Source organism: Lepisma saccharinum, chromosome 3, assembly GCF_977018435.1.
Source record: "Lepisma saccharinum chromosome 3, izLepSacc3.1, whole genome shotgun sequence".
Classification (NCBI taxonomy): Eukaryota; Metazoa; Arthropoda; class Insecta; order Zygentoma; family Lepismatidae; genus Lepisma; species Lepisma saccharinum.
In genome coordinates, this window is record NC_139231.1 from 136,477,931 (window position 1) to 136,605,252 (window position 127,322).

The window sequence follows — 127,322 nt, forward strand, 5'->3', positions numbered from 1 at the left end:
TCACGGTTACCAGTGCGTGCAGAAGATGGCGACGGGAAGTCACATGGAATTCGACGTGACGACGCAGTTCAACAACATACAGTTCGACATGCCAGATTTCGTCGTAGTGCTTTTTCAGACCGGGAGGGACAAGAATCAGGAAAAAGATTCCAGCAAATTCGACGACTGCAAGATCAAGAACGTTTATCTCAAAAATGGACGCAACGAAGTGTTCCCGCGCGAGAATTACAACCTCGACATAACCAAAAACGATTATCTCAAACTTTACGAAGCGTTTTCGGCTTACAAACGCGTGACCGAGGGAAGTGTGGACATGTACTACACGCCCAGCGAGTTCAAAACACGGAGACCCATGACCGTCATCAACACATCTAAGAGAAAGAAGGTTGTGGTCAACGATCGAACCAACATCAAGGTCGTCTGCGAGTTCCACGATGCCTTGCCCGAGGATACCCTATGCAGTGTCATCCTGATTGCAGAGAAGTCCTTCGCCTACGACGTGAAGAATGAGAGGGTCACAGAGCAGTTTTAACAAGTTTTTATCATCTATTTTCTTGCACAATAAGAAATTTTTAGTGCTAGCACAATCAGTTACAATGGCACAATACGAATTTCACTAGTTCAGATCAGTTACAAATGTCAATTTCATTAGTTATAAGTTACAATATCTTTTTTGCACTATAGCACGAGAGACAATCAGAAAAATTTGCACAAAAAAATTTGTTGTTGTTTTTACACGTGAAAATTAACAATAAAATTTCTTTTTTATCGTTTCAGATGCTGTCGAAACATCAAAAACACATACACACACACTAGAAAAAAAAAGCATGCAACTTTATTTGTAACACGCACATATTCTCCATCTTCATCAAGAAAATATTATAATAAACATAATTATTTTTATCTATATCTCACAATAAAACTCTATATCCAAAAATATCACAACGTTAAATAACACTAGAGTTGTTAGTACACGTTGCATGTATTACGGAGGTCCTCTGTAGGGTTTCATGGAAGTTTGGGGGGGAAAAAAAAACACGTGAAACCCTACAGAGGTGCGGTTATCTAGAGCCGTAGCCGTTAGAACCTTTTTTGGGTTGGGCACCACGCACCCTGGCGGGTTAGGGGCCAGGTATTCTAAAAAACAGCAATTATTATTTTGTTTGTTTGTTTGTTTGCGTCACAATACATACGCGCGCGCGCGCGTGTGTGTGTGTGTGTGTGTGTGTGTGTGTGTGTGTGTGTGTGTGTGTGTGTGTGTGTGTGTGTGTGGGTACATCGTTCCCTCCCCGAGAGAGAGGTTTACGAAGGTCACGATATATATAAACATTTGGGTCCCGGACTTGGAAAATTACGATAAGATGCACTCATCTTTCAAAAGATTAGAGAATGAGAGAATAAGAGGATGAGAAGATGGGAGGAGAGGTTTACGAAGATCACGATATATATAAACATTTGGCCCCGTTGATTCCAGCACTCCAACTTCATCTCTAATGTTGACGACAATATTCTAAAAATAGAGAGAATGAGAGAATGAGAGATTGAGAGATTGAGAGAATAAGAGGATAAGAGAAGAGGTTTACGTAGGTCACAATATATAAACATTTGGTCCCAAACTTGGAAAATTACGATAAAGTGCACTCATCTTTCAAAAAATAAGAGAATGAGAGAATGAGAGAATGAGAGGAGAGGTTTACGTAGGTCACGATATATAAACATTTGGTCCCAGACTTGGAAAATTACGATAAGGTGCACTCATCTTTCAAAAAATAAGAAAATAAGAGAATAAAAAAATAAGAGAATAAAAAAAGATGAGAGGATTAACAGGAGAATAAAAAGAGAATGAGAGAACAATAAGAAAGATGAGAAAGATGAGGAGGATGAGAGAATGAGAGCTCATCTTTCACTCATCACTGCCTTTTTGCCCCCGTGAAACATCGTCAGCGCACTAAATGAGGCGCGGAACAGGAAGAGAAAGTGAGTTTTTCAACTTTTTGTAGTCGTTTGGTCAAGAAATCAAAGTTGCGGTGGGAGTCACAATTTTTATCTACTAAGATATATTACAGGGTGGCTACTCTAGGACCATGATAAAATTCAAGTATATTTCGCGGTTTTCAAGGCGAACTTTCCAAAAATTCAAGCAGATGTTTTCTCTACTTCAACCTTACATATTGCCGCCTCTCAACATCCACACACAAATATCTTAATAATATTAAAGGTCTATGTGATTCCTACATCCAAAAATTATAATTAAATTAAACGGTATACGTAATATAATTAAAATATTTAATTTAAGGTGCTAAGTTTCTATTTACAATCAGAGGCGCAACCACAAATTTTTGTCTGGGCGGGCGGGGAGAAAGTGCCAGGATAAACGTACTACTACTAATAATAATATAGTGTTAATAATATTTTAATTATTATTATTTTGTTTTATTTTACTTCACTTCTTGTGCCAAGAAGCTAATTTGCGAAGATGGGGATGAGTGATATGTGAAATTGATGAATGTGCAATCACAAATAACCATGCTCAAGCCGGGATTCGAACCCGCCGGGACCAACATTGTTGTTGTTGTTGTTAGTGGTAGTAGTAGTAGTAGTATCAAAGACGTTATTATCCTTGTAAATTATGCAAAAAGGAGGTAGAAGTTGGTGCTAAAGCATTTGTATTCGAACAAACTATTTCAACTATTTTTTTAACACGTTCAATTTCATAATGGAAAACAAGCACACAAACTAATTTTGAAAGGCAGAAAATGCTCGATAGATGCATTACAAATATAATTCTTTTTTACATTAACATGTATAACTCTCATGCACGATATGTGTTTCACATATATGCAAGCTGGAGCGACGTGGACACTAAATTGTGTACGTATTCAAAGTTTCTTTAATACATATTATATACAACATATATTATTTAAATACATTACACAACCAATTCATCCATCTCACAATAAACCAACAGGAAAAATTACATAAATTGTCTCTCAAATGTGCACGCTCCCTTTCCTCAAAACAATTGTTCATGCATTAAAAACAAAATCAATTAAGACGAGTGTTATTTCTCTGTCTGATAATTTACAATACAATGAATGCATTGTGGAGAACAATGAAATAATGCGAGCGAAGCGAGGAAAAAAAATTGGATCTAATTTTTTGCAGGCTGAAATCAATGTTGATTTAATAGGGTGCAAATAATTTCACGGGACGCCAATGCATTCTATCTTTTACAACTTTTGTGCCTCCCGATGGTGTAGTGGTAACAGCGTCACCTTGTGATCAAGGGATCCTGGGTTCGCTACCCTGTGGAGGCACATGGCACAGTAGTTCGGATCCCACTTTAAACTGTGGATCCAGTCCTGATTAGCCTTTCTGTGCGTAAAGTGGCTTTAAAACCACAAATCAATAAATCAAATTTACAGCTTTCTTTCTCATTTAGATAGTTCGGCGCCCAGGGCCGACTCCCGGCGCCCCCTAGCTATGGTTAGAAACTTGATAAGACTAAGAAAAGCAGGGGCTGCGAGCGAAGCGAGCAAGAAAATTTTACGCAAATAATTTTTATTTGCATAAAATGTGAATAGGATTCGGATTAATACAAGTTGTAATTTTTCACGTCTACGGAGAAAAGTTCAAGTAGAATTCACGCATAATTCCCGGAGCCAATAATTCACGCGGTGGCCGCGGTGGCTCAGTCGGTAACGCGTCTGACTACCATGCTCAAGGTCCCGGGTTCGATCCCCGGCCGGTTCAAATCCGGGAACTTTTCTAACGGTGAAAGCGGCCCCGGCGCCCACCCAGCGTCGAATAACATGGGTACCTGGGGGAAACCCTGGGGGGTAAAGGCGGTCAGGGGCGTGATGCTGATCACATCACCCCCAGTCACGACCGGATCAAGAAAGTGTGGGGCGTTACCCCCACACCCCCTATACGCCTTCATGGCGTGGTGCTATGCACAGGGGAACACTTTACCTTTTTTTTAATAATTCACGCATAATTCCCGGAATTCAAGGAATTTCCAGTGAGTAGTTACCCTCTATTAGCTCTTGACGAGAAAAATACATTCAAGTTACCAGAAAATGTACACTCTTCATGAACTTTGTTAAAAGTATTTGACTTACCTATGAACGAAACGCAACTGCATAATTTTTACTCTTAAGTAGAAAATTTTTACTCTTCCTACATTCTCATAAGAACATTGTGGTCGTCATGAGATTGATATATTTGTGTTTTTTTCTTTTTGTTCCATTTCGCTTCAATTTTGTGTACTAAATTTTCCACCGTGATACAGTGCAACTTAATGTGACATTACGTAAACCTTACTATTCTGTGGTTACATCTGAATATGCGCCGACTTTCACTCATAGGCACAGTTTGCAGCGAGACGCAACATATACGAGGCGCATTCATTTATTGGTCGATAAGGTCATTTTACTACATATATTTAATTCTATATTTAAATCATAACCTCTTTTGTTAATAAAGAAATGGGCTTGTCCCCTGGTCAACCCCATTTATTTTCAGGGGAGGTGGCATGTCACGAGCCGGCATTAAATGCTATATCAGCAAACACCAGACAAGTCCCCGGTGACGAGAGGTCGCCGGGGGAGTCAGAAGTTAGTGGCCGAGAGAGTCGGATGCTAGTAGCCTAAGTGGTGCGACACGTGGAGTGTGTCCGCGCAAAGGTTGGGCAGTGCCCAAAGTACACACCGTCAATGGACCACACGGCGCCGCGACCAGGCCGACGTACCAGATCAGATACAGTGATGACACTAGTAATTTAAGTATCAGTGTTTAGTAGTTCAAACCCGGCTCAGGCGTGTTCACTTCCTTACCTGTTCGGCCTGTGCATTATAAATAGGTGAAGGACAAAGGAGCATTAATTATTCCCCCTTCTCACGTTTAAACCCCTCTCGGAGCCAAGGAGTTTAGGCCGGCGAACGACCTAACGTAACAGTATTGCCTTCATTAAAGTTCACAAAATATTTACCAGATAATTTTTAGATAAACTAATACTAATCTAATCGGGCAAATAAAAACATATAATATTCAAATTATGTTAACGTTTAATTGTAACAGTTTCAAGGCAGTAAATGTATCTTCATTTAAGACATTATGATTGTCTTACGTACTTTGTATACCATTAAGAACTTCCCTAATCCGCTGTAGACCTGAAAGCATTGAAAGAGCACAATTAGTATCCAAACGAAACTTTAAATTATTCCACAATAATTATTAAATAACACCTTAGGCAAAATACACGAAAACACCGATAAATTGAGACACACGCACAGTTACTGTGTGTATATATAGTTACCAGAAAGGGGTCGTTCGTTAGATCCCCGTTGGAGGCGCTTGCACAGTGTTTCGGATTCCACTTTAAACTGCAAGTCTAGTACTTACAACAAAACTATATGATTAGAATTGAACATTATTTTCCTTTCATACTGTAATGATTCTGGGAGATCATCCTTGAATGATATCATTTGGGAGACCGAGATATGATTGATAAGTCATGTACAAACTATTTTCTTAAAAAAATATGGTGAGGATTCAGCTAAATATCTAAATACATATGCAGTTCTAAATTACATAACCTTCTCCAAATAGGATTGTATTTTTAATTACTCTTATTGTGTTCCTCTTTTAATGTAAGGTACCAAGTTTTACAGTCATATATTATTGTTTTGCATAATTTAACTTTTAGTTTCTTAGATATTATACGAGAAGATAAAAGTTTATGAAGAGAAAAGTAACAATAAGTTGTTGTTTTTTATTTCCTCTATAACATCATTTTCATTTGTTAGTAGGGATCAGTGGAGAAGGTTACATAATTTAGAACTACATAATTTGTATTCATGTCCAGATATTATTACAATGCTTAAATCAAGAAGACTTAGATGGGCAGACCATGTGGCACGAATGGGAGAGGAAAGAGGAGTGTACAGGATTCTTGTTGGGAAACTTGATGGTAAGAGACCTGTAGAAAGGCCAAGACGAAGATGGAGGGACAACATTGAGGTGGAAAAAGAGTATATAGATCTTGCTCAAGATAGGGACAGATGGAAGGCCTGTGTTGCTGAAGCCATGAACCTTCGGGTTTAAGAAGGCTAGAGAGTTAGTTAGTTAGTGATGCATTTTGTTATCAAATAAGCGAGACATGAGAGTGTATTTTTATGTACCTGTTATGCAACTACAAACATTTTATGCCAAAACAAAAATTATGTATTCTCATTACCTTCTTCCAGAACATTGGGTTTCACTGTAAATATTATCCTGAAAAATCCTGGATCTTCTGACGCCAATTCAGTGCCTGGTGTGATGTACACTTTCTTCTCCATCAACCGTCGAAAAAGTTCTGGAACAAAGGCATTGATTCTTAACAAAATCATTTCATCAGAATTGAAGATGCATGTAACCATATGCGGTTTCACTTCAAGGGGTTTGGAAACTGCTAGTTAGAGACGAGATATTTCGTGAATGATAAATTCATGATTACTTTTATTTAAGGAAATTGATTGGAAACATGTTTCCAAAATTGTTTAATATTTCTTAGATTTTCCTTTCGTGAATAAGTCGTGAGGTTTAACAAGTCTGCGTTCTACTCTTTTTTAGCTTTTTGAAAAGAGCTGTTGTCTACCTGCGGTGGTCACCCTCCGGAGGAAAGACCTCATCCTCACCCTCTGAAAACTTGCGAGGGTGTGTGAGGTTGAGGGCGAGGCAGAGTCGTGAGGGCAAAGGCGATATGCGAGGGTAATGAAAAGACAACGCATGAGGGCAAAGGCGATCCGTGAGGGCAAAAGCGATCCGTGAGGGTGAGGAAAAGGCAATCCTCGAGGGTGAGGGAAAGGCAATTCATAAGGGCAAAAGCGATCCGTGAGGGCAAAAGCGATCCGTGAGGCAAAGACCCGTGAGGGTGAGGAAAAGGCATCCGTGAGGGCAAACGCGATCCGCGAGGGCGAGGAAAAGGCAATCCTCGAGGGTGAGGGAAAGGCAATTCATAAGGGCAAAAGCGATCCGTGAGGGCAAAAGCGATCCGTGAGGGCAAAGACTTGTGAGGGTGAAGAAAAGGCAATCCGTGAGGGCAAAGGCGATCCGTGAGGGCAAAGACAATTGAGGATGAGGAAAAGGCGATCCGTGAGGGCAAAGACCCTTGAGGATGAGGAAAAGGCGATCCGTGAGGGCAAAGACCCTTGAGGATGAGGAAAAGGCAATCCATGAGGGCAAAGGCGATCCGTGTGGGCAAAAGCGATCCGTGAGGGTGAGGAAAAGGCAATCCGTGAGGACAAAGGCGATCCGTGCGGGCAAAGACACGTGAGGATGAGGAAAAGGCAATCCATGAGGGCAAAGGCGATCCGTGTGGGCAAAAGCGATCCGTGAGGGTGTGGAAAAGGCAATCCGTGAGGGCGAGGAAAAGGCAATCCGTGAGGGCGAGGAAAAGGCAATCCGTGAGGGCGAGGAAAAGGCAATCCGTGAGGTTGAGGGCACTTGAGCTTGAAAAGCAAGTCGGAGGGTGAAGTCGAAGCCGCGTCGTGAAAGTAAAGGAGTGGGTAATGTTGAGGGTGAGCCATAAGAAAAGGACGTGTGAAAGTGAGGGTGAAAGGTGAGTCATGAGGATATGTGGGGTGTGGGTGAAGGCGATCCGTGAGAGTGAGGGCGAGCTATGAGGTTGAACGAAAATGACCACCTTTGGTCTCTAAAAACTGCCTCAGAGACAGTGGTAATGCATCCTTACCTTTTTAATATGTTGTGTATCTTCTGTGCAGGTTCCCTTACAACCTTGCACTAAAACCTTTCTCCAGGGACTATTTACACAGCTTTCTTAAACCTCAGGTAAGGGTTTTAGATAAGGGGATATTTCCCGAATACACTGATGGGTGCAAAATGGCCATATGGGCCAATGCACCCAAATTTTTAAATTAATTCATTCATTCCTTAATCCTTCCTTCTTAACACACAAAATTGCATTACTTTTTAGGATTAAAATGACATAAAACATCAAACTTTTTAATTTTAGAAACTCCTTCACCATTTACTAAATAAACTTAAGGGAAAATGGTTAAAATATAAACAACTCTAAAATACAATTAAATTTGTAATTAAACGTGTATAGTTAGCTACTTATATTTTTACACGGTTCATCATACGAGCAGAGAAAACTTACCATGCTCTTCGTCTTTCGTCGAGGACTGCATGAACCGTCTGAAATCTGCCCACAAGAAAAAGCCAGCCTTCGAAGGTCGAACTCTGACACCAAGGGATTCCAAAGACGTTCTAGCAGTAGACTCTGCTTTCCTCAATCGTTCTTTATTCGCCGGCAGGAAAACTCCATCTAACCACTCTGGAATTGAAACACGATATTTCAATCTTGAGCATTAAGATATTTGTTTTCAAATGTGCATGGTTTCTTCACGCAAAATAAGTCGATACTAAGGCAACTAGACTAAATGGATAAGTTATGTGAATAAGTCATGTCTAATTACACGAACAAAATTTTATTACCTTCCGATTCAGATTTGTAGACACATAGAAAGCATGGATCACAAATGTTTCTTTCCTTTATTTAGTGATACTGTGGCATTGAACTGTAGTTTTGAACAAGTATATATAGTGTATCCTTGATCAATCTAATACTGAAAGGTAAGCCGATTCTTTGAAGTTGTATGCCACCGCATTCAGGATCATTGTTCCCTACAGCGAGATCACTGGCGTACATAGGGGGGGCTCTGGTGGGACTGCAGCCCCTCCCGAAATTTTGGGGAAATCAGTATAGAACATAAAAAAAAGGTCTAAATGCAAACCCACCCTCAAAATCAGCCCCGGTTACCATTTTTGTCTTCGAGTACAATTTTAATACAGTGAAAAACTCCCAAGAATACAAAATATTTTAATGTGTACCCCCATTCCCCTGGAACGAAGCTATGCACTATCGACCAGTAGTGGCTGGCAGCTAGTATGATGGGTAGTGCCAACGTGATCAAGAAATCGAAAAATTTTCGCTAGCATACATCATAGAAATCTAATGAAAGAGAAAATTTTAATGCAACTTTGTTTACTAAAATTGCAGACAAAAATTCAGAGTTCCTAGAATTGGTTTATTTTACTTCGCATTTGTACTACTTTTGGCTAATCGCGAAGATAAGGAGGAGTGAACACTCACAAAGAACACCCATGCCCAGGATTCGAACTCGTGATCCCTGGCGTTGCAGCATGCTGTGCACGGAGGTCAGCCAAGTTTCTAGGAAATAAATGCGACTATTAAAATTTCGACGCCCGTCACTTTTTTTGTTAATAGAATTAATCTTTAAATCTGGTGTGGTACGGCCAAGTTGTTTAACTTTTGGTTTAGTACTATCGTATAGTAGCTTGGAAAACGGTGTATGTATTAATGCTCTAATCTGACTAATCTTCACTGACTACCCTTCCTTTCACACACCATCGGACACTTTCACCACTTCACTAAAAAGAAAACACTGAACAATTAGAGTCACCGAGTCGAACACGGTATTCTCGCCTTGCTTTGTTTATAATTTGCAACCCCAGCACGGCAGACGGTAAATCAACAATCGGTGTTACTAACAACTGAAATATGATTATCTGCTAAATGAACTGTGGATCTATAATTTTTAAAATTCAACACAAGAAATTAATTATATTTCCAAGTGAAATTCTTATACTGATAGTTTTTCCGTGTGATTTTTTACAAATATTAACGTAAAAAATCTCCTGGTGATGCAAATTCCCTTTGATATTTAGACAATTCTTTTTTACAGGAAATTTCTTCAATATTGTCAACGTCAGTTGCAACACGTGAGTGTCTGTGTGCGTGAGAGCAAGGGATGGATATGTCTTTCCTTAAGGAAGAAATCGATAACAAAAAAGTCTGGGTGGCTCTTGAGACGCATCTATCTAAATGGTTATATAAATTTTGGAAGATATTAACTTTGTTGTTCCCAAGTAGGTAGGAAAGTATCTTTCTCGCGAATTACTTCTCCAACGAGCATTAAAATCGGTCAGGATTAGTCACTTCTCTATGAAGTTTGCAATTATGTCAACACATTGCGAAAGCTCTCGCGTCGTGCCAGCCGAAAATGGGCACGATTAGTTGTCTTATGGCTACCATCTCCTTGCTCGTTCCCTGCAGAGACTTTTCATGCCTCCGCGCATGCCTCTGCGCACAGGCCAGACTATGCTGGCCCAGCAAGTGAGAGAACAGCTGGGGATGCGGCGCAGGAGTTGAGGCGGCCGTAAACTCGAACGCTTACGAGATTCGTATCTCCTTGTTCGTAAATGTATTAATTTATCTATATTTCGGCAAAGCAAGTGCTTTTTCCGAGGGTAGAGCCATGGCATGGCGACCGCCGCTGCTATCCACAATTACAATTCCAGCTCTTCCCCCCCAAAAATCCTACGTACGTCAGTGAGTGAGTACCTAGTGAACAAAGGGGCCTTATTCTTGTTTATCAAATTCTGTTTTTATATTAATATTATTATATATAATTTGTAACAGTGCAATGGCTTGGAGCCTTCACCTATATGTGTCCCCTTTCCCCTGTAATCCTATCTAACAAATGCATAGCGTTGATACTTATTAACGTATGCCCATACATTACCTCTATCTTCTAGTAGATTCGCTGCCATAGTGTGGACGGCTGCTGGCACTCCGAAGTACATGGGGGTCGACCTGCACACCTTGAGAAAACTCTCGTTCCACGTGACTAATGCTCCCACCCGCAAACCAGAGAGGCACATATCCTGTAAAGAAACAACAAAGGTTTATTAAACCTGACGTCTGGTCCCTAAACCATAGGGTCACAAAGCTAACGGGTTATGCCAAATTATTTCACAACAATTTTGCACAAATTCGTATGATTTGTGTGTGCAAAATTGACGACAGATAGAAGTAAACATCAAGTAAACATTGCACATCTCAATGTACATTCATCCGCAATAAAATGGGACAACTAGATCTTCATATTCTCGCTTCAAAACTTGCTATTGATGTTCGATCGTAGCCGTAGTTAGGCAACACACACAACACCTTGCAGCGCAGCAACTAGGAGACCATTTGTTATTGATGATGACTGTATATCACGTGAACGCCAGGAGCTATCCAGAAATTATTGACAGGGGAAGTCTGGCATCCAGCAGTGGTATGAATATCTTTCTCAGTTGCATTAATGCACCACCACACCAATTTTGTGGTAGTGTGGAAGGTAAACATCACGTTTCTGCTTAATTGTACATGATTCTAACATTGTCCTAAGTTCATCAATGCTACAAAATATATTTCTAGTAAATTATTTGAAATAAGTAAGATAGAAAACCATATTACACTTTCTCCAGTCCAGTCTCAATTAATAGAGATTTGTCCTGATTAAAGAAAAGATACGTATTTTACATAACTGACCTTCGATCTATGGAATTCAATAGCTGACACACCAAGATTAGAATGGGATTATTTTCATTACGCAACAATTTCCATGGTAATATAACAACAATTCTTTGTTATTAACTTCAGTATTGACTTCATTGTTTTATTTCTTCGTTAGATAAAAGTATTGAGTTTGCGTTTTAAGTCCACTTTATGCACATATAGGCAAATCGGGACTGGACCTACAGTTTAAAGTGGGATCCGAACCACTATGTGCGTCCACCGGGTATCGAACAAGAGAACCCTTGATTGTTACCACTATGCCATCGTGGAGGCCTAGATATACGTAAGTATAAAGTGTATGGTATCATGCACAGATAGAGCGCAAAATAATGCTGTACAAAGTGAGTACATGATAACTCTCACTTTATATAATATTAGTTATTTTTACGGCAGGTTATGTTAGCAGTTAGCAAACTTTCTGTGTTCACAATGGCCATTGTGTTATTAGGATTCTCTCTCTCTCTCTCCCTCTCTCTCTCTCTCTCTCTCTCTCTCTCTCTATTAAACTGTCTTTATCTCTCCTCTCTCATTATCTTTGTTTCTCCTTTATCTCTGTTTTCTATCTTTCTCTATCTTTTATCTTCCTTTCTTTCTCCCTGCCTTATTCTCTTCCCCTTTTCCCTGTACCCCCTCTTTCTCTGTAAATTCCTAAATTAGAAATATATATATATATATATATATATATATATAACATTTTCATTTATATAAGGTATGCCCAAATGAAAAGGAGACCTTTGCTGTAGTGGCGTTGTATCTAATAGAAGAAGGTAATGCCGATAGATGGGGCGGTGTTTGTCCCAGTTTGCAGGTGTAGCTAACGACTTCGCCTGCTGTTTCCTCAGTTGGCGAGAGTGGTTTTGCGCAGACGGGTGCATTGCGGATTCCTCCAGATCAGTGCAGTGAGCTGGAATCCAATTTCTTCGCACAGAATGCGAGCATGCTTCACAAATTTCTTGCAGGCTTTACTGCAACACGTTACTGAGGCTTAAACAGGCCATGAAAAACAAGCGCAGAGGTAAGCTCTCGAAGGGGATAGTGCTGTTCCAGGACAACGCTAGGCCACATGTGGCCAAAAATACCCTCGGCCTGCTGAGAACATTTCAATGGAAAGTCCTCACACATCCTCCATACAGCCCCGATATTTCCCCATGTGACTCCCATATCTTCGGCCCCTTAAAACAATCACTGAAAGGTCAACGGTTCACCTGTGACAAGGAAGGCAGAACACCGTGGAAAACTGGATCCGTAAGCAACCCAGGAGTTTCTACACTGAAGCCATCCACTCCCTTCCTACGTGCTGGGATCAGTACATCAATATCAATGGCAATTATGTGTAGGTATCATGTTACACATTAATTGTAATTCACTTCCTATGTAATGCAAATATTCTGTAATATAATAATCTTTAGATATAACCGTAGTCTCCTTTTCATTTGGGCATGCCTTATATTACTGTAATTCTGGGGTTGAGCTAGAGTGGGTCAGTGGGTACAGATGCTGTGTGACTTAGAAAGGTAAGCCACAAGATTCGTATTAAGTGGCCGTAATATCACTGCCACCTATAAAACTATTCGAACGTCATCACTCTGTATTCCAGGTAATAGCGTGGTATTTTCTTCTTGTCAGAGATATGATGCAAAGTGAATTGCAATTCTTGAATTTATTCCTCCACAAATTGCATGTAATGAATCTACTGATTATATTCCACTCACTTTACTGAAACTCCAAAGTAGGTGAGTTTTCTCAGGTGCTGGTAGATGTTCCAACCTCAGGATGCTGTGGAAATCACTTTTCTCATCGTACACTGACAGTGCATACAATTCATCCGATATGTAGTGTAGGTCATACCTGAAATAATGAAATATCTACATTAATGACTAGTAGCGTGCCTACGAATTCAGTAAGAGTGATGCAAGGGTATTATGGCTTTTAGTGTTGAAGCTTACAATTTTGATGAAACTTACTTTCTTTTGTTGTTAGTCAGGGTGGCCCAGTTGGTGGCAGGACGTCTGTTTGACATGTAGGAGAACCGGATTTGATTACCGGAGAGGGCGATTTCATGTGGGAAGACTGACTCACTCTCTCTCTCTCTCTCTCTCTCTCTCTCTCTCTCTATATATATATATATATATATATATATATATATATATATATATATATATATATATATATATATATGGGAATCTGATTCAGTAACGGTCCAGATGACAGAAGAACAAGGTCTTGAGATATCTTAAATTGTCTCACTTTAAAATTTTCTGGGACTAGTATGTAGGTTGCAACAATGCATTGAATTTAAATTTAAGTGTGTATTTAGTAGATAGTAGAGTATTTTTGTGACTCCCACCGCAACTTTGATTTCTTGACCAAACGACCACAAAAAGTTAAAAAACTCACTTTCTCTTCCTGTTCCGCGCCCCATTTATTGCGCCGACGACGTTTCGCGGGGGCAAAAAGGCAGTGATGAGTGAAAGATGAGCTCTCGTTCTCTCATCCTCCTCATCTTTCTCATCTTTCTCGTTGTTCTCTCATTCTCTTTTTATTCTCCTCTCATCCTCTTATATTTTTTTTTATTCTCTCATTTTTTTATTCTCTTATTTTCTTATTTTTTGAAAGATGAGTGCACCTTATCGTAATTTTCCAAGTCTGGGACCAAATGTTTATATATCGTGACCTACGTAAACCTCTCCTCTCATTCTCTCATTCTCTCATTCTCTTATTTTTTGAAAGATGAGTGCACTTTATCGTAATTTTCCAAGTTTGGGACCAAATGTTTATATATTGTGACCTACGTAAACCTCTTCTCTTATCCTCTTATTCTCTCAATCTCTCAATCTCTCAATCTCTCAATCTCTCAATCTCTCATTCTCTCATTCTCTCTACCTTTAGAATATTGTCGTCAACATTTTAGAGAGATGAAGTTGGAGTGCTGGAATCAACGGGGCCAAATGTTTATATATATCGTGATCTTCGTAAACCTCTTCTCTCATCCTCTTATTCTCTCAATCTCTCAATCTCTCATTCTCTCATTCTCTCTACCTTTAGAATATTGTCGTCAACATTTTAGAGAGATGAAGTTGGAGTGCTGGAATGAACGGGGCCAAATGTTTATATATATCGTGATCTTCGTAAACCTCTTCTCTCGGGGAGGGAACGATGTACCACACACACACACACACACACACACACACACACACACACACACACACATATACACATATACACATATGCGCGTATGCCTCTTATTATTTTCCGTATTGTAACGCAAACAAACAAACAAAATAATAATTGTTGTTTTTAGGATGCCTGGCCCCTAACCTCGCCAGGGATACATGGTAACGGCGAAATCATCACGAGTTTAGATTTGTACTGCGAATGTTGTCAAAAATTTAATCAATGTTGTTTATTCTTGATGCTAGAATCTTACATAGATTATTCTCTAAAAACGAAAATCGATAATCCTATGCCAAGCCCCCCCAAGGCATTCAGGCAATTTCTAATGTTTGCGTGGATAGCGACGCCCGGTAGAATTTTTCCTGTCCCTGTGGAGAAATTGTGTTTCGTCGCTCAATGTAACATTTTCATCACGAACCAAACTATCCACAGCAACCCCTCCCCGAACCCATTCATCTTGCATCCTTTTTCGCCCGAAGAGATTCTATTTTTTTCAGCTTTCCCACGGTTCTGAATGAAGAATCCATCACATCCCCGATAACAATAGAATCAGAGGGGGATGTGACGGAAGCAAACACAGCAGCATCTTCCGCTTTTTGAGTTTTATACTGGGAATCGTTTGTTTCACACACCACACCCTGACGGGGCGTGGAATAGAGGCCGAGGGGGAAATGATCGACAATACATACATGGGTAGAACTATCAACGTCCCGTTTATTGTTATTTGTCCCCCACAGGATATTGTGCATATCACAAAAGTTTTTGTTGAAAAAATATAGCATGAATAAATCAGTCAACAAGGGTTTTATTTGCTAGGATATTGACCATAGCCCTTATTGTGTTTTCACCAAAGAGAGTCGCGTGGAGTAGGGAGGAGAGAAGGAGAAAAAAAAGAGGAGTTCCTATATAACGTACAAGTTTCTTCTTTTGTACATCATTATCATAGTGAACGTCAATCGTGGCAGTTCAGTATTTTTTAATTTGTTTATCTGGCAGTATACATATATATCATCGTGGAAGTTTTAGTGAGCTACAAGTTTTATTTTGAAGTCTCTCTATCTCTCTTGAAAGGTGAACGTCAATCGTGGCAGTTCAGTATTCTTAATTGTTTGTCTGGCAGTATATATATATATATATCATCGTGGAAGTTTTAGTGAGCTACAAGTTTTTATTTTGAAGTTTCTCTCCATCTCTGTTGAAAGGTAAGTTTTTATTTTCATGATATATTAATATTTTTGTTTTGCGTCTGACATACACATATTCAGAGGAGCCATAAAAAATTGACACACACTTACATGTCCCATATTTTTAACCTCCTACAACAGTGCACACACACATACATACATACATACATACTGTTCGCGTCTAATATATATGTGGAAGGAAAAAATATCTAGCATTTTTCAACTTTTTTTTCCTTCTGTTTCAGTGCGCTTTCCACTACCATCACCACAACCCCCCCAAAAAAATTTCTCTGTATATATATATATAAATAACAGAGAGAAAAAATGGAACCGCAACCAGGTCCCTCCGGTCTTGTCGAGAAAGTGGCATGTTGCAACTGTGGAAAGTTGATTTCTAAACCTAATATTGCTAGGCATTTGAAAAAATGTCGTCTACCAGATCATGATGTCGTAGCCCCGCCGGCAAAGAAATCTCGCACTGATGGGCATGAGGAGGGTGCTTTGAATAAAAGTGCACGCATCATGACTTATAAATCTGGAAGCGATGAAAAGTGTGACTCGAGCATCTTCCTCAACAATGTGAAATCTCTGGTAGTCGATAAATTACGTGATTGCCTCGTCAATGTTGCAATTAAAATTCATCTCGTCTTGACTCTGCTGTATGAGAAAGTTGTCTCGTCCGAGTCAAGCACTTTCAGCTTTTACGTAGGGTGTGAGAGCTTACACGATGACAATAACGAGGATCTTGACGAGATAGTGACACGACTATTTGAGCACTTGACACAAAAACAAGAAGAGTTTGAAGGTAGAGGAAGTGGGTGGACTCTTTGCGGTCGCAGCCACATGTTAGAACTTCGAGTCTGCAATTTCAAACCATTACGCAGCGCTCAAAAAAAAAACAAAAAAACAAAAAAAGCAAAATGCAGTATTGAACATACAAAGTAATGATCAGAAGAGTTTCTTATGGTCTGTCATCGCTGCATTACACCCAGCAAATAATAATGACCCCCAACGTCTGTCCAATTACAGAGGATACGAGGGAAGATACGAGAATATGATGAGAGGAATTTCCTATCCTGTGCCCTTGAATAAGATCAATCAATTTGAAAAAAACTATAGAGAGGAAAAAGGAAAAGATATCAATATTTCTGTGTTTGGGGTTGACGATTGCGACAATATTCGTGTGTTAAGACCTGCGAGAAGCCAGAATAATGTAATTCGACTCTTGCTTGTAGATGGCCGTTACAGTTTGATACGGAATTTCTCAGGATTAGTAGGAAGACAGATCAGCAAGAATCGCGATAAGATTGAAATTTGCGATCGGTGTTTGAGAATTTTTCGCGGGGGTAAGAAGATGAGAGAACAGCACAAGTGTTTTGGCTCCGTGAATGCAGAACCCGAAGATGTCATGCCGGAACCCGGAACCAAGATGAAATTTCAGAAACACCAGGCTCTTCTCCACCATCCCGTCGTCCTTTATGCCGACTTTGAAAGCTTCCAAGTTCCCATGACGTCTTGCAACCCTGATCCCTCTACCTCAAGCACGACCCAAATTTTTCACCACGAGCCTTGCAGTTTCTCCATCTACGGAGAAAAATTGAATGATGTCATCTTGTATTGCGGACCTGATGCGGCAAAACATTTTGTTGAGAAGATAGCGGAATGCGCGAGAGAACTTGCACCCAGCCTGAAAGGCTCTTACGTTTCTCCACCTGCTCTCACAACAGAACAACAACAGAGACATGACGCGGCGACAAGATGCGAGGAGTGTAACCAGGCTTTCACCGCCGAAAATTACAAGGTCGTCCACCATAACCACCAGAATGGATTATTTCTAAGCACCATCTGTAATTCGTGCAATCTCAAAATTAAGGAGTCGCATTTTGTTGCCGTGTTTCTGCACTACACGGAGAAGTACGACACACATCTCTTCGTCAAAGAGCTCCACAACATAACTTCTCGAATCAGCATCATCCCGAGAACGAGCGAGAAATATATTGTGGTGAGAGTGTGGATCCCTCTCCAAGAAGGAGGAAGCGTGGAAGTGCGAATCCTGGACTCTTACAATTTCCTGTCCTCCAGCCTCGCAAGCCTTGCATCTCAACTTGGCGACGAAGATCTTGTGGCCACCAAGCAAAAATGTTTTTCGGGGAGAGATGAGAATTTGAATCTGTTGCGTCGCAAGGGTGTCTACCCCTACGAGTACGTCAACAATTTCGACAAATTTGACGAGACGGAACTTCCACCCCGGGAGGTATTTTATTCTTCTCTCACGGAGGACGTCTGTTCCGAAGAGGACTACGAACACGCTCGTAGTGTGTGGACGGCATTCAATTGCCAAACTTTTCGCGATTATCACGATCTTTATCTGAAATTGGATGTGACACTTCTGATGGATATTTTCGAATCGTTTCGTAAGAGATGCATCGCGATATACAAGTTGGATCCTGCGTATTTCTTCACCACGCCGGGATTGACTTGGGAATCGATGATGAAATACACCAACGTGGAACTGGGCCTCATCGCAGAGAAGGAACAGTATGCTTTCATGGAGAGTGCGATACGGGGTGGCATCGTCCAATGCCCCCGACGCCATGCTCAGGCAAACAATCCTCATACGCCTGGTTACGATGCATCGAAGCCCAACACCTATATTGTCTACTGGGATGTCAACAACCTGTACGGCCACTCCATGTCCCAGTGTCTTCCCATCAGCGACTACGGGTGGATGACCGAAGAGGAACTCTCCTGCGAAGATTTTCTCAACTGGAGCGAAGATAATGAATGGGGCTGTTTCTTGGAAGTGGATCTCGATTATCCCGAAACGCTTCACGAGAAACATCACGGATTGGCCCTGGCCCCCACCAAGGAGAAGCCACCTGGAGGATCGGAGCCAAAACTCATACTAAGCATGGAGAACAAGCGGAATTACGTTCTGCACTACCGACTCCTCCAATTTTACCTGAGTCACGGCTTGCAGTTGAAGAAAGTTCATAGAGGATTGAAGTTCCGACAGAGCAAGTGGCTCGAACCGTACATAGCCGAGAACACGCGCCGCAGAGCGCAATCGACATCGCCTGCAGACAAGGATCTGTACAAACTGTTCAATAACGCCATCTACGGCAAGACGATGGAGAACGTGCGTAATTACATCGACGCAACGTTGGTCACGGACGAAAAGAAATTTGAGAAGATCGTCGCGTCACCCTACTTCAAAAACTTCACTATTTTCGACGAGAATCTAGTATTTGTTGAGAGGAACAAGAAGCAAGTGATGCTCAACAAGCCGATTGCCATAGGTGCCACCGTCCTTGAACTATCAAAATTGCACATGTACCAATCGTACTACGGTCAGTTTCAACCTTTTTATGGAGATAACATCCAAATATGTTACATTGACACGGATAGCTTCATTTTTCTAATCCAAACACCAAGCCTCGAACATGATCTGACTAAGATGAAGCATCTGTTTGATTTTAGCAACTTACCATCAGGCCATCACTTACATTCGGCAGAAAACAAAATGACGATTGGAAAGTTCAAAGATGAAGCGGCTGGTAATTACAGCAGGGAATTTGCGGGGCTTCGTGCCAAAATGTACTGTGTAAAGATTACAGAAGAAAAAGAGATCAAGAAGGCGAAGGGGGTAGGAAAAATAAGTACCAGCAAATTTAGCATGCAAAACTACAAAGAATGCCTTTTTCATGGTAAAAGGCAACTTAGCACCGATCATCGCATTGCAAGTAAATTGCATGATTTGTACACGACGCGCGTAACCAAGGTCGCATTGGATGGCAGAGACAACAAGTTACGCGTTCTCGATTGTCAAATCCACACGCGAGAGTGGGGGCACTACAATAAAAGCGATAAATGTGACGTGTGTTAACCGTAACCCCATAGTCATGAAGTCCGCTGTGTTTTTGAAGAAGAATGGCAGACGGAGGAAGAGAATGAAAGAGGGAGCCCTCGGGCGATGAAAAATAAGAGTTGAATTTAATGAGCCTCGGTTTGAGCGGGCTTAACAACATAATAACAGGTTGCAACTTTTCATCGCCCGAGGGCTCCCTCTTTCATTCTCTTCCTGCGTATGTTTTGAAGAATAGCAAAAAAAGCACGATGTGTTAAATAACTAACAAGAACAATGAATCTCTTTGGTTTTCGCAAACAAAGCAACATGGACACTGCGGCGCCAAATTCCAATAACCTCTTACCTTCCGTGTTATCTAAACTCAGCGGTTTGTTAATCATTCACCTCAACAGCATTTGGACGGAAATAAATAACGATGTGGGCAAGATGTTTTATGTTTTTAATAACAATTTACATTTCTATGAAATTCCGATCGACGGGAAACTTCAAATCACCGTGAATCCGGAAAACGCAGGCGAAATCAAAATTTCTACCGGCAAGAACATTTTTCGAATGAAGCACGACAAGCTACTTTCTAACATGTCGTACGATGTGTCTGCAGGAGATTATCTTTACGTGGAACTCCTAGGAGATTACGACAAACTTATTCCTCTCTTCGTAGAATTACGAATCGTCTATCCTATTATAAATAACCGTTAACCAAAATGCCTAACGACATTTTCGGCAACACTAAGCGTGTAGACCATGCAGAAGAGATTCTCATGCTGGACGTTCGAGTTAAGAAGTTGAGGACCGATTTGATCGCTTTGCAGGAGACCTTAAACAAAAGTTTAGAGTCTGAGATCGCTACGCTCCAAACGCAATGTCTCGATCCCATTCTGAAAATCGATTCCGAACTGAAAACACTGATAAAAAATTATGTTGACGTACCTTCTTACGACAACATTCAAAATATACAGTTGAGCATGGATTCGCTTCAAAATGATTTGGCCAAATTACAGCAATTTCAATCGAAAAATGAAGATTTGGAAAAATTGAAACTCGAAATCGAAGAGCGAACTTCCGCAATAGAAAAAAATTTCTCTGAACTTCAAACCGTCGTGAACGATATTGATATAGAACGCTTGCAGGTCGTTGTTTCTAAATTACAAGAAGAATTCACTGGCACGTTGGAAGAAATCAAATCCAAGTTGCAGACTTTGGAAGATACAATGACGAACCTACCATCGTCGGACGAACTGCAGGTCATCGGTAAAAGCGTCGCGAACATAAAAATTCAACTGGAGGCTTATCAAGATTTCGAACACATTCAAACCACCATCGCTACGCTTCAGGCGTCCTTGGAATTGATCAACGAAGAAATTAAAAATATTCACGCTGAAGCAAGTGTGTTGACGAGCATTCAAGACACGTTGAGCACGGTTCAGCAGAAGATCGAATATTTAGAAAATTTGAACGTCGAAACGAATCTCGCTCATTTTCATCACGTACTGGACAACATACAGGGTGACTTGGAATCGTTACGAACGAGCGTGCCTTCAAGTGAAGATTTGGAAAAATTGAAAACGGCGGTGACGGCACTATCCGATTCGAGTGACATCAAAAATTCATTGAGCGATCTCGAGAGTAAAGTGGCCAATCTCCCCACCTCCAAAGAATTACACGCTTTGAAAAGGAACATATCACGTATGCTGAAACGACTGGAAACGGAAACAGCGAACGTGGAACAGATTCGAGACGAACTTGCTTCGCTGGTGTCGACGCTGCCCACTTCGCAGAGCGTCGCCGACCTTCACACGCAGTTTACAGAGATGCGAATCATCGTGAACGATCTTACCGAGAAGAGCTCGAAATTGAATCAAATCGAGAACCTTCAGAACATTGTCGTCAACATCAGAGATCAAGTTGGAGTGCTGGAATCAACGCAGGAATCAACGCTGGCCTCTTTCGGTGCCAAGTTGCAAGAACTCAACGAAAGCTACAAGCAGTTGAACGTGGAAGTGAAAATCAAACCGTCATTTTCTACCGTAACGGATACCATAGTCGAGCATTTGGTGCCCGTACAAAACACACTGGGTCAGCTTCACAGCAACCTCGTTAGCATCGATACTAAATTCGCTAAACTGCATTCTCTGCAAGCCATCGAAATCAACAGCGTTCCCAATCAACAGAGAATCTCCACCTTCGTCGAAGGTAACAAACTGTACATGCTACATCCTTATCATCCGTACTACAAGTTTCTCCTCGATGGCACGATTCAGATAAACGAATTTTCGTACTGGTCTCACGGCAGAAAAGCTAGCGTTCCCACCATGACTTTGATATCGAATCGTGGTGTCCAGAAAGCAGGAAACATTCCTCTGGCGCGTTGGAACGAAACGCGCAACATATATGAAATACACGAAGACGAAGATCTTACTGTTTTCGACGTGAGTGCCGGCGATAAGCTGATCATTCAAAACACGAGCGAAGTGCCACCCTCTTTGAATCCCATCACGCTTGTGCTTCTTTTGAAACGTAATCTCTAAAAATAATAAAAAATGTCTAGGCAAGCCATCGTCCAAGAATTGCATAAACCTGCACGCCGCAACTACGAACGTTTGGCTGTGGTAACCAAGGGAATCGATGACCTCTGGGAAAGCGACCTCGTCGAAATGAGTAGCGGCAAGTTAAAAAACGTGCATAAATTGAACAATGGCAACAAGTACCTCCTCACCGTCATAGACACATTTTCGAAATTCGCATGGGCTCTACCTTTGAAGGCGAAAACAGGAACGTGCGTCACGGAAGCATTCAAGACAATTTTTCGCGAAAGCGGCGGCAGACGACCTCGGTTTCTGCACACGGACAAAGGGAAGGAATTTTACAATGCCGTATTCCAAAAGTTTATTCGGAAACACAACGTTCATCATTACTCGACCTTCAGTGACGTCAAGGCCAGCATCGTGGAAAGATTCAATCGCACTCTGAAATCGCGCATGTGGTCACGTTTCACGCTTCAGGGAAGCTACAAGTGGGTCACTATTCTCCCGGAACTTGTTAACGACTATAATCACACACGGCACGCAACGATAGGCATGAAGCCAGCTGACGTTACCAGGTCTGACGAGCAACGTTTAATTTCTAGCGTTTACTGTCCAAAGTACATGCCCACGACAAAAAAAGCTAAATACAAAATTGGAGAACAGGTGAGGGTTAGTAAATTGAAGCGAACGTTTGACAGGGGTTTCACACGAAACTGGAGTACTGAACTTTTTACCGTGGTTCGAGTTCTACCCGGGAACCGTCACACGTATATAATAAAAGACAGTGGCGGTGAAATTTTATTGGGGCGCTTCTACGAGGAGGAACTCTCTAAAACTAAATACCCTGACACGTACCTTATCGAAAAAGTTTTGCGCAAGAGAGGCAACAAACTTTTGGTGAAATGGCTGGGACTTCCGGAAACAAGTTGGATCGATTCAAACGAAGTGATTCTATGAGTACGTGGAACGTGGTAAAGCGTCTACCTGATTCGGAAAGTGGAAGGAAGAAAAAAAACGGTGAATTGCTCCCCGACAGCATCCGCTGTCTGATCGTAGGACCTTCGGGGTGTGGAAAAACGACACTGCTCGTGGACAATTTTCTCCTCGCACCAAATTGGTTAGATTGGAAGAACAGGCACCTGTACGTGTTCTCGAAAAGTTTAGAGCAATCCAAATACCAGCAACTGATGAAACTGTACGATGGTCTGGACATTGCAACGTTTGCTTCGGAAATAAAACCACTCGACGATTGTCGTGAAAATTCAGTTGTTGTGTTCGACGATGCCATCCTGGAAAATCAAAATGAAATTCGCAACTTTTTCACGCAAGGTCGTCACAAAGGAATGGATTGCTTCTACCTAGCTCAAACGTTTTCCAAAATTCCAAAACAGTTAGTACGCGACAACGCTAATTTCATATGTTTGTTTCGTCAAGATCACACCAACCTCAAGCATGCGTACGATGACTACGTAGGCGGAGACATGAACTACAATCAATTTTCGGAAGGCTGCTGCTCTACTTGCTGGAACGGTGACGATTTCGGATTCGCTACGATCGACATGACGAGGAAACCCAACGACGGAAAATACAGAAACAAAATCAACGACTTTCTAAACGTTGCAACGTTGTGAGAAACGACATATATAAATAACGTCATGACGAAACGAAAAATCGAAGACGAAAATCTTAAGCTTCGCGATTACCTCGCAAAACGCTTCAAAGGTTGGAAATCCGAAAATCGCGGATTCTACGAAGAGAAGAAACGTCAGGATCAACCTGTGATCGATGCCATCAGTGGTCTAGGTAAAGAAATTAAAAGTGTCACGGAACAAAATAAAAATTTGATTAATGAACTCGTACCGCTCGCAGCTAAAAGTTACGCCGTACCCACGCCCATTTCGAGCATTCCTTCGACGCCGTTCGAACTGAAGGATGCACCGGCACGACGTCGAGCTATTGGTAGCACGTCCTCGTCTTCGGATAAAATTGAGTTGGGGCCTTTGGCACGAGACTACCTGAGTACGGGGAAATTCGACAAGGATGAAGTGTTCGGATTGTATCCCAGTATGGAAACCAGCGAAGGCGGCGGTGTGGTGTGGAAGATTGGGAAATCGAAGGTGACCTTCGAAGGCAACGACATTAAAGTCAATTTAGGCGACAAGGATAGTTGGAACAGGTATCCGGGTACGGTGGGACTGTGGGAACTCGTTGCCAAAAAGCAGCCGAAAGATTACACCGACGAAGATTACCAGAGTTACAAGGAAATTCTAATCATGACGGATGCCTTGTACCAAAACAACGACGCCTCGCAGAATAGGGTGAAATCGAGCAGCGGCGAGAAGTACAGGAATCTCATCAAACCGATTTGGAACCAGGTCAAAACAGGCAGCGGGGTCAAACGCTACAACACGTTACCCAAAGAATTCGTTTGGGTGGACGATGTGAGGAAACTCGTGGACCGATTGTTGGTGATAGCCGGCGAAGAGAATGCAGGCAACCGTAATTTCTACAACGAGAAGGTTGGCATCGTGGACATGATCAGCACGAAACTTTCCAACTTCATCGTGAACGACGACAAGGGCATAGGTTACCTCATCAAAATCATCAACACGCTGCCTCCGAAATTCTGGAACGTGGCCGAAGGAAAGGGACTCGTAAACGACATCATCAACAAGTTACCTTTCGAGATGCATCTACCTGGCTACCAGTACTGCGGACCGGGTACCAAACTCGAGAAAAGATTGGACAGAGGAGACAAGGGTGTGAATCTATTGGACGCCGCATGCAAAGATCACGACATCGCCTACAACACCACGCAGACGGATCTGGATGCACGTCACGAAGCAGACAGAAAGTTAGAGCACGCAGCTTTCGAAAGGTTTGTGAGCAGAGACGCATCGTTGGGTGAACGGGTCGCCGCACTAGGCACCACCATCGCCATGAACACGAAACAAAAATTGGGGTGGGGTATATAAATAACATACAGTAAAAAAACAACATGGATTGCATAACTAATTTGCCACCCGAGCTACTATCTAAAATATTCAAAAAGGTAGTTAACGGAGATGTTAATAAACTTGTAAACATAGCAAGAACAATGCCGGAATTTCGCATCCCTTGTGAAATGGTTCTCAAGGACCTTCTTCGGGAGATCAGCGGCCTGAGGTGCGGTGATCTCGACATTCTGCTTTTGGTTGCAGGGCAAAAATTGGACGATAGGTCGGACGAACTGTACGAGGCGATGCAGGGAAGAAGACAGTATACTGATGATTGGTACAAGTCTATGCAGGAGAGGAAAGATATCACTACGCACATCCTCGCGTTTTCCGAAGCACGAACTTTCTTCCTCTGTTAAAAAATAATAATATATACGTGTCAAAAAAAAAAACTTGATATATAAATAACACACATCGTGAAAAATATAATCTTCGGTATATATAAATAACACACATCGTGAAAAACAATTAAATTTCTCTCTAACACTTTGAAATTTTTCTTTGATATGACGACCGAAAAAATAAGTGAGCTCCAAGCATTAAAACAAATGCTAAATTTGTCATTTGAGTATGTAAAAATTCGGGAATTGGAAGTCGACAAATCTTACACGATAACTTCCGGTTCAATCGTTTCTACCCAGTATGGTCCCAAGGTACGCCTGTTGCTCAACGCACAATACAGTTTATTTTTACCAGATCGATACGCTAACATGTTATCGGACCAGAAGCTATCTATTTTAATCGAGAACAAAACAAAAATCGTGTACAAGGGGACAAAGGAACTTCTTGGCAAGAAAACAAAGCACGTAATAGAATTTGTGTAGCGACTGCGAGGCCTTGAAAATATATAAATAACATACCGTAAAAAACTACACAAGAAAAAATCTCAGAATATATATAAATAACATACTGCGAAAATAACGCATAGAGCATCAACATGAAGCCCAAGGGTGTCGTGTACCAGATACCATACTCCAATCTTAAAAATCTAGGTGCCCTCGATGGGTTACTCACCAAGAAACAACGCGAGAAGAAACGTTCTTGCTTGTCGAAAGGACATGGAATGAAATTGCTGCTCAGCACACCTCAATTGAAAAGATTGCAGCGTTCGCGGAAACAGCAAAAGATCGGAGGTTTCATATTCAGCATCCCGGCCATCCTAGCAGCATTGGGGGCCGTTGGAAGTTTGGCTGGCGGAAGTGCCGCCATCGCGAAAACCGTCATCGACTCGAAGAAGAACAAAGCGGAATTGGAAGAACAGAAACGTCACAACCTGGCCATGGAGAAGAAGGGGAAGGGCGTGATGAGAAAGTTTAAAAAAAAGAAACAGAAGCACTCACCAACCGAGACATTGAATCTCTGATCGAACCGCTACGAATCAAATACTTCAGAGGAGTTTTCATGTCCGACTCGTTACCTTCAAGCGTTAAAAGAAGAGAATGCGGAGTAGTCAACTTGGACGGTCAAGAAAATCCAGGCACGCATTGGATATGTTACCACAAAAACGACAATGATAAAGCATTCGTTTTCGATTCTTTCGGAGGTGTTCCACCTACAAATTTAGTTCATTATCTGAAAACAAACAAAACCTCTATATACTACAACGACGAACGCATTCAAGATTTCGGAGACGTGAACTGCGGTCATCTCTGCCTCTCCGTGCTCGCGTTTCTCTCTAAAATAAATAACCCTACGATCGAGGATTTCCAGAAAGCATTGTGGAACCTCAAACAGCATCACTAGGATGGGCGTGTTCCATCTCACGAGTGAATCTTCAATCTTGAAACTCACACTGCACGACGACATTGTCTATCCTAAATCCGTGGCTCTGCGTGCATTCTACAGCATGTACCTCATACCTAATGTTACGCAGCACAACAACAAAATTAGCGTCGGAAGCGAACACATCGTCGTCACACCAGGCCAATACAATCTTTCCACTTTGCAAGCTCAATTACCCAAAGGCACGTACCTTTCTCAAAATTCGGTCACGCACAGAGTGGAAATCCTATCCGCGACGGAGACTGTGGACCTGGGCACCATAGGAGAACTTTTAGGTTTCGAGAACAACACAAAACTCGAAGCTGGCATCAAGCACGTGGCAACAAACATTCCTAAATTCTTGGCCATAGAGACTCTGAACGTACACTGTAACGTGGCGGAAGGTATGATCACGAAATCTTCGGACGGATTGTTAGGAAGTCACAAGCAGACAGGAATCATAGCCACTTTCAAACCAAGTTCCGAGTTCATGGAACCGATCATCTACACGCCCTCTTCGCCGATCTATTTTCCAGTATGTCGCAACCGCATAGACGACATAGAGTTGGTGGTGACGAACGAGAAAGGAGACGTGGTGGATTTCGCAGGTGCCACTACGACGGCCATCGTGGAGATCAACGTATAATAAATAACACACATAGTGAAATGGAGCAAATCGAAAGTTACGAATTGCAATCTTTCCCTCCCAACCGTCGCACGTTCGCCAATCTGAACGAAGCGAACAGGGAGATCGAATACGACGTTGACGTAGGCGATGGGTTTATTCATCCTCACAGAGCAGACCTCTACCTTCAATTCGACGTGGTGAAGAAAGAAAGCGAAGACGCGTTTCCCGCAGCAGCAAACTTGATACTCGTGGACAACTTCGTGCCTCACCTGTTCTCGCAGGTGGAGGTGAGGAAACATAACACCGTCATCGACAGAATAGATTATCCAGGCATCACGTCGACGGCAGTGGGAACGTTAAAATTATCCAAAACGGACGCAGCGTACTACCAGGCGGGAGGATTCGAAGCAGGGACCAAAATATCGACGAAAAGTCACACGGTGCTCTTTCCCATGCGTCTGCTGCCTGGTTTCTTCTCGGACTACAAGGAGATCATGTGGAAGGGAGGACTGAGAGTCACGTTTCGAAGAGCAGCCAACGACAACGATGCACTGATGCGATACGCTACTTTGGGTCCGGACGGCACCACGCCGATAGCCAACACTCTACCCGAAGCAGCCAAGTGCATCATTCGGAGCATGGAATTGAGAATGCCGGTGGTGGAATACGAAACAAACTACGCCCTCAAGTACAAAGCGGAGATCTTGAAAAGTCCGCAGGTGCCGATTCACTTTCACGGTTACCAGTGCGTGCAGAAGGTAGCATCGGGAAGTCACATGGAATTCGACGTGACGACGCAGTTCAACAACATACAGTTCGACATGCCAGATTTCGTCGTAGTGCTCTTTCAGACCGGGAGGGACAAAAATCAGGAGAAAGATTCCAGCAAATTCGACGACTGCAAGATCAAGAATGTTTATCTCAAAAATGGACGCAACGAAGTGTTCCCGCGCGAGAATTACAACCTCGACGTGACCAAAAACGATTACCTCAAACTTTACGAAGCGTTTTCGGCTTACAAGCGCGTGACCGAGGGAAGTGTGGACATGTACTACACGCCCAGCGAGTTCAAAGCCCGGAGACCCATGACCGTCATCAACACATCTAAGAGAAAGCAGGTTGTGGTCAACGATCGAACCAACATCAAGATCGTCTGCGAGTTCCACGATGCCTTGCCCGAGGATACCCTATGCAGTGTCATCCTGATTGCAGAGAAGTCCTTCGCCTACGACGTGAAGAATGAGAGGGTCACAGAGCAGTTTTAACAAGTTTTTATCATCTATTTTCTTGCACAATAAGAAATTTTTAGTGCTAGCACAATCAGTTACAATGGCACAATACGAATTTCACTAGTTCAGATCAGTTACAAATGTCAATTTCATTAGTTATAAGTTACAATATCTTTTTTGCACTATAGCACGAGAGACAATCAGAAAATTTGCACAAAAAAAATTTGTTGTTGTTTTTACACGTGAAAATTAACAATAAAATTTCTTTTTTTTTTTATCGTTTCAGATGCTGTCGAAACATCAAAAACACATACACACACACTAGAAAAAAAAGCATGCAACTTTATTTGTAACACGCACATATTCTCCATCTTCATCAAGAAAATATTATAATAAACATAATTATTTTTATCTATATCTCACAATAAAACTCTATATCCAAAAATATCACAACATCAAATAACACTAGAGTCGTTAGTACACGTTGCATGCATTACGGAGGTCCTCTGTAGGGTTTCATGGAAGTTTGGGGGGGAAAAAAAAAAACACGTGAAACCCTACAGAGGTGCGGTTATCTAGAGCCGTAGCCGTTAGAACCTTTTTGGGTTGGGCACCACGCACCCTGGCGAGGTTAGGGGCCAGGCATCCTAAAAACAACAATTATTATTTTGTTTGTTTGTTTGCGTTACAATACGGAAAATAATAAGAGGCATACGCGCATATGTGTATATGTGTATATGTGTGTGTGTGTGTGTGTGTGTGTGTGTGTGTGTGTGTGTGTGGTACATCGTTCCCTCCCCGAGAGAAGAGGTTTACGAAGATCACGATATATATAAACATTTGGCCCCGTTCATTCCAGCACTCCAACTTCATCTCTCTAAAATGTTGACGACAATATTCTAAAGGTAGAGAGAATGAGAGAATGAGAGATTGAGAGATTGAGAGAATAAGAGGATGAGAGAAGAGGTTTACGAAGATCACGATATATATAAACATTTGGCCCCGTTGATTCCAGCACTCCAACTTCATCTCTCTAAAATGTTGACGACAATATTCTAAAGGTAGAGAGAATGAGAGAATGAGAGAATGAGAGATTGAGAGATTGAGAGATTGAGAGAATAAGAGGATAAGAGAAGAGGTTTACGTAGGTCACAATATATAAACATTTGGTCCCAAACTTGGAAAATTACGATAAAGTGCACTCATCTTTCAAAAAATAAGAGAATGAGAGAATGAGAGAATGAGAGGAGAGGTTTACGTAGGTCACGATATATAAACATTTGGTCCCAGACTTGGAAAATTACGATAAGGTGCACTCATCTTTCAAAAAATAAGAAAATAAGAGAATAAAAAAATGAGAGAATAAAAAAAAATATAAGAGGATGAGAGGAGAATAAAAAGAGAATGAGAGAACAACGAGAAAGATGAGAAAGATGAGGAGGATGAGAGAACGAGAGCTCATCTTTCACTCATCACTGCCTTTTTGCCCCCGCGAAACGTCGTCGGCGCAATAAATGGGGCGCGGAACAGGAAGAGAAAGTGAGTTTTTTAACTTTTTGTGGTCGTTTGGTCAAGAAATCAAAGTTGCGGTGGGAGTCACAAAAATACTCTACTGTAGATCTAGTCGATGGCGAAACAGCGCTTTGAAGATGAAACAGCTTTTCATTGTAGGGAAAATATGCATTCAAATTTGCATTATGACAAATTTGATGAAGAAATCATTGGAAAACAAATTACTGTATATAAATAAGCATATTTTTGTTCTTATCCTCACACTATTCGGAAATATATTTTAAAAAATCATTACAACTTACTTGGCACACAGCAGCAGCAGGTCTCCCAGGAGCTTCGGAGAGTAGACATCACCCAGAGGATTGTTGGGGTTAACAATCGCCAAACCTTTCACAGTCTTGCCTTTCGACTGCTCTCGAAGAATTGTTGCTTCCACAATTTCGGGAGTTAATTGAAATGTGCTGCCATCTACAATAGGCTTCAAGAAACAACAGTTTTAATTAGTAACATATTTTCAAGGAAGTAGACTACAGTCAATTTTTTACACATCTATTTACATTAACTGGAAACCACATATAATAATGAATTTCTGGCATAATGTGTGCAACAGAAAATAATTATAACAATTGGTGTATTTTCCAATTGGATAGTGACGTTGTTACTTTGTAATCAAAGGGTCTGGATTTGATACCGGTACAGGCACATTGCACAGTGGTTCGGATACAGCTTTAAACTACAGATTCAATTCCGATTAGCCTGTCTGTAGCATAAAGTGGACTTAAAACAAGAATTAGAACAAACTATTGAAGATACCGTAATTGTAGAATCAGAGCCCCTGAGCGCATTTTATGAATCCATCACACATACATACACAGAGAGACCCTAAAAATGTACACACACTTTAACAATAAAAATATTACTCTGAAATCGTAACTACTGTATTTATGCGAGAATTTAATTTACTTTTGTGCCATATATAGAGACAACATTGAACTACACTCTCGCCCTTAATGAAATTTTCATTTAAATTTATTTCAAAGATTTTGCGTAATTTAGGAAGAGCGTGGAGAAAACTTAAAATATGAAAACGGTAACTGTTTATCAGTGGCATAAATATCATGCATAAAGATAGGTAATGATTATAAATTACAGTGTAGTGCACTATAAATATAATTTTAAAAACTGAATATTAACATTGACACGTTCTTTTAGTCAAAAGAACATGATTTAACTAAAAGAGCAAATAATAAGTTCACATGAGAGACTCGAAAGCATTCACGTGATGCCTCTCAGGGTATGGGGTAATATCTCTCTGTTAGTTCGTCAAATAAAAATCAAAGTTAAGTTTTCACTATGAAAAGAAAGTCTATTTCACTTCTTTGCAAACTAAATACTTATATGCCTAACATATAATCCATTTCACTCAAAGAAATTAAACTTCTTATAATTCAACTTGATCACTCTATTCAAAAAACGAGCCCGAACTTTAAAGTCCAGACAAAACACACTCGTAATTGCCATGGCAACAGCTCTTAACAAGATAAGTATATACAGGTTAGTCATTATCCTGTCATTATCAGCGATAGGTAAATTACAGAAATTAAGATTAAAGAACAATAAACATTTGTAAAAGAGAAAAGATAATTAATATTAGTGCAATGGGAAAGGACGTGTCAACATTACATTAATTAGATTAACTATGTAATGGCCGTTATTACTTTAAAAACTGTCACAGTGATTCTTGTGGTAGTTGGATGGCAACGGAAATTGCCGCTCTGAACTGTTTACAGTTTAGTATAGGAGCGACCACAAGGAAAAGAACCTTCAGCGGAAAGTCTCCGCGCACCTCCATCTTCTTCCGTTCAACTCGGGCCAACTTGCTTCTGGTTCCACTATAGAAGCACTAGGCACGGGATAATGTCCAAGTAGCATTTGTATGTCAATCAAGAACCCTTATCATTAGCATTTGGGGATTTTTACATCAAAAACCGCATAATAAAAAATATAATAAAATTACCTGCTCAGTCATTGGAATGGCTACAACGTCGATTTCAAATCTGTCGTTGAAATTCGCAAACACTCTCTTGTAGGCTGGGGAGGGAGTCAGCAACACGTCCCCTGGGTCGAAGAGACCGTATCCCAGGACTTCCATTCCTGCAGCCCCTCCGTTCACTAGTATCACCTGCGAGACCAATAGAAAGTTCACATTTACACAACAATAAAACAAAGGCACGAATAGGGATGCACGAAAACGGAACCGGGGCTCTGGCATACGATGCGATTGCTCCTCCACTGACTGACAATTCCCACAGGAAGCAAAATATCAGACGAATCCAGGGCTGATTCGATGGCTCAGTTGGAGAAATGGCACGGTGTGCAGAGAGACCCATCCTTTGCTTAAAAATTTACATAATCATAATCATTATATCTAATTTAAATTTAAGCCCCAACCAAGACTAAAATAGGTAACAGAAGGACCCACAATTTTAATTAAAGAGCGCTATTTTCGTATCATGTAACTGATACGAACTAGTGGGTACAGGGCCGAATTAAGACGAAATTGGGCCTGATGCTGTCACGTCAAAACCTAACAATGAAATACCGTCGATTTTTTCAGTACAACTAACTTTCAAGGTGAAAAATTTACTACGTCGCACTTATCGAACAATAATAAAGTGGCAACAATCGCCAAGATATTGCAAAAAACTTGGCTAGATTACTAAGTAAACTGTTTAACGTAAAATTGATAGCATTAACTTGAAATCTTCCGTGAACAATAAACACGACGTTATAGTTACGTCACAGCGCAAAGAATAATAGTAACTGTATAATAAGTAACGCTGTGTCTAGGCGTCCGAAATTGGGGCTCCAAATTTCATCCTAAGATTCATTTTCAGGTTAATATAGCAAAAGAAAACTGTTCAGCTTTCGGAAAATTCTCGTCTGTTTTCATCTGAGCCTATTTCAGGAATGGACCTAATGCTGCAGCATCAATAGCACCCACCTTAATCCGTCACCGAGTGGGTAGGGTTCTAATCTGATTTAGAAATGCCAATGTTATTTCGTTTTAACTTTTCAGTGGGAAATATTTTATTATGTAAATTTTACATTATAATTTCTGTGTTAATGGTATTCATGCCTTTCTCTTTTTCAGCCACAATCATTGTACAGTGCGTTCGTTTTGATTCTGTGTCTTCTTCTTCTCTCTCTGTCTGTCTGTCTGTCTGTCTCTCTCTCTCTCTCTCTCTGTCTGTCTCTCTCTCTAGCTGACAGCGCGTGAACATCTTTGAACTCTTATGACACAGGTTAGTACTTGTAATGCAATATAAATATAATTGTCTATATGCTAAAGATATGTGCGTAAATAAGCGAGACGTTACGGGACGGAAATGCCGGCATCTGCGTCATGTCACGCGCTATCTCGGCCCAGAGCCAAAACAAACGCACTGTAGTAGATTACTTGCAATGCTATTCGAGTAGCTTCTTAAGTTGATATTAGGAAATATATTTATCATGTCATTTTTTTCTGGCTTAAACAAATTTGTTGGTTTTGCAGTAAATTTTCTGTTTATTGTAATTTAAACCATTTAAAAAATATCTAGAGTTTATTGTAACTAAGAATATCAGTTAAGCCAGCCCCCATGGTAGAGTGGTTAGCGCATCGCGCTACGATGCCAGGGGCTTCGGGTTCGAATCCTGGCCAGGACATGGATATTTGTGAGTGTCCATTCATCAATTTCATCATAGCTATCATTACTCATCCCCATCTTCACAAATTAGCCAAAAATAGCACAAAAAAGCGAAGTAAAATAAAGCAAATCAATTTAGAAATCAATCAATATCAGTTAAATTTCGTTTGATCTGAAGCAATGTAGGTAGCTATGCCCTACTCTAACCAGTCATTATATAAGCTAGACAATATTTTCTGATAATGCGGGGAACTGCAAAGAGTTGCCCTTGCTCTATTTTATCAGTGTTTCGGATGGGGATGGAAGAAAAAAAACTTTTCAAAGAATAGAGGAAGAACAATATATTGTTAATGAGTTTCAAAAATAAAGAGCTGATGTTTCTTTCTTCTGCTGTTTCCCCCCGGTTTTGGAACCCAGTTGCCGCCACTGCTAGAACTTGTTTTATTACTGCATCCTTTAGGTATCATATAGGCCTACATTTTTTTAAGGTTATAGTTAGTTTAAGTTGCAATACGAAAAATATTAGAATTTTGGGTTACTTAAAGATGAAACCCTTGGCAATCATTTTCTATATATGCGGCATGAAAGAAGTCAGCTTTGTGGAAATGCAGCAATTAGAATTATGACTTTATTATTAAACGCACTAAACTTACGTTATCAGGGTCTACTTTCCTCGCAGCTTTGAAGTAGTGGGAAAAGAAATTTGCAAACTTGCTCCGAACTTCAAGGAAACCCCACATTGGAAAGTAATGGATGTCTCTCTCCGAAGCTTTGAACACATCTTGCCTGTTGAGGCGATCTTTTATCAAGTCGTCGCAAAGGAAGGACTCTGCAGTACCCAGGTTCGCGTAGCCCTGTGAAAGAAGGGAAACTATGAAAATACCTTCGTTTGATCAGGATGTGATACAAATTAAGTAAACTATACGGAAGAAGAAATACAATTTAGAGTATTCAGCAGTCTAATTTTCGACGTTGACGAAACAATATCGATACCTGGAATAAATTACAAACACCAACTTAAAGTAGATATATTCAGAAAAAATTCAAATGACGATTGGATTTCAAGAATATCAAAAAATGATAATTGAGGAATTTTTAAAGCAAAGACTGGAAAGTCGGAACAATAATGAATGTTTCCTGCTGGTCGATCGCGCTGAGTGTTTGATCACGAATTGTGATAACGACATACAATAGTCCTGGAACCATATTTTTGCCAAATTATATTCTAAACTCTAGAACATGCAAATGAGCTTGGTTCCCGTTTACAGTATTATAATTGTTTACATCAAACCAGTGGCGTATGCTGGGTTTAAAACATGGGCTCACTTTTTATCATAACGTTCAAATGGGAGGTTCTTTTTCGTTCTATTTCTTGGATTTTAAGATGATGTGACATTGCGATTAAAATACATACATTACAATTTACTAATAATTATAAAAATATCACTGTTTCATTAATATAAAAACAATAAGGAAAACATTTCAAATATTTCATGTAAAATATAGAGGCCCATATTGTGATATATTTATGTAGGCCTACGTGCGAGAATAAAATATACGCGTATAATAAACTTCTTACCTTGAATATTTAATTTGGACAGGAACTCCATTCTTCTCTTGGCAACCTCTGTGGTAAAATGGTTATTAGCACAGCGCAATATGACGCCAGGGGTCCCGGGCTCAAATCCAGGCATGGACATGGGTATTCTTTGTGAATGACCCTTCATGAATTTCATCGTATCGTCACCCATTCTCATCATCGCGATTAGCTAAAGTGGCAGTAAAGCAACGCAAAATAACAAATCAAATCCATTCTTCTCTTCTTTGCGATGCCAGAGGCCTGCATATCTTAACGATTTGAAGTTTATCCTCATGCAAAAGCAGAGTAAATTGTTTCGGCAATAGTTCGTTAATTATGTCATTCATTTTCGTTCACTACACGACGCAGCACAGATCATTCAAAACATATATACGTAATTCACTCACTCAATACAGTAAGAAACCTAATTTTCTTAAACGCGATTTCCACTCGCAAAATGCCCTTTGTCATCTCCGGCCAGTCAGTCTACCCCAGCCAGTCATAAACAAAGCAGCAGAGGGGTTGAAAACATCGTAAAGCGTTGTTGGTTGAAGGTCAGCAACCTGTGAGTTCTGCATGTGTTCGATGGGACAGTGTTGTTTTGGCCTAGAGGACAAATTTGCTATCACATGCCAGCCACTCTTTTCCCGTTCCTGTAATAGTAGTTTAGTTTCAAAATTTCCCTTACCTGGGAAAATCCCATGCTGGTTAGTGAATTGGCATCACTGTAAGGTTTTACCGCCGTTGTATAACGAAGAGTTCTCTGTCTAAGAAACCATTACAAATACGTCACCGACCGCCTCCAGGCACTGGTGGGGGAAGAATTTAATCGCTGAAGTCTGGTGGTAGTTTTAAAGGAAAGGAGTCCATCTCCATGTATAGAGCGAGCACAAGGAAAACAAACCTTGGATGAAAAATCCCCGCGCAGCCTTTTCTTCCGTTCAGCTCGGGCCATAAGGAAGCATGGTCCACTCTCCCCCTCCTCTCGTCGCTGGAGTACGATGCACAGGAGTCGCGGGTTTTATACTATCATTTTTTCCCCCCGCGGTCGTTGTTTGAGAGTGAAGCATCAGTCACATTTGATAGTCGATTATTTTCTGTATTTAATCTGGGCTTCGGCGATAGCCTAGGTAGCCTAGAATATACGCGCCTGCATCAAACAGTGCAAATGTTGGTTCAATTGGTTCAGTGAGGTGAGGTGTCCAACCGAATGAAACTTCTGGATCCGCCACTGAATACTATGCCACAATATGCACCTTGCAAAAGCTTCAAAACCACAAGAAACTGTGCATCGTGAAATGACACGCTATCAGCGGCCAATGAGTGCACTACCTTTTGTTTGCGAGAATACGCAGGGAGCAGCGGAAATGGCTGTTCCTGCGATTGGTGTGACGTGTGAGAAATACAATCCCAAAAGGACCAATAATGTCGCCTTCTACCTTCATCCTGCTATGACAGCCTATAGCAGGGTGCGGACAAAGCTGGGAAGTATAGTGTCGCTGGTGTAGCAATATTCGAAAAAAAAAACAAAAAAAAACGCCGGCGCCACGATTAATCATCAAGGGGTGCTGAGAGGGTGCGGGAAGAAATGTATGGGGTGCGATGCTGAAAATAAGGAAAACCATGAAACACGCATGCAACCTTTCAATACTGGGGAGTAAGGTGCCAAAACTGGGGGGAGGGGCAAGGACGGTTTAGCATAGTGCGAGGGCAAAAATAGCAAAAAGCGGGGGCAACTGCACCCCTAATCGCCGCCACTGATTAACAAATTACTGACTGAAATGAAATTGTATGTGTGAAATATAACTTTAGATTGACATTCATTTTCCAGGCAGGCTGTGTCCCCTTGCCTTCCCCCTGGACTTACATGATGATACTCCAAGAAAGTAGTCGTACAGTGTAAACATTCAGATACACGTTGGAGTCTTATTGAACAATGTAGTGAAATAAAAAATGAAATTATCCTTGTCTTTATTGGATTGTGCTTTACTGGATATTAGACTCCCCTGATTTTTATCTCCTCGGTTGGGGGAGCTAGCTGTCTTTCAAAAGACCGTTACAGTGAAATTTTTCCAACGCTACGGGGTCCACGTCCACGGACGTTTACCCAGACTATAAAAAAGGCCAGTGGGCTTTAGCAAAAAAACAGTGTTTCCCCATTGATCGACGAAAGAGGAACGTCTCCTCCAGTTTAGTCTCCTTTTCGTGGCTAGACTTAATATAATAATGTAGCATTTGGTGTAAGCCAACCCCTGTTGCTGTCCCAAGTCCCATTTTTTAGAAAAAGCTGAATATGTGGATATTTTCGTATTGAATAATTGATGCCTGAAAGAAAGAGTGAAGGCGTAAGGAAACGCATTTGTTATGAACGGAATATCATTTAAGCTGAGGGTAGGCCCGCAGAGATAGTTATGCTAGCTCTGCGGTAAAGGAAGTGCCGATGGTGTAAGCCATAGGTGCCCAATTATGATGAATTAAGGAAATTGGTTGATTATGTAAATGCACACATGGAAGCAGTATGTAAATATATATATATATATATATATATATATATATATATATATATATATATATATATATATATATAACAACGTATAATAGGGCCTCCCCGATGGCGCAGTGGTAGCGTCGTCGCCTTGTAATCAAGGGGTCCCGGGTTCGATACCCGGAGGAAGCACATAGTGGTTCGGATCCCACTTTAACATGTAGGTCCAGTCCCGATTAGCCTTACTGTGCATAAAGTGGACTTAAAAACACCAAATCAATCAATCAATCAAACAACGTATAATAAACCACTATATCCTACTAGAAATGTTATGATTCCAAGAATTACGGTACTGTCCATTTTAAACCAGTTGTTTATTCACTTGCTGTATATGTGTAAACGAACCAGGGACTAAAAAATATAAATTGTTATGTGAAACCCCCCTTTTGTAATTCCGGTGCAAATATAATCTGCTCGCTTGGCACCCAGGGTGAGGTGATATGAGGGATTAAAGTAGGAAGCAATCAAGAGGGTCGGATTAAAACAAGGGACGGGGGGCAAACTTTCGCACAGGTTACAACTCGCGTTAAATGAAGGCCTCTTGGTGTAAAACATGGGAAGTGATATTTTGTTGATTTCTGAGTTCATTAATAAAAAAGGTTATTAGAAACTATACTGTAGATGAATTGTTTTCATGATGTGTTTACCGATTTCAGAAGGCTTCACCGAGTCCAATCCAAATTGCAAGACATGGCAATTTCACTCTAAAATTGAAGGATTGCACATTTTACTTTGTAACTCCAAAATAACCAAAATGTCACTTACCATGTTTTAAACCAGAGTCCTTCAAATAATTTTCCGAGCACGACTTGGTCAGTGATTTGGTGATACCTTGAAAGCAGCTTAAATTTTTGCTCCAGTGTGAGGAAGATCAAATAGACGGAAAATAAACAGTGTATCAACAATGCAAATGAACAATAAAGAAAAAAAACATAAGTCATATTAATCTGTAGGCAATTATCGAAAACCACAAACAGACCACTTGAAGAATCAGAGGAAGATAAAATTCATAACAACATTGCTGAAGAAAGAAAAAACACGGCCGTTGATCTTTATAGAGGCTGCCGCCAATACAGGAAAGTATGTATATCGGCATCTCTGTCAGTGCTTGCCTGATGCATACAATAAAAACGGTCTTACTTCAGTACCTAACATTCGACGCTCGATATGACGACATGACATAATATGACACTTCAAAACGATTAACCACCAACTTGCCATCGATTGAATGAAATGCACCAGTTAGGTAAGTGCCATCATTTTAGTGTTTCAGTTGAGCGTGGGGGTGCTGAAGGGGGTGCGGAAGAAAATTAAGGGCTGTCAAGCACCCCCTCGCGCCCCCCTGGCGCCGCCTCTGACTCTTACCTGAGGATTTGTCTCCTGGTCATAGAGATCTCGGACACAACGCTGGAAATAGCTATCAAGGAATTCCTCACGCTCCAAAATCTTCTTTGATCGGCGAGAGGTTGACATTGCTGTAAAACAAAGTCAAGAAAACTATTAGAATATAAGAAAACAAGAAAATAATTTAGAGTGAAAATAAGGGTAAATATTAACCGAAGTTAATCAAAACTATTTTAGTCTTCACATTAAATGAAAGTTTGCCAGTTTCCTGCACAACTTTTACTTTGAATTTCAGTGTTATATTCTATATTTAACTTGCTTAATTGTAAAAGTGAATATAATATGACCTTGGCACACTGTCAGTAATAATACGCTATAGTTACTGCCAGAGTTTAGTCGTAGTCATTAATTTGTAAGGGGGGGGTCAACTTTTTGGTATGATTAGGATTGCTATTTCATAAGTAAAAATCCGGGACACTGCTGACTTGAAGCTTATTGGGGAGCGAGGGGGGGACACTTCCTAAAAAGAAACACAAATCTACTTCGAAGTATATCATTGACATAGGCGTGCGCAGACCCTCTGATTTGACGGAGAAGGGGGGGGGGCAAAAGCCTTCATGAAAGTTCAGTCTGTAAAGAAAAAAAAATCATTTAATCTCACTCTTTTAGTTTTATTGCACTGAGGGTGTGTGCGAATATAATATTATATATTATATCCATAATCAATTCATCCTCCCCATAACAAATCAACAGCAAAAATGATATAAATTCCCTCTGGGATGTGCGCGCACCATTTCTTCCCCCATTTCTTCCCTTACCCCTCTGTGCCCCATTGCAGGTGCTCTTGGCTGTCTGGAAGAAATAATGCAAGAAATACGTAAAAACTAATACCATCTTGAGTGTTCTCTTGTCCTGCTACTCTTAGATTCTGCTAGTCTTTCTTTCTTTTACTTAAATGTCCCCCCCCGAATTGATTTCCGTCCACTGTACCCCCTTACCCTGTAGTTGCTTTGAACTTTCATCAGCTTGAAACTACCTCATTTTCTTTGCGAAGTATAATATCGTTTAATAACGGCGATAAGATTCCTCTACTCTAAATTTTTAGGTGAAAGTATAATATAGGGGAATGGACATCTGAAAAGGGGACAAGGATGGCCACACTTCCCCTTAGAAAACGAATGTCAATCTAAAAGTATATATTTCACACGTATAATTTAATTTCGGGAATGCGATAATTTCAAATTCAAGTGGCGTTTTTAGAAGGAGCAACACTATTATCGGGGTAATATGCCCCAAGGAAAAATACCTTTCTTGTCCCTCCGTGCAAAAAATATACGGATGTCCAGGAAACTGGAGAGCTTGCTGATATATTTCTCTTCTACTAGCAAATTGTAAAGTCAGTAAAGTTTCTACAATTAGTGAATACAATTCCACAAGTCAAGCTACTTAGTATTGATACTTTTCTGTTCATCTTGTGTCAAACAACTTGAGAATGTTACGGTGTTTCCCTGGTTTTCATGCACTGCATTCTTAACCAAATTCCTTTAAGAGGACTCGAAGAAAGAAAATGATAACTGATTCGACAGTCCCAATGCAGTTTCTTATCGCAGAAATTCCAAAACTATCACGAAATTGTAGACATTTGGTCTGCAATCCCATCCTGTGTGTGGAATTACTTAATTTCCTTCCCATCCGTATCCCGTCCTATACGTCTCAAATTTAGGAGAATAAGATAATTGCGAAGACATTTCTTTATGAACAAGTTGATAGAACAGGTAATCTGGTAATTTTACTGAACCTAATGGGGGATTTGGACCCGTTGAACCCCCCTTAAACACGCCCATGCCCACACCTCATCCCCAATGGCGTAGTGGTAACGTCGTCGCCTTGTAATCAAGAGGTCCCGGGTTCAATACCGATTAGCCTATTTGTGCATAAAGTGGACTCAAACTTATTAATTCGTTTTAGTGAAATATATATTGATAGAATCTGAATATTAATTTCTGGTTTAACAGTATCTACCTATCACACAACTGAATATTTCGTAATTTCATAAGCTTTATCGACATAATTAAGTATCTTATTGAAAAATGACATCAGTTTATTGATTGATTTCTTGCATTTTAATTCGCATTCCTGAACTTTTAGTTAATCGCGAAGATGAGGATGAGTGGTCGTATGATGAAATTGAAGAAGGGACACTCACAAAGAATGTCTGGGCCATGATTCGTACCTGGGACCCTTGCGGTCGTAGAGCGCTGTGTAAACCAGTCCGCTATGGAGGTCGGCGTCAGTTTGTGTCTATAGTACGTTCTGTTCTTACCTTGTAAGTCCAAAGTAGATAAAATACATCAGAACCGGTCTTTAACGTGTTGAAGGCCACATGTACTTAAATTCCTTTTTCCGTTAACTTTTCTCATTATGTTGACATGGGCATAGTACATAGTGGAAGAAGGCTTCTCACACGCTTTCCTTAAAACGCGCGAATCATTTTGCCCAATTTATCCCCAGAGTACACAGAAATGCACAGAAACAGTGCTTTTATCAGGTACTGTTCCATTGAAAATGTAACTTTTGGAATTTAAATATAAAAGCCTCAACTGAAATTAAAATTAAATTTAAAAAGAATATTGTTATGAATGAATTAATAAAAAAAATTGGGTGCGTCGGCACTTCAGGCCATTCTGCACCCTTCAAAATATTCAGGGAAATATCCCCTTACCTAAAATTCTTACTTAAGAGATTAAAACAAGGGATGTGAAAAGCCCCTTGAGAAAAATTAAAAGTGCAAGGTTTTAAAAAGACCTGCACAAGACAAAAGCAACACATTAAAAGGTCAGAAAAAATAAAAGCTTATTCGTAAATATATGATCATTAGTAGTAGGCCTAAGGTGCAGTTTCGAAGTGTTTAGCAAGATTTGTTGCTTAACTTTTAGCAGTTTAGAAATAGTAAAAATAATAAGTCAAATAAGCGTCCAACGTATTGAGTGCATACGTTGCTCTCCCTTGTTCTCATCTTCAGAGACGCCTCCCCGATAGCGCTGTGGTAGCGTCGTCGTCTTGTAATCAAAGGGTCCCGGGTTCTGATCACATTGTGGTTCTGATCCCACTTTCAACTATAGGCCCAGTCCCGATTAGCCTTACTGTGCATAAAGTGGACTTAGAACATTAAATCAATCAATGAATCATTTTCGGGGAAACGTTAATCTGGCTGGTAACCCGAGAATATTTGTTCGAATCTCGTCGCCAGGAAAGCTAGAATCCCTACTTAATAGTAATAACTAGAAAAATGTAGTATATCTGGAACCCTTTTTAACTATACTCGATTGAAGCAATACATTTTTTTTAAACATAATAATCCGGGTCATCAGAAGATACATTTTCAGTAATTAGAATTATCTGTGTTCCTTTCTCTTACACCAAACAAGTAATATAAATATAAGGGAAATCACAGATAGTTCAATCACGAACAATGGGCGAAAAAAAATTACGTCAAATTGAGTACGTGAGTTTATAGTCATGGTTCAATTTTGATGAAATTCAGAACATAGGATAGCAGTGCGAAACGTGCGAAGCTGTCCACAATCAAGAGTAGCAAGATATGACATCAGATCAATCAGCAAATATCATTATCATTATCATTTCCAGAAGAAAATAAAACGTACCCATCTTTTGGAAGTTACAGTAAAATGTATAATATTCTGCCGTTAAAAATTAACAGTCTGCCTTTTAATTTACGAAGGTATATTGAACTTTGAACATTGAGAGTAAAGTGAACATAACATCGGTAACAGCTTCGAATATTAAAGTAAAGTGAATATAGCATCGGCAACAGTTTCGAATATTAACGTTGTAGATATTGTCTATGGATTGCATTTTGCGTTACTTCAAATTTTAAAAATCAGACAAAAACTGAATAAAGTAAATTTGTAACAGAATTTTAAAAAAATCCTATAACCGTGCGATATAGAGAGGGAAATTTGTCACTCTGCCCTATTCCTAAACACAGACTAGGAGAGAAAATTAAACAGAAACCGCAGCAAAAGAGCACTTCCTGCCATCTAGTGGTCAGTCGAAAAGACAACTAATATATTTCAACATACTAAAGCAACGCGAAGCCAATAACAAGTAATTCTATATCTACATATCAAAGGTATGCCCTTCACTTTGCATTTCAGAATGGTTAGCGTCACCTGAAACGAAGCCAGAGATCTTATGTCCAAATTCTGAATTGGATATTGTGTTTGTTCATTCATGTCAATAATTTATCACTCATTATGATCGTCCCTGATATTTGTATTTTTTCCTCACCTTCTATTGTTTTTCTTCTACTTTTGACTAATCGCGACAGTGAAGATTAATGATGATTAGATGAAATTGATGAAAGGAAATTTACAAATAAAGGAATACCACCGTCACCTAAACCCACATCGGCATTCGAACCCGGAACCTTCGGTAGTGATAATGTCAGTTGACCATACAAAGAAGTCGATGGCTAGGGAGATCATTATTGGAATTCACCTAGAAAGGTGAAAATTAACTATATATATATATATATATATATATATATATATATATATATATATATATATATATAAGCAAGAATACTGGTGTAAATTAACAGTGGCGTGTCTTTTTGGCCCCTTTTTTGTCTAAGGAAAACAGTAATGATAAAAACTGGCTACTAAACATATCAGAACTCCCTATTCAGTTAACCACCCAGAAAATTTCTTCGTCATATCATCTTCAAAATGGATTGCCGTTTCAAATCAGTACCAAAAATTTACAACAGCGAAGAATGCCGGAAGATTTAGTAAGAGTTAGATATTAGCGCAAAAGCTGCTGGTTATGAGTATGACTTCTTTACACCTTGTATTTTACCATCTTTTCATGAATGAGATTGGTAAATTTTTACTCGTGCCAAGCATAAACCAATAAGTGTATATGTACAATGGCTCATTAATGACGTCCAGTTGCTGGATCATGTTGAACTGAATCTGTGTCGTGGCGTTACCTAGCACGATGCACGATAGTCATAATCGACGAACAAATTAAATCTTATTGTGCACATATTTTGACTTGATAAACGAGTTTAAAGTTGCAGAAGTAATGCAGTTTAGGTTTTCAATTGTGGATGAGAGTCCTCAAGATAGAAATTTGGTTTACGTACCTGAAAACTTCAACAACTTTTTCCTCTCAAAGCAGAACGTTTTGCAAGTTTCCCCTTATACGAAACGAAACGCCTCACTAAACCTGTTGCAGTGTTGCCAAGTAGTATAACAAATGTTATTTTCTCACCTTAGAAGCATATTTAAACAGATTATTTCTACTGTAAATAACTCAAGCCAGGTATCTGCTTCAGTTTGAAATTACAGAATTCCTAAAAGGATCTGTACCAGTTTTACATGTAACCATCAGACCTTTATAATAATTAACGCAGAAATTCCATTAATACTCTTCATATTATTTCTTTAGTATAAAATTACATTACCGTGACTGAAGTAGTGAAATTATATGCGTGAAATATTATGTAATTTAAGGTTGGCATTGGTTTTCCAGGGGGCAACGCTCCCCATGTCACTTTCTCCGTACGCCCACATTGTGGACCCTCATGCTTGCAATGGAATATTCAATCCGAGACTCGAACCCTGCACCTTGAGTGGCGTGATCTTTAGTCGATCGGCCACCAAGATGGCTGTCAGTTTGATAAATATGAACCCGGAATTGAACGATGGAATAAAGACTAACTATGAAAACCAGAACGCCGATTACCGTGGTGAAATGGTTTCCACAACGCGCTACGACGCCAGGGGTCCCGGGTTCGAATCTTGGCCTTGGCATGTGTGTTCTTTATGAGTGTATCATCATTTTCATATCGCCATTCATCCTCATCGTCGCGATTAGCCAAAAGTGGCAGAAAAGCTATGCAAATTATTAACATTCAAATCAAATCCAAAACAGAACTTTTTTCGTTAGACAATAACTAAACATCCTCAGTTTTATGCTGTCAAACGGTCAGATCAGTACGGTATGAAGAGATAGAGAGAGATATATTGGATCAGGAGTTCGTTCATAACCAGTAGCAGTTTACTTATCCTTAGTAGACAAGACTTAGCATTAAGAGTCTATATCGCGAGGGCAAAATGTGGATGAAAACTGCCCCCTACCCCCCCCCCCCCCAATCGCCGCCATTATCCATAACATTACATTCCGGAAGCTTAAGGACGATTTTAGAGGGTTGATATGGTAAATTTTACTTTAAAATTACCATAAATCAAACCTTTGCGAAAACTTTCAGGAGATATTTGGAAAATTTGGGTAGCGGTGTTGGGGTTGTGTGGATCTCGTATTATTGCGTTGGATTGAAACCAAGGGCAGTGCGGTAGCATTCAACTTAGTGGCTTAAATTGACATGAATAAGTGATCAATATATCGTCATATGAGAACCGGGGGGGGGGGGAGGGACCTAACTCCAATTTTACAAATTTACAGGAGAGGAAATTATTTTTCGAAATATGTCTGACTCTTAAAAAGAGTTAGTAAATTAGAGGCATGTGCTAAGGATTAGAAGTGGAGATACGTCGATCTGACTTGCAATTAGAGCTCTTCAGAGGAGTTTCTTTAAACAAAACTGAAAACAGCATTTTGGGAGTCCACTGGTTCCATACGACGAAATATAAATATGTGAATTATATATATAAATGATTCAATTTTAAGTGCTTCGCCGCAAGCATGTAAGTGTGTGACATAACTTTTCAAAATCGATACATTTAAAAGTCTCACAAGTAAGTTTACACGGAACAACAACTTCGCACTTAGACAAAGGTTAACGCCCATTCCTGAGAAAGAGTGAGCTTCCAGGAGAGAAAATATCAATCGCTCACTCGCAAACGTACTGCCACGCTACCATTATCAAACAGTTTTGCCAACCCCGAGTTGCTAAACCTCACCTAAAATAAAACAAACTTCTATATTAAAAAAAAAATCAGTTTCATGCAAAGATGGCAAAATATAGCAATTATAACTAAATGGATCCATCTTTAGTCAAAACGTCACTATATGCAGTGGCGAAGATAGCCTTCAAAAGAGGAGCAGCGGAAGGAGAAGGTGCAAGAGACCCAACCAGTGGCGTGCCCAAAGAGTGGTTGGGGGAGGGGGGTCATACGTACCGTGGTCCAGTATTCCTAAGAAAAAGACCGTCAAAGGCAGGAAAAGATGGAAAAATGAGGACTGACTACTAAGAAAAGTACAAGTAACCGCCCCCTTAGAAAAATCTGAGCAGCCGGCCCGTGTGGCGAGTGGATAGCACATCGCGCTACGACGCCAGGGGTTCCGGGTTCGAATCCCGGCCTGGCCATGGATGTTTGTGAATATCAATCAATTTTATCATATCATAACTCATACCGATCTCCGAAAATTAGCCAAATGTGGCACAAAAGCGAAGTAAAATAAAGCAAAGCAAAAACCTGGGCACGCCGCTGCATCCAACCACCCCCTCATTGTTCAAGTGTGTGTTTGTGACAACTATAAGTTGATGGGAGAGTGTGAGGATTTTCCAAATATTAATACGAAAATTGAACCTGCCTAAAATATTAACCTAAGGCCTCTATATACTATTTTGTAACGCATGGTGTATACAGTAGTAGTATTGTTAATAAATATGACGTGGAAGCTAATCTGGGAACTCTTGATTCTTAAACATGACACCAGATGAAGCTAAAAATAATAGGGTTAATTTATAAATTTAATATGCGTGATATCACAAAAGTTTGAGGTATCTATTTTTTATGCTAACTTTCGTCATTCACTCTTTCTTATTGGTCAACAAACGCCAACTGCTCCAATCTACGAGGGGAGAGTGAAAAGATTTGAGCCTCACAGGGAAGGGCTGTTTGAGCTACAGTTTCTCATTAAGATTTCTCTACATAATCACACAATCTCAATAATCACCCGCCCCCCAGATCAATGCACTTATGCATTCTGTGCTGCAATTTGTTTACAGTCATCTGGTTGAATGAAATATCCTGAGTCTCACACCAGTGAATGACCGCCTTCGTCCGTGTGGAAGTGACGTCCTCGAAGTAGATTCTTCATAGCAGGGAAAAGATGAAAATGTGAGGGGGTAGATCGGGGGAATAAGGAGGATGGGGAAGTGCGGTGAAGCCACACTCGACCAAAGCAGCCTGTGCAGTGAGGCCTTTCCGTCAGAGGTACAGAATCACGGCCCTGTCGGCCACTCTCGTCTTTGGCACTTCATTCATTTTCAACCTGACAAAAAATAGAAGAAAACATGTGAATTTCATAAAAGTTCGCACAGAGTGTCCTAAAACTCAAACCTTACATCCTCCAAAATTTTTACTACCTAGCATCACTCCTTCCATGTGAGGCTCAAAACTTTTCACTCTCCCCTCGTATATGGGATCCATGGAAAATTTACATAAATTTTGTCTTCTGCGTGCATTTGTCTACAAAAAAACTATTTTTACTCTTAAGTGTACCACACTTCTGTGATACAAAATTGTCCTGCGACCCAACTTCGAAATGAGTATTTGGTATTCATTATAATTCTATACTTGCGAATTTACAATATATATACTGAGTGCAAATATTACAACATATCTATGTCAACCGCAGTGAACCTACCACGAGGCATATATATATATATATATATATATATATATATATATATATATATAAAGGAATTCGCCCCCTCCCCACTAGAATAAACACCCTCCTCTCCGAAACTCACAGCAAGTGTGAGATGAAGGTACAATAATAAAGTAATGCAGCTAACTTAAATAATTATGTAGGTCAAATGTTTCTACAATAGCTTTTGCAGATCCTCTTTTGTCTTAGATTTCGGTTTTCTCTCCACACTAAATGTTTCTTGAGAAGGAATATATTCCTCAGAGATGATGCCGCAAAACCTAAGCATCAATCTACATAGGCATTAGCATACGTCAAAACTGCCACAGTTGTAAGTAATTCACCACTATTATTCTGTAGGAAAATAAAATTTCAAATATTGATATTGGTATAAAAGCACGCAAGTAAGGAACAATCAAAAGTTGTAACATATACTCACTTTTCTCTTCCCATGATTGTCGTGGATTCTTTTCAATTAGCCTACTAGTTATCAATTTCACTTCTTCTGTTCTCTCGGAAGCGCAATGAAAGCCATTTACTGGTAAGCTGGAATAATGCCGAGATCTGTACGTATATGAAAATATCGCAAAGACAAACCCGATACACGTTATTCGTACTTTTACGCGAACTCGAATAACGAGGCAAAGAAGGCAAAACAATAAATGCACACAGAAAGAAAGAAAGCATCAGGGTACTCACCGTATCCGGTCCACGTCCATCCAGGAATGTCCCTGTGGTGCAATGTTCAGTGGTTCGGTTTTCGGCGGCGTAATTTTACTCGTGGGTTCGTGCCCACCAACTCCCTCGCTGCCGGCCCGCCTGGTCGCTAGGCGAAGCGAACGCAGAGCACCGAAGCCAGCCACTCCCGGCGAATAGCACTTATCGCGCACTAAATAAATCTCTCCCGCTGCTGAAAGGCAAAATGCGCGCACAGATTTTGAGACACTGTACCTGCCTTTTGTACTTACCTTACAATTACGATATTCCGAGATTTCCGTCAAAAGGTCCGTTTGCCAGGAGTAGACTTCACAGTTGCTACGATGATTTCATCTTAGATCTTGAATTATCAAATTGTCATCTTCCGGAACGTTTCTTGCTGGCATTCTGAACAGTTTCATGTGATGGTAAGTCGCGTAGGTGTATCTACTTCAAATTCACTCCTGTCTTTGCACTTCAACTGCGTTTTCAAACTTCCAGTATCACTTTAGGCTAAATTTCCTTTGTTCAAAGCTTAGTCTGGCTTCGTTCGGTATTCAAATTGATTAAACCTGCAAAAAAAGGTCAGGAAATTATGTAAGTTATCAGGTGTTATACATGCATATACATATTTTGGGTCACACTGAAAATAAGGACCGAAGATTGTTAGGAAATGTGCATAGGATGGAGGAGGGCTGAGTGGTGAAGAAAATCTTTAAAGGGCAATTAGAAGTAGTAAGGACACTTGGATGCCCAAGACAGACATGGTATGACAATGTACTTGAAGATATAAAACAAGTTGGAATATGGAACTAGAGAGAGCAACCTTGGGATAGGGAAGCTTAGGGGAAATCTGGCAAAGTCTGTATACTGTCATAAAGAAGTATTTGTACAGTCACGGACACTTCTGGGTTGTAATGATCCCACTGAAAGTCAATACAGCTATCCCAACCCAGAACTGTCCGTGACTGTACCATAAGGAAAACCGTGAAGGCGTGGTAAGTGGATGATTGAAGAAAAAGAAAGTGAGAGTAATCGATCGGGATCTTCTTAAAACATACCATCTCAGCATTCTCCTCCAGTAAAGACCAACGAAAGGCCTCAACCAGGATGACAAACCATTTGATTTGAAAGTCTGACTTCCCGTATCCGAGTCCATTTCTTTAATCACTCTCTCAACGTGATCGTGTTTGCCTTTAGTAACGAGATAAGGACCGGCTTGTTTAATAGAGTTCTTTTCTTTGGAACATTACAGCATAGAGGCTAGAACAGGTTCCAAAAGAACTGAGTTGGCAACAGTGTCATCAAGCAACCACGCTTCCCAGCTTAACAGTTGGACAAAGAAAAGTACATGAAGAGAATTATACGCCATCAGCAACCATGGCAGCAAAATTAGGTTTACACTCATTTCGCTTCTTCAAAGAAAACTCCAACACCTTCTCTCCCGAAGCGTGTTATTTGTGTGTAGTCATTAACGGAAAATTATTACTTGCAAGAGCCAAGGACATAGAATTGTATAAATGGCTTTCTCGATATTTGACCCCCTCTATGATTTGTTGGGAGGTCGATACTGTTCAAAGCGATGCAGAGTGGTGCGTTGACTAACACTGTGACAGTGCTTAAGACCCAAGTGGGAGGAATGTCCATCAAGAAGCACCTCAAGAGGGTGTTCTGTTGCAATGGAAAGCTCTCTAACTGTTGTGCGAACAACCACGTTGAAGGTAAGACAATAACATCACGATCTTAGTATAAACAAATACCAGGCGCCGCAAGCAGTGGAAGGGTACTTGTTTGGTATGAACACCAGGGCTCGAGATGGACCGGAGAAACGTTCCGCTTCGTGATTATCTGGAACTTTCCCGTTCCATCTAGTCAGAAATGGCAAATGACCGTTTCGGTTCGTTTATTATCATTATTATTAGATATGTCACTACCAGGGACGGCATCAGCCTGATATAAGTAAGAGGGCTATAAATTTAGTTTCAAATTATCAGGGGCTAACTAACATGGGCGTAATTTGGGGCCTGGCTTTTGGTAGGGGGCAGAATCAGAAAGTTTTCCACCCCCCCCCCCCACAAAAAGTGTTCATGTGATTTATGTATGAATGTGACGTCGTGAAATCGAGAAAGAATTATACTTCCAAATTCTCCTCACCCTAACCAATGCTGTTGATTGATTGATTGATTGATTTAGTTTATTTTACTTCGCGTTTTGTGCCTCTTGGCTAATTTGCGAAGATGGGGATGAGTGATGAAATTGATGAATGGACATTCACAAACAACCAAGCGCAAGCGGGATTCGAACCCGGGACTCCTGGCATCGTAGCGCGATGTGCTAACCACTCCGCTACAGGGGTCTACTCCACTCGGCCACAGATGAATGGGCGGTGGCATCGGTACGTATCGATCTATACAGTGGTGTTACGTAGACAAGTTCATAAATGCACGCATTTTGAATGTACATTATGGTCAAATTAGAATGCAATTGTATTGATTAAGATCCATTTTTCGAATGTGACCATAGTGAACATTCTTTCGCTAGATCTACGATTGCATCTGTTCGACATCAAGGATGAACAGCCTTTGATGAGGATTAGGCTGCACATCCTGTAGTTTATTGCAACAGTTGTTTTCCTGTTTTGATTCATTCCCAACATGCATTACTATTTGATCGCACATTGTACATTCTTGTATTTAAACTTTAAATAATATACTTCATTGTTTAAAAGGGCAACGCCTTACTTTCAAAGTAAAGAAACTCGTTAATTTTTGCTTTGAGAAGGAAAGAAAACTAACTTGAACGTTACTTTTATAAAAAATGAATTTCCCAATTTTACTATTAAATATGTTGCGATGGAAAAGAAAGGGTTGTGGGAACGGCGGTTTCCAACATATTGGAACACTTTTGTCGTTAATTCCTTTTCTTGTCTGTTTTGGTGACCATATCATTTCAAAATGACACGAATTTTGTTCAGGAAGGTATTCGACTTATCTAATATGTAATTGCAAAGCAAGCTAAAATGTAGTCTTCGGAAACTTAACTCCTTACGGGGGCCGCCCCTCTACGAAAACATTACTTCCTAAGCCTAATGTGCAAATGTATATTTTAGTGAACCAATGTAAGAGCCTTGTCTGTTTTGTCTATTGCTTGATAAAATGGCTGCAACTTTCAAGGGTCAGATAATGGTCATCTCGAAATGTCACAATTTGCGACACGAAGAAAAATTAGAGAGGGGACAACTCAACAGCCTCCTCGATTTCCAATTTATTCTTATCTAATTTCTGGCTGGCAGGAGTCCAATCTGGCATTTATTCAAGCCAGATCATGTTATTACTAATATATCCTATAACCATGGTTGGAAAAATTTGTGTTTTCTAGAAGAAACAAAACAGTTTTTTTTGTTTTAAACATGTTTTAATCAAAAACACAAAACATGTTTTAAACAAAAAAAAGCGTTTAAAACATAATACCAAGATGATTTATTTTGTAAGAATAATGGTTGATAAGGAATCTGTTAATCATCCAAGGAAGGACTGTGTTTCTAGTTATAAAGTAAACACTTCTTAACTTCTTAAAATACGTATTTACGTTACTCTTAAATCTCGCATGTAGGCTGAGAAGGTTCAACTAATTCACGGTTGCCAGGCCCTACTCCATCCCCGTGGTTGCTACTCTGTTTTCCGAAATAACAAAACACATTGGCATTAACAATGTGCTTAAGTGTGGAATAAAACTGTTTCATCCACAAAGTATTTACAACATTTGAAAAGAAAAACAAAAGGTGTGTGTTTTCAACGTGGCCCACAGGCACTCATAACGATATGTTTCTTTGTTAACTGAATATATGTTTTCAGGCACTGAACAGGTTTCTGTGCACAGTAAGGTACGTAAATGACACAGAGATATTAAAAGACATAGTTACCAAGCACACAAGGCACACAGACTATCAAGTATCAAAATATACTTTAAAAATGTTTAAAACACTATGTTTGAAATGTATAAAACATTTGTAAAAAACAAAGTCATATGTTTTAAACGTTTAAAAGAAGTTGTTTCAAACATGCCGACCCGCCTATAACTATGCTAGCTGACATACCAAGTTGCATGCATACGACGATCATGTAAGTTTCTCATCATTTATCTCATCTTAATCCTCGCACTTCCATACAAAGTAGTTTCCTAGAATGGGGAGGGGGCTCCATGGATGCACTTCCCTTAGCGGCTTTGATTTCACACCAGACTGGCGAGAAAGAATTTCCTCCAGACCCCGAACGAAAGGCCATATTTCCAGAGTGTTGTCAGCTCGGGCTGCAAACCACAAACTTCAAGAGAACCTCTCGCGGGCCGGTATAATTTGTGCCAGGACCCGGTACCGGACCGCGGCCCGGCGGTTGAGAAACACTGTACTAGAACCTTTTGTAGGAAAGTGATATCTCCTAATGCATTGACATTGACACGTCCTTTCCCAGAAACTAATATTTATTGTTATTAATTATCTTTTCTCTTGTACAAATTTTTGTTGTTCTTTAATCTTAATTTCTGTAATTTACCTATCACTGATAATGTCAGGATAGTGACTAGCCTGTATATACTTATCTTGTTAAGAGCTGTTGCCATGGCAATTACGAGTGTGTTTTGTCTGGACTTTAAAGCTCGGGCTCGGTTTTTGAATAGAGTGATCAAGTTGAATTATAAGAAGTTTAATCTGTGGTTTAATTTCTTTAAGTGAAATGGATTATATGTTAGGCATATAAGTATTTAGTTTACAAAGAAGTAAAATCGTCTTCCTTTTTCTTAGTGGAAACTTAACTTTGATTTTTATTTGACGAACTAACAGAGATATTACTCCATACCCTGAGAGGCATCACGCGAATGCTTTCGAGTCTTTCATGTGAACTTATTATTTGCTCTTTTAGTTAAATAATGTTCCTTTGACTAAAGAACGTGTCAACATGGGCAGGTATTTTACAAGGGGGATATGATCGTATGAGAGGGCCATTTCTTTAGTAGTAACTGCTCTTTTTGTATATGGGTCAATCCATATGAAGTCATACAACATGGTTACTGGAGCATTTTTAAAAAAGTTTATTTTTTGTGTGGTGTGAGCCTCATATGTTGACAGTTAAGAACCACTGTTATTTTATTTTTACTATCACCGATTTGAAGATGGCGCGCGTCATTTTCTCCATTCGTAAGCATCAGCGGCAACATTTTAATCTCAGCTCTGTTAAGTCCAACGACAATGAGACAAAATCTGTGATGTTAAGCACATTATAGGCTACAATTATATTTCTGTGTAATTTTCTAAATATTATTCCTTCATAATAAATTTTAAGGTCAAAATTGTGTATTTTAATCGCTCAAAATGACATTTTTGGACTTTTTTTTTTTTAGGGGGAAGGCAGTTTGTTTGAGACTTGAATTTTTTTGTGCAAGTACCTGTGTACCAATAGTGTGTGCCAAAATTATTTGAAGCCTGAGACTTTTATCCTTTTGTTTCTACAGAGTCATAAACATGTACTTTTTGTTTAAAAAAATCCAAGTTCAGGGTTAAATATCTCTGGTGGGCAGTTGTTTAAAAATCTGAAATTTGTACACAATACAGTACTCCATGATAAGTAACTTCAGTAAAAATTTTGAGTTTGAGATTCAATTGGTTTAAGAGATACAAAACTCGTGAAAAACTCATTATTTTGCATTAAATATGGTATGCCTAATTTCATTTCTTTTTGATCTTCAGCCGAGAGATCGGGAGAAGCGTGGCGGGCGGCGCTGACGGAGATGCCGACATTTGCGTCCTGTAATGACCGCTTATTTTTATGGACATATGCATACATTCATATAAATATTGCAAAGCGAGCGCTAACCTGTGTTATAATTCATCACATCTGTAATTCATCCAAGTTCTGCCCTTATATACACAAAAAATACGCTTTAGAAACGATGTTAAGAACCACAGATAATCAAACATTTTAATCATAGTTTTGACCAGTAACATCCTGCTTAAGTTTATATCCTTGAAAGAGTTTTGTGTCGATCGTTTGGAGGTTTCGAATGTGCAACACTGTATCAAGATTACGCTGCAGACGAAACCGTTAAAAGTCAATGGTTTTCGTGAGCTTCCTTGCAATCCGAAATCTCCGAGCTCGAGTTTTTTGTTCCATCGTGACTAGATGAAGACAGAGCTGTGAATATAGTGGCGAGCAGATGTAAACCAAGAGCGTGTTAATTTCGTACTGTGCGCAAGAGTGATATTCTTGGTTACTTGCCGTTACTTGTTTGTGTTATTGCAGTGTGCATGTGTGTTGTGTCAGTGAGACGATTGGAATGCCAGCCGCAAGGTTCACGTTAGAACAAAGAATTCTTATGTATGACACTTACGTGAAAACAGACTCGTGTCGAGACGTGTGTAGGCAATATGTACAGAAATTCCTAGGCGTTTCACCTCCACATAGAGATACCGTTAGACATCTTGTCCTTAAATTACAAGAAACTGGATCGTTAAATTTTAAAACACCTAAGCAAAAAAGACTGATTCTAACCGAAGCAAAACTCAATGAAATTGGTGCAGCGTTAGAACGTTCTCCAAACAAACCTCTACGCCGTGAGATGGACGTGTCAAAATCATCAGCACATACAGCTACTAAGCTCCTAAAATTAAAACCGTACCCGTATAACACAGGTTAGTGCTCGTTTTGCAATATTTATATGAATGTATGCATATGTCCATAAAAATAAGCGGGCATTACAGTACGCAAATGTCGGCATCTCCGTCAGCGCCGCCCGCCACGCTTCTCCCGATCTCTCGGCTGAAGATCGAAATGAACGCACGGTATATCTTTATTTGAGCGGACGAGGTTCAGCGTACGCTGTTCTCTCAAAATCGAATGCATTTCGTAAGGCATTAAAGTCCCGTAGAAGAAGGTTCCATGCTTTCTCCTTCTCCTTTTGTGTTGTGCCGTCAGTTCTTTTTTAATATTATTATTTTTTTACACTCCACTACATCCTTGTACATATTGACAAGGTTGATTAGTACATCTCTCAAATTCAGAGAAGTTTGTAGCCCGAATTATTTTCTTTCCTACATGTTGATACTTTAACACATCACATTACATCACATTACTCTATATCAGGTATAGCCTTACAAATTAATCTCGGATCAGTTGAACGGAATCTCCTGAACGTCGTTTTTCGTTGGTGCAATGTATATCTTTAAACCAAGTTCATTTAGAGTGGATTAAAATTGATCTCGTTCATCTGAACTTCGAAATAATCGGCGTTGGTGTACGCGGCCATAAGAAATTCACACGACTTCATCAAAAGGCCACCGTCAGCTGTTCTCGTGCTGAAATTTTTGTGGAAAAATTGCTTAAAAGAGCGGGAAGAACATCCTGGAGCAGAGACGATAGTGTGGAGAGAGAAACGTCACAGAAAACTTATAAAAAAATTTGCATCTCTTGACCCTTACTGCGATAAACCTTATCAAGAGACACTGGAATACAACGACATTATATACGCATTTGAAAATGTAGAGCATCCGGGAACATTTTTTATTAATTTTTTTACTACTTTGCCACTCGAAGTGTGATGTATGCGGAGAGTTCAAGGGCGTAAAGTTACATCCCGGATGCGACCTTTTCAGGGCTGAAACAGATTTCGTGTTATCGGAAGGACATTATATGTTTTTTTCGTAATCTTTCACAAACAGAAGAAGCTGTCTATATAGCAATTCCGTGCTGTACGGTTGTATTTCTCGTGCGTCTTAGTTGCTCGGAAGTTGCGTTGTAGAAATGATGGAATCAACTGAAGCAGTAGTAGCAATGGATGTGCGGAAGAAAGGTGAGGCTTAGCATAATGCATTTTTCGCTTGGTTTGCCAATTTTCAATTACAAGGGAGAATCAATTTCTCCCTGGTTTTCAATAAAATATCGTTTTCCTATTGGCTGTTTATGTTAGGAGTGGGGGAACCACGCCACGTGTTTTTGGCGATGTAAAAACTTCCACGTTGGCATTTTTAATTGTTGGCAACCTGAACTTTAGCTTACTATCGCTAATTAACATTGATCTGTTATATAAATTATCAGTTTTTTTGTGTTATTTGTTATGTTATGAGTTTGTATTATTGTAAGATAGAAAAATCTGTTATGTGTTTCTATGTAGCAGAAGGGTTGCACAAGTTTGCTGAATTTTAGCACAGACCTATTGCTGATCTCCATATATTTTCAACTTTGAGTTAGTGCCTCTATACGTTAAGAAGAATAAATCTTTGGGGTCTACGTGCAGTCGCTTATGAGCCATTGCGGAGGCCTTTCCACCCATCTGCCTGCGAACTGAGGCCATTGTCGAACTTTCTCCTCCATTAGTAAACTTGCTGGTGTGGTAAGCATGCACACAGATATTGAATTTTTATTTGCCGAGAAATTTCTGTAAGTTTTAGGCTGACAGAGGCAAGAAATCACTCCTCTTCGTTGGTGCAAGTGTGTGTAGGAGGCGCCATCTTTAAAACAACAAAAATGGCGTTTTGAAGCTCACTTGATTAGTGTTGCAGCCTTGAGGTCGTTTTGTAAACAACAGTTGATACCTCATGTAAATTTGAGATGTATACAGTCTATCCTACAATTTTCATTGGACTTTTAAGGTTTTTTTTTTTACTCTTGTAATACTTTTATCTGGTAGGAGCAAGGTCGGTCGGATTCATGGTCTTGCCCCGCCAGTGTAAATGCCGCCCATTCCACACTATTTTCAGTGAATTTTTTGTGGATTGTACTTATCTTCCATTACATGTAAAACTACTGTAGATCCAGTAATAGGTTCAAATGCACTTATTTGGGCCTTTGAGGTTCGAGGCCACCTAATAATTTGCCTCGTATGGTTATTATTAGACACCGGATTTTAAAGGGAACTGGTTTTCTTATTTTTCAACAAGTAAATAACAACAATGTTGATAATTATCTTTCACCAACAAGATTATATGCTTTTCCCTTGTTTTTCCTTAGTTATTATATTTTAGAAATGAAGTACCCGCGTTTAACAAAACAGATGGTTTCACAATTATACACTTAAAGAATTCTCACGACTTGATAATCGCTTATTAGATCTACAATTTGATACTTGCAGTGTTCAATATTATTTACACTGTCGTTAAAGTAAGAGAGGACAAGGGTTTATGACATGTGTTGTATACATTTATACAGGTGAACTTTTCAGAACACGCCACTGTCTGTGAGTAAGAATGGTGAAAATTCAACGATTGCATTGAAGTAATGTATTGTAAACGTTCTTTCATGCGTATAATTCAATGATTCCAAAATGGCATTGGGAACATAGAATCACTATTCGTTAATTGGAGACTTCGAGTTGATGACATCGTTCGCCTCAGTACCTATATATAATATATTAATAAATTATATTAATATAATTATATATTAAAATAATATTAATTAAAATATCCAAATTAATTAATATTGTAAAAAGACAGTATGCGAATAGAGAAATAACAGCACGTATTCATTATCTATCTTACGTGTAGTTAAGATCGCCAAAATTTGTATGAAAAAAGTTCCCTTGGAAGGAAATTAATGTAAAATAGATAAAGAATTGTAAGTAAGTGTGTAAAGTGCTCCTCTGTGCTTTGCACCACGTCATGAAGGCATATAGAGGGTGTGGAGTTAGGGCCCCACACTTTCTTGATCACAGCCGAAGGTGGGGGTGATATGATGAGCACCACGCCCCTGGCCGACTTTACCCCCCAGAGTTTCCTCCAGGTATCCACTTTATACAACGCTTGGTGGGCGCCGGAGTTGGAAAAAATCCCGGTTCTGCTCCCTGGGGATCGAACCCGGGTCTCTCGCATGGTAGTCAGACGACCTAACGACTGAGCTACCGCGGCATAGATAAAGAATTGAATAACAAAAAATGGATGTTAGATTGACTAAAAGTAAAGTTCCTGATCAATATTTTATGCATATTGTCATAGGTAGTAGCGTGAATAAACCTTTTTAGGTACTGTCAATTAAAAGCAGACTGATCCCAATATAATCCTTGCCTTCGAAGAAGTTCAGAAGAAATTTAAAAAAACATAGATTACACAATAAATGCTAAACAAGTATATTTTCATTATTTAATTTTAGAACTTGGTTAGTCTTTTAGAACCCCGTCCTAAATACGTCCTTGTTCCCAGTGGGTGCCCAGGCTTATCACACGATTTTCTTTTAGGTTCAGCAAATAGGGAAGGTGGGCTTATTTCAGTCACCTATTGACGTCATCACTTGGTATGATGAAGGGAAGTTAATAAATAGCGAAAAGAAGATTGCCGGCCGGTTCAAATCCGGGAACTTTTCTAACGATGGAAGCGGCCCCGGCACCAACCCAGCGTCGAATGACATGGGTACCTGGGGGAAACCCTGGGGGGTAAAGGCGGTCAGGGGCGTGATGCTGATCACATCACCCCCACTCATGACCGGATCAAGAAAGTGTGGGGCGTTACCCCCACACCCCCTATACGCCTTCATGGCGTCGTGCTAAGCACAGGGGAGCACTTTACTTTTTTACTTTTACTTTTCGATATTTCCTTAATTTAGACATTTCCTTAGAATAATAAAATAATAAATAACAATAGTAACAACAGGAAGCAATTACGCAACGACAAGTAAGGGCGAGGTTTCCGGACCTGAAATTACAAGCATTGAGGATGCTGCTCCATTGAAAATTATAAGTTATATACTTTACTGTGTATTATTATTGAATTCACAGCATCCTCTTGTTTGTAGAGTTCTTGTGTAAAACGTACATATAGCATGATGATGTTCTTTGTAGGAGAAGGTAAAAGAAATGTATACTTTACTATAACTTTTTTTCTGAGTAATTTTCATTGACATTGCCGTGGGAAATATTCGTGACATTTTTTTATTTCAATTTGAAACTTTGTAAAAAAAAATATGAATTTGGTACGGATTTGCTTGCAGAAACTACAATGCACACTATAGATGAAGCTAGTTCATATAGGACGATTTGAAACATGCATTTTTTTTATTATTATTTTGGAAAGCTATAACTCAGGAACAAAAGTAGTTGGACACTTGTAATAAAAGTCCACGCTAAAGTTTATTATCTTCAAAGCATGGTCGCGGGTTTGAATTCCGGTCTGGTTGGACATGGATGTTCTTTGTGAGTGTCCCTTGCTCAATTTCATCACATCATCACTCATCCTCATTTTCGCGATTAGCCAAAAGTGGCAGAAAAGCGAAGTAAAATAAAACAATCAATCTTCAAAGCATGATTATTGCCCCCTAGGATATGTAGTCTAAAAAGTCATTAGGATTAATAATTTAATACAGATTAAATTCCAATAATTCTCATGGCGTCTTCTGCTTCGCTCCAATCCTTTTAGTGTGACTAATTGACCATTTACACGAGGCCAATTGTGAAGACATTCCACTAAGCCAATCCAATGACTACTGGCGCCGAAAACTTTGAAACCATTCTAATTTAGTGGAGTGGCTTGAGACAATGGCTGGTTGCCTCTATTCACACGATGCCAATGTTGAATTAGCTTAGTGGAATGTCTTCACAATTGGCCTCGTGTAAATGGTCCATGAAGGAAGAGACTATTTAAACGTAGAGCTAATCCTACGGGAGACACACGTTTTCTGTTGCACGTGCTTCTCCTTATCAAGTGTGATTCATGCTTTTCTTCTGTCATGTGAGTAACAAAAAAATTGATGTTCGCTGTCAAGAATCCGACAGAGGGTAACCATAAGAGATAACTTTTAGCCCAGAATATTCATGAAGGCGTAGTGGAGGATGGTAAGAATAAATATGTATGTATGTTTGAATTGGGTGGAGTTAATGTTCCAATTAATTAATTAATGTATATAGAGGGGAATCAGCAGTGACGGCGCCAGGAAAAAGTGACGGGGTGGGCGGAAGGGGAGCGAGAAAATATTGTAGGGGGGCAGTTACACTAAACGCCTGAAAACACTACATATATATATAATATACATATATATATATAATACTTATTATTATTATCATTATATTCATGTATGGTATTTTGTGTTTGTCCTTTATTCAGAGTGGACGTTTACTGCCTAAATTTAGTTCTTGATTAAGAGTTTATCTCCCTATGATTCCCATGCACAATTAGTAACAGAACTTACCTTACGTATGTTCCGGTCCACCTCTGTTTATCACTGCAGAAAAATGTCAACTATCGGAAATATAAATCACTTCCAAGTTTCTCAAGCTGCACGTACTCAACTAACAAACAGCACAGTTTAACGAAAACGTTACACTTAATTTGCACTACGTAATTGCATAAATCAAGTTATAAAGTGTAAATGTTAAGAACGTCGAGGCACAATCGGACGATGACTTCCCACTGACTTCAATTTCCAAGCACATGCTCAACAACGCCACCTGTTAATAGCGAAAGGTATTCAAGTAGTCGATTGCTGTAAGGGCGGAAATAAAACAACGAAACTTGTCAAAAGATTCATCTATATCTTGACAAGTGCTGCAGATACACAGATGAAAATTTGTAGATGACAGACCGGCAAAATATTAGTCAAATCACCACGATCTGTTTATTCGTGGAAGACAATGATAAAAATCACGTGACCTATCAAATATCTTAGAAATGATCAGAACTGATACATGCAATAATATCATCATGCACATGCTACAACAATTTCCTACGTTAGCCCGTCCATCTGTCTGTGAATTACAGGCCATAAAATCAGGGCATAATTATTTACGTGTTATGCGACACACGCCAGAACTTATTTAATAAAAACTATGCAATTAATTATAAAAGTCAACATTGCCTGCGATTGATACGTTCTCTTTCCTTGAAGCATTGTGTACTGCATCTTTGTAGATGCGAAAATCTTTAGCTATTGATGCCGAACTTGTTTTGATCTACTTTAAAGTTCATCTTTTCACATAAACGAAGGATTGGCATTTGGCATGTCACGATACATCACACGCTGAAGGTCCGTGGGGAGTAGTTAGCACATATTACAATGTCAGGGGTCCCGGGTTCGAGCCCGGCCTGGACATGGGTGTTCTTCATGAGTATCCCTTCATCAATTTCATCATATCATCAGTAATCCTCACCGTCGCGCTCGCGATTAACCAAAAGTGGCAGAAAACAAAGTTAACGAGAGTCACACACACATAAATGTAATACAACAAAATTAATTTTTGAGCCAAGTTGTTTTTTAAGCAGGAAAAGTGATAACATGTAGAATATTTATCCCTTTTAGAAAAGATTTAAATAACCATACTCTTTAAAGTTAAAACCCTTAGTATTAATTTTTCATTAACGTTGTTGGGTTGGGGGGGATCAGTGCATAGGCCGAACTGGTACGTTTTTAACGGAAGTTAGGGTGCTGAAAAAGCATTTTGAATGCCAAAATTGCAGGAAAATGTGGCAAAATACTCGTAAATATGACTTTTTTAAAAGGAAAAAGTCCAAAGAGGGGTTATGACCATCCCCTAACACCTCTTTCCAGTTTGTATTTGTTTTAGTTAGCATCTCAGTTCCATCTATTTAATTGCTACAGTGAGAACTGATCCACTATAATGCGAATCGTGTTTAATTTTTTACGTGAACTTCCATAGGAATGAGGCATTTCCATACGCGGATACAGCAGTGGCTGCTGCTCCTTAGCAAAGTTGCACAACCACAACCGCCACAACATATTTCTGGACTTACTTTGATAATTACTGAACTTATTTTCTAGAGAATATTAGTTCCATAATGTAATCATAAGGGCAATTTCTGTTGTTGTGTGTACTCTGCTTCTGCCACAAGAGAGCATTGGAGGCCTCCCTATCCTTTTACGCGCGTATCGGACGCTATATCTGCTTTCATGGGCCTGGTGATTGCACGCCGGTTACAGCCTCGTCCAGATGGTACAGAGTTGCCAACCTCAGAACTACAGCGCCCATTCAGAACGTTGAAATACGTATGTCAAAGGGGCCATATTCTTGTCTTGTGGACAGTACATTTGCATTTAACGTTTTACACAACATGAGAGCGCTAAGTACTAACAGCCCGCTCCGTGGAGGGGTGGGCAGCGTCAAACACTGCAATGCCAAAGCTCCAAACTTCGAACCTTGATCAAGACATGGATGTATGTTTTTCCACTGCAACCACCAACGTTCCGAACAAATAACCGCCAATGGGATACATATAAATAAAATTTGGGTTTCGGTCTAAGTTACAACTTCCATTCAAATAGCCAAATTATTTCGTCTCTATTGAAACAACACAGTAATATCAGTGGCGAAACAACAGGGGGGAGGGGCATTGCCCCCAACGGAAGTCAGTTCTGGGGGGGCAAACATTGACGGCCAAGTGTACCTGCAGGGGGCAATTACCGCCCACAACTTCGAATTTTATGCAAATAAAAACACCAAATGTAAAATTTTCTTGCTTGCTTCGCTCGCAATGCCTTCTTTTCCTGGTCTTATCAAGTTCAGGACCGTAGTTAGGGGGCGGCGGGAGTCGGCCCATGGACGCCGATCGATCTAAATTAAAATAAGTTGTAAAATTGATTGATTGATTTGTGGTTTGAAGTCCACTTTACCCAAAGAAAGGCTAATCGGGACTGGACCTACAGTTTAAAGTGGTATCCGAAACACTGTGCCATGTGCCTCCACCGGGTATCGAACCGGTGACCCCTTCATCACAACGCGACAATGTTACCACTACACTATTGTCTTTTGTATTTCTAGTTACACTTATTTTTGGATCCAACTAATTCCTATGTATTTTTTTCTTTTTTCATTTTTTTCATCTGTGTATTATTTTACATTTAGCTTACTGCTCCATAGGCAGTTTATCTCATCTTATATGTATTATCATATTGACAAGGGTTAGGTGGCAGAGCAGCAGTGACGTGCGGTGACGTCGACACTTGGGGTAGCAATCAGTGGCGTGCTCAAGGGGGGGGCTTGGTGTGGCTCATACCCTTTCCCCCCTTTAGGGCCCAGTATTCCTAAAAATAGAACGTCAATAACAGGAAAAGATTGCAAAATGATGAATGAATACTAAAAAAAGTACACACAACCCCCACCCCCATTTGAAAATAAAAATTATTTGATTTGACTACTAAGCGATAGATCCTGGGTTCGAATCTCGGCTTGGCCATGGGTATTCTTTGAGTGTGTCCCTTCATCAATTATATTGTATTATCTTTGCGATTAGCCAAAAGTGGCGGAAAAGCGAATTAAAATAAATAAAATCAAAGCAGTCAATCAATGATTTGACTTGATTTTTGTTACTTAGCGTCGCATTTTCCTCACATTTGGTTAATTGCGAAGGTGATACGATAAATTAATGAAGGGACAAACACATAGAACACCCATGCCCAGGTCGGGCTTCGAACACGGAACTTCTGGTGTCGTAGCGCGCTGTGATAACCACTCCCCCACTGTTGGTTGATTTGGTGTTTTAAGTCCACTTTATGCACAGAAACAAAACAGGTAGCAAAACACACTTTTTTGTAGTTTCTTCAATAATATTCATTTGGCTTCTTGAGTTCTGAGATACATTTTTCATTTCAAATTATTTCATTATTCACTGTAGAGTACAACACAGGAACAAGAATGCACGCTCATCACGGGTTCGAATCCCGGACTGGATTGTTCAAGGTCCCTTCATTAATTTCATCACATCATCCTCATTTTTGCGATAACCAAATGTGGCAGAAAAGCGAAGTAAAATAAACCAAACCAACAACAATATGAATGTGCGTTCTCTTGCCCTAATAAATACATCCGTTGGAGGCCAAGAGATTAGTATATTTGAAAAAAACACTACTAAAACGAGAGCGAGAGAGAGACTGAGCCAATATTTGTAATTTAATCAAAATACAATATATTCCATATTTGAAAAAATAAAATAAAGAAAGAAAGAAAGAAAGCAAAACATTATTGTCTGCACATAACACGTTCCCATTTCATAAATAATAAAACTACATCCCATATTATACATACATATTGTACAACGTGTAAAAAGTTGTGTAAATACAGAGAACATAAGTACTGCAGAAAATTTTACCCTGAGTTCTTTAGAGGATTTACAAAGGAATCGAAGGGAATCCAATCCCCTATCTGTCCTATAGGTGATAGACTGAGGGACCTAAAAGCACGGGCTTTCAACCATTAAGCGGGGGGCAAGGGGACAAGGGAGGTAGAGGCAGAAATCTTCCCTTTTCCTTAGGAAACCCGTTTCTACCTGGAACTGCTAAGGCGGAAGAAGAGCGAGCTAGGCCAGTGTTGTCCGCAGATCACACCGAGGGACAAGAAGCGCGTGAAAAAGAAAGTGTTGCATATGAACTGTGGCTTTAACAAGACAATAAATATTGTGATTTGAAAGTAATTAGAGATGTGAGATTGATTAATCTATCTCTGCTAGACTAGCTACTCCTCAGTGCACGTCACTGCAGAGCAGCCTTTGGCTGAACCTTCCAGCGTAATAAAGAAAATTTATTTTTATTAACTTTAAACTCACTCCCACTGGTACAACTTCTTTACCATTAATTATACAACAATTTCTAAAATTCTTTGAGAAATTCTCTTAAGGTATCAATTCCAATATGAAAGCAAAACCTTATGAACAGTAATAAGATATTCCTATGTGGCATAGACCTCTTTTTTACTTTGATTATTAATAAGAAGCAACAACTCATTTATTCTGATTTATTTTTCCATTCCAGAAGACAATCCTGTGTACAGCAAGTTGTATCTTATCCCTCTCGGAGCATCAGTCACATTCCTTGTCGGTTTTATAACTACGTAAGTAAATATCAATGTGTTGGCACATGCGTGTGTGGTTGTGTATAATTATTCAATTTTATCATCTTGGTATGTTTATTTCTTATGAATTGTTCATTAATAAAGCTGTCTTTTCAATTTCTTCAGATTTCTAATGTAGGTTAGAGACTCCGACATTCAAATACTTAGGAAACGATTTATAGTCTAAATAATACCCATAATAATTAATTTTTTGAAGAGCTGATATTGTTCTAATAACCTCTCAAATGCAACATGGGCATCATTGGTAATTTTGTGCTTATTATATTACCTGAAGATCAGTAAAGATCTGAATTCTGAATCATTTATAGAGTATACTCTGTCTTGAGTATCTCTGGAGCAAGAAAATTAAAATAAGTCTCTATGCAAGTAGTGATGCAAGATGGTTCCACCAATGATCTTGTGAGAGGGAATGGGATTGCGTGAAGGAGGGAAAGTGACTACAGTTACCAGTCTTCACAGCAGCGTTTACTGCTTCGCTCTACCCACTTAATTTCCACCCTTCTCTGCCACTATGCACGGCTTTGCTCCAGAAATAAGCAAGACAGAGTATAAGTTATTTGAGCACTCTTAAAAGAAAAATATTTAACATTATCTACCATCTCATGTTCTCAATTTGTTTTAGGTACCTCATCTCAACATATCTCGGACATGTTCCATATTTCTTTCCATATATTAGTGACACAGGAACTACTCCACCAGAGAGTTCCATATTTACAATATGCACAACTATCGGCAGCTTATTACGTGAGTACTTTTATGTAGTTTATAAGATACAGTGATAATTTTATAACTAGATAAAATAGTTAAGCCCTGCAACAGGTTTTAAGTTTGCAGCAACTTTTTGCCTCTGTAGACCCATACGTACACGCAGAATATATTTCCGCTGCAATACTGCAGATTTTCTCACCGTCTGTGATATCAACAGCTTGGCGGTTGAGGCAAGACTGGCATGGGAGATTCTGAGCACCTTTCTCGCGCGGATTAATACATAAAACCTGCTGCAAACTTAACCTGTCACAGGGCTTAGTTACCCATTCTTAGGACATAAACCATAAGTGGCGATTTCTCAAGGCAGAAAAAAGTAAATATTATCCAACTATTTTTCTCAATGGGTGTCATATATACAGTATATAGCATATTTCTGTGCTTGAGAACAATTCAAAATTTTGTTTCTTGGGAGCCCATCTGAGCAGTTAGAACTTACTTGACTTTTGGCCACATCTGAAGGGATGATATTTTTCTCACTCTCCAATCATCATCATCGACAGTGTTGAAATTGCAGAAAATCTCAGAGCATCCTATTGTTAAACTTGAGATCTCTATCTCTTTCAAAAGCAAGGATATTGACAGAAATTCTTCTATGGAGAGGATGCCAAGAATCCCTTATCTTAAAAATACACACTGATTCATTTGTATTTCTTTTGACTCAAGGTACACAAAAAAGGAAGTTTTTCGATTACGAGGTTTCTTTCATTATTTTCTTGTAGTTTACAGTTATTACAAGCATAAGAAAACAGTTTTTCTTTGTGTGTTCTCCTGAAACGTCACAAAGAAAAACTGTTTTCTTATGCTTGTAATAACCGTAAACTACAAGAAAATAATTCTATAATGCAAGCAATGCGTACATACAAGAAAAACTATTATTCATCTATTATGAGGTTTCTTTCATTGGACCATATTAATACACATGCAGCACCATTTATAGAAATGCCCATGTCTGGGGGAGAGTAGAATTCAGTGCCTCCCCCCCCCCCACCTTCACAATGCTCCCTTCTCAGCAACAGTATTAATTTAATAGGACACCAATACTTTCAAGTGTAAATTTTTTACCTCCCCAATGGTATAGTGGTAACATCACCAACTTATAATCCAGTCTCGATTAGCCTCTCTGTGCACAAATTGAACTTCAATGTTTGCTTTGCAAGGGGAGCAAGCAAGAAAATTGCATTAAATTTCTTTGTGAGCCATTCATTTTATGTGCAATTTAGTACAAAAACAATTGCCAATTTAGAAATATGTCTGGGAAAAAAAAGGGTATCCCTAGTATTGCCAAATGCCAACCCTCTCTACAAAGGAAAATAGACCATTGCCATCTTTTCAACAAATACAGCAGCTATATTGTATCAGATGTATTACAAAGATTGACTGTAAAATGTGAATACATATTGTAGCAAATCTCAAAACAAATTGTTGTTAGCAGAATGATAATAGCAATAGCGAAAATTCTGCTTCTGGGTCATTCCACGTCAAATCATCCAGGCCATGTCACCCACCATCCCCGATTTTGATGAAATTCGGTATACTTATACAACTTTTGATGCTGATTACAAAAATGACAACTTTTTTGAGTTTGGTCAAGGGGTTCAGAAATTACGAGTTTTTAAAAATCTCCGTGTACGCCACATGCGGCTCCACTTTGAATGACACACATTAGGTTATAAATTATAGTGTCTTCTCTCAGGTTTGCCGTAGAAACTTCAAGTTTCTTTTCTTTTGCTCAGGATAGAGTAAGCTTTCATTTAAATAAGGTTTCAGATCAGTGTATCAATAATCATGTATTTTATGTATAGTTTCATGTATTATTTTAGTAAAATAAATGACTAACTTCAAGAGCGAATTTCGTGCAATGCCCCCCCTTCAATTTCCCCCAAATTTTATATACAGGTAGCTCAGAGTGGGTACTAATGTTTGATGGAAAAATTGGGATGGGCGGTTCAGAGACAGGGTGATAAAAAAATAATTTGCATTAAAAGTTAATCTTATTAAAAATGCTTATGTATTTAGCACAAAGTCTGAAGTATAATATGTTTTGAGGTGTAATATTCAAAATTTCTGTTCACTATGTGTGAAGGTAAGCATAGGCGTAACCTGGCGGGGGCAAAGGGAATCATTTCCCCCTCCAAAATTTATAGATTAATTAAAATAATAATTGCAGTGGAACCCAGATTTCAAGTTCCTCAATTTTATATTTTTCTGTATTTTACATTCAATCTTAGTGGTCCCAACATAGCAAATTGCTAAGAAATTTTCCTAGGTTTTACATTTTTTCGCATTCAAGATTTTTTCAGCTTGGTCCCCTGAACAACGTAAAATCGAGGTTCCACTGTATCTAAGTTAGTTTCAACTGTCTTCAATTTTTTGAAAAATTATAATCCTCATCATTAGCATTCTCAAGTTTAGCAAATTTTCTTCGAGAACATTCTTCGTTTTGTGCATTTTATCTCAATATGGAATTATTTTTTTACTACTCTTCACGGAGATACGTAATATGAAGTAAGAAATAATAATACACATTTGTGCTGATTGAAGTTTTTCCAAATGGACCTTTTCTTGCCACATACCACAGAAAATCTCCTTGTGATGGGGTGGTTGGAACACTTAGAAGACTTGTATAGACATGAACAGTATCAAGTAACAAGTGCAGCAATGAAGTACCAATTCCATAGAAATAGTATTAGAGGCATAAATTTCTTATTAATCACGTAAGGTGAAATGACAACAACCCGCAGTACAATGTGTCAGCGATTGCATAGTACTATACAACAGCACCAGGAAGATTAAGAATGCACTGTTTTGAACTTAGTCTACAGGCTATTTGCAGTGTTCGGTAAGTTACTTTTTACAAGTAACCGAGTTTCAGTTACTCATTTAAAAAGTAACTCAGTTACAGTTACTGGTACTTTGAAAGTAACTGTGAGTTACTTTACAGTTACTGTGAAAGAAACTTACAGTTAATGATCATTGATTTGTGTAAAAATTACAAATTGCGTTTCTAGTACATACTATGTCTTCATATACTTACATTACTACTGCAAATAAATGATGAAACACAGTTAACTTTGCTTGAACGATTTTAATTAAGAAATCATTTGAATACTGACCACGGTATTTTGAATATGGTGTCATTGATTCCACTTCCACCTATTTCTTTCTCCTACATTCCAAGTTCAACAAGTTCCAAAGATCCACTACTTCGATGATGACTTTTTTCTAGCTCGACAGTCCACCTAAAACACCGAAGTTTTCACATACAAGTAGATATGAATTGAAGTAAAGCGTGGATGAAGTTAGCATGCAACAAAGCATAGCTTCCTTGACAGGCCAGCAATTCCAAGAAAATCCTTTTACGTAGCTTCCAGAGAAGGTACAGATATATTTTTTTTACAGTTGGGAACAGAAAATGTGAACGGCACAATTTATAGTGCATGAAATTTTTGCAATGCATATAATACAATCGAGTAAGTATTTTCGGTACTATCTTCATGGGCATAACTTGGGAACTATCTTTGGGTTGACAGAATCATAAAGTTTTCCGTCCCATTAAAATAGTGTCAAAGATTATTTGCTAAATACATTTGAAAAATCACAATAATTACTCTTTTTTTGTTTGTTCCTCAAGTGCCAGGAGGTTCACAAAATATATTTAACTTGTAGGTTTTAATTAATCTATAAATTTTGGATAGGGCAAATGATTCCCTTTGCCCCCGCCAGGTTACGCCTATTCTTACCTTCACACATAGTGAACAGAAATTGTGAATATTATACCTCAAAACATATTATACTTCAGACTTTGTGCTAAATACATAAGCATTTATAATAAGATTAACTTTTAATGCAAATTATTTTTTTATCACCCTGTCTCTGAACCGCCCATCCCAATTTTTCCATCAAACATTAGTACCCACTCTGAGCTACCTGTATATAAAATTTGGGGGAAATTGAAGGGGGGGCATTGCACGAAATTCGCTCTTGAAGTTAGTCATTTATTTGACTAAAAAAATACATGAAACTATACATAAAATACATGATTATTGATACACTGATCTGAAACCTTATTTAAATGAAAGCTTACTCTATCCTGAGCAAAAGAAAAGAAACTTGAAGTTTCTACGGCAAACCTGAGAGAAGATACAATAATTTATAACCTAATGTGTGTCATTCAAAGTGGAGCCGCATGTGGCGTACACGGAGATTTTTAAAAACTCGTAATTTCTGAACCCCTTGACCAATCTCAAAAAAGTTGTCATTTTTGTAATCAGCATGAAAAGTTGTATAAGTATACCGAATTTCATCAAAATCGGAGATGGTGGGTGACATTTTCACAAAATTCTGGATGATTTGACATGGAATGACCCTTCTGCCTAATTTCATGTTGCCAACTGTCAGTACAAGTTTACACATGTAAACTAATGTCAAAACCTTGTTTTAAACCTTATTTAGAAACATTTTTTATACATAGCGAATAGTTTAACAGTGAAGAGGTTTTCTGGGATATCAACCAGGTGATTTCCAGATAGGTTTCCGAGCTTTCGTCACTCTCATCTTCAGGAATTGAAGTAATGAAGATGAGAGTGACGTTAGCTCTCGAAAGCTTGGAATCCTATCCGGAAATAACCTGGTTGATATCCCGGAAAACCTCTTCATCATTCGCCACCAGGAAAGTTTCAAGAATTATTGTCTAATAGCTTTTGTCAGAACTTGTAGTTATCACATTGTTAACTTGTGTGATGGTAGCTAATATAATTTGGAAATACAAAATATATTTTTCTTTCCAGTTGCAATATTTGGTTACATAAGGTATTATCAAATTAAAGAATATTGTAAAAACCAACCAGCAGACACAAACAAGCTTCTGAGGCTAAACAAGATAGGAGCAGTATGTGCTATCTTATCGTGTTCTGGAATATTCATCGCAGGCAGTGTTCAGGTCACAACAGACTTTGCAGTACATTCAATTGGAGCTCTTTTCGCTTTTGGAGTTGGTGCGGTTTATCACTGGACTCAAGTAAGTAGACAATTGGTATAATATTAGTGGTGTAAGTGCATGCATGTGTGTATGTCCAAAAGAAAAACTTCTGCTTGTGCATATTTGACTTCTATTTAAAATCCATTCACTACATGTTTCTTTAATAATAATAATAATAATAATAATAATAATATAATTTTTATTAGAGTGGGCATGTTTCAGTCTCGGGGGCTGCCCTTACAACAGACCCTTGTCTGGGTGATTATAACAATGCAAAAATAATATAATATATTGATTACGTGTAAAAATAATGGATATGGATTGAACATTAAAATATAAATTTAATAAAATAAAGGAAAATGTATTATATGTATAAATAATGGACATAGATAACCAGCAGCGCCGACTTGTCAAAATTATTGGGGGGGCTCTGATCACTGAAATAAATGAATGAATGACTCACTCCCTCCCTTTTTTAAAAATAAAAATTACGTCTTCGTATAGCAATTTTTAAGCAGCTATCATATTCCTCATGCAAAAGAAATGTAACATGAAAAAAGTTTAGAAATTGTTTCAAAGTCTTTTTATGTCTTTTGTGCCTGGTCATTTGTTTTTTAGATAACAATTAATATTTTTATTGAAAAGTATGTATTTACATTAAGAGGTCAACTTAACAGTTTTATGCCAGCCTCGGTAGACGAGCATGTTGGGTGGTTGTCTCAACTCGCATTGATTCGGAGGTCTCGGGTATCGTACATACGCGTATCAATATTGCCAGAAAGTCGTGTTTACGACCTCAAATTGTTCAGAATTCACTAAACAAACAACATACTGGTATAATTGTCATATCAACTCGTTATTTTGAAACTCTTTTTAGTAAAAATGTTACCAATACTAATAATTATATACTTTTTGCTGTTTCCGGTCATAGCCCCTCCAAAGTTGATGGTTTAGAGGTCTCAGCCCCCCAAAAGTTGATGGTATAGAAATTTTCAAATGTGTATTTAAAGTTACGTTCATGTGGCACAATTCAGAGTAAACTTTACAAGAGAAGCAAAATAATACATTAGATCTTCTTAAGCAAAATTATTTGGGGACTCTGCCATCACATCGTTAACATTGGGGGGGCTCGAGCCCCCCTCCAAGCCCCATGGAGTCGGCACCTATGTAGATAACTAATGTTAGTCACTTTCATTTTTAGTATACGTATGACACGAGCAACAATGAAACAATAATAGCAATAATAATAATAAAGTGTAAAAGGAATAAAATAATGAAGTTTAGAATGTTAATAGCTATAAGAGGTTATATGCACGCAGTTGTTAATTGTTAATTGTAACACGTCTGACTACCATGCTCAAGGTCCCGGGTTTGATCCCCGGCCGGTTCAAATCCGGGAACTTTCCTAACGTTGGAAGCGGCCCCGGCACGCACCCAGCATCGAATGACATGGGTACCTGGGGGAAACCCTGGGGGGTAAAGGTGGTCAGGGGCATAATGCTGATCACATCACCCCCACTCATGACCGGATCAAGAAAGTGTGGGGCCTTACCCCCACACCCCCTATACGCTTTCATGGCATGGTGCTAAGCACAGGGGAGCACTTTTTCTTTTTACTTTTGGATATATTTATAACTGAAAAGTTGCTTGGGATTAAGTGCTTAACTGCCTTGCTAGTAGATGATTTTTAAGCCTCTTTTCAAATAGCTTATGGCATTGAACGGATGTTGGAGAGGTTGGAAGGGAATTCCATTCTTTGGTGGCACTTACGGTATAGTACGAATATTCATTGTAGCTAAAACATTCATCTGTGGGACTAAGTACAAATATAACTTTAAAATTTATGGTAAATGATTTTTTTAATCTTACAATTTCTAAATAAACTACAGTTATATTGTTTTATAATATGCATTCAATGTCTCGAAAGGTGTCTGAACATTGAACATTCATAGCATGTATTTAAACAATGGCCTCCATATATGGAACATTTCTACTGGGTCGTTCTTCATGGAAAATATAGAAAATGCACAAATCTGTTGTTAAGTTGTGTAGGCTGCACAAAGAAATGTCCAAAATGCAAGCCAAGATACATTCAGTGGCGAAGCGTCCTATGAGGCCGGGCCTACCCACGCCATTACTCTTTTAAATGTGTATTTACTTATTTCGTCAAAACATATGTAATGCAATGGAAAAGTTTGGAATTTTCATTTATGATAATTACAAAAAGATTCTAACCCTGTCCAGTCAGTATACGAACTTTCCACGGAGTGAGGCACATTTGCTGGGGCCTCTTCTCTTCACATTCCGTCCTACGGTCGTATATGCGGGAAGCCTAATCTTACGAGTACTGTACGTATGCTTATAACGTGCTCCTGAGGCCGGCCTCGCGGTGTTACCCACTAGGACGAACAGCATATCAGCAACACTGCATTTCCGCCAGGGTTGGAAATTTGTGGTGTACCGGCATTTTTTATAAACATTAGCCTGTGTTCGTGCAGAGATATTTCTATTTCATTGTACATTCTCCATATTTTGTACGAAACTTAGGTTTTCCTTCCTTTCATCGACAAGTGTAAGTGAAATTGAAAATTACGGAGTACTGTAGTTCTGACTTCGTTTTCTGGTCAGAGTGCTGATGGTCTTGTCGATTCACCCAACACCGTAGCGTAAACAGAAAGTCCAAAGAACTTATATTTGTAAAGTAAGTCTTCATACCAAATTACGTAAATTAAAATGATAGTTACGCCTTATATTTACAAAGTAGTTTTACTTTCACTGGGAATAGAATAATTTATTTTTATCGTGAACGGGGATTCCCCTCTCGTTCACCCTCTGGGAAAACTTGCCTCCTGCTCACGACGCTAGAAGGGAGCTTGGCGCTTGGCTCGGAGCGCGAGGTTCGTGGCGGTAGAGCTTTCTTTGTGATTGGTGTCGTGTGCAGCGATCAGATTTATGCAAGAAGTGCTGGACTGAAATGCAAGAACAATCGAGTTCTTAATTGAGTGAAGAAGTAATCATCGGTAAGGTAGGACCCACTTTTGGTCTGTCATGTTTCCTTCTTATAACAATCATTTCTAAAATGTTTTCAAGTATATTTTCCTTTGCAAGTAGCAGTGGCAAGTGACAGCAAAATATTTTAAAAATTTCAAAGTTGTTGAAACGTTATTTAATGCGTTAACACTGTCGTTGAATAAATATTACAAGCAGATATTTTTTTATGCAGCCGACACAAGCGAAGAGGTAGGCAGTTTCGTTTACCCTGAAGGGATAACAAGAGCAGAGGGCGGCCAAATAAAGTACAATACAAGGGAAGACTTTTTTTGGGTTTAGGACAAAGAGGGTTATGGGGTTATTGCGCGGGCCATGTCTGTTTCAGGTCTGGCGGAACATGCCAGTGTTGTCACATTGGATTGGCAGAAAAGAGCTAAATTGCGCCTAAAATTGGGATTCTATTCTCTCAAGCAACTACAATTATTATAACCTGTTTATATGTTACATAGTAACCTGTCGTGTTGCCGGGTCCCAAACAAGGATCCTATGTTCTGTTATCACGTAAGGGTGTCTACTAACACAAGGGGTAGAACAAACTAGGATGCGAAGTATACACACTGAATGAGAGAGGTCACCTTTACTTATGTTTTTTTCTTCAAAGCCCCGTAGTCGTCATCCTAACACGTTACGAAGCCAGGTGACCTAATTGTGGTCATGTCAATGTTTCCTGGTCATCTTTAATTCATTCTCCATACATTCTCATCGTCACGATTAGCATAGATCTGAACAAATGAGACGAAAATATTCAAAATTTAAATTATGTTTACTTGCACATACAGGTGTCAGAAATTCATTTATCTAGAAAGCCAAGACTGGAATTAACTACAACCATTCCTTTAGTTAGACAACAGATAACAATGGTGTTTTCCTCGGTGCGAGGAAGTCTTGCTACAAAAACTAAGTTGGCAGCAATAGAACATACCAAACTGACAGTCGCTGAAAGTGCGGAATTCTGTCGTCTGCTCACGGCACAAACGTCAGACTGACCCGAAAATTATGGGGTTCTTCTAGCCCTTTTCACCTCAATTGCAAAATAAATAAATAAATTTAGAAAAAAGTGATGAAGAATTGACAACAGGGCTCGAGCACTATTCGTTGGATTTTCGCGATGTCTCATGATTGGTAGTTCTTTCTGGAGTTGCGTGCATAAATCAGGGGTTCAAAAAATACAAACAAATAAAAAAAACAGAAGTGAACAAAAATCTAGATCGATGACATCTGGTGGGTGGGGGAGAACGTCTAAGACATAATTATCGTGCTGATGGCCGGTAACAACACTTTTGAAAACGTCACGCCACTGGCAAGTAAAGAAGCGGTCTGGAGAGACATTGAACCACTCTCGATGACATAGCCCCCCCCCCTCCCTTTCTTTTTACAGATTTAAGCAACTAATGGAAATTATCGCACTTCTGTGCCTACCCTGCTAGGAACTCTACGCTTCGCCACTGGATACATTAAACTAAAATATTAGGACCAGGGTCTGAAGTGGAAAATATTAGCTGGAGGGATGTTTGGTCAAGCCTTCGGGTTAGCTTCTGAGGGAATTTTGCCATGGTTTAACATAGTGATAATGAGACTATTGGGGGGATGTTTTGCAAAAATTTTGTTATCTAGGGGAGAATACCCCCTCAGTTCAGGCACTGACTAGGACCCTTGTTTAGCAACAGAAACTTGAAATAAGTTCTGTGGATTAATCTGTAAAAAGATGCCAAAAATAGAGTGAGGATCAGCTAAGGGACTTTCTCAATGAGCAATTGTACAATATGTCTGGGAACTCCTTGTACCCCTACATTATTTCTATACAGGGTGTTTCCGAGACCTTGAATCAAACTGACAGGGTGGATGGAGACTGACCGAAGTATCAATATGAGATAAGAAACATCAGATCGCAAATGCATCATTAAAAAATTATTAGCCTGTAACAGTGGAATGAGACAACTGAAAGATGCAGCTTGTAGATTTAATATGGACATTACTAAAGTGTATCGTAGCACCTCTACAATGAAAACAAAACAAACAGTTGTTCAAAATGGCGGACCCCAACAGGTATGACAGCTTCGCAAGCAGCTCTGTCGCATCCGCTCTAACAGTCATTCTGACGATATAACAGGCAGCAAAGATTCTTGCTAGGAGGAAATTCAAGGGGTGTCCCTCGCAGCTTGCCTCCCAATCATCAGCCATTACTGCCAGGCAGTGCATCATCCACCCTGTCAGTTTGATTCAAGATCACGGGAACATCCTTTAGTTGATATTTTAAAGGGATGAAATTAAATTGCTTCATGTGGCTACACAGTATGCAACATAATTGCCCAGGAACAATTTCCTAAGTAATGTTTCGAGGTAGCACATATGCATGAGTGACCTTAATCACTAGTGATGATTTCATGAAGGCAATGTTGTCAGTTGCTAATAAAATCCTTGATAATCTAGTATGTCACTTAATGTTGGTTTGGTATACAACTACATGTTAGAAACAGTTAAAATCTCTCTTGTATGGCATCCAGTGCGTATATTGAATTGGCTGAAATGGGATATTTTTCAGTTGAGATCATTTTCGTCAGTGAAGCTATAAAGGTATATTTCACTTGCCCAATTATCTATCCAGAGTATGTAATTTTTTGAGCCCATAAACTTGCCATCAACCTCTCAACAGAAACACAAAGCGTCACCCATTTTAATGCACACACTAACACTGTATGCCAAATAAGAACTGTTTTTTAATACAGGGCATTTCAAAATGATCTGAACAATAAAAAAACATGTTCCATGAACAATACCACATAATCACCGATCGAAAATCCAGTGAAATATATTCAAATACATCAAGTTTTTTTTGGAATGGTCCCAGTAGTTCTAAACTCTGCCACCAGGTGGCAGGCTGAATTGTAAAATGGCTGCCAGTGGTGGGGAGAAAGTATTTTGCAAGAGTAGGTAGGTAGTGTGTGACGTCAGTTTCGTACACGATTTCGCAAAGATCCACCACCAAAGAACTCCATTAGATCCCTCGCATTAGCGCAGCGGTACAAATTATTGATGAGAACATTCTGAAACATGTCTGGATGGAGTTTGATTACCATATTGACATGTGTAGAGTGCAGAGTAATGAAGGGTGCTCACATTGAGCATTTGTGAGTTAACTTCGCGATAACCATTGGCACTTATAATTGGACAGTTATATTACATATGAATGAAGTTGTATCTTATTTTGACCATGTATGAATAAAATATAACAAGTTGAAATCGTTCACATAATTTTGAAACATGGTGAATGTAGGTGTATACCAAACAAACATTAATAAGTATTTTTATTAGCAATTGATAACATTGTTTTCATGAAGCTATCACTAGTGGATGAATCAGGTCTTCAATATTTGGTTTGATTTGATTTAGTTTATTACACTTAACTTTTCTGGCATTTTTGGCTTATCACTAAGATAATTGATTGATTGACTTGCTTTATTTTTACTTTTGGCTAATTTGCAAAGATGGGAATGAGTGATGATATGATGAAATTGATGAATGGACACACACACACACATCCATGCCCAGGCCAGGATTCGCACCCAGGAACCCTGGCATCGGAGCACAATGTGCTAACCACTCTGCCACGGGGGCCGGCAGATAAGATGAGAATGAGTGCTAATATGATGAAAATGATGAAGGGCCACTCGATTGCAAAGATAAATAAATAGCTTCAGTTCCATGATAAGAGGGCTGGCAGAGTTTGTCAAGGAATTTTTGCATTTCTATGCTACTTGGATGCTGTTAAAGTAGGATTACTTTGATAAATATTCCCTACTTCCAGGTTTGGTTATGGGTAGTTGCACAGCCCAGGATTCGAACCTGCTATCGGGTCTTCAATAATGTTTTCTTTTTTTATGTAACTCACTAGGCATTTAAAATATTCAAATTCTATGGGAAAATGTAACAGTATTATACAAAACCATTCTTCTAACACCTTGTCTTAAGATTTATGTTCAATCTAAGTTTAAGGTGCAAGACTTCTTGTATACTCTGAGATTCGTGTCTGAGTATTATTAACTTTTAACATCACTCCTGACTTCTCCAAATATTTTACGTTTCATGAGTTATCATTTGCTCTTCTAGCATTGACACCTCTCACTGAAATCACTCACTCTTTCAGCACTTATCTAATTATGTGACTAATTTCATACACCATCCAAGTCTTCAATAAAATAGTGCAATGTAACAGTGAGCTTTCTGTATTCCATTGTTGATCCTGCATGTAGCTATAGCTAAGTTTGTCTGCTGAATCAACACTATTATGCATTCTCTTTTCTCCAGACAGCCGCTTCCTGGTATATGAGAGGACCAATTGTGAGCCTAACAACAGTCAAGGTCCGATTTGTCACATGTGTTCTCAACACAATAGTTTTCTTCATAGCCCTATTTGCTCTAGCAAAAGCTGAAATGGAGTTTAAAGGTTAGTACAGCAAGAAAAAAGTATAGAGTTTGAGTTTTTTCTTTAAGTCCACATATAGGATAATTGGGACTGGACCTATAGTTTAAAGTGGGATCTCCACTGGGACCAACTAAACGAACTTAAGATTGTGCATAAATAAACTTGTTTAATCTAGTGAAGAACTTTTGAAGCATTTTCCTATTTTTATTACAAGGAATGTTCAATACGTTAAAACATTTTAAAGAATCCTGCAAACTAAAAAATATTTTGTTTTAAATCTTGCAGACATCAAGAGCCACAGGACCTGAAAGTGGCTAACTTAATAAAGAATGTCTCCTTCTTAAAGCTGCACCACATATTAATCCCTGTAAATAAAATTAATGAAAGTAATTATGCCCAAGATATTCTAAAAATACTTGCCTGCATCTTGATGTTGAAACTAGGGATGGCCAAATCTGGATAAAATTTTATCCGGACATTGGATAATTTACTAGATATTTAAAAATCTGGATACACAGATTATCTGAATTATCCACATATCCAAATTATCTTAATATTCAGATATCCAGATTATACATTGCATCCGAAATAGATATTGGATAATTTGAAATCCAGATATCCCGGATATTATTGATTGATTGAGTTGGTGTTTTAAAAAGTACACTTTATGCACAGTAAGGCTAATCGGGACTGGACCTACAGTTTAAAGTGGGATCCGAACAACTATATGCCTCCACTGGGTATTGAACTCTGGACTTCTTGATTACTAGGTTAAGACTGCACCCTCGGGGAGGCCCTCGAAACTATGGTATTAGGCAGAAGGAAAATTTACTCGGAAGAATGCTGATTTTGTTTCTATGAGATAACAAACCTCTATTCTGCACACTTTGCTCTCAATTTGTAAAACTGACCTGGTAAACAGTGCTTTGAATAAAAAAATTGTTGTCTAAATGCTGTTTTGTTGTAGCTCCACTTTCCGTTGGAGATGAGTTGATGAAAACATGTTTTTTACATGCTAATACATCACATTCCAAAGCGACGTATCTGGCTGTCGTGTGAATTATCAAAATTAATAAAATGTTTGTGCAAATCTTGTTCCGTATTCTAAATTCACATGCATCAAACTTCAATGAACTCCCCTGAAAAGTTAGTCCATATGGCCACACGACAGCACAGTATTAAGCTGTCAATACAAAATTTTTATGCCACTAAAATAATATAATTTTTACAGGAACCTCAAGACCCAAATGGGGCCCTGAAGATGGAGGCTGGGAATTCCATGTTACAAGTACAATCACGGAATGGATCATAGCAGTGCTAATCACTTTCTTCATGCTGACCTTCGTTCCAGAATTTAGGAAATTAAGGATGACAAAACCACAGGTACATCATTATTGTTTATTTAGATATTTAGTGATTATAGAAATGACATTCCTTTTAAGAAAAGGCAGCTGGAGCATGGTGCTGACATCACCACCTCCAAAATGACCAAGCACAAATATGTGTCTCGGAGGGGGGGCTACCCCCATGTCCCCTAAATGTGCCTTCATGGCATGGTGTTATTTGCATGGGGAATTTTACTTTCTTACTATAAAGTCATGATGTGGTACTGAAGTTGCCAAGTGTCTTGGGAGGGGCATTTAAGTGGTTAGTTTGCTTGCCCCCCCAAAAAAAAAATTGTAAGAAAACATAAGTTCCAAAAACAAGACACCTTAAACCATGGCGTCACCAGTACCCAAAGTGAGGAGGGATGCACGGGGTGGTATGTATGGTATTACATAACAAAAACCACCACTATTAAGGAACACAAACAGGCATATCAATGCCCTGACTGGGAGTCAAACATGGGACCTTCAGTGTCATTAACCTTCATGATTTGACTACATGGCCACCATGATGGCTTTTTCTTCTATCACTGCTGTATACAAGAAGTTAACCCTTTATGGACGATGTATGGGCATAGCTCATCGTACAACTACTGTCCAATAAGATGGGCAATGAGCACAGCCTGCTGCTCACTATAAAATTTTATTGTGAATGAACGATAGGCTATAATCCTACTATCTCTCTTCTGCACGTGTTGTAACCACCCCTTTCAAATTTCAACTGTTAGATGTCACATTCTCTTCGTTGCTGTATTTTAATTTGTACTCGAACTGAATAATGTTGCACTGTGTTTATACTCTTGACACTGAATAATTTATGTGCACATTGTGGAAATTTTTACGAGAATTCTGCTTCGCATTTCACATTTAGTGAAAATTTCAATGTCAAGAAGTTTTTTGGTTATTTGTAATTAATAATTTCTATATTTTGTATTGAAATATGTTTTTCATAACTTTTATTACAATGTTTAATTTCTTTACTTTCAAAAAATTGTAACAGAAAAAATAATGTGAGAAAATGTATATACCAATGTAACATTATATCTGTGGTTGGTTGATTGATTGATATGCTTTATTTTACTTCACTTTTTGTGCTACTTTTGGCTAATTTGCGAAGATTGGGATGAGTGATGATATGATGAAATTGATGAATAGACATTCACAAACATCCATGCCTATGCCAGGATTTGAACCTGGGACCCCTGTGCTAACCACTCTGCCACGGGGGCTGGCTATATATCTGTAGAAATAATGTGTTATAGATTTCAGAAAATTTTGTTAACACTTAGCAGCATATTTTCTATGATTTTCTGATAAACAGCAAAACACCGGTCTCCTTGGAAAAACTATTTTTAGGTTCATCCAAGAAGGGTTTAAGCAGCGCAGCACATAAATGACAATTACATATTCGTAATGTGACTAGGACATTGTAACATTCCTAAAATATCACCAAGATGTGTGTTGTATAGAAACTGTACACTGTACTATCATACAATTAGACATAATTAAAGGTTGGCTGATTTCTCTTGTTCTTCCAGGTCATCACAGTTTGAATGCTTTGGGACAAATAGTGAATCTCAATTCAATCAAGTGGCTACACATAACTGTGCAAGAGAGTCTGGCTTCTTGATTACAATCCCTGTTGTACAAAGGCATGCAAAGGGAACTAGCTTACTTGCATTTAATCAAGAGTATGTGTGCATGCAGCCAATTTGTTACAAGTAATTCCAATTGGCATGTAAAGGAGTAGAAGAGAAATACGGAAAATTACTCAGAAACAGGTTACCTGAAACATGTTTAGCAAAAAATATGCTTGTATATATTGATACATGGTACAATTATCAAATTCAACACACACAAATTTGTACTTTGAAAAGCTTTACCTTTCACTTTACATACTGATGGATAAATGAGTGTAACAGCTATTCATCTCAATAGTTGCTCTGATATATGCTACATACCTCGTTTCCTGTAACATTATATGCATGATATTTCAAGAATGATAGCCTTGATCTAAATGTAATTAGTTTTGTTGTTACTGTATTTATTTTCAATGTTTCAGGTATTGAGAGTATATTTACTTACTTGATAATATTTTGTTTGACAACTGTGTATGTATGTATGTATGTGAGAATGAACTTCAGACATTTTATTAATATACAACTCAAGATATTTATATGTAAAATTGATTATAATGCAAATTGAAGTTTCCATGTGTGTTGTGGATTTATTTGCATGTTGTAAATAAAATGTAGAATTCTGCACAGAACTGTAAAACAATTATTACCTTAATTTATGTATTGTTTTCTTAGTTTGTAATTTTATCATTGTAATATGTAGCACCATTCTGGTAAAAATATGAAACTGGTTGAATGTATGGTGCATAGACATGGTTGCATATGACTTTTCTACAAATGTTTGCCAACTAAAAACATTGGTTAGGCAGCAGTGGAACATAACCTTTTGTAGCAGTGTAAACATACTGATGTCAAGTTAAGAAAATAAGAAAAAAATATCTTGTGATTTATCATATTGGATTTCACTAGCTTCTATCCAAAATTCAGTTTTTGTATATACATTTACAGAAAGATTTATATGTATAGTTCCGACAACCTATACAATGTCATAAATATGCCACTATATTTGTATGTACAACCACCAAATATTCTTTCACAATGCATGGATGAACTGCACTCTGACACAGGTTAATATTTTCTCCTTGGTGGCAGGATCATGAAGTGCATCTTTAATGTAAATATACTTATTGTAGAAAAGTACAATGTAAAAAATACCCTTCAAAAATCAAATAAATTACCAAAACAAACTTTATCTGTTTTACGAGCAAAGCTAATAGGAGAAAAGTGTGTTTTCTTGTAATTTTATGGTAAAAAAACAAAAAAAAGGTAAAACAACTTATTTTTACTGAGACAAGTGAAGGGTATGTTTGTACAGACTTACTTTCATTTTACACTTTACACAATCATATGACGACAAATAGCAATAAAAAATTCTGTAGAAACCCACTGTATCTCAAGTTACACAATCTTAAATAATAACTGTAAATTTCCCACAGAGAAAGTAATAGGAATTGTCAAAAAGAATGTTCAATAATAAATCCTGTTTGCTAGTTTGAAATCAGGATAGGATAATGTTTTCAATACTCTTCAAATGAAGCTATGTAGATATTCCTTTCAAAATTTTCACATTTATATATCGGAATTGGGGATAACTGCATTATCTGAATAAAAAAAAGGTACTACCTGAATGATCAATATGCAAATGGTAGATGGCAAAGTGATATTTTAATTTAACAATAATTAAAAGTGATTATCAAATAATCTAATATGGGGATTTGTTGGGTGTCTAATTTCAAAAGTCTTTCATTTCAATTTCATCGAATGGTATATTGTCTAAAAATAAAGATTATTATAAAAATCATTTAAATGCAGATGCACTTAAAATAAATGTTTAAAAGTTAACAACTATTGTTTAGTTTGCGGTCATGTTCTTAATATTATTTCTTTCCTTATTTTGTTATTTTATGTCTGTTTTGTGTAGGGTTACCAGACGTCCGGTTTTTCCCGGACATGTCCTGCATTTTAGCCTTATGTCCGGCATCTGGGAGGAATTTGAAAAATATCATAAATGTCCTACATTTTGAGTGTTGCATAATATTAATTAGGAAAATACCTAACAGAAAAATATCATACAGTTACAAGTCTATGGACTGCGCTTCCAAACTCAATAGTGAAATTTATTTTGATTCAGTCATTGCACAAAAAAAAGAAAAGAAAAGAGTTTGTCCTGCTATTAAACAAATGGCAAAACCGAAGCAATTAATGAACAAAGTTTTGGGACCACTTTCTGATAATGTCACCGTTCAATGCCTGAGCAGAATTTCTTGCATTAGGGTTTATACTGATGGAACAAGGTTTTGCCATTCTTATTCAATATAATTTGATTGTAAAGCAGGGGTATTCAGGGTGTCTAGCAGTCAAGAAAGTCATGGAAGTCAAGACATCAGCAAGTAGGTCAAGAAAGTCACTAAAAAACTCAACAAATTATTCTTGTTGTCAAGAATTCTTGCTATCATAATGACTGATTGGTTGATTTAGTTTATTTTACTTCACTTTTTCTGTCTCTCTGGCTAATCGCAAAGATGAGGATGAATGGTTTTACGATAAGATGGATAAACATGTAGGGACAACCGATACAAGCCCCACATAAGATTATACTGGCTGCGAGTCCAGATGGCAAAGCCTCGCTTGCTACCAAACACAGTTCAGGATACATTAATACGAGAAAGCAGATCTAATCCTCTTCTTAAATTCAGCTTCAGGTTTTATCTTAACTGGCTCTTTGGTAGGGATTTTCATTAAATAAATATTTAATTTCTTAATTCCTAATTTCCAACTTTACCTAAGTAGGGGTCGAATAAATAAAAGTTAAGAAAAACGGAAAAAAGTTCTAGAAAAGTCAAGAATTCTGGATGTGTTATTTTGGTAGACACCCTGTTATTGATCTAAAAACTACACAAGATGAAACATCTGGAACCATTTTAAATTACAGTAATTGCTGAATATTTGTTTGCCATTACAGGTCATAATTCAAATGTTGAGAGAGAGAGTTCTTCCATTACAATCAACACAACAGACTCACGAGAGAAATTATTTTTTTCATAAAGTCTGTAAAATGTTTGGTACTGGTCCCTACAATTTCAAAGAGCTCGACTGTCCACTCTAATATAAATATAGTTTGACTAAACATGAAATTTTGATACTTCTCTGAGAAGTATCACTTAAATCATGTATTGATTAGTATGATTGCAAGTTTTGAAATTTTGCATTTAAAAATTCATTAAGCATTCATTTTTTCAAAACTAAAAAGTGTCATTTTACAACTACTTTCTAACGTGTTCTATAGAAATACGTATTATTTATTGAGAATCTTGTGTGTCCTACATTTCCCTTACAGCGATCTGGTAACCCTAGTTTTGTGCCACTTTTGGCTAATCGTGATGATCAGTATGAGTGATGACTAGATGAAATTGATGAAGGTGCACTCACAAACAACTTCCATGCTCAGGCTGGGTCTTTGGCGTTGAGTTTGAAAATGAACCACTTAACGAATTTTGCTAACAAGCTGGTGATTCCTTTAATATTCTAATCTACCGACTCAAGTTTGACAACGATTTGACTATGGAAAGTCAATATGCTGCACTAGATTTGCATTATACAGGGTGTTACTAAAGTTAGGTTCCAACGCTTAGGAGGTGATTCTACAAGTGAAAATAAACACAAACATTCATGTGACGAAATGCCGAAAATTGCACCCTTTCGGAGTTATTGAAGTGGGAAAAAGTGGGAAAATTATGTTTACAAGGAAATAATGGCACAACGGCCAACCATATGACCACGGCGAAGGGCGTTCCACAAAGAAATGCGGCATGCTCTATTAAAAAAAGCACATGGCAGATGTGTGAAGTTGATGCACAAGGGATTTCCCAAAGGAAGCGAATGGGTCTGTTGAAGTCATGGGGGTAGGGAAGGGTTTCGCGAGATGTGTTATCCACGGAAAGTGATATGTGGAGACTGACAACTACGAAGAAAGCGAATATCTGTTGTGGACATCACCATTACGTAGAAAAACAAAGATGGTTGCATGTGTGTCGACATGTTCACTGTGTGCAGAGTGGAGGTGCTGAGGGAACCACATCACAGACGATGTTCAAACTGTCTGCCATTAACTTCCACACAGAGATGACAACGACGAATCAACAATTGTCTAGTGCGAGCAAACAACCCCACAGTGTCTGCTATCGTCGCTGCGGCGACATTAATGCGTGCAACGAGATCCTCAGCCGACACGACAGGTGTTTCATGTACAAGGCGTTTCATCTCTCCCCATTGAAAGAAGTCCAGGGGAGTGATGTCCGGCGATCTTGCTGGCCACAGCACAGGCCAACCCTTAAAAATACACCGATTGTGGAACAAGCCATTGAAGAAGTGACGCACATTTTGGTCGTCGAAATGTGGTGGTGCACCATCGTTTGGAACCATAGTCCTTGCCTTAGTGCCAAGCGCACGTCCTCCGACAGTTCAGGCAAAACATCACGAAGAAATGCATGAAATGTACCACCACACAGGAGAACAGGGAAAATGTACGACCCAATCAAATGGCCATGCGTAGGGAGACAAATTTATGGTAAATAAAAACTGAGGAGAGCGGTAAATAAAATGTTAGATCAGCGGTATATACCAGCAGTGAAAAAAAAAAAATTGGCACACACTTTTTCATCATGAGAGGGAACAACATACAAAAGAGCTATAAATTGATAAACTACTTCATTTTTATATACTGTACACATACACAAATACTTCGAGATTTCAACTGTAATTGCCAGTAGCAGCGATTGGGTGGGGCAAGGATAGTTTACTTTTCTTGCTAGACAAGGCTTAGTATTTAGAGGCCATAGTGCTGGGGCAAAGAAAGTGGGACCCCCCCCCCCCCCAAATCACTGCCACTGGTAATTGCACTGAAAAAAAAGAAGAATTTCACTTAACCACAGTTCTAAGTATCGCTGTGCATATATGTATATATATTTTTGCTCACTCTTCCACATTCACCTGTGAGTGGATGAAATATTTGCGATTCATAAGAAAGTTGTTTGCATAGACTTCGAATACAAAAGGTAAAACCCTACTTCATTTTCAGGGGGAATGTGAACCACCCCAGCAACGCCAGTTTGCAGGTGATGTCTGCTCAGCTGTTGACGGCGTGAGATGGGTCTCCCTTTTCGCACAACGTGTGGACAACCTTGTGTTCTGACGTCTGACGAGAAATGCCTACGTTGTTAGGATTGCTTCTTTCTTTTCGCATAAATATACTGTAAATGAATTATTTATGCTATTATGATAAGAGAACTAAACCTAACAACTTAGGCATCTAGCCTAACAGTAAAAGTATTCTCCGGTGACGTCAGAACGCAACGTTGTCCTTGCATTGTGCGATAAGGGAGACCTGCGTTGAACTGGAAGTTCCAAGGTTTGTTTACGTTTTGGACTATGGAAGTTGAGTAGACATTCTGGGGGAAGAAAGGAATGCAGCTTGACAGGGAGCGAAGTTTTCGAACTGAGATTATGTGCATGGGAAATCCCAATTTGCAGTGTCTTCCTGATGTGATCGAAGATAACACGTTCTTCAGCTGCAAGTGGTAGGAAACTTTAGGCAATCGTTTCATTACAAATCGACAGTTTGCACGCACAACCTCGATTGCCAGTTTTTGCGTGTTTTCTAATTAATTTGATGATATTTCACGGTTATTTCGCGAAAAAGCATTCATTTCGTGCAAAAGCACACATTTCGCATTACTTCGCGAATAAAACTCGTGCATATTTCATCATTGGGGATGTAGTTACGTGCAGAATGTTCAAAATTGCATCTTTTTTTCACATTTCGCGATTTCGCCCATCGCAAAAATTCAATGTCCCTCGTCATGCGCTATCCCACACCACACACACCGCAAACCTGTGCTGATGGTGTGAGACGAAAATTGCAGGGGGATTTGCAAAATCCCAAACGTAACTATTTTAACTATTGAGCACGCCCGCTTTGGTGAACATTGCTTCTTCTGTCCACAACAACCTGTTCACAAAATTCGGGATAGTTTCCATGTGATGCAAAAAACATTGACAAAACACCATACGTGGGTCAAAGTCCTGAGGTAAGATGTCTCGTACCTTTTGGAGTTTGAAAGGGTCCATCCCCTCTTCGGATAGGATGCATCTCGCTAAACCCTTCCCTACCCCCATGACTTCAACAGACCCATTTGCTTCCTTTGCGCATCAACTTCACACATCTGCCATGTGCTTTTTTTAATAGAGCATGCCGCATTTCTTTGTGGAACGCCCTTCGCCGTGGTCATATGGTTGGCCGTTGTGCCACTATTTCCTTGTAAACATAATTTTCACACTTTTTCCCACTTCAATAACTCCGAAAGGGTGCCATTTTCGGCATTTCGTCACATGAATGTTTGTGTTTATTTTCACTTGTAGAATCACCTCCTAAGCGTTGGAAACTAACTTTAGTAACACCCTGTATATTTACACTATTGCACAGCAAGACACTACTGACTCAAAACCAGATGAAAAATCAGACATTGTGAAAGGTTGCAGAAAAGGAAATGAAATGTGCTAAAACAGTTTACTGTAACATAAAATATTATTTTTATCCATGACACACACTGGGCAATGAAGAAAGCTGCTTGGCAGACCTTGACCCTTAGAGGGCTGTTACACCATAGAGTTTAGTTTTAGTTCTAAATATGAATTATTATTGTTGTTTTAAGTCCACTTTATGCACAGAAAAACTAATCTGGATTGGACCTACAGTTTAAAGTGAGATCTGAACCACTGTGCCATGTGCCTCCACCAGGTATTGAACCCAGGACTCCTTGATTACAAGATGACAATGTTACTACTACGCCATTGGGGAGACCACTTCTACATATATATCTAAGATCGTAACATGAATCAGAATAACAAATTACAAATGCAACTTTAACTTAAATTTAAATCCAGAACATCAAACAATATACCACACAGGTTGGTTTCATTCAATTTTGCCAAATAAAATCTCTTCTATTTCCTTTATCCAAGAATTTTGAAATATGAGTATTAAAAAATAGCATTATATTTCTGTAGCTGCAAGTTTGCACTTGCTGTCAGAGTTAGAAATGTCAACAATTATGAATTTCAGAACCCGAGAGGTTCAGTTTAATTAAAAACAGAGGGGGAAATGAGTTGAACAATTAACTCACTACATTATTTTAAAAAATGCACTTTCAATTTCAATATGAAGAACAAATTTATTAACAGCTTGCTACAAATATCACAGTTGTGCTAAATATATATTCATAAAATACTAACAATGTACACATACAGATATATACATATTTAATAACAAGTGGCCTTAGCTAATCAACTTTAATTTAAATTTCATTATTTTCCCACTCAATAGAAAATTCAGGTATAATGTATAAAGATAGCATTCAGCTTGAACCTTGTCTGTTTGCTGACAGCAATATCTTCCTTTGGCTGAAGCTGCTAAAAGGGGCCACTTTATTTGATCACGTATAGTTCACACACATATCTCAACCTTGAAATATAAGAAAATAATCAGACCTTTGACTTTTAAGTCCATTAGAAATTGCATCACAAATTACTTCAAAAGTTCTGCAGTCTTAGCTTACGTAAATCAGGAGTTGGCTACTTCGCTCGGTTGGTCTTGTTCCTCCTGCGCAGTTTTAAGATCTAGCACCACCTTTACACAAGCTCCTGACATTTTGCTTCCGAAATGGCCTGCCCAGAACTGGGTATCCATGCCTCCATGATAGAACTGCACATACCTCACACCAGGACCATAATCGTGGAATACATGACTAATCTACATAGAAGAAAAATACAACTGATCATCAAATCTATAAAAAACAGTGGAGTATCCAGAAAATTTGACCTGGTTCACCACAATAATATTTAATGAATACCTCCTCCATCTATACAAGTTAGACATAATAGAAATAAAATACCAATGCAGGCATGCAAGTTAAATAAAAACCGGAGTCCAACAACTTTAATTACTTGACAATTTTGATATTTTTCATAAAATTTTCCCTTTCAATGAACATTGGACCTGGATTCCCTTCACCAAGAGAAAATTCCCTTCATATAGCTACACCGTCTCTGCCTGGCACAGCACGAAAAGAAGACAGGAACAACCAGTTTCCTCCTGCAAATGCAGTTTCCAGCAGTGAAACTGAGCACATAGGGCAAGCAGGCACATAGCCAGGAGAAGGGCTAAGGGAGCTGAAGCCCCCTTCCCCGAAATCCCACAAATATCTATTTTAAATAGTGTATAGTGGTAATTAATTTTACTTCCTTTTCAGGATTAAACATCTTACATGATAATTTGTAATATAGTTAGAAACTCATCTTCAAGGCTTCTAGCCCTCCCTGATATCCAGACATTAAAGGAAAAAGTATGTGATAAAAGTTGCTTTCAATACATCTACATTATATTTTCCGACATGAGAATTGCATCACGATCATTGATAACTAACAGATGAAAGAGCAACCAGTGGAGCTAACTTTTATGAAACTCCCTCCACATACTCTTTGACTCTTGGCCCATGATTTACATCAATTAACTCTAGTAGTCTATGGACACCGTCGTCAGCATCATTATCATGTTTAGAGTGGATGGATGAAGGCTGTAACACCAAGGGGACTTTGAGCATTACTTGGGAGTAATAACTCAGCAATTCGTAGACAACTCACTTATATTTCTTCTATAGTTTATTTCTCTAAGTTCACAAATAAGCCACATGTGTGTCTTTTATATTTATGTGAAGTTCTGCTTTGGTAAAGACTGCATAATGGATTCTTCAATGTTGTGAAGTTCACGCCATGGTGGATGTATTTCCAAGTATGAGAAATTTGTATACAAGTCTCACGAGTTATCTAGATTTCTGGGTTAGCAAATATGACTGACTTTGTCTAATAAAGGTGAGTCATGTGATAGTAATGCAACTGACATTTAATTGTGAAAATAAATTGTCAAGTAAGTCCAGACAAGACCTTAGGTGTTTCATAAAATGAATGTTGGGTTGTTCTATTTTTTTCCAATTATAAATTTTGCATTAAATGTCATTCAATTTTAGTTATTTTGTAATTTGGGATAATAAACTACTATCATTTAGATAATCTAACTATTAATATTGACTTTTCCACTGCACAAATTCTATTATCATTAAGAATGACTGAGTTTTACATACATCAATTAAAAAATATAATATTGAAAAGAAAAACACTTTATACATATGTTCATGTATGGTTCGATCCATATGAAGTGGTACAAAATGGTTGCTTGACCATTTTTAAAAAGGTTTACTTTTTGTGTGGTGTGAGCCTCACATGTTCACAGTTCAGAACCACTGTTATTTTATTTTTACTATCACCGATTTGAAGATAACGGGCATTTTTTTTATCATGGCGTGCATAATTTTCTTCCATCCGTAAGCATCAGCGGCAACATTTTTATCTCAGCTCAGGGATGTCTTACAACAATGAGACAAAATCTGTGATGTTAAGCACATTATAAGCTACAATTATATTTGTGTGTAATTTCTAAATACTATTCCTTCATAAGAAATTTTAAGGTCAAAATTGTGTATTTTAATCGTGCAAAATGACATTTTTGGACATTTTTTTAGCGGGAAGGCAGTTCGTTTGACACTTGAATTTTTTGTGCAAGTACCTACGTACCAATAGAGTATGTCAAAATTATTTGAAGCTTGAGACTAATATTTTTTTTTCTACAGGGTCATAAACATGTACTTTTTGTTAAAAAAATTAAAAGTTCAGGGTTAAATATCTCTGGTGGGCAGTTGTTTAAAAATCTGAAAATTGTACACAATACAGTATTCCATGATAAGTAACTTCAGTAAAAATTTTGAGTTTGATATTCAATTGGTTAGAGATACAAATCTCGTGAAAAATTCAATGATTTGCATTAAATATGGTATGCCTAATTTAATTTCTTATTAACATTTTGTGTTAAAATTCTGCAAACTGTAATTTGGAATGTCAATCAACAACATTACAATCCTGAAATGGCTCTGCAATAAAGTATATATACTAGGGCATGCTGAAAAGTAAAGCTTCCTACGTTTTTATTTTTTTGGTTACCTTGTAAATGCATTTTGGATTTTGAGTAACCATACATTCCACTAAAAAGACTTTCTCGTTTCTCCATTGAAGGTTTCAAACTTCTATTGCCAGGGCGTGCTGAACTATAGCAAGGAAAATGGCAGCATGTAACCAAGAAATGTCGGTTGAGCACCGGAAGTTCCGTGCCGTGATCGAGTATCTAACCACAGAAAATGTGCTACAAATTGATATTCATCTGAGACTCAAGGCATTTTATAGGGATGAATGCGTAGACATGAGTACTGTGCGATCTTGGGCTTTTCATGCTCATAAAAAAACAAAAACAAACAAAAAAAAAAAAAAAACAGCTGAAGAACTCTCAGTCCTCCTCCGTAGCCGAGCGGGTTAAGGCGTTCACTCATCTTTAGATCGTTCGCTGCGGGATGGCGTAGGTTCGAATCCGGCTCTGGTCGGAATTTATTCGGCCTACGTATAGGGCCGGTGGCAACCCACCATTTATTTATTTTTGAAGAACTCTCAGCGTATGTGAGAGAATGCGTACTACAACTGATGGAGGTCATCGGAATCGTGTTCAAAGCTTCAAATAATTTTGACACACACTATTACACACTATTGGTACACAGGTACACCACACAAAAATATTCAAGTGTCAAACGAACTGTCTTCCCCCTTTAAAAAAAAGTCTAAAAGTGTCCAAAAATGTCATTTTGCACGATTAAAATACACAATTTTGACCTTAAAATTTATTATAAAGGAATCATATTTAGAAAATTTCACACAAATATAATTGTAGCCTATAATGTGCTTAACATCACAGATTTTGTCTCATTGTCGTAGGACTTACCAGAGCCGAGATAAAAAAGTTGCCACTGATGCTTACGAATGGAGAATATGACGCGTGCCATGATAAAAAAATGCCTGCCATCTTCAAATCGGTGATAGTAAAAATAAAATAACAGCGGTTTTGAACTGTCAACATATGAGGCTCACACCATACAAAAAATAAATGTTTTTAAAAATGGTCAAGCAAGCATGTTGTACCACTTCATATGGATTGACCCGTATGTGAATCTACCCATGGGTAAAAAAACAACCATTTGCTTCAAGAAGCCACTTAAAGGCACATAAAAATGTTAATAGTATTATTGCTTTCGAATTCACTTGCTTTTCTCCTTCTTTAGGTTAATCATAACGATGAAGGTGAATGAAGAAAGATCAAAAAGCACGAACATGGCAATGAAATCCTGAGATGTACAATTAATGTGTTACTGAGGTGTCAGTGTTGGATTTCAAGTTCATTTCATTGAGCATGGGAATTTTGGAAATATTATTATTCATGGCAAGAAATGATTGATTCATTGAATTGAAAATTCTTGGTGTGTCAACACTTAGGCTATACTGCACCCATCACATTAAACAGAGCCCAGCCCCTTATCATTAACTAAAATACATGTGTCTCAGGATTAAAGTATTCTTACTTGGGTCAAAACCCGAGGCCATAAGGGGCACTCAGCACATATATGGACAAAACACAGCCCAACAGAGAATTATACTGGCCATAGATCCAGACACCAGAGCCTCGTTAGTCTGCAAAATGCAGGCCAGGGTGTACTATGTGGAAGTGAGGCCGACATTTGGGTGTACTATGTGGAAGGGTCACCCCCTTAGACCCCTCATGCTAATAAATGGCCAAGTGTGTATCTCTCTTGAAAATTCAAAGGGCCAAAAAGAACAATTACAACTTTTCTCTTTTTTTATGTTCAGCACACATTTTATGAAAATAGCCTACCTTATGCCAGTCCTTCCCTTCCCACTGCTTAATAGAAGCTCGATGATCATAATCAACGATGGGCTCTTTTGTAGCACTTAATAAAGTGACTTTAAAATCGTATACACATCCACAGTCAAAGCGACCAGCATACCTACAACAAGAACATACAAAAGTATTTCAGTTCCAGAAACTGTAACAAAAATTCGAACAAGTTTTCTCGGGTTACCAGTCAGGTTAAATCAGCATTAGCGTCCAACGTTTTGAGGGCATACATTGCTCTCATCTTTAGGTAATGTTGAATATGGACAAGGGTGAGCTTAAATATGTGTGTGTTAAGAGGCGGAGCTTAGAGCTTGTTTTGTGACAGGTTCACTCTGAATCGCTCTTGCACCAGGATACAGAATGAACCAATGACAAGACAGGGCCTATTAACACACACACACATTTAATCTCACCCTTGTCTTCAATCAATATTCTGTGTATGCACTCGAAATGTTGGACGCTAATGCCAATTTAACCTGGCTGGTAACCAGAGAGCACTTGAAGTAAGTCTTGGAGCTTTCCTGGCAACGAATGATGAAAATATTCTCTCGGGCTATCGGCCATGCGAGGTCTGGAAACCTTGGAATCTTCTCCACAACTCACCAGGTCGATAGCCCAAGAGAATCTTTTCAACTCGGAGCACTTGTTTGAATCACATCTCCAGAGAAGCTACAATTCCTACTTTATAACAAAAATGTTACATGCAAAGTTTAGTTTAATTAATAATTACATGCTGTTGTACCCATGCAACGGAATCATGCTTGGCACAGAAAAAAAATTGTATTTCTTTGTATTTTAGCCACTTTACTACCACTTTTAGCTAATGATGATAAGGTTAAATTGTGATTTGACATTCACAAATGAATGACAATACCCTGACCAGGCCTCTAAAATGGTATTCTCAGTAGCAATATCATGAGTCGACTGCTCTATGGACTTGGCCACCAATGTGGATACACTTGGCACAGTGGAAAAATGAAGATGATATAGTCATGTGTCCAGGTTCTTGATTAAAGTGATCAGGAAATGACAGAATATATGGATGTAGTATGATCTAGTTGACGATTCAATAATGGTACTACAATAATTATATTTGTGTTTGTTTGTGTATGTATCTTTACAAAGCTTTGTAATGAGTTTGTCACCAGGATATGTTCATATTTTCATTTCAAGTACATCCACAATAACATACCTACCAATCTCTGTTTCATAAGCATCAGAAGCAGCAGTAGCAGTGGTGTATTCTGAAAATTTGACCTGGTTTACTTAAACAGTTCTTATTTATGGTATATATTTATTATATACTAATTAGATATAATAGAAATAAAACACCCATACGAGCATGCAAGTAAAATAAAAACAGAAGTCCCATAACTTCAAACTTTCTGGCAATTTCTATGTGTGAAAAAAGTTAGTTTACCAGCAGTAAACCAGGTAAGATGGGAGAATACGCCACTGGAAATAATGTTAAAAGAAGCTGAAGAAACTGACTTGCTTACAAGAAGGAGCCAAAGCAGGAATGAACATCAATTGCAAGACGACGAAATGAATGCGAATCAACATTTACACAGATCCACATTGGAAATTCCAAATTAACAGAGAACATATTGAACCTGTATCAGTTTCAGTATATTGGCAGTGTCATATCGATTTGATTGATTTGGTGTTTTTTTAAGTCCACTTTATGCACGGTAAGGCTAATCGGGACTGGACCTACAGTTTAAAGTGGGATCCGAACCACTATGTGCCTCCACCAGGTATTGAACCCAGAACCCCTTGATTACAAGGAGACGACGCTACCACTGCACCATCGGGGAGGCCCTATGCAGTACGGTGTCAAGAACTGCATCAAGAAACAAATGCTACCTTCGTACAGTTGTATGGAAGGCTTGTGAAATCTCACTTAGAAACAAACTCAGATCTTCCTCTGTGGCTGCAAAACCTGGAAAGTGACTACCGAGATCTCCATAAGCCTCAAGTCTTTCTTAATTGCTGCCTCAGAAGAATTCTGCAAATATACTGCCTCACATCCTGCAACAAACTCAAGAGGAACCCATTGCTGTGCAAATACGACAAAGAAAATTGAGCCAAGACAGGTCCTAGACTGAGTAAGAAGAATCTGGTGAGAAAGAAGCTCTCAGAGAAACCCACAAGCCAATATAGTGTGACCAGAAACAAAATAACCTTCAGCAAAAATTCTTCATGCACCTTCCCCTTCATCCCTTAAACTTCTGCCATAAGGAAGAAAGCTCCATTCTACCCTTCCCTTCCACATGGTAGTATGGTGCACAGGAGTCGCTGGCCTGCGCAGGTTATTTTGTGTGTGAATCCACTATGGGCAACAAGGAAAAGACATGGATTAGCTGGACTGACCGATCACCTCACACACTCTCTCTCACTCCTTATAAAAATTGTATTTTATTCAGTGTTGACTCAGGATCATGAGGACAATTAAGGAGCTACTTTTCCACTGGCCACATGTCACATAAAATGCTCCTTGGCAGACTTGGCTGTAGAGCTGTTGCAACACAGAGTTTAGTTTAGTACTTAACTACGACTCCACACTCCTCTAACTGACAAAAATAAATATAATGCTTAAAAGATGCTGTCAGCCTCCATGAATGAAAAAATATCGCAGTATTTCAAAACTTGTTATGATTGAATTCCAAGTAAACCAGAAGATTTCAGACCGAAGTGACACCATAAAGGAAGTTATGCCCCATACTGATCACCTCTCCCACCCTTCACCCCAAGGGCACTTGCCACTCATCCAACCTCATCTATACCCTGATCTTCAAAATCTGCGGCAACTTGAACCTTAGGATCAATAACCATCGCTCCTCCGCCCAAAACTCCGATTTCACAGTTGCTATCCACACCAACAGCCATAACACCACCTTCAACAACTGTTTCCATGTTGCTATAATCCATCTTTTACTCCCCCCCCCCCCCTCAGACACATCTTTCTGCAGGCGATGGGAAAGGGCCTATATATCAGGCATGCACGCCACTATACTTCCCGGACTTAACCTAGCCAACCAATAACCCTTTCCCTTCTTCCCCGAAACCACCCACCCTACGCAGTAAACACTGGTGAGAGTACCATACATTTGTTTCCTATCGTCCAACTTTCTCTGGCAACATTGGACCAACGCTACAGTTAGTATTCTGTGGTCCTATTCTTCGTTAATCTGTGAACCTCTTTCTTCTCCAATTAAAATGTGACCTGGCTCACGAAATATCAACGTTTTTCTTTTCGTGTGGTAAGTGTTTACTGTCTCCTTCATCATTTGTATTTATCCGCCCATCTGGCACCTTTTCTCATCCTATTCCTATGTTTTATATATATAACAATCAAAGAAGGGGAAAGGAAACACTCACCAGACAGTGGAAAAATTATAATTTTCGCAGTCTAACGCTGCATGTTCGGTGTAAGAAAAAGACTGAACTGGAAGTTGGAGATCTGGTAGAGTTGCCAGGTCTCGATCATAGAAGAAATAGTGTGTTGAACAGAAAAAACACTGTTCCATCACCAGGCTCATCGAAACTGTGAGTAGGAGGGCAGGGTAGGGTTGGGTGGGGTGGGGTGGGAGGGATAGGTTGCGGAAGGGTGGGGGGCAGTTACTGGGTGGCCTTGTTCATGCCAGGGGGAATGGTTGCGCTCATGGCTGATATATAAGCCCTTATAGGAGCCCTTATACTGTCCTGTATTGAAGAAGAGCAGACCTCATCAAAAGAAGAAGTTTATCTGTAGATAACAAATAGGACATTTTGGAAGATAGATGTCGATATACCCTCAAAGAAAGATATATATATGTATAAATATATAGACAGCTTAAATATGATTACGTGTATCAGACAAATGTAATTTAAGGATACAAGAATATACGGTGTATTGTACTCTCAGTAGTGAGTTAAATAAGTCGTTTCCTTTCATTCTTTAAGGTTATTATTCAGTTTTAGTTGCCCTGAGTATCTCATGTTTTACCCTGGCCTAAGTCGGACTGGTGCTACTCTTGGGACGTGGCGCACTTCCCCTGGGAGACTTGAACCTGTATGCATCCCGTAGCTGGAGCCTAAATCTTGCACCTTGAACTGCACGACCACAGGACTACAGACCCCAAATTTGGTGTAAGAACACAAAATACTACTGTATAAAATATGAATTACAAAAACTGTACGCAATTTTTTTTTTCAAGTGTCAGTGTTGTCATCCTCCAAAAATTCAAAAATTTTGCATACACTGTGTATGAGGAATAGAGACAGACATCATTTGATGCAGTTTCATATTCGCATATTCATGCTTTCCAACTGTGTAACTGTTCATTCATATACTTACCAATCCGAAATTTCAATACGTGGTTGCATTTCATCCATAACTTTATGACAGATCCCCGCCGAATAAAGCTGAATTATTTGTTCCTTAAAACATGCTTGGTATGATGTGGCAAAGCACACTGTCAAGTTGTCAAACACAGGATCTAGCGGCAATGGATCAGAACCTACTGGGGGATCCTCAACAACCCATCGAGCACCTCCATTTGCCAACAAAGTCCAACAATTCAGATTGTCTGCAATATGCAAGAATTAAGAGAAAGGTCACTACTATCCTATTATATCTAGAAGTTAAAATTTATGAATCTCTTAAGATCATCTACTAAACTAATGCAAAATCCACTTGAGGGCCAAGGCTGGGTTTTCTTTGGGTGATATGTGATCAGTGTATCAAGTTCCACTGCCTCTATTTTCCCATTTTCTAGACTGGTTTAAGAACAAGAGACGTTGGTAAGTATTGCGTATTTAAATAATTTCTAACTAATAGTGTGTGAAGAAATATATCATGTGCAATATAAAGAAAAGTTATATTAAACAATGAACAGCCACAGTGGCCTAGTCAGTAGGGTTTCTGACTGACACGTGGGACACAAGAGTTCAACTCCGAGGCTGGGTGATCTAAGGTCAGAATTTTTCCGGTCTTGTCCCTGCATAAAGCAGCTCTGGGGCACACCCAGCCTCAAATCAAGTTATGGGCAGCTGAACAGTACAGTATTATTGTCATAATGGGCAGCTTTATGTAGTCGTGAAATTTGCAACATCTACGGAATAGCTTGTGCAGGGTTTATGATGGATTATGGTGTAAAATATTTGTCAAATGTTTAATATAGGTTCTCTATGATCTTGAAGTAAACAATGTAAGAATGTGTTCTAGTATTATGAAGCCCAGTCTACATTACTCAACTTCTGGGAAAGAAAGATCTGGTAGCAAGTTATTGATCAATTTGGTTTATTTACTTTGCTTTTCTGCCACTTTTTGGCTAATCGCAAAGATGAGTGACGATATGATGAAACTGATGAACCCAAGTAACCACAACCGTTGGGCCAACATTAGTTTTTACGTGGGAAAAGTTGGCTTTAAATTCGTTGGCAAATTGACGTTTGTCTTGCGTTGGGCCAACATTTGCCCAACCATGGAAAAGTGAGTCAAAATCAGTTTTAAAAACAACTTTCTCATGCTAAAAAAATAAGCAAACTCAAAAAGTTTTTGTGCTACCACTTGAAAACAAATATACCATGTGACTGAGGAAGTGCTGTGTATTTTTTTCATAAATAATTTGTACTATTGTTTACATTTGGCCTCAATAAATTATGTATATATTAGAATAAAAGGACACGAATGTGGGATCCTCCGCCTCCACTCACCACTCGTTCTTTATTCACCCTCTCACTGTCTTCTTTCTTCTTTGCTTACGATCTTCTTTCTTCAAAAAACTGAGTGCAGTTTTTGACGTTCGTGTCCTGGTAAGAAGGGATATTACTTAAGGAGTGGGTTAGAAGGATTCCACTGTTGTCTCCTCTTGAAATATGATTGAGAATAGAATAAGACGAGTATAAGTGAAACTTGAGTCTTGGTACCTTTATGAAAACCAAGACGAATGAACTTTCATGTTGGTTCTTCATAAGTTTCTTGAGTATATGTAATATAATAAGAGAAAGTATATATAAAATACAATTAGATGATAAACAAACATAAGCAAAAAGATATGTATATACTCTATGTGACCAGAATTATCCAGACACCCACCTGAAAATAAAGTACAAGTTTGGGCAACCCTCCATCGTGGAACACTGGCAGTCAATACAGTGTTGGCCCACCCTTAGCCTTGATGACAGCGTTCACTCTTCACAGGCATACTTTCAATCAGGTGCCGGAAGGTTTCCTGAGGAATGGCAGCCCATTCCTCGTAGAGCGCCAAATTAAGAAGAGGTACTGATGTGGATCGGTGTGATCTAGCACGAAGTCGGCATTCCAAAACACCCCAGAGATGTTCTATGGGTTTCAAATCAGGACTCTGCGCAGGCCAGTCCGTTAGTGGGACGTTGTTGTCGTCAAACCACTCCCCCACACGCCCTGCAGTATGGACGGGTGCTCGGTCATGTTGAAGGACACAATGGTCATCCCCGAACTGGTCTTCGATGGTAGGCAGCATGAAAGCTGTTAAATTGTCAACGTAAGCTTGTGCCGTGACATTGCTATGTAAAGCAACAAGGGGGCCAAGCCCCCTCTAGGAGAAACATGACCACACTGTAACCCCGCCACCTCCGAATTTCACTGTCGGCACTATACAGGCTGGTACATGTCGTTCACCAGGCATTCGCCACATCCACACCCTACCATCGGATCGCCACATTGTGTACTGTGATTCATCACTCCACACAACGGTTTTCCACTATTTTATGATCCAGTTTCGACACTCCTTGCAACACACGAGGCGGCGTTTGGCATTTGTCTGTGTGATGTTTGACTTATGGGCAGCTGCTCGGCCATGGAAACCAAGTTGCCGCATCTTGCACAAAACAGTAATAGTGCTTGGAGTACATCCTGATGTAGTTCGAAATTCCTGTGTGATGGTGGCAATGGATGATTGACGATAATGCTGTACGACCCCTATTCAACACTCGATGGTCTCTGGAGGTCAACATGGGAGGTTGGTCTGCACGCTTTTGAGTTGTACACATCCCTTTACTATAACATTGGAAACAGTGGACAGTGGAATGTTCAGGAGGGTGGAAATCTCACACACAGACTTCCTACACAAGTGGCACCCAACCAACTGACCATGTTGAAAGTCTGTGAGTTCCTCAGACCATCTCATACTGCTGTCTCACACTGTCTGTAGACTACTGAGTTCACTGACTATGTGTTCCATGCTGTAGATGGCAGTACTGTGTCGCCCTCTATGGTAAACAAACGTTTTGCGGTGTGTCCGGATACTTTTAATCACATAGAGTATGCATGTATATAATACATTTATGTAGGAATAAAACAATAGGTTATATGGGTACTGGGGTGATGAACTATCCAGTATAATTAGGTGTTCTGTATTTGGTATCACCTTCTTTCTTCAGCCTGGAGGTGTCTGTGGAAATCTCTGACAATTTGGATTCATTCCATTCCAGTTGGTCTCTTTCTGAGTGCAGTTATGTAGTATCTTCTTCTATTTATAGAAGTAGGTCCATCCTCATAGAACTTGATATTACCATCAGGATCCTCCTCTTCTGAGTCCAAAGATTCAGCGTCAGTCCTCTCATGTCTTCTTGTAGATCTTCTTAGTTCTCTCTGTCACTGGTTTCCCAGGATTTGGTTGGCTATTTCCGGGCACCCTTCTTGAGGTTCTGTATTCAAGCTCTTCATTGCTTGAAATTATTTCAGCCAACTTATTTACTATACAAAATATTGTTCGATCAGTCATTGTTAGATGCAATACATCCTGTTAAAGATTAGCCCTCAATTTCCTGATCCGGGTATCCTGGAATTTTGTGCAATGAAATCAAGGCATGTTCAGGTGTATCTAATGTCTTGCAAGTTGGACACTGGTGCCAAGACCAAATCTCTTTAAATAACTTCTGTAAGGACCATGCCCCGTAATGTAGTGTGTTAGTCCCTTTGTGGGTTTTATATAAGATTTGTATGATCGGACTTGGACCTCTGGTATGTATTCCTTGGTGTGTTGAGATCCCTGATGTTCTCTCCACTCTGCATACCAGGCATATATATATATATATATATTAGAACACAAACCTATCCATTCTTTATTTAGTTTTCAGTACGTTGGTCCAACGTAAAAACCACACGTTGGCGCAACGTAAAAACCACACGTTAGCACAACGTAAAAACCACACGTTGGCCCAATGTTGGAACCATGGCCAAAATTACCATTGCCCAATGGTATGTTCTTACGTTTCGCCAATGTTGGGCCAACCACTTTTGTTTACTTGGGAAGTGACACTCACAAAGAGCACCCATGCCCAGAATGGGATTTGAACCCAGGATCCCTGACATTGTAGCATGCTGTGCTAACAACTCCACCATGGAGGTTGGAGTGGTAGCATATTAATATACTGAAATAAAGTTCTCACTTTTCCAGGAAACCAGTTCTTATGTATGTATTTTCTTTTCAGTATATAAATAGTTCTTTAGATGCATAAACGGAAACAATTCTTGAGCCCTGTACTAGTGTGTCACTGTAATTAAATCTCTGTACCTAAATGAACATAATATCACAATTAATAAAATTTATTTAAAAATGTGAAATATGTGAATTTTATTAGATCTGGCAAGTGTTGCCATTTTCTTCCTTCTTTTCCTTTCAAATTTTACATATTGGTAGTTTGCATAAAGAAAAATAATATATTTGAAGAACAAACCCATTCACTTGTCTCTGACAAACCTATGCCAAACATTACCAGGGTTGGTACAATTTTTTGATCATGAAATTCCCTGACAATTCCAATTTTTCCAGACATGTTTATCATCATGATTCTTGCTTTTGAACCTTGTGTTTTTTCAATTAAATATACAATCCGTTAATTATTATGAATATTCTTTCACGACTTTTTTGTTTTAGCAAATTTCATTCTACACACACAAGAACACATGAAAATTCAAAGAGTAAAATGTAAAATTACAATCAGCATCAAATGTATTGGGTGCTACAATCACTTGCATCTAGCCTTCAGGCTAAGTTAACAGGGGTACATTATTTCACCATAACAGATCTCCACAATATAAAAACAACAGAAAAAGTTCATAAACCATACACAATTTTTCATTTTCTTGCAGATTTATAGTCGTAGAAAATGCTACTTTTTTGCTTCCATTTATAAGTACACAGCATCTGGAGAAATTTTTGTTGCATATAGGAACTCTATAGGAAATGCCAACAAAACTAAGATCTATAAAATAATCGACGATAACCGCATCTTCACCAACCTTTCCGATAATTATGATCATATTGTCAATGTACTTTAGTTATCAATCAGATATCTGGACTGCAAGTTTTACTTTGATATTCTTTCTAATATCTAGTATTATAGAAGTGAAAATTTATTACAGACCCATAATTTTGCACAAGGCTGAGGATCATAAGAACGAAAGAAGCAATTTTCTAAACTGAATCTTTTTTGGGAGTGGAAACACAAGAACCAAATCCAGAAGTGCAAGTGAACTGCTTGTTCATTTTGCAACATTTTCTCTTGCATACTCCAAAATGCACGTAAATTCCAGATGATCCACACAATTCCCTGACAAGCCAAATTCTCTGACATATCCCTGTTTTCCAGGTTTTCCAGATGCGTAGCAACCCTGATTACATTACACTATTAAATCTTACAGCTTAATTTGAAGGAAATTAAGGGATGATTTTTTTTTTAATATTTAAATTTATAATGTTAGCACTAAGGAATGTCTACACTTCTCTTAATATGGAAACATAACAAACAAATCTTAGTTGATTAAAGGAACAAATATTATGTTCTTAATCAAGAACAAATAAAAAAATACACCAAAGAACTAAACTCAATATAGAAGCTGATGTCCTTAACAAGAACAAAGTAAAACAGATCTAGTATTAAAATCACTACGCCATTTACAAGAGCTAACACTGTGAAATAACAAACAGATGGACATGACACAAGACAGAACGCAAAATCAACAGAGGCACTGGCTGTGGATCTAAGGTCACACTTGTCACTTGGAAAAGAACCTTTGCAAACACACACATCATCATCACACAAGAAGCGTTAACGAGTCACAGGATGTGGATAGTCATTCTATAACCAGCATGAATCATAAGAAAGGGTTTAGAAGGAACACAACATACTATGAGACATAAAAAGTATGTGGACCACTTCAAGAGGCAATCTGCTGCCAGACACCTCTCAAATATAACTCTATCTCTATAATCCAACCATGAAAATAAAGATCTAGTGAAAAGGAAGGGCTCTGATGACAATGACAGACAAAACAAAGTGCACAACTATGAAGAGATACGGTAAATAAAAACCACATAAGTTTTGAGTAAAATATTCAATAGAACCCCAATTTTCATTCCCGAAATTCACATTTTCCCAAATTTTAAGCTTTTTTACACCTTCATCCTCTGAAAGAGTATAAAATCAGGGTTCTACTGTGTTCACAAATGAACAGTACTTCCTTGCATAATGGCAGTGGTGTGGCATGACTTTTTCAAAAGTGTTACATCAGACGATATCATCTGCACCCTACCCCCCCCCCCCCACCAAAAAAAAAAGCCTTTGGTCTGGATTTTTTTTTTCAATCTGCTCAATGTTTTAGTTACAATCACTCCTAGAAAGAACTACCACTCATGAGAGAGTTACCGCGAAAATCCAGTGAATAATGGTCGAGCCTTGCCAACCATCTCTGTTTCCTTGCAAAGAGGTGGAAAGAGGTAGAAGATACACATATTTCTGGGGTCCAATTCACGTTTCTACGATGAGCAGATGACAGAACTCCCCTCCTCCAGTGGTGGAAGGGAATCCAGATGTACATACTACCGTTGCCAACTTAGTTTTTGGAGCAAGGTTTGTCCAAATCACGAATCGCATCAAGTACTTATCTTTTCGTTTATTACGTAAACGGCCTCAGTTGTAGTTAAATTCAACTTTGGCTTTTCAGTCTAGCTCTTGTTGCTTCAGAGAAATAGTATCCCCGTTTTAAGTGCGATTTAGATCTTTTCTGGAAATCCAATGTGACAACACTTGCTGATCCGGTAGCCTGCAGCGGTAACTGGGCCCCTAAACAGGCATATGAATAACCCCCTAGCCTCTACGTCTTTCCCTGAATCCTTTGCATTAGCACCCTTTCCTCTTCTCAACACCATATATCTGGATGTTCAGGAGCAAGGAGAAATTGAGGTACTATGCCTCAATGACAGAGTCATGGGGAAACGTTAGGAAGAATGACCAGCCAAGATTTGAACTTACGATCTCCCAAATGTGAGTCCATCACCTTGAGAGAAGTTGGCGTACTGCTGGTCAATACAATCACCACAGAAAATCTGCATCAACAAAGCACATTTTGTGATTGTAGCATGTTATAGGTGGTTAGTTACGTGTGTGCCATAAATGTTGAGAATGCAAAAAACTGTTATAGAAACAGCATACGTTTGGTGCGGTATTCACACTAATAGTCCTGGAAAAACATATCAAAACAGCTTGTAATTACAGAGTCTCATGTATTGCAATCAGGGGCGGCCGGTCATAAGGACGATACGGACGCCGCACTGCCGTGTGCAACCGCAAGTGAACAAACATTACATTAACATTTATATGTTAGCTTTTACATTGTCTGAATTGCAAATATTCCATTGCTTATAGATCATTGGTTAGTCGGTTCTGTATTCATTCTTCCGCGACAATTGCAAAGTTTGCACGCCACCGTGCGGGGGAATACGGAATTTCGAGAGAAATCTGGCAGGGCGCCGTCCTCCCACTTTACGAGACGTAGAGCATTCTCAGGTGCGGTCGCGAGGGGTAAAAGGCGAGGGATCTGAGGGAATAACACGCGCGGGATCTCTGGCTGGGAGGACGGAGAGTTTGTCGTCCGAAACCCACCCCCTAGGCAAAACTGGCCCTCTCTCCGGAGAACGGTAAACAATGAAGAGTTGCCAGAAGCAATGAAATTAACGTAAGAAAGAAAATTACCAACCGTTGAAAAAAATTATTCTGTATTCCATAATCTTATTCATTTATGACAAGAGTAGAGCAATAAATAACGCAATTTCCAACGAGGAAAGAAAATGTCGCTAACTGAAAAAGTACAGACTCTTGCATGATTTTTGTTATTTATCGTCGCTTTTTGCTACTTTTCGGTAATCACGACGATGAGGATGAGTGATGGTATAATGAAACTCACAAAGACCACACATATCCATGCCGGGATTCGAACCCAGGAGCCCTGGCTTTGTAAGGTGGTATGCTAGCCACGGAAGTCGGCTATAGATTCTTGTTACACGCAAAATTATCGTGTAGCTATATGCGTTGTATTTTTTCTGAATTTAGTGAAAAGTACATTTGCATTACAATGATGTGGAGTACATCATGTAGATTTAAATATATGTTTTGATTAGCACGTTTGAAAAAATTCCTGATAATGTGACAAAGTTTTCAAATTTCTTTTCAAGGCGGATGTTAAATAAATTAAGAACTCATCATCTAAACTCACCAAGAGTCACTACAGGAACCTGTAAACTACAAAAAGTTGGCAAAAAAGTCTGGCAACCCCGAAGCAATAAAACGACTCTTCGTTTTCCATGGAAAAGTGAAGTGAAGCTTTTTCGGTTGTTTGCATTTGTCGCGATGAACAGAGTGGAGAAATTGTTGGTGCGAAGTTTTTCTACCAGAAGCGAAGTTTGGATGAAAAAATAAACAAAAAATCTAGTCCGAATTTGAATCTAGAACAAGTGTCAAAGAAGGGAGGTCGTGAGTTCACTCGCAAATTTCGCGTTGAAGGACAGAAGGATGAATTTCAGTTACAAGCATGTCTGAAGATTTCTGGTAAGTTTGAAGTTTTTACTTTAGAGCTTCTGGTAAAGCAGATATCACCTTTCCAGCGAGATATTTATTTTGGTGCCCTATTTCACATATCAATTAGTCATGTTGGACACGAGACATTTTCTGTGTAACTTTTTACTAGAAATTTTCACGATCAATGCACGTAAATATTCGTCATTGTGCTTATCAAGTTGTGTAAAAATTAATATCCCTTCTTCTGAATTTTCCCCTCTGTTAAACGACTAAATCTGTTAGAATTCTATTTCTTCTTCCATCTTCTTCGCATTACTGTTAAATAATTATTAATTTAAAACGTGTAAAACATGATATTCGGTAAACAAGAACGTGTCAATTTCTTATCACGTTGGCTGTTATACGAAATTCATCATTTAAACTCGCATTACTAGTAGAGCAAATTTGTGCCGGCCCCCGTGGCGGAGTGGTTAGCACATCGCGCTACGACACCGGCCAGGGATCCCGTGTTCGAATCCCGGCCTGGGCATGGATTTTGTGAGTGTCCATTCATCAATTTCATCATATCACTCATCCCCATCTTCGCAAATTAGCCAAATGTGGCACAAAAGGCGAAGTAAAATAAAGCAAATCAATAGAGCAATTTTGTGAGCTATCGCCCCTCCACTTTGGATCACCATGAGCCGCCACTGATTGCAATCCTACTGCTTAACCTTTAGTACGCCGCACGGGTCTGACGAAAGTAAGCCCAGTGTCACTGAGGCTTTTTAGCACGAAATTTAAATTTTTATACTCAATGGAGAAAAATCGTAATAACTCTGGGACTATGAGACCAATCTACTTCGGATAACTTTTGTTTTGCAGCTAGAACATCAGTGCATGCAACAGTGTAAAATTTGGAAGACCCACCCGTGGGAGGGGGGGGGTTTACGGGTGGGGGTCGCACCCCCGAATGTCAATGAAAAAACATAAAAATGTGGAGTTTGCCTCCCCCCTCCCTTCTCCAGCTATTTTGGGGGGAAAAACCAAACTTTTTCCTTTTTTTCAACGAATGGACCTTTCGCAACAGAATGAAACTTGTTTCATGTTTGTGGGTGCAATACAATTTGAATAATGAGCCAAAATGTAAATCTGTTTTTTTTTTTACAAAAATAGCCAATTTGCATATTACTCATAAAATTGTTATCACTCTGACACTATGGGACCAATCTACTTCAGATAACTTTTGTTTTTCAGCTAGAACATCAGCGCATGCAACCATGTAAAATTTGGAAGCCCCAATCGCGGGGGGCGAATCCCCCGAATGTCAATGAAAAAAACATAAAAATGTAGAGTTTGCTCCCTCTTGCCCTGCTATTTTAGTAAAAAAAAAACGAACGTTTGCCTTTTTTTCAACAAATGGACCTTTCGCTACAGAATGAAACTTATTTCATGTTTGTGGGTGCAATACAATTTCAATAATGAGCCAAAATCTAAAACTCTGTTTTTTACGAAAAATAGCCAATTTTAGCCAATTTGCATATTACTCATTCTGGTGAGACCTCTCCTAAAAGTGCAGGGGAAGCCTTTTCAATCCAGCTTTGTTTTGTCCATGCTTCTTCCTAGCTTCCAGCTGCATTCCATTTATAGCATAGAGGTGACAGAAATCTGACCCGCCCCCTCCCCCACCCACTTTAGTAGGACCTCCTGTTGCAAGCAAGCTCCAAAAATTCAAGAACAAAGACGATGACCTTGTGCCTTATCTCTGGTGAGTCATAGCATCTAAGCTTGAACCAAAACAGCATCATAAATACCAAGCATTTATTGCTTCTCTGTCAACTCAGGACTGGAACACCTGACATGGGCATGTTGGAAGGGGGAAGTTTGGAAAACACGATTGCAAAATATGTTCGGAAAGGACTGTCATGTTCCCACCATAATATACAAATATAAGTTTGGTAAAACCCTCGATAATTGTATCTAAAGCTGCATGGTGCATATCTGCACCAAATTACGACAAGGCACTTATTTTTTTCATCCCATGTCTGGGACAACTTTCAACTAAAGGTTAAAGATACACAATTTTAACACCTCTTCCACAAACTGAATATTGTATTTCGCCGCATAAACACTGCAGATTTTATGCCAAATTTATTTTGAAATTAGAAAAAATTTGGGGTGTGGCCATTATGTGAAGATTTTTTAAAAAATAAAAAAAATGTGTTATTGCGTGACCACAAGGAAAAAGCCTTGGACAAAAAGTCGCCGCGCAGCTTTCCCTTCTTCCCTTCAGCTCGGGCCATAAGGAAGCATGGTTCACTCTCCCCCTCACCTCCACACGGGAGTACGGAGCACAGGAATCGCGGGTCTGCGCAGGTTTCTCTGCTTGTGGTTCCACTATAGTATTACCGGTACTTCAAAATAATTTATTACTAGACTGTCTTTGGTGTAAGATTAGGATGCATGCAAAACTTGTGAATATACATTAAAATTCAATAGTCCACATCAACTCACATCATTTCTTCATGACAGTTTAACGAACATTTTTATGGTTTGAAAAAAAAAGTTAACACATTAGTTGTTACTGATATGTGCATTATAGTTGAAATATTACAATTGAGCAAATTTACTACAGTGTTGCAAAGTACGGACATAACAGAATTTAATCTTCTGTGTCCGAAGATTCTGTGCCACTATCATAAGTTTAGTTATCTGACGTGCCAAAGCAATGATTATGTGATGACATCAGTGGCGTAGCATGGACATTTCAGGTGGGAATGCCAAGTCCGAAGGAAGCGTCGACCCTTTCTTGCTTAATAATTTACTTATGGTATTAGTCGCCACAGGTATTATTTGCCTGAAGTAAGCTGGGTTTTCAATAAAACATCATCCATGCATGTTTTAGCTAGAAAATTAGATGCCTCACTATGCCACAAATGTTTTGAACTCTGGTGTTTTATACCATTTTTTATATCTTTCTGCATGATGCAAGTCATTAAAAACCTACCTGAATCACAAGCGCCTGTGCACCACAGTAGACGTCATTGTTGTGGATGATCCAACTACTGATTGATTTGGTTTATTTTACTTCGCTTTTCTACCACTTTTGGTTAATTGCGAATATGAATATGAGTGATGATATTGATAAAGGGACACTGACAAAGAACACCCTTGCTCACGCCAGGATTCGAACCAGGGACCTCTGTCCTCTTGGCACACTGTGCAAAGCACTCTGACACGGAGGTGGGTGGATGATCCAAATATCGTACACTCTACTGATGTAACAGTGCCGATTAGTAATTCGCACCACTGTTTATTACATATTGAGAATGCTGATAAACATTTTAAAATAATTTTGTCCAGAGACAATTTGATGTTAAGAGTTTTCAAATGAATGGTAAACATTTTCATTGACACAATATTAACCAGTTAGATAATAACGATAAAATAATAACAATAAAAAAATAATAGTTTTGCAGGTTAAGTGGTAGAGCAGCCACAGGTTGAATTTCTACCACAAGGACTTCACCAACTTATTTGACAAAAACTGTGTTGATCTTTTAGTTTCTAATGCATATCGCTGTTCGTGCGATAAATTATACAATGCAATGGTCATTAAGAAGCGGTATATTTGAGATTGGTCAAATTACGTCAGTCAATATTGCGTATTGTGGCATCACATAGCATGAGTTGCATGAGCGCGAAGAACCAGGTAGGAATTCTACCGCTGTCGTCTGCTTCAGAAGGCAGGAAGGGTCACATGAACCAATCACGGTACACCTCTGCTGCTCCGTACGCTGGCGTATGACAGAGCATTTACGCGTGTGCTGTAGACACCAAACCTACTCGGCGTCCGGCCAGGAAAGGCATTGAAAAAAGATGCTAGAACGAGTGTTGAGAGTGGAGCGTTGCAAGCGGATCGTGAAAAATAGCTATTATAATGCCATGAAGGTCAAACATATATGGAATTAGTCAAGTTTTACTTTATATTCACAGCATTTGCGCATTTTTGAAATTTTAAATCTGGGAATGCTGGGCGTACGGGCGTACTATAACGCTACGCCACTGGATGACATATATTATAAAACAATTTTTGGACTGAAAAAACAGGGTGTTAATATTATGTGGTGAATTACGGTGTGCCTGTTACTGTACTCCAACCATGGCACCTATGATATCTAATCAAAGAAAAAACTTTATTCCACATTGCCACAGTTATCTCAGGATACATCCAACACCATACCCTGAAACCTATTCTCCCTGTCTCATGCAACAAGCAAAAATGGTACTCACCAATCAGATACCTCTATGCATGTTGGAATATCATCCATGATTTTGCTGCTGAAGCCCTGATGTTTAAGGCTTATAATCTGCTCTTTTGAGCAAGAATGATATGATGTTGCAAAACACATGGTGTGGCCACAAAAATCAGCATCATCTGGTAAGGGATCAGAACCACTGGGAGGGTTTTCAACAATTAGCTCATCTCCACCATTGCTTCTAATTATCCAATGTTTCAAACCCTCTAAAAATAAAAACACAAAAATAAATGGCACGACCTAATATTCATCCTATCCCTTGAATGATAAACAGAAGCAAAAGTAGTTTACAAATACCCAACTAGAACGAAAGGTAATGTTCATCAAAATAGGGGATAAAGAAATTAAATGCACTTCATGAACGATCAAGTAATTTTATCCATTTAAATGACATCTAGTATGTATGATAACCCGTGTCAAACTTGGGAATTTAAGTCCCCTTAACTAAAGTCCACAGAACCAATCCATTGGCAGCGAAGAAGCAAAACAGTCATTGAAATCACAATATACCTAAATGTTTCAAAGACACACAACTTCAATGCTTGATCACAATTAAATGCATTGGTGGATTTCATGCCGAGAGGCACAGAGGTTCATGACACTATTACGTTCAGACTCCCATCCACTGCATATCCTGTTGTCAGCAATACTTTATCTGCTCTTTAACTTATGTTAACACAAACCATAAATATCCCTCTATCTTGAATGATAATGTAAGTGCAGTGAGCATATTCTTCTTTCCTGCACAAAAGAAGCTATTTTTTTTTGCTGTCAATTTTTTTGTATTACACAGAAATTGTAATAAGCCAGAACAATTGTACGACAAGCAATAAGCAGCCTGTAATAAGCCAGAACAATTGTACGACAAGCAATAAGCAGCCATGTAAATATCTTTACAATGAAATGCCCAATTACTTACCTTGCCCACAGTGATTCTCGATTAGATTCTTCCCAAACGGGTCTTTTACACAGATCCAATAATACACATACCATGGCAGTTTCTTCTTTGGACAGAACTTCAAGCTTCTGTAATTCCCTCTATCAACTTTGAGTTTCAAAACATCACTTTCTATAACTTGGCACCATGTCTTGCACACACGACGACATGACTTAACTATTGTGTTTGCATCTACAAAACTTAAGATATTTATCAAAACATCTTCTGGAACGTAATGGCCTTTAAGCACGTATCCATTCCTTACATCAAAGACTTCTGGTTCCATTGTATGCTCAGACTTTGATCCACCTAGGCCCATCATCTGAAACAGAGTACAATAAAAGCATAAAATGGACAGAATTGAAATTTGGGATCAACTTTGGAGGGGGTACAATAAAAAAGTTTTATAACCCATAAAAATAGCTTCCAGGACTATTTTGATAAATGACTGTTACATTTACAAAATCATAAAAATGACTTACTACCTTGCTCTTCAGATCTCAGGAGGTTGATAAAAGTGTCATTTAATTTTAATTTTAATGAACGGGTCATTCTATGTCAAATCAACCAAAAATAATACGGTTTTGGAATCCATGCTCTCAGATTTTGATGAATCTTGTCACATTTAATTCTTCCATGGAGGTGAGAAACCACTTTTTTTTTGTCTCAAACTTGGCTGGCTTCATTTTTAGAGCCCCTCAAACTTTCAGTGATCCCTTATTCTTCCATTCCCACAGCCTTCAAGTGGGTCTTGCACTGTCTTGGAAAAATAATTTCATTTTCCTTATAAATTATTCAATCTCTTTGAAACTTCACAACAATGTTAACCAAACCATAAGGATTCCAGAAAAAAATATGTCAACATATCACATTTATATTCTAGTACACTAATAAATTAATAAAATATTATTACCTGATGTATTTTGGAACAAAAACATGGTTTACTAAAATTTGAATTATTGTTGAAAGGGAAAGGTTCAACACCAACAGAAATATTTTTATAATGAACTTAGATATATGATCTAACTTACCCATAAATAAAATTGATGGCTTTTTCATTCCTTCTGAAAATATGACTTATTTCTGAAAAAAAATAATTAAAATGGCTACCGGATTTAAAATTTTTAAAATGAACTCAAAATCTAAGAATCTAGCTTCAAAATATCATCGAAGCAAATTTTTAGAGCATAAAATTTTAAATAATGGTTACATACAGTTACTCAAAAAAGTATTCAACTAAGCACAGTCCTCACATGAAACCATGTACAACAGTCAGAAATGGAACTGAGATGGAAGTGCATGTGCACAAAAGTTTAGTGCATACTATTGAAGTACAAATTACACAGAAGAGAAACACCTTTGGTAGTTAAACAGAAGGATTACAGAAGAACAATATGAGTAATTTGAGCTCAAAAAAGTATTCAACTGTATTACTTGTTAGATACAATATTGTGTGTGTATGACATCCATAATACCTGGTTGGGCACCCTTTCCTACAGATGATCTCCTGCAAACATTTGTGGGACTGATTTCACCAAGATTTGTTTGTTGGGTAATCTGCCTCCATTTGTCCAACAAAACGTACTTGAGGTTGGAAATGTGGTGTTTTTGGACTCTTTCTTCGAGAATATGCCAGACATTCTCAGTAGGATTAATGCCCGCCGATTGGGGATGTGTTTGCATCCAGCTTGGGGTGTTGTACAATAACCCGAGCTTGGTCTTGTGGACTGAATGTTTTGGGTCATTATCCTGGGTGAAGATGTAGTCACCTTCAAAATGTTGGTGTAACGTGTATGGTTCATTCTACCATCAATGAAACACAAATCCCAAACACCATTGGCACTCATACAGCTCCACACCATTGCTGATCCCTTACCGTGGCTTATTGTAGATGTGAGAGTTTTCTGATCTACTTCACAGTTCTTTTGTTACCACAAAATCACGCACCCATCTGAGTTCCATAGGCCAAAATTAAATTACACATACATTGCATTACAAAAAATAATTACAAATGGGCCCTATGGGCACGTGATTGCGTGGCAATAAAACAACTCAGAACTAGATAATAGAAATACTGTGGGGGATTGGATATTGTGTGGAGCTGTATGAGTACCAATGGTGTTTGGGATTTGTGTTTCATTGATGGTACAATGTATCATACACGTTACATCAACAATTTGAATGTGCATATATCCAATTCAGGGAACATTATGAAGCTTATTGGTGACTACATCTTCACCCAGGATAATGAAACGAAACTTTCAGTCCTCAAGACCAAGCTCTGGTTATTGTACAACGCCCCACGCTGGATGATGCAAACACATTCCCAATTGTCCGACATTAATCCTACCGAGAATGTCTAGCATATTCTGGAAGAAAGAGTCGAAAACATCACATTGCCAACAAATGTTGAACATCTGGAAGGTGTTTTCTGTCATGTGGGATTGCGTCATAGTGGAAATTCATTATTTTTGTTGAAAATTAATTCTCCGACGCACAATAGCCTTCGGCGCTTACACCTTCGTAGGTTATCGAACGTCGTGCTTGTGTTTTGTCGATTTTCATTGGGGATGCAGTGTTTCCAACCACACCATTGTTTTCCGAAAAGATGAAGAGTCGTGGATGCATGCTGAAATTCATACCGGGTGTGGAAAACCATTGACGGATAGCCCCAAAAACCTTTGATGGATAGCCCCAAAAACCATGACGAATAGCCCCAAAAACCATGACGGATAGCCCCATGAACCATTTCTGGAAAGGTTAGGTTAGGCAAGCATAGTTAAAATTTTGTTCGTAAAACAATGGGCAAAATGTAAAAAAAAAAAAATTCAATTTGTTAGTATTTTTTTGGCTTCAAAGGTTGGAAACCCTGAATGCCGAATGAAAATCGACAAAACACAAGCACGACGTGCGATGATCTATGAAGGTGTACGTGCCATATTGTGTCTTAGGCAAGCGAAAAAACTAAAAGAAAGAAGTACTCGTAATGTGAAAAATTGAAACTACTTTCATTAAAAAAAACGTGAATACACCTTAAAGAATGTTCCGCGAAGCAGATACGTAAGTACGAATGTTAAAAATGACGAAACAGAGAAGTTACATGTATTTGTGGATAGTAAATTTTACCGCACAGGTAACACTTTGAACTGGTCAAAACTGATTTCTTCATTTTTACAGAAGAAATTACTTACACTAATCACTTTCTGTAGCATTGTTGAAGTTCCCGAATGTATTTTCTGTCATCGTTTCATCTTTTTTAGCGATAATTCATGTTTATATGTATAAAAATATCACAACTGCCATTCCTTCTTCCTTCTATGTACTTCCTCTACTGCCACTGTTTCCAACCACCCCGTGTGTTTTCAAGATGACGTGACCCCAAATTTTAGCTATGCTTGCCTAACCTAATCTAACCTAACCTTACCGTGAATGTTTGTGGAGCTACCCGTGCATGGTTCAACGACCCCAAATTTTAACTATGCTTGCCTAACCTAACCTTACCGTGAATGGTTTGTGGGGCTATCCGTCAATGGTTATACAACCCCAAATTTTAGGTATTAGCATAATTTCAAACATGGGAAAAAATAGAAAATTAATAACACGGAAGTAGGTATTTTTTGGTTTAGAAGGTTGAAAACATTGTATACCCACTCCAAATCAACAAAAGACAGGCACGAAGCGCGATGATCCAGAATGCTCGCGCCATATTGTGTCTCACGGAAGCGAAAAAAAAGGAACAACAATAATTACTCATAATATGAAAAATTGAAATTATTTTCGTGAGAAATTCATAGGAAAATCCCTCCCGCTGGTTTGCAACACTGTGCAGTAGAATCGCTGTCGCGCTCTTCTATTTACTAATGAATATTTTTTTTTGAGTCACTGTAGATGGAAGGAATAAGGGATCACTGAACCTTTGAGGAGCTATAAAAACTAAACCAGTCAAGTTTGAGACAAAAAAAAAAATGGTTTCTCACCTCCATGGAAGGATTAAATGTGCCAAGTTTCATCAAAATCCGAGAGCATATGTACCATGGTCTGGTTTAACTGACATGGAATGACCCGAACCTGAAAAGTTTGGGTGCTCAAGGGCCCCCTTGCCATCGCCAAGCTACAGGGAAAATTGCTGTACCCATCCGATTGCCCACCCAATCAAATTCAATAAGTGCATATACTTGGAGATAGCTATATGTATGATTCGATAAATAAGTGTATTCTGGTGTTCATAACATGTTTATTTTACTTGTGAATATTATCTATGCTAGAAATGTTCACATATTATCAACCCATAAAAAGCCAAATTTGTCATTAGAAAGTGAAAGTAATTACTAGAGCTATTGAAACAAAAACTGATGAAATTAATACTTTCATGATTAAAAGCAGCTAGTAGGCTTAGGAAGCTCAAAATTTATGCAGGGTATGATCAAGATTATATCAGAATTTAGGTTGAACTTGGAGGCAGTGTTGCCAGGTCTACTGATTTGCAGGAGATTTCCTGATTTTCAGCACGATCTACTGATCTCCTGACAAGTTTCAGGAAAATGGGGAAATCTCCTGATTTCTTGCTTCCTTAAATATTTATAATGAACAAATGGAGCGATTTTACAATACCGGGAATTTCTCCATTTTGTTTGAAATTCGGCATACTCACTAAATTAGGGCTCAATCACAAATCTGAAGTTAAAATTTGGCGCTCACGTGTCAAACTTGCAAAATAAGAGGGTCAGTCATCGCAACCGACAATGCACAATTGTTCATTATTTATCGCAAGATTTTCCGTTTCGAATACTTAAAGAACGAAATATATATATTCCTGAAATTACTACGACCCTAAAATTTAACTATGTTTCCTAACCTAACCTAACCACGCGCCAATGGTTCGTGTGGCTAGCGCCAATGGTCCGTGGGGCTAGCCATAATTCAGGAATTTCTATACGTGAGCGCCAAATTTTAAGTGCAGAATCGTGATTAGGAGACCCAAATTAGTAAGTATCCGAAATTTCATACAAATTAAAGAAATTCCCTGTATTGTCTTACATTTATACTGCCCACCCTAATCTATAGCCTGACAAGTTAAGTCCCGATATGCGCAGATCCCTGCGGAGCACTTCCTATTACGTCATCCTCCCCACCACTCTTCTATTCACTGGTCTGGCGTTGAGAGTACCAGTGGTGCCAACTCAGCAAAATTAAGCTAAAACAAATATGACGATTTTCATGGTACAGTGGCTCTCAGCGACAGACAAACCTGCAAACGAAACTGAAATCGATGCGGAGAATAGAGTGAAAGCATTGTGAACAATAAACAAAAGGAAATTGTACTTAAAAATTCAAAGTGTACCTTATGTGAAACAGTATGCGATTGACACGAAATTTAGAAACGCGGGGCACACCATAATATGACTTCCGCCTTACCACGCAGACTTAAATCCTATTGAACTTGTGTGGGGGGGGAAATCAAGGGTAAGGCAAGGGAATTCATTTCGGATTCACTGGACGCAAAGAAAGATTTGCTGGGAAAATTATTTAGTGAATATTCTGAACAGAAATGGATTAAATGTTGTGAACACGTGAAAAAAATTGAAGATTCTTACTTTGAAAGAGATGGACTTATGGACGAGCGTGTAGATGAACTGATAATTAGACTTGGTGAAGCCGATTCAGACACGGACACAGATTCATCGGTAGACACAGACTCGAATGAGTGGGAGAGTGAAACTGAAGAAGGAGAACAGGAAAACATTTAGAAGGTGAGCTCAGTTCTATCGTTTATATATTTTTTATTTTTCTATCATTTTATTTGTTACATTTCTTATGCTGGTAAGAAATATCCCTAATATAACTTAATTCATTTAAGGTTTAAAGGGAAAATATCAAAATGTATTTAGAATTTAGCATAATCAATAGGTAGTGTAGGTGAGGGGATACTAATTCATGTCTGTCACATTCAAATTTCGTTGAAAATTCTCAGACGATTCTTCTCCCTCCAGGTTTGCAACACTGCGAACGAACGTCGCCGCAGACAATGGGGTGAGGAAATGTGATGAGAGGTGCGCAAACAATGGATTGCAGCGTGTTGTTTTTAAACTTGTCAAGTTATATCAATAAGGAGCTTCTGCCCACCCGGTCGAAAATTTCTGGCACCTCCCCTAATATTATTCATGTTTTATCTTTTGACGGAAACAAAATCATTTATTAAATGTGGTCTAAATGAAAATTGCCTATGTACGGATGGAATCATTTCAACTTCCTGTTTTCATTACAGTCATTACAATATAGTATTTATCAACCGGCAACACCAGCAGCAAATTTACGGCAAGTCAATAGAACGCAATAAACCATTAAAAACAAATTTTAAATGCATACCTATCAGATGCTAGATAGCAACCAAGAAGAGTGTTAATGTTAACAAAAAGTCACTCTTTCTTACGCTCACTTCTGTCATAGAGATTATGTATTTTGCTTCTTTGCACAACCATGACACATAACACACACTACTTCAGTTAATTCCTTCAGAAGTTGAAACCTGACTCATGTTACGCACAAGAAAGTGCATCTAGCTGTTGATTACAATACAAAATGAATCGTGATTTTCTAATATAATAACAGAGGCAATGTCAATAGTACAATTACTCTAAATGTAAAAATAATTAATAATAGATGTGAGTGTCACATATTCGTAAGATTACATTATTCTCACACATTCAGCTTTGGCCCAACGAGATAGAGTACATAGAGTGCCGAAAGGAGGCTTCTACCATGATCGAATATCTTTGGCTCGTAGTGAGGTTTTTCCTTTACCAGTTCACAGCTCAACTTCCTCATCAACTCAGCTTTTATTGGTAAATAAAAATATCCCCCAAGCACAGAGCATATGTTTACAGACTCTTTGGCGGCACTTCTACTTCTCATCTTATGAACAATGCGGTCGAACATGGTGGTACAATATCACACAAATAGCATTCACATTTCCAATATATCACACACATAACTAAACACCACTAATAATCTCAAAACATACCATACTCAGTCACAATGAAACAACGAAGATGCAGAGAGAGAGAGAGAGAGAGAGAGAGAGTCTACAGTTTCAGTGAGATGTGACAAACTGAGGGCTTTTCCCACCGATGAACAGTAAGGGAACGGTGAAGGCTTTTCACAAATCTCATTAAGCCGTAAAAACCGACGGAAAAATTTGAATCGCAGCAAGTGCAAAATATTGTTTCACAGCAAAAACCGGGCATATTTACCAGTATTTTCTTAAGATGGTATGTATTCTCTACATTTCTAGCTGGTAGCAGGTCAAATATGAGTGAAACAGCCCCAAAATTCAAGACGATTGGTAGCAGGGACGTCGTTAGGGGGGAGGGGGGGCACGCGAGGGCACTGACCCCGGCAAACTTCCACGTGGCCCTGGGAAACTGTTCTGTATTTGCTGGAAATTTTACTTTGATGACAAATATTGCAAAATAATTCTTCAGTAAATTTTGCTTGCAGTTTGAAACACTTCTTCAATTTTCAGTAGCACGAACCCAACCAAGTCATTTCTTTCCTATTTCCCCTGTTTCTTGCTTGTTGAACACAAAAGGATGTATTGGGAGGGGATGCAGTTAATGGTTTCGTGGTCCGCCCCGGTCAGGGAAGTCTGAGACCTATTGAAAATGCACTTTTCCTCCCTGTTGCATACCAGACCCAGGATCCCCCCAAAACCCGCACTTTCTCTTCATCTGGCCCTGCACTGGCACCATGGGCGCCGAAAGGACGACACAAACAGGAAGATTTAGCTACGGGTAGTTAGAACTTTCTGCGTTAATTATTTTATGGTTCAGAAAATATATCCCGATGCGTTTCAATTTACAAGAACAGAATTCTATTGCTTCTTTCCCTTTTCGGTGTGGGAATGAATGACATAGCGGTTCTTCTCACCATGCACTCAACCCTCCTGCTAATGACCCTGCAAAGGAGGGGAAAGGCCACTTTCTGAAAATTCGGAGAAACATCGAAGCGGTCGGTTCATCTGTTGATTTGGTGGACAGTTGATATCTGTCAGATAGTTTGAAGTAGGATTTGTGGTCCGAGCGGTGGTTAACTTCTGTAAACGCAAGAAGATAGCATCATCACCAAGTGTTTGTGATCTCGTTTTCCTACATCGCAAGCAAAATGTCGAATGAGAAGCTGCCAGATTGTCTTCCTATGGAAACAATGGATCAGGATCGACTGATCTACCAAATATCCAACATATTGGCATTCTAAAAGAGAGTCTGACTACCACACATCCTTGGTTCGACTCGCAGGGTGGTTGATCTCGTATATAATGAAAAATAAACCACGTAACAATTAAGGAAGGAAACTAGGTATGTAGCAATTGTTTTTACAGCCGTCTGCATGCTCTATAAGTATTAAGTTACAAAATTTGTATATCTTTCTGACTTTCTGTGATTTTTCTTCATTTAGCCTCCACCTGCAAATGTGGAAGCTGGTGCTGCTTAGGTGGCAAGGTTGGCTAGACATACAAATATAATTAATACCTAATCATACAGCGAATAATACTTATAATATTTTTGGTCTAGGAATTAATTCGTGCGCCTGGACAAGAGATAGCGTAACGAGCGTATCGTCCCACAGTTCCGTGTATCCACACATGCGTTGAAAACTCCTGTCAGCGCGCATCGTTCGTAGTATAGGGCAGTTGATTGACGCGTCAACAACAGCATTTTGTAGTCAACTGAACATGGCGCAGTTCGTGCCAGATAAAGTGTTTTTGCGGGGTGTTCTGCTTCATTACTTTAACATGCAGAAAAGTGCTACCGAAAGTCATCGTATTTTGGTGGAAGTGTATGGTGACCATGCGCTAGCTGAGCGAACGTGTCAGAAGTGGTTGCACGGTTTAGAAGTGGTGATTTCAGCCTGGAAGACCAAGAGCGACCTGGACAGCCAAAAAAAATTTGAAGACTAAGAATTGAGAGCATTGCTCGATCAGGATTCGTGTCAAACGCAGGAAGAACTTGCAGAAGCATTAGGCGTTGATCAAACAACAGTTTCCAAACGCCTCAAAGCCATGGGAATGATTCAAAAGATGTCACATTGGGTTCCACATGAATTGAAAGACAGAGACGTTAAAAGACGAAAAACCATTTGCGAATTGCTGCTTCAAAGACAGAAAAGAAAGGGGTTTTTGCATCGCATTGTTACTGGCGATGAGAAGTGGATCCATTACGAGAACCCGAAACGAAAAAAGGCCTGGGTGAAGCCAGGTGAACCAGGTCCATCACAACCGAAACGAGATATTCACTGTGCAAAGGTTATGCTGTGCATATGGTGGGATATGAAAGGTGTGGTGTACTATGAGCTGCTTCAACCGGGTGAAACTATTAATGGAGAACGTTATCGACGACAATTAATTCGTTTGAAGCAAGCTCTGGCCAGGAAACGACCAGAATGGGAGAACAGACATGATAAACTTATTTTTCAACATGATAACGCTCGCCCACATGTCGCAAAACCGGTCAAAACCTATTTAGAAAATGTCGGATGGGAAGTTTTACCCCACCCGCCGTATTCACCAGATGTTGCTCCTTGGGACTACTACTTGTTCGATTGCATGAATAACGATTTGATTGGACAGCGGTTCACTTCTTCAGAAGATATCGAAAAATGGGTCTCTGACTGGATCGCTTCAAAGGATGAGGACTTCTTTCGCCACGGAATCCGTAACTTGCCTGACAGATGGGCGAAAGTGGTGGCTCGCGATGGACAATATTTTTCTTAAGGTATTTATGTATTTTGTGTTTGAACTACAGCTTCAATGTGTGCGTAACAACCGCACGAATTCCTAGACCTAAATATAATCATGAGTTATGGAGAAGCAAATTACTTATCAAGCATTTTCTGTTTCTATTTGTTGTGCAGTGGTTAACAAAGTGCATTACGATGCCAGGGGTCCTGGTTCGAATCCCGGACTGGGCGCGTGTGTTCTTTATGATGGTCCTCTCATCAATTTCACATCACTCACTTTCATCTTCATCTTCACGATTAACCAAAAAGTGTCAGAACAGCGAAGTAAAATAAACCAAATCAATCATTTATATATTTTTATATTACGCCACTTTTCTACTTCTTGGGTTAAATGCAGTGATGTGCGTCTACGCGTAAACAACGATTGTCTACATTCTACGTGTAGACAATGTAGACTATGTAAACTATGTAATCTACGTAATCAACGTAGACAACATGGGGCTCGGCGTTCTCCGTGCAAGGCACGCGCATCGTTCTAGAAGCAGCAACCAGCATCAGCAGGTGGGCATAGAGAGCGTGAAGTATTCCACTGTCCAGAAATTATAGTTTTAAGTATTTATTTACGTTCAACCAATTAACTACGTATTAATTGAACTGCAAAATGAACTTGTCGCGACATACAAAAAAAAAAAAAATGCGATGCCCGTAGAATGACAACATTTGTTTTACTTCTATTTCCACCATTTCACACGTGAAAAAATCTACTTTAGAGACACATGCACTTTCCTATGCAGTAATAAGACAAAAAAATATTTTTAGCCTTCCCTTTTGTCAGTGTAAAAAATAATGTAAGTTTTCACTATGGCTGTCATTTGTTTTTCTTCCGGTAGTCCCTTTTCCCTTCGTTAGTTAAAATTCGATAACTTTGATTCGTCGGATGGTCTTAAGTAGGTTATAGGCCCAGACTATCGACATGTTTGAAGAAAAAAATACTTTCTTTTTCAAACACCACTGGGATTTCTTTCTTCCCTGTTGTTTGCATTGTCTACAGTAGACTGTGTAAACTATAAGTCAATGTAATCTTCGTGTAAATTACGCGTAGACAACACATGTAGACGTAAACTTATAGTCTACGGCACATCACTGGTTAAATGCGACGATGAGGATGAATGATGAGCCAAAGGAATGGAGATGGGACAGACATGATACAACCATACCTGTCCAATGTCCGAACCTTGGACCTCTGGTTTCGTATGGTGTTATACTCACGTCAATGAAATTCTTAGGAAGAAAAACTGTAAAAGTAGGGTGAAAAGAAGCAAAGTTGTACGATGCTTAAAAAGCCATCTTTAGTTCATCTAAAACCTTCCAATTATCGAGTTCGTGTTTTAAGTCCACTGTATGCACAGTAAGTCTAATCGGGGATCCGAACCACTATGTGCCTCCACCGGGTATCGAACCCGGGACCCCTTGATTACAAGGTTGCGACGCTACCACTGCGTCATCGAGAAGGCCGAGAAAAACTTACAATTAGTCAGTAAAATTAATATTGAGGGACAAGGCCTGTGAAGAGTTCTTTCATTCGGTTGCACGTGGTCATCACATCGAGTCCCATAGTTTCGAGAGCAGAATTTGCTTCCATATCGCTTTCGAGTATTTCCCAAATTGTGCTCACGATGTTGGAACAGCACAGAAATTTTGGAACTAATACAAGGAGGCACGTACCCAGGGAAGGGGCTCGGGGGCTGCAGCCCTTTCCCGAATCGTACAAATATCTCATTTTAATAATGTGTAGTAGTAATTAAATTTACTTCATTAACAGGATTAAACATCTTGTATATGGTAAGTTGCAATATACCAAGAAATTCATCTTCAGCGCATTTACTCCTCCTCCAACCTTTCCGTCTTTAGATGGAGGCTGCCGATAAGGGATAAGCCCCTTCCGAAATCATTTCTGGCTACCGACCTGACAACCAGGGATCGAACCTTGAACCTTTCGATTGATTGATTAATTGAACTGGTGTTGTTTTAAGTCCACTTTATGCACAGTAAGGCTAATCGGGAGTGAACCTACAGTTTAAAGTGAGATCCGAAGAACTATGTGCCTCCATCGGAAATCGAATCCGGGAAGGTTGTTGAACCTGCCGAACCAAAGACGAGAGCGTAATTACTTGAACGTGTGGAAACTTTGTTTTATCCAGTGCCAGCATATATTCAGTTTTCCACACACAAATAAGATTAATTTTAAGAAATTAGACGTGTGCATATAATTTCTTATCGTCATCATTTCCCTAGTGAACAATCAGATGCCATAGAAGACTCGGGGCTGCCCTTGAACTAAGAGATACCGGACTCGATTCCGGTATGAACTGTATACATGAGATGCCTAGCTTGAACTCATTACGCACACATTTCATATTTGCACTGTTGTCAATACTTGTAAACCTGGTTCCAGCACTTTATATATAAAACCACGGAAAAGGATTTTACCTACTTCTCAATTTTCTTCCAGCAAATTTACAAATCTAAAGACTAATAACATTGTTCTTGATGTATAAGCCATTAAGTTAAGCAGTTCATTCTGCATTTAGTTTCCCGAATAATGGCTGTGGATTTCGCGAGAGTATATCCGTAGACTGTCGGGGGCTACAGAAGAAAATGATGTTCCTTTCCAATTTGTTGATTGATTGAGTTGGTGTTTTAAGTTCACTTTATACACAGTAAGGCTAATACTACTCAGACCAAATTTACAATGATAATAATAGGGTATCTAATCCTAGTTTAATACACCACCTTTATAGAATTAATAAAAATAAAGAACAAATTATATTAAAAATTTCACCTAATAAATAAAATATAAACAACCAAAAAATCAATTATTACTACAATTAAGCCAACAACTCTCCACTTGTGTCACCGGGTATCGAACCCGGAACCCCTTGATTAAAAAGGCAAGGGATAGAAACATTTAGAGGGTCCTTGATGGCAGGGTGTTGAAGACTGGTGGAGGGGAAGATCTTAATTCACACACACACACACACCATCACACACACACACACACACACACACACACACACACACACACACACACACACACACACACACACACACACACACACACACACCAAAAAAATACATGTCCATTGTGAACATTTGATGCAGTTGAGATACAAAACAACTTTTTTCTCTTTTAAATCATAGGTGCCCTCATATTTCATTATCAGGAATTCGTGTTTATTTTGAAGGCATTCACTCTGAATGACGCGTATGTTTGGAATGCTGTGGTTTTCTCTATGCTGCATGGAAATAACAATTCAAATTATTATTATTATAATTATTATTATTAGTAGTAGTAGTAGCAGTAATATTGTCGCAGATCTTTGACTATGATAAATTGGAAACCCTGCATGCTCCAAGGAGCTTTGATAAGGCACCTGAATTGCCTCGAGTTGAACCAGGAAATGGGCGATATTTAATCCTCAAGTCCAATCTGCAATACGAATGCCATAAGAAGTTGGTGTGTGGATTTGGTCAGCATGAAGTTGCTGGTTGATGATAAGTGAATGTTTGTTTTTCGTTATCTTCCGTTCCTTTTCTACCTCTGGATGTTGAATGGCGAATAGATTAATTTATTGAACTGATAAGCATGAAATGGCCAATCCCGTGGCTAATTGGTTAGCGCACGCGCTTCTAAGTCGGGAGGTAGAACCTGGACCAGAAAATATGGATGTGTCATTCATTGTTTTCATTCCACTTCCATCTATCACATTTTTAATCTTTATCATCGCGATTAACCGAGAGTGGTAGAACAGTGACTTGAAATGACAGAAAAAGAACCTGCGGTGTCGGTTTCCGAGTTTGAAGCATTGTTGTTTCTTCAGTCAATAGCGACAATAGACTGTGACAGGGATATGAAATGCTTCTTATTTTATAAGCAATAGCAACACGAAAAGGGCGACAGATATTCCTCGTATTTCCGATTTTCCCTGAAACTAATTTCCCGTCTGTGGTGATAATTAATTCTATTTAGTGTGCGAAAAATGTTTGAAATCAATTTGTGCTAATCTATGCAGATGTAACTGATTAAAGAGAGCCTCCACGATGGCGCAGTCAAAACGTCGCCTCATTGCAATCAACGAGTTCAAGGTTCGATGCCCGGTGGAGGCACATAATGGTTCGGATTCTTTAAACTGTAGTTTTCGTCCCGATTTGCCTTATGTATGCACAAAGTGGATTTGAAATAATTACTTCTTCAAAATTTGTGGTAGTAAGTTACTGATCGTAAGTTGCATTGTTGAAGGATCTCCGGATAATAGACGTGTTGAAAGGAGCTTCTAATTTTCAAATAGATTTTTGTCGTTTTTATGCCACTTTTGAGAAATCACGACGATGAAGATGAGTGATGATATGATAGATAGACAAACAAAAAACAATGCCCAGACCGGTATTCGAACCCGGAATCTCTGTCGTCGTACTGCGCTGTGCTAACCACACCTCCACGGAAATCGAAAATTTTCACATACAGTAGAAACTTACACATTTTCCTTACATATTTGGTTTACCTACTGCACCTCCTACCACTCTCTCTTATCATGAATATGAATATTACCTCTTCATTTCAAGTTTAGCTTATTTACAGCTGCCACTGGGTAGTGAATGAGTATTGTATGTATATTTTCGTTTCCTGTTAAGGCACAAAATCCATCACTCAGATTTAACATTTAAAAAATGTAAGTCCTGTTTAGTTTGATCATTATGAATTCGCGTAAATCAGGAAACATTTTGCGTTGTTTCGAGATTATCAATTAGGATACAATTTAGATATAATGAGAAAATGAAACTTGCATGTCACAATTGCCATATCCAACTGATCTCGGTATGTATAATAAAAATAGTGTCTTGCACGTCACACTTCAATTGTATGCTAGAATTGTTTCTCTGTTATGAACGAGATGTTCTTCCCCCTAGCGCCCGTCAAACAGAAAGAGGATTGTCCCCGAAGAACTAATTTTTGATCAAATCAAGTGTTCAGAAACAGCTATTACGCATGAATATAAGATAAAATGCTCCTTAGGAATTACATATAATTATAAGCTAACTCGTGTTCGAGAGTTAGAACAATGTGACTAAACTTCCCTGCTCTCGCTTCGGAGTTCGAGTCCTGGTCTCGACATGGAGTTCTATCTCTGTAGTGTTTCTTTATCAATTATATCTAATTATCATCCATCCTCATAGTTTATAATCGTGTCATGGTAAAAGCAGAGCAAAATAAGAACAAAAAATAATGTAAGATTACTGCAATATCAGAACTACGTTGGAAAGAGAAAACGTGAACAAAAAATCATTCTCAAACAGACATTTGGGGAGAACTGTGTGTAGACAGACATGCTCCCGAAAGTTGCCAATCGACATGTAGCATGACCTTCGGTACTGAAGTTGTGCGTTGAGAAAACTTTGCTTGAGGCTCCTCATGCGTCTTATCACGAATGCCTCGGTGTGCGCAGCATTGCCAACTTATTTTCGGCTGTGCAATTTTTTTTCCTACCATTACATTTACGGCCGGGTGTGCGACCTATCACAAGTCTACAGAAACTCAATTACGTAAGTACTTTCTCCTGTAAATTTGAAGAAATCCGTTTCCCGGCTTTGAAAATTTTACCATTTCTAACCCAGTTCATTAAATCTTATGATAAGGTTTACATGCATTTTAGGACCCGGTGGAGGCACACATGGCACAGTGGTT

The 127,322-nt window shown here is 38.9% G+C and overlaps 3 protein-coding genes across 7 annotated transcripts; 1 reads left to right on the forward strand and 2 right to left on the reverse strand.

The window, feature by feature from the left end:
• Positions 1-5,066: 5,066 nt before the first annotated feature.
• Positions 5,067-61,193, reverse strand: LOC145985436 (1-aminocyclopropane-1-carboxylate synthase-like protein 1). 4 transcript variants are annotated; one of them, XM_083119479.1, is made up of 11 exons: positions 60,972-61,193; positions 49,086-49,385; positions 39,493-39,602; positions 34,657-34,857; positions 32,332-32,496; positions 30,617-30,792; positions 13,150-13,285; positions 10,614-10,755; positions 8,165-8,341; positions 6,239-6,358; positions 5,067-5,171 (listed from the first exon to the last, which is right to left on the reverse strand). In XM_083119479.1, the coding sequence occupies exons 3-11, from the start codon at positions 39,598-39,600 to the stop codon at positions 5,125-5,127; spliced, it is 1,272 nt and encodes a 423-aa protein (XP_082975605.1). In that variant the 5' UTR covers positions 39,601-39,602; positions 49,086-49,385; positions 60,972-61,193; the 3' UTR covers positions 5,067-5,124. The 4 variants fall into 4 exon arrangements, with proteins under 4 accessions (XP_082975605.1, XP_082975607.1, XP_082975606.1 ...); XM_083119481.1 differs by lacking the exon at positions 49,086-49,385; XM_083119480.1 differs by lacking the exons at positions 49,086-49,385; positions 60,972-61,193 and adding an exon at positions 48,817-48,970.
• Positions 56,497-83,676, forward strand: LOC145985437 (DNA damage-regulated autophagy modulator protein 1-like). The gene is made up of 7 exons (XM_083119482.1): positions 56,497-56,652; positions 65,541-65,619; positions 66,263-66,384; positions 71,196-71,425; positions 78,743-78,881; positions 80,092-80,243; positions 81,784-83,676. The coding sequence occupies exons 1-7, from the start codon at positions 56,604-56,606 to the stop codon at positions 81,796-81,798; spliced, it is 786 nt and encodes a 261-aa protein (XP_082975608.1). The 5' UTR covers positions 56,497-56,603; the 3' UTR covers positions 81,799-83,676.
• Positions 83,677-89,371: 5,695 nt separating this feature from the next.
• On the reverse strand, positions 89,372-118,331 carry LOC145986021 (F-box only protein 6-like). 2 transcript variants are annotated; one of them, XM_083120193.1, is made up of 5 exons: positions 118,211-118,331; positions 111,827-112,166; positions 98,124-98,355; positions 93,761-93,893; positions 89,372-89,689 (listed from the first exon to the last, which is right to left on the reverse strand). In XM_083120193.1, the coding sequence occupies exons 2-5, from the start codon at positions 112,164-112,166 to the stop codon at positions 89,501-89,503; spliced, it is 894 nt and encodes a 297-aa protein (XP_082976319.1). In that variant the 5' UTR covers positions 118,211-118,331; the 3' UTR covers positions 89,372-89,500. The 2 variants fall into 2 exon arrangements, with proteins under 2 accessions (XP_082976319.1, XP_082976318.1); XM_083120192.1 differs by lacking the exon at positions 98,124-98,355 and adding an exon at positions 110,882-111,113.
• Positions 118,332-127,322: the final 8,991 nt, after the last annotated feature.

What these genes read in the sequence shown, in the direction of transcription:
- LOC145985436 (XM_083119481.1), bottom strand. Translation starts at nt 39,600, where the DNA reads ATGTCAACCTCTCGCCGATCAAAGAAGATTTTGGAGCGTGAGGAATTC. An exon ending in TACTTTGGAGTTTCAGTAAA is followed by an intron (nt 10,756 to 13,149) that starts GTGAGTGGAATA and finishes GTTTCTTTACAG; the next exon opens with GATATGTGCCTCTCTGGTTT. An exon ending in GACGAAAGACGAAGAGCATG is followed by an intron (nt 6,359 to 8,164) that starts GTAAGTTTTCTC and finishes CCTTTGTTCCAG; the next exon opens with AACTTTTTCGACGGTTGATG.
- LOC145985437 (XM_083119482.1), top strand. Translation starts at nt 56,604, where the DNA reads ATGATGGAATCAACTGAAGCAGTAGTAGCAATGGATGTGCGGAAGAAA. An exon ending in AATGGATGTGCGGAAGAAAG is followed by an intron (nt 56,653 to 65,540) that starts GTGAGGCTTAGC and finishes TTTCCATTCCAG; the next exon opens with AAGACAATCCTGTGTACAGC. An exon ending in CGGTTTATCACTGGACTCAA is followed by an intron (nt 71,426 to 78,742) that starts GTAAGTAGACAA and finishes TCTTTTCTCCAG; the next exon opens with ACAGCCGCTTCCTGGTATAT.
- LOC145986021 (XM_083120193.1), bottom strand. Translation starts at nt 112,166, where the DNA reads ATGATGGGCCTAGGTGGATCAAAGTCTGAGCATACAATGGAACCAGAA. An exon ending in CGAGAATCACTGTGGGCAAG is followed by an intron (nt 98,356 to 111,826) that starts GTAAGTAATTGG and finishes TGCATATTGCAG; the next exon opens with ACAATCTGAATTGTTGGACT. An exon ending in CGTATTGAAATTTCGGATTG is followed by an intron (nt 93,894 to 98,123) that starts GTAAGTATATGA and finishes TTCTTGTTGTAG; the next exon opens with GTATGCTGGTCGCTTTGACT.